At 39.8% G+C, this 111,071-nt stretch overlaps 2 protein-coding genes across 8 annotated transcripts; one reads left to right on the forward strand and one right to left on the reverse strand.

The window, feature by feature from the left end:
- The first annotated feature begins 3,526 nt into the window (after window positions 1–3,526).
- On the forward strand, window positions 3,527–31,786 carry scml2 (Scm polycomb group protein like 2). Of its 3 annotated transcripts, XM_061740699.1 has the most exons (13): window positions 3,527–3,597; window positions 3,845–3,913; window positions 4,439–4,509; window positions 6,216–6,450; window positions 7,909–7,997; window positions 8,429–8,672; window positions 23,875–24,194; window positions 24,506–24,638; window positions 25,349–25,555; window positions 27,507–27,680; window positions 29,144–29,347; window positions 29,557–29,711; window positions 29,800–31,786. In XM_061740699.1, the coding sequence occupies exons 1-13, from the start codon at window positions 3,576–3,578 to the stop codon at window positions 29,920–29,922; spliced, it is 2,046 nt and encodes a 681-aa protein (XP_061596683.1). In that variant the 5' UTR covers window positions 3,527–3,575; the 3' UTR covers window positions 29,923–31,786. The 3 variants fall into 3 exon arrangements, with proteins under 3 accessions (XP_061596683.1, XP_061596665.1, XP_061596675.1); XM_061740681.1 differs by lacking the exons at window positions 3,527–3,597; window positions 3,845–3,913; window positions 4,439–4,509; window positions 6,216–6,450 and having other exon boundaries at window positions 7,914–7,997; window positions 29,560–29,711; window positions 29,800–31,784; XM_061740691.1 differs by lacking the exons at window positions 3,527–3,597; window positions 3,845–3,913; window positions 4,439–4,509; window positions 6,216–6,450 and having other exon boundaries at window positions 7,914–7,997; window positions 24,509–24,638; window positions 29,800–31,784.
- Window positions 31,787–35,774: 3,988 nt separating this feature from the next.
- Window positions 35,775–106,220, reverse strand: nhsb (Nance-Horan syndrome b (congenital cataracts and dental anomalies)). Of its 5 annotated transcripts, XM_061740722.1 has the most exons (14): window positions 105,669–106,220; window positions 52,055–52,207; window positions 51,824–51,960; window positions 49,719–49,766; window positions 49,420–49,464; window positions 49,285–49,329; window positions 48,906–48,968; window positions 48,462–48,654; window positions 47,855–47,986; window positions 47,543–47,695; window positions 45,546–47,195; window positions 44,013–45,452; window positions 42,311–42,452; window positions 35,775–39,993 (listed from the first exon to the last, which is right to left on the reverse strand). In XM_061740722.1, exons 1-14 carry the CDS (start codon window positions 105,946–105,948, stop codon window positions 39,330–39,332), a joined length of 5,145 nt encoding a protein of 1,714 aa, XP_061596706.1. In that variant the 5' UTR covers window positions 105,949–106,220; the 3' UTR covers window positions 35,775–39,329. The 5 variants fall into 5 exon arrangements, with proteins under 5 accessions (XP_061596706.1, XP_061596702.1, XP_061596696.1 ...); XM_061740718.1 differs by having other exon boundaries at window positions 42,311–42,434; window positions 44,013–47,195; XM_061740712.1 differs by having other exon boundaries at window positions 44,013–47,195.
- Window positions 106,221–111,071: the final 4,851 nt, after the last annotated feature.

Below are 111,071 nucleotides of genomic sequence, written 5' to 3' on the forward strand. Positions count from 1 at the left end.
TTGGAAAAAAGCCAGTCTGAAGTGCTTATTTGTGAGGGTTTTGCAGACACTAGAGCTCTGCATTTCTTCTAAATCTGCTCCTAGATTTCTTGACAGAACTATTTTTGTCTGTAAATAATGAAAAAAAAAAGATATTCAATTAGCAACAGTTTAAAATAAGCCCTTCCTTTGAGATTGTCACTGACTGACTGTCTGAGCTGTGAACTGGCTCGTTGCACAGAAACAAATAATTTGATGGAGTTACTTGAGCTTAAAAAAACAAACACATTGTGATGCCTATTTTCAGTCTTAAATGGCACAACAACAATTTATTGATTATGAACAAGTCAAGAAAACAACATCATGCAAATGAAAAGCCTTTATGAACTTCACAAGAATCCGAAATCAGTGACCTTTTTTTGAGAAAGCTGACTTATATTTTCCATCATTTCTTCTTTTTGGACAACTTTCTGTTATTGTAAGTCAAACTAATCTTTTGAGCACAAAGTAAGCCCCGCAATACCTCTTTTAAGCTTTTTATTGTTGGATTGGCTGAAGTCTTCAACAGAAGCCGTGGATGTTTACTTTGTATGATGAAAATTAATTTCAGCATCTTGCAGGTGAAAATCTTAATTTTATGTTTTGAACACATCATAATGATATTAGCAAGGCTGAAACCTTTTGTTTACTGAAATTAATTGATAGCAGCCTTGCAAAATCAATTATCATTTCATTTTTTTTGTTTTTGTTTAGTTTTTTTAAATCTTCTGGTTAAGTTAAGCTTCTTAACTCACTGCTCTTGATTGCGTTTTTAACTTTAGGTTTTCAGAATCTTCATGAAGTATTCACGTATTCAATTAACTGATCATCATTATCGAAGTTATTGACGGAAAAGGTTTGCATTTAGTTTTCCAAGAGTCTCTTTTCGAGTGAATAGCAGTCGTAGAAAAAATATTCAAATTAAACTTAAAACACATATTGAACATTTCAGAATCTGCACACAATACTTTTTTAACACGCATCATAGCATAAGAAAAGAGGTGACCTTTCTTTAATAATGACTACGTTTCACTCGATATTTTCTTTGCACAACTTCTAAAATAGACAGAGGAATAAGGGTTTGCTAATTGACTTTCTTCTGCAGATTATTTCACGAACAAGGTGCACAGTAGGAAATTGCAGCTTCCCCCATCTTTGTTAAACCCAGGGAACATTAAAAGGCAGTAGCCTGGCGGAGCATAACCGATAACTGCTGGAGTTGAGACGATAAAAGCAACAGAGGCATGCTGGGAGTATGCAGTCCTTGTTGGCAGAATATACCAACAGTTTCCCTTGTGATTATCTAGTGATGTCAAGCTTACTAAAGCAGGACTCAGTGAGACGGAGGAAAGCTGCAGGAACAAGAAAAACATCACCAATCAGAAGCAAAATTTGGCTTGTAGATGTCTTTTTTCGTTTTATTAAAAGTAAACCATGATTTGCTTATTTAAATAAAACCTATTTTCCTTTTTGTTTTTGAGCAAATAATATCAACATAAAAATTGGTGTTTATTAGCTACAAAAACAAATACTTGCATGAATTTACCCTCACATGATACAATATTTGTCACATTACCGATGACGTGCTTCAAAGAAAACCTTGAAATTCTTTTGTAACTTCAGGTTAAAGTTAAGATAATTTCCTTTGAAATATAACTGTATTATACAATTATATAACTGTATTGTATTATAATATCTGTGTGTTAACAAGTCTAAAACCAGAAGCAAAAATTGGTTCAACATGAGAAGACTACAGTCACCATCTCCTCTTTCAGCTTTTCGGTAACCAGGTGCCTGGTCTCGTCCCGGGTCTTCTCACCATTCGGGTTTTGAACTTTACACTAAGCCCAGATCAGCGGCTGTGCTAGTGAACGAGGTAGTAAAAATTAAGTGTTTCCTGGTCCACAGGGCAGTTTCGTCTGACCCCTCTGAGTGAGGTGGACGGTCTCGTACAAACACCAAACACAAGTCTGCAGAGGAGCTGGAATCCTTTTCAAGTTGGCCATCGGACGTCCCTTCTGTGCATTTTAATGGCTTTTTATGGCAGCGTGGAATCTTTATGGCTACTTTGTGCTCAGTGGGATTCAATGCAGAGACGGAGAGTCTTCACAGGGAGGGAGAGTCTCACTACGGAGGCTAAGGCTTTCTAAAAAGATATAGTCTGGCTACTGGAGACATTTTAACTTTTTATATTGATGCTGTGGATTATTATTGAGGGTCTATGGACTATGCTGGCAGTTTCCGTGATCTGGATTTTTGGGCCAGATGTTCAACATAAACAGTGCGGTAACAATTTTCTTTAACCAAAACTGTTTCAGGGCGTTGAGGATAAACATTAGTGATGCAGTTACACTTTCAGGCAAAATTACACCACAGTATTGGTGATCTATAGTCAGGTGGTTGTTTTTTAATTATGATCGAATATCTCCTTCGTGTGTGTGTATGTATGTATGTGTATATATTTGTTTATATGTATATTTATATGCTAGTTATAGATTATTAGTTGTTTGGTTTAGGTTTTATTTATTTGTTTATAAGCACATTATGATTTCCAGATTAGATATTGATATTGTACTAAATGAATCAGAAAAATGCAAGTAACTCATTGTTTGAGCAATTATTATGTGGCAAGAACAAATGTTTAGATGAAAATGTCTGGTGTAGTTGGGAGATCTTTTATTGTAGTCACCAAACTGTGCCAATAAACTCAAGCTAAAACATGTTCATCTATCTCTAAAATAGCCTCAACTTTTTTAACTGGGCTCTTAAATCATTTAGTTTATTTTTAAAGAGCCAAAGAGTTGTATTTTTATTGTAGCTTTTGGCAAATATATAAAAAAAAAAAACAAATAAAAAGTGTGTTTGTTCAGTGTATTATTGTTTCTTTTTTTTTACTGCTCATCGTATACATGAGACTGAGACAAAACGTAGAGCGGGTGCTCATGGGCTCGTGGTAATGAAGGAATACGTCACCTGCTACAAGGATGTGTCTCAACCCAGTTGTTGGACATTTATGTTGGACTGTTTAGGAACCTGTTTCCAGAATAATATCAACGTTGGCTTGGGTCTTTTCAAAAGATAAAGCTCTATCATTAAAAAAAAAGAAAGTATGTTTGTGAGGCCGAATAGCTTAATATATATCATGAAAGGCATAAAATATTAGTTTACGGAGGAGGTGTAACTCAAAATGATGAAAGTAAAAACAAGTTTTAAAAGAAAAGGTTAGAGTGAGGAAGGGATTAACATCAGAACTGAGAGTAAAATGTGAGTAGATGCTTCCAAATGTAACATTTTACAGGCAAAAGAACCGTATTTGGTAACATTAGTAGACATGTATACAACAAAACAATACTATAACACCATTTTACCCAGAGGTCACGTTGATTTACTAAAAAAAGAGAAGAAGCTCACATGGAAAAACCTCAACAAATCTTGTTTTGAACCATGCAGCACATTCTGTTAATATATGATATTGTAATAAAGCTTTTGGACGGTTTTATCTCCAGGTTCATTTTAGGCTGCTGCTGGTGTGACTCCGTCTGCAGCAGAGCATCATCATGGGACGAACGCCGCAGAGAGGTACTGCTTCTGCTTGTCCCATCACAGATGTACAAATAGATTCTACACCAACTTGATTAGAAATAATAATATTTAAATACATTAAATTTAAAAAAAAACACAAAAAGAGTTTACTATGGGTTTTGAAGTTAAATATACTCTGTAAATTTCCTTTTCCTTCAAAAAAGATTGCAGTCAGAGTTTTTACGCCTTCAATATCACAGAATTTGAATTCTAACGAGCGGTTCAATCACCGTCTTGATTTCAGATCAGAAAGAGGAGAAGAAGGAAAGACGCAGCAGCATCACAGGAGGCTCCGCCCTCGACAAATCCAGCGGTTGGTTATTCACATCTCTGCCTTGCAGCTCTTCATTAACATTCAAGTTTAAAACTTTTTTTTTTGTAAAAAGCTTTTTTCAAATTCATCTGTGTCACCACCTGCATTATCAGTGCGTTTTCTCTTTACTGTTGTTTCAGTAAGTTCTGGTGTAGCTCAATTAAATTATGTTGCAAGTGAACGTTTTGCTGCAGAGCATTTTAGACTGGAATTTGGATCAATTTTGGCCAAAATTACATAAATATGTATGGGTAAATAAAATGTGTAGAATTGACAACTGTGCATAAAAAAATAAAGGGTAAACTATTTTTTTTGTGCCATTTTTTTTTTCCTGATTTGTCCATGGGTTTCATTGTTTTTATTTGAATAAGTCAAAGGAGGAAAATGTGTAAATTCTTAGGACAAGAAATGACAACTTTAAAATCCGGTTTGTTATTGATGGTTTTGGCTTGGGTGTCTCTTCTGTATGTTGTCAGTCTGGTTTTGAGGGATCGATGTCTTTGCTTCTGTTGTGTTTGTTTCCAGAACCGTTCAGCTGGGAGGAATATCTGAGAGAAACGTCTTCCACCGCAGCGTCGCCTTCGTGCTTCAAACAGGTAGCTGCTCACAAAGATGCACTTTTAAGATTTCATATTGTATATTTTCTTTTCTTTTTTTTTGTTTTATCATGCTCTTATTTGTCATTCAGTTGATTTTACTTATAAAGCACCACGGCACAAGACATCTCAGGGTTCTTTACTGGTGAACAAGCTCACTGCAAATCCAGTTAAATGCAGTCCAAATCAATCTATTGATAATCTAGTTGAATCAGATAAATTGTAACAAGTTAATCTTATTCAGTTATTCAGTTAATCAGTTAATACGTTAATCTTATTCATTAAGATTCAGTTAGGACCAATTTAAACCAGTTTGTTTTTCAGTCCAGTTTGTTATAATTGAATTTGTGTAATGATTATTTCTAAAAAGCAGCCCAGCAAAGAAACAAACGTATTGCTTTAATCTTCTGTATTCCAGCATAACTACATGTTTTCTCTGCTGTTGTTACCGTTACTGAGTTAACTTTTACTACAAAATCACTATATTGCATTGTATATAGAATAGAATAGAATAGAAAGCCTTTATTATCATTATACTGGTACAATGAGATTAGGCAGCAGCTCCGTAAAAGTGCACACATGCAAAGACTATGTAAACAAGGACTGTAAACAACAAAATGAAAAAACAGGAAACATAAATATATATATACACTATAAAAATAGTGAATGGGAGGATAAAAATGTACATGAATGAGTGGAAGAATATTGCACTTGAATGGATGGAAGAGTATTGCACATAGATAAGTAAGGAATATTGGAACATTATGGATAGAAAAATAAAAAATAGAAAATAGAAAATATTGCACAGTATGAGGTAGTTTACTGGTTAAGAAAGTTCACAGCTTTGGGGAAGAAGCTGTCCCTGAGTCTTTTTGTTCGGGTCCGTATGGTAAGTGGAAACCGGGGTGGGTGTTGTCCTTTAAAATGTTCCTTGCCCTGTTGAGGCAGCGGGAGCTGTAGATATCAGACAGGGAGGGCAGAGAGGGCAGAGGGCAGCCGATGATCTTCCGTGCTGTGTTTGCACCGCTCTGCAGCCTCTTCCTGTCTGCTTCCGTGCAGCTGGAGTGCCACACTGTCACGGCGTGGGTCAGCAGGCTCTCGATGGTGGAGCAGTAGAAGGTCAGCAGCAGCTGTGTGTTCAAGTTCTCCTTCCTCAGCACCCTCAGGAAGTGTAGCCGCTGCTGAGCCTTCTTGACCAGTGCAGTGGTGTTGACAGACCAGGAGGTCTGCGGTGATGTGGACGCCCAGGAACCTGAAGGACTGCACTTGCTCCACACATTCACCGTTGATGTACAGGGGGGCGGGGGCGGCTCTGTTCCGCCTGAAATCCAGGATGAGGGCGGAACAGAGCCGCCCCCGCCCCCCTGTACATCTATATCTATGACTAATGACAAATAATTTCTATTGTCCCGCGCTTCCTTTTTTTTGGTTTCAAAAGTAGTTCTATATATTCTTTTTAAAATAGTTTTGTTTAAATTAATGAGCTGAATAGCACAGGAGCAGAGAGAGCAAACTATCGGATTTGATCTTTCTGGGCTGTTTTCCACTAAAAACAAGAATGAACACTGTTGCCACACTATCTGTTCTCAAATGCACGGCAGTGTGTGAATTCCAACTCCCTGCTTTCAGAGACATCCTATCGTATCAGCCCGTCAGACATAGACAGCTCTTAAGATAACTGACGGTGTGTTTGTGTCTCTCTGCAGTCCAGAGTTCCCCCCTCCAATGACTTCAAAGCAGCCATGAAACTTGAGGCACGGGATCCTCGAAACTCTAACTCAGTGTGCATCGCCACGGTGATGGGTATGATGGGAACTCGTCTACGACTGCGTCTGGATGGCAGCGACAACACTAACGACTTCTGGCGGCTGATTGACTCATCCGACATCCAACCAATAGGAACTTGTGAAAGGACCGGAGATATGCTGCAACCACCCCTTGGTGAGGGATCTTACACTTGAGCCTTGCAATTTATGCTTAAGATATCATTTAAACTAAACTTAAAAAGTATTATTATGAAAGCCTTATGAAAGTTATTATGTTAATATTCCCTGAGTCTTGACTACTTAAAAAAAAAAAAAAAAAAAAAAAAAAAAAAAAAAATATATATATATATATATATATATATATATATATATATATATATATATATATATATATATATATATATATAAATATTCTGTAATATATTTTGATTAAGGATAATAATCTTATTTCAAACAGGTGTACTCTTCAGGTGATCAATGTCACAATCTGCTAAAAAAAAATCAAAGGTTTAGTGTTTGAAAAGCAAACATGAGCAGAGACACTCCAGTTAGTCATCAAATCTCTTTTAAAGTCATTAAAAGGTTTTTAAAAAATCCTCAAGGAATAGGTGGAGGTAATTGTCACATTTCTCCCTCTACAGTTTATAATATTGTTAAAAATTGTAAGAAATCTATTGCAATTTCAGGGCCTGACATTTCTTTAAAAAGGGGAGCCTGAGCTGGACGACTGCGGTCCCTCAGAATGGGGGTGATCTACTGTTGCGTACATCAGTGGCTGATACGACCACATGGGCAGGAGATTTATTTTCGGAAACAGTTTTCAAGCACTTAAATATGGACTTACCTTCACAACTGTCACTTAAAATTCAACTGTGAAGAAAATAAGCCAGATGTTAAACTCTTCCAGAGTTAGAAATAACATCTGTGTGGCCAGAGACATCTGGGATGAACCTTCACACAGTGGAAACGTGGACTGCAGTCAGACCAATCAGTATTCTAGATCTGTTTTGGAAGAAATTGATCCCACGTGCGCTCCTGGCCGAAAAGACGAAAAAGGAACATCTGGAATGTTATCAGCAGCAGGTTTCAAAGCCAGAGTGCAACGATATGGAGTTGGATCAGTGTCTTCTTTATATACCCCTCATAACCCAGATATATACTGAGATGTATTAAAGACATGACTGTAACCTCACTTATTTAGTTTTATTGTTTATACTTCCAGGGTGAGCATACTATTTAAAGTAAATGAATTTTTTGGGATTTGGACGACTCTTGATAGTAAGTAATATATAAAACACATAAAAGCACATCAACACAGGAAAAATTAAAGGTGGTGACACTTTTTGCCAAATGCTGAGTTTGGTTTTAAATACTAGTCTATCATAATTGTGTGCATGGAGTCATATTTCCTCCACTCTAAAGTAGAAATCAGGAAATTATTTTTTTATTTTGTTTAATTATTGACGACGATAATCCATTGCATGTTTAAGTTTTGATTTCCTCGGCATAGTCATGCTGTTGGGATCAACTGAATAATTTGTTCCAGGTTAAGAAGTAGGTGTAAAATGTGTTTCTTCCATGTTTGTTGAATCTGTCGACGTTATCAGCAGTGTGGTTTTTGACCTACGCACAGGTTTCAGGATGAACGCGTCCTCCTGGCCCATGTTCCTCCTGCGGACGCTCAGCGGCGCAGAGATGGCCCCGGCTTCTGCTTTCAAGAAGGTAATGATAACCGGAAGTCGTCAAAACCTGCAGAAGTGAAACATCTCAATCACACCAAATACACATCAAGCACCACCCAGAAGGAGAAACTAATCGCAAATGATGCTTCAAATGCAATACCAGTAGAAGGATGCAGCATTTACAGCTGGAAAAAAGCAGTATTTTAGAAGTGAAAACATACAAAAAAAAAAGAATGAATATGACAATTCCAGTTTTTTTTAAACTGATGCATAAAAGAAATAAATATAAAAAAACATCTCAGGTTGATTTGACTTTCTGTAATAAAGAGAACGTTTAGGCTGCACCAGTAAATATTCGCAGACTTTACATTGTTCCTTTTCATATATAGTCCAGTATTTATACAAGCAGAGTGGATTAAAATGCTCACCATTAGCTCATTTCTGTGTTTGTATGTGTGCTCGCATGTTCAGGAACCGCCCATCCCCGTTAAAAACTTGTTCCAGCCCGGCATGAAGCTGGAGGCTGTGGACAGGAAGAACCCCTACCTCATTTGTCCCGCCACAGTGGGAGAAGTCAGAGGTCAGGAGATTTTTGTCATGTTTGACGGCTGGAGAGGCGCCTTCGACTACTGGTGCCCCTTCGACTCCAGAGACATCTTCCCCGTCGGCTGGTGTGCCCTCACGAAGCACAGCTTGCAGCCGCCCGGAAACTTTTGTAAGTGCTGCTTTGAATAATCTTTTATTGGTGGGGATTTTTGGCGGAAAAAGTGAACTACTGCTGGAACATCACTGGCATTCATTTATTGTCACATCGCTGCATTTTTCAATGGTATTAATTGCATACATTTAGAAGACAGTTAAATTTAAAGAATATTGTCTTAGTTCCAGTTTAGTTTTGTCTGTTTGGCCCTAAATCCCTACAGTATATTGATTTTAGAATTGTAAACTCATTACACTCCATTTCCAGTCTCTTTTCAAGGATTGGACTGATTCTGAGGTCTGTAACCAGACAACAAATTACAAGAATCATCTACTTTCCACAGAGAGAAACACAAAAGTCCAACTTGAGCAAGCCCTCTGCTACAGGCATTTGGTTATATTCCACTTTTGTGTTTAGTGAAATGAACAGTCTGACCAGCGTATAACCTACAATTCCCATTCTGCAGTTGTAAGTGCTTAACTGTTCATATATGTATACTCTTAAAGCGGCAGTGTTATGATTGCACTACCCTACATGTGGCAGGTATGTCATTATCCAAGGAAAGGATGCTTATGTGGCTGAATATCGATATACTTTTTTATGTAGCTTTTTTCGTTTTACATTTTGACCACTAGAGGGCAGTAGAGGGCAAACTCTGATGACTGAAGGCTGTGTTCGTTCAGGCGTCAGACGGCAGAGAAGCAGACTTGCTTTGTGAATGAAGAAGATGATTGTGCTGTGATTTCCTCGCTCAGTAATCATGCCTGATTCCGGCTGAAGTATTTCTGTTTAAGTGTGAGGGGCCGCGGGGGCCGGGCTTCAGTCATTACGGAGACAGAGAAGCCTTGTTCTGCACATCTTTCATTCAGAACCCTTAAGTTTGTCTGGAATTGAAACATGATGCCCTTTTATCAGATTAGCTTTTTTATTCAGAATTTCTTTCTTAATTTTGTTGAAAAATAATCATACATTGAAATGTTGCAGGGATGGGTATGATTTTTAAAAAGAATCGTGGTTTTGCAGCACTCATGCAGCACTTCTTATATTGAAACATACGTTTTTAATGGAGCCAGTTGACACTTATAACTATAAACCAAAATGTAAATGATATACACATGTACAAGTTGTCAAATGTACACTACTGTAGTACTTTTATGTAAACAATAGACTTTTAATTATATCCATGGTTTGTGTATAACATTTAATAACCGAGCACATAAATTGGTAAGAGGCATTAAACTATATTAGATTTTTTTTTTTTAAGTGAAAGTGGTGCAAACAAGAACAGTGAAGATAATGCAGAGAAAGGAATTTTAAAATGACAAGATTTAAACTCTTTTTTTTTTGTAGTTAAATGTCATTCTTGTGGCATAAACTATGTAGTACATCATATGCTACCCTAGAAGGGTTTTTGTAACGGATGCGTTACAAATAAATGCAGCTTTAGGTGTTAATCAGACTGTATAAATCAATGGATGAAGGATTGCGTCACGTGGCTTCTTTTTTTTAATTTATTTTATTTGTATTACAAATATTACAAGATAAAGACATTTCAATACAAAATGCATTTTGAAACTGGGCTAAACATGTCAGCATTTCAATATAAGTTTAAGACAGTAGCCTAACAGATAGAACAGGGAAGCCACTAAATGTATATATATATACAGTATATATATATTTATATATTTTTATATATATATATATATATATATATATATATATATATATATATATATATATATATATATATATGTCACATTTAGTTTTCTAGGGTCTGATGAAAGGAAAGATCTAAACAAAAATGTTGATATGCATGTTGTGCATTTTTGGACTTAATATTTTTAAGGAAGTCACAAAAAATGGTGGAGTTCTTTTAAGAAAATAGTGGGGTTACGTTTAGAAATGTACATTTATAAATGAAGTATTTTGCCAATATTATGAGATTATTTAATGGAAATTCCAACTTTGAGTCTTTTAAAAGGACCAAACCTTATGTTCCTGTACGTTCATTTTGACAAAGACAAGTTGTTATTCAGACAACGACAAAATGCATCTCAAAATAAAACAGAGACATTACAAGAGAAGAAAAGGTGTTCCTGTGTTTTAATTTCGTTTTTACAAAATGTACATTCATTTCAATCAATATTAAATCTAAGGCGTAGCTGTCTAGATGGGTTTATCTCATTTATTGTTTTAAAATGCACTTTTTTTGCTTTCGGTGGAATACATTTCACAAAGTTACTTCTGATTATTTTTAATGTATATGGATCAGTACAATATCTTTCCAGCATGATTTTTCTTTTTAAAGGTGAGGGAAAACATGAATTAATTAGTAAGAGATCTTAGAAAGCAATTTTTACTACATTTCACATCTGAAAAAATACAATAACAAATAAATAAAGGTACAGTTGATACATAAAGTAAAGAACCCTTTATTGAAGCAATTAAGGCTTGTATAACATTGAATAACATTAACTGAATCATTATAGACCTTTTGGGAATAATTTAAATTGCATTTATTTCTGAAAACTAGAAAATCATATACAGTACATTACGTTGTCCATTCAATGTTGAATAGACCAAATGCCTTGATCCTGCCCTTCTTTCAGAAATACAGACTTTCTCATAGTATGCATCTGTTGTTCAAGATTGGTGTGTTGTGAGACGAAAAATTATGTTTAAAAATCAATTTCCAGCAGCTAGTGGAGGACCTGTTGATGGAATTTTGATAACTTGTTTGGCAATTTATTAACTTCAACATCACATTTTAGTAAAAATTCTACACCCCGTTAGTTCAAAAAGATTTTTTTAGCAGATTAAACCAAATATCATCACATTGATTTATAAAATTTGTAGCCATTTCAGTTTTAAAGAACCTTTCATCGGATCCATATGAAATGCATTTAGACCTTCCTCCAAAGACTTAATTATATAATCTTTCTAATATAATTATGTTTATTACTCCATATAAAATTACAATTATTTTGATTTCAAGTTTTTATTATGTTGTCAGGGATATTTAAAGAATATGCAGGGTAAATTAATCTTGATAAACCTGGAAGGGTTTTTATAAATTAAAACTCTTCCAAAAATAGACAGGTCTCTTTGTAACCAAATATTCTAAATAGATTTTTTTTTAAATATATGTATAATCTCCAAAGTTAGCTCTATTTCTAATTTTCAAATCTTTGGAAACTGCAATACCTAAACATTTAACTTTTATTTATTAATATTATATTTATATTTATCCTATTTAATTGGTACGTTCTCAATTTGAGTTGAGGGGGGATTATGAATTGCCATCAGTTTGTATATATTTAAGTTCGAGCAAAGACGAGATGTCTGTGAGAATATAGTAATAATTTTGAGGCATTTGGAATTTGAGCTTCATTTTTAAGAAACAAAGTTGTATCATCCGCTAGTTGGCTTAATGAATTAAGGCTGATTTATGGTGCCGCGTTACTCCAACGCAGAGCCTACGCCGTTAGGTACGGCGTAGGCTCTGCGTCGATTTAACGCAGAACCATAAATCAGGCTTTACCCTCGGCATTTACTCACCGGAGTCATGATGCGCAGCCGACGGGACCACGCCCACGTCAATCAAAGATAGCTCTGCGCCCAGCTCCTTCAACCTGGCATATGTATATATCATTTACTGCTGGATATACCGTTTAACATGTCGACTCTACAGCTATTTCAAAAATGACACTTTAGCCGACGTTGGGTTAATCCAAACTGTTGGTTGGTTTGGTCGGCGCGGTAGCTTGACGATTACGGTTGAGGAAGTGATAGAGGCAGTTATTGCTCTAAATACATTTCCTCGTGTAAAACCAACAAAAAAAAATCGTCCTCAGAATCATCATGAGTGGGAAATCAAATGATTGAAACCAAAGCAGTTTTTTGAACCAAGCTTTAATTATATTTATTTCTGCTCTGTTGGACATTTTAACATAAGAGTGAAAGCTGATAGACTCGCTTTTGGCGCCGGCCTCTAGCGGCCAGTCAAGGAACTGCAACCAATCTTAGTTCTGCATGAGCCTCAATGCGGTAGTAAGTAGTAAGCGCTCGATGGCTGGAAGATGATAAAACAATTTGAGAGAAGTTAAAGTCATAACAAATAAAATAAAAAAAGAATGAAATCAGGTTTTAAACAAATTGATTTACTGTAATAGGTTGTTCATGGATCTTTTGAATTATTTAGCATTGTATGAGTACGCAAGTGATTTTTTTCAGTATGAATACGTCTAGTACACATAGCAAACAGACAAAGTGGAGGTACAATGTGTTACTCAACATGTGTATGTTTACTTATGTCAGGCAGTAAAGCAGTAAAAATTGAAGCCCCTTGACGTCACGCAGCAGCATTAACCACAATTAGGTTACGTCTGATTTTAAAGATGACTAAATAGAGCAAACTTTAGCCACCCTTGAGTGTTGACAGAACCAAATGTGACGACACAATCCTGAACTATATTGGTGATTTTGTCCCAAAAGACAGTAAAGAAAAATATCAAATCAAAAAAGGAGAACATTTTGGGAATCCGATAAATGTTTGCATAACAAGTGGCTTCATAAATCAACCATACAAGTAGTTTTCCATTAAAAAAACACAACAAATCTACATAAATGTTTCTTGTGCATATGTGTGACAGATTAAACAAGATTACCAGCAGACTGAGTTGATGGCTTCAGCCTCAGGTGTGGTGGAACTATGGAGGCATTAAACTAATTATGGATAAATCAAACCCTCTTAAATAATAATAATAATAATAATAACCCTCTTAAATGTGGCTGCAACATTCAGATCACTTATTTCAATTATGTTTAATATTATTATTACTATTCATAACAGTAATAATAATAATGCTACAATGTATTTTATAACTTGATCATTACAACAATGTTTTGTTTGTGTAAAACAATTGTTTTAGTTTTGCGTGTGTGTGTGTGTGTGTGTGTGTGTGTGTGTGTGTGTGTGTGTGTGTGTGTGTGTGTGTGTGTGTGTGTGTGTGTGTGTGTGTGTGTGTGTGTGTGTGTGTGTGTATACGCTATATACTGTAGTGCAAAAAAGCATTGAATATAGTTTTCAGTTTAGTTGCCTCAACTTAGATGAATAGTTATTATGAAATAATTGCTCTGAAATTATGCCATAATAAGCTTTGTCTACTGAAATATTACATTTCTTTACAAGGTTTAATACTTAATATAATTCCATCTCTTGATATTCAACACTGATTATTAAGCGGGCTATTATCTCTCAAGTAATTATATGCTAATTACTGTAGGAAGTACCAAGCAGTTGAAGAAGGGGTTAATTTAGCGTATTGATACCTGAATGTGCTTCTTATACTCTAAATTTCTAAATCTGAAAGCTGTGACTTTGCACATGAAGTTTTATTTGGAGTAAAATAAGATGGTTTCACTTGAAACATTCTTTCTCTACTGAAAGCACACACTAAGAATAAAACAAATAACACCATAAAGGGTCTTATGACTTTAAAATTTAAACCTTTTATGAAAAGATTTGACACATAAATAATGTATACTTCATTAATTATCCATGACCTTAAGACTGATGCACATGCACATTTAGGTCAGTCAGGGTACAGCTCTATTTTGCATTGTATATATCTTTTTATATTTTTTTATTTTTTTCTTCGCGTCCATATATCTTCTTATTATTAACACTATTAAGACTCTGGAGTAAAACCGTCAAGTAAATACGTTTTGATTGTGAATGAATCAAAGTCAGTTGCAGGGGTTTCTTCTGCTTTGACTTTATGCAGGTCACTGGGAGATTTGGCTTAAAAGGAAACTGTTGAAATAGTTTTATGAACTCAGTTCTCGTTAAAAATAGATTGATATTAAGTTGCTTTCTGATGCTTGTTTTTACGTAGAGGCTGTGTTTGTGAAAAATTGAGCTTTTGTCAAGTGGTAAACTATTAATTTTCAACCAGGCTGCAGTAATATTGTAATTATGCTCAGTGTTTCGGAGTGCGTTGCCATGGGATTTCCTTCTAATGCAAGTGCTTTATCTGTAAGGTTTAGGGTTTTGTCTCTGTTATATTTAGAAGTTTGCCATTTATCAAAATACTTTTGACAATTTATACTGAAGTGATTCTGTCCACTATGACACTGAAGTGTTCTCCAAGTTCACCAGATTTCTTACTTTTTGACCCTCATATATTCCCATTTAACAATTTGTCACCTTTATTCTGTTGTTGATGTCTTCTAGTCAATGATCATGTGACTTTAGATCACCCATGCCAGCAGCTGTGATTAATGGGAGTTGTATGCTTTTGTGCGATTCTGTTTGGGTTTCTCCTCATAGTTGATGGATGACAACAGCTACTTGTCCCAGTATGTTTTCAGGCCTCAGGGGACGATGCGATTAAGTTTAAAGTTTCCATCCAGCGCTCATTTCACTTCTCAAACAAAAGAGGTAGTTTTGGAATAATTCATAGTTTCAGGGCAGTTTTACGCCCATAGATTAGTATCATGCTGCAACAGTTTAACAAAAATAAAGATCCTCCCCATCTCACTTACCCCCCGGCTGTCGCTGTTCGCTTATGGCTTCAGTGTCATGTTGGTGTTGTCAGTTTCTGACTTGTTCATATAAACATCCAAGGTATGATTATGACTGTGAAACGTCTACATGTGATAAAAAGCAATTGCATGCACACATCACAACAAAAGATCATACTTTGGCGCTCTAAAACACGGAGTTAATGGGAACTAAAGTGCTTCATTGGCATCCTGGGTATAGTTTGATGGCTCTTCTGCCAAAGTAAAAAAGTTGAATTGCCTTAAAAATGGCTTGGGGTGTTGCTGCACACATTTTCCCTTCATTCAGTGGATCTATGATTTTGCAGTAAATAATACTAATCTACCCTGTCAAACCCTAACCTGACCTCACTTCTCTTTTTCCAGTTTGATAGTTGGATGATTTATTTGTTAATGTTTGAGCCAGAGAGTGATTCTGAGGAATATGGTTGGCTAGGTACATGGAAGTACAAGTATCAGAATGGTGACATTTTGCTTTCTATCACTTTCAGAAACATTACTAGTGTAACAGAAAGTAATAACAAGAGCTCTTGACTTGAAAATGTTCTTTGCTGGTAATGTGGCATCGTGTTAGCAGTTTCAGCAACATGACTCCTCGTACTCTCAAGGCCTCCGAGCCAGAAACGCCATCAGTCACCACTATTTATTTTAATTACAATGCAGGTATTTCTTAATTCTTCTTATGTTGAGGAGGGTGCAGTATTTCTCCAAAACGTGAAGACTGCCATCTTCTCATCAAAAGTAAAATATAAGTATTAAAACCCCCGGTCATCGGTATCAAATGTTGTTCATGATGTGGCTTGTAAGGAATAAGATAAAGGAAGTTGTAACGAGGTTAAAAGCTTGATTTGGTTTTTTTGTTCTTTTATTTTTAAATAGAGAGGGGCTTTGATTGAGAGGCTCTTTAAAGAAGAAAGGAGTGCCATGAAAAACATGGGAATCCCAAAACATCTGAGCTTACAGACAGATCTTTTATTAGACACTTCCACTTGATGTGCATCTCAGGGCCATGACAGATTCAAAAACACTGCAAGGAAAAGCCATGAATCTCAAAGCTCACCTCAACAATCAGCAGTGATTGCAAACAGAATCTGGAGAAATCTGTCTGACAAAAGCAAACCATCCTCTGATATTTTGTATTTTCAGTTTGTATCATTTATTAAAAAAATTTTTTTCTGAAGAATAGCAGTCAGGTTCAGTTCTGGAAGCTCAGGAAAACATTCCTGTATAACCTCACAGAGTAGTTAGGAGGGAAAGATAATGCTCAACTACAACAGATCTGCAGGAATATAGCAGACTCTGGAGCAGTGGTGGTGGTGGCACCTGCACAAATATTGACCTCAGGGTCTCACATCTTCGTGCAAAGCTCAGCATCGGAAGATTGCAGATGGGAAAAAAAGCAAAGAGGCAGATCAACGATGCTTTGTGCTTGTGTCACAGTGGCATGAGGAACATTTAACTCTTTATAAATAATGATTGATTCATTTTAACCAGCAAAGTTGGCAGCAAGCACAAGTTCTCAACAGTTGACATTCCCAGGGTGTCGTAAACAAGACACCCAATATTAAAACAAGTGTATGTGTGTGCGACCGATGACACCTATGTCACAGACCCTCATCTGTGCTGGGCAACAAACATGAGACATTTGAACATTTGTTTACCAAAGGTTCAACAACACTTTTAATTGTATTAACAGATATGAGCAATTTTGGTTTTGATGCAGAAAATAAAATGTTTCAGATCTAATATCTGAGCATGGCTTTACTTTTGCAATGTAATGGACACCTTCTTTAGGGGTTTATGATAATGATAATTTTGCATTAAATCAAGCTGCTTGTAGTAGCTGAAATATTTGTAGCTCTTTAAACCATATAAAATAAATGGCTAAATCACGATGGCAATAATTCAAATCTCCTGGGAGTTGCTGTATTATAAGTGAAAAAACAGGCTCTTGTTGAGGTGTTAATGAGCTGATTTATTAACTGAGCAGGTTGAGAAAAGGAGCGAGACTCAGTAATTACTACTGTCCTACATTTAAAATCTCTAATTAGGTGCCTAGTGGGTTGTTGTTGTTTTTTTTGTTGGGTTTTTTTGCTGCTCTTGTCAGAAAATAATTGTTTGATCTTAGACTTTCAATGTTCAAAAAAACGAACAAGGTTTTCTCAAATCTAAATTATGCAGAAACTGTAAAGCTTGTATCTGTGATAGTTATGTAGACAAAAACATTATTAATTTTTTTTATTTGTTATATCATATTCTGTAAATAAAAAAACATGCAATGATTTTTTTTAAATACTATCCACTTCATTAAAAATGTAAAAGTGCACAGAAACAGGGATGTTTAGTACAATGATTTACTAAGATACAGACTTTTTTACAACCACTAACTTTACCCATTCCCAGTTTATGTCGAATCCTAATACTGACCTCATCTCATCAATGCTACATTGGGACCGGGCTTTACAGGCCCCCGTGAAGTCAATATTGATAACAAAAAGGTCGTAACGAGGCTACACACAGAGGAAGACACTCATAACCTGTGTAAATCTGTCAGTGCTTTTGGTGAAACTTTGTTGCTTTGATCCGAAAAACTAAAATCAGACATGCTGTGTGGGCATGCTTACTAGAATGGACTTGAAAATTCATAACAGATGCAAGAATACTGAATTCTTTGTAACACCTTGTTGCACAAAATGATATCAAATATGATTTTCATTATTGCATTTTCACATTTAGCAATCATTTTTTTTTTCCACTTTAAAATGCGTGATGTCAGTGAAATGGCTTCCTCTGTCTAGTCTGCATTGTTCTAAGAAGCTGGGTGATATCCGACCATCCCACTACTTCCTGATGCTGGACCTGGTCATCTTTCATCGGGGAATGTCTGAATAGTCTAGGGTTTCACAGAGGGCGGCCCCCTTTGCGGTAGTAAGAGAGTGTGTGTGTGTGTGTGTGTGTGTGTGTGTGTGTGTGTGTGTGTGTGTGTGTGTGTGTGTGTGTGTGTGTGTGTGTGTGTGTGTGTGTGTGTGTGTGTGTGTGTGTGTGTGTGTGTGTGTGTGTGTGTGTGTGTGGATCTATAAATTGAAGGGAAGCTTTCCTGTGTGTGCACCAACTCCAGGAGTTTGCCCTCTTTCACCCGTTTCAATCAGGACTCTTCTGATCCAGTTTAACCCCCCTTTCAACCCCTTTCCCATCCCCCACCCATCAGCTTCTTGAGCCACCCCCCTCCCCCAGACTGGAGCTTAGAAGCAGGTGACTGATGTAGACTGTTGATATGGCCTACAGATAACATTAATAAAAGGTTCAAACCCCCCTCCCTCCCTGCCCCTTCCGCTTATGCAAACCTGCCCCCCCCCCCCGTCCAGCCTCCTGCTCATTCATTGGGAGGGAAGCCTGTGAGCGCGTCAGCCAGCAGCATGAAGCCTGATTTATGGTTCCGCGTTAAATCGACGGCGTGAGGGACGCGGCGACGCGCGACGTACGTGCGCGTCCCCGCGTAACCTACGGCGTAGGCTCTGCGTTGGTGTAACGCGGAAGCATAAATCAGCCTTGATGAGCAGCTTCAGCATGAGCAGCCTCAGCGTGGGCTTTGTTGTGGGCTTCTGCCGGGACTAAAGGAGACGCGCAGCTGATACACGCACAAATACAAACAATAAGGTCCGGACCAGGAGGGTAAATTGAAGGAATAAAAAAAAAAGTTTTGACGAGGAAAAAAAAGGAAGAGGAAAATTAGTATGAACTAGAAGAGGGTTTGAAACGGAGATCCAGGAAGCAGTGACTTATTGTTACGCTCTGCTGCTGCTGCTGCTACCGCGGCTCACTGCGTTACTTCTACTACAAACGCTGAAGTTCTGCTTTTTTTTGGTTTGGCATTTCCTGGTGAGTATTGCAGCTTTGTTCTTTTGCATGGATGAAATCAAAACTTTTAGCACGGTCCACTTCCATGACGATTTAGATTGTGCAGAGCGGGTTTTTGCTGATTGTGTAGCAGCAACCTCCAGCCTGCAGAGAGTATGTTCTTCTGTTGAGCAAACAGCTCTCATGAGAGGAACTGGGGGAAAACAGCAGCTCCTGCAACATTATTGCAAGTAAGCATTTGTGGAAGGGGGGAGAAAAAAAAACCCATCTATGACAAGCTCAATTGTAGAAACAAACAAAAGAAAGGAAGTGAAGACGACATCTGCAGCTGAGATGAAAGTTGTCTCATAATTAGTAGTGTTGCTTTCTTGGCTGTAAATCATCTAACACATTGGCTTTGTTTAGCTAAAATAGTGTTTTTAATCATTTGCGTTCGCTCACATGTATTGGGAGTAGCGAGCACTGGCGGAGGAGGAAGATTTTTACAGCATTGTTGGCAGCAATTAAGTTTGGAGCTCCATGTGTTTTTGATCATGTCTTTTTTTTCTTCTTACATCTGAGGCATCAGGAATAAGCTTGCAAATGATGTGTTTAGATTTCAGCCTTTCTCCTATGGGGGAAAAAGGCCTGTTCGGCTGGAAAACGACAGATTTTATTCTGTTTTGAGGTTAGAGAGAATGCCCATAAAAAGATTAGTGCATTTATGTATTGTGACTAAAGCGACTTAACTTTCTTTTTCTGCTTTTGTACACACACACTTTCACACCTGAGCTTCTGTTTTTGTTTAATTCAGTGTGTGTGTGTGTGTGTGTGTGAATGAATGAATGGGCAGTTTGCTTGGAGAATACTTTCCATATAGGGGTGTAATTCTGCAGAAGACCCTCCCCCTCCCCCCTGACAGCAGACACCCGCCCTAGCAGTGTTAAGCTCAAGTGTGTGTGAACACACACTCATGGATGTGCGTCTTTCTTCAGGCTATGGCATACACAGGTCAACAGGTCGAGCTGGAATTTTGTAGTGGTGATCAGTACCATATGTCTCTGTTGTATACATGTCTCTAATTTCCTCTTCAGATTCTTTTTCTGTTGTTGTTGAGGACTCAAGTTATTTTTGTTTGCTGCGTATATATAAAAATGCAGGTTTAGATTTGTACATAGAAATGTATCTCCTATTTGTGTAAATTAATATAGCTTATTTATTTAAATTAGTCGCTTAACATGTTTTATTAACTTATATTTAGAATCACAATTAACCATTTTACAACCAAGCTGCTGATCCTTATTGGCTTCTCTAAATTTTCTTTACCCTTCCCTGCATCCATTTAATAAAATAAACAGACTTGTTAGAAACGGTTCCCTGAAACAAGAGGAAAAATATAATTTTTAATAGATTGTGTAGTTTTTAAAGACGGCCTTTGTGTTCCCCAGCTTGTTTCAAAATGAATCAAGTGAAGTGAAAAACTGGCAAATTAAAAAATATTTGATTTTTGGGGTTATTTTTGTTTGTTTTGTTTTGGAAGGCATTTAAACTTCAAGTTTCTGAATAAAAAAATCATAGGGATCATCCTGCTTATTACCGGATCCCAGTTCAGAAGAAGTCATTAATATCCTACAGTTTTTATACATAAATATATTTGCAGCGAGACAATGCAAACATTTAAGCAAAGTATTATTACACCTAGAAAAATCAACATCACAATGTACTTGCATTAAAACAATCTCATAAATGCAATATGTATATGATTTTACACATTTAAGGCATGGAACTAAACTGCTTCAACATTTCTGGTGCAGTTTAAGCTTTATTTCTCGCAGCCTCGTGGTTGGGGGGGTCTCTGTTATTAAGTCTGTGGACTGAATCAGTGTGCAAATATACATGAAATGACATTCAAGATGCGTATTTAGGCCTTTTATACCCTCACCTCAGACCCTGAACAAGCTGACAAGCTCTTACAATTATATTGCTGCCAGAGTGTTGGATGAAAGTTATTTTTAAGGGGATTTTCTTTGAGTGGGGTAATTCCAGAGATGTGCTCCATCTGTTTTACATAAATGTGACGATAAACCAATATCAGGTAGAATATGACATTAACCACTAGTATGGATGCGGTATGTGGCGCTTTGGTGGCTGTCACATTATTTGAATGGATTACAGGGGAAGATGGAAGAAACATCTCATCTCAGATTTCCTTTGGTAAAACCTCACTGGTACCATCTGCAATCATTTTCATCTGTCTTGGAAGAATGTAATGCTTCTTGTTCAGTGTGAATATGTGGAGCTCTGCAGGTTGGCATCTTTGTTGGTCTGTGAGCAGGCTTTGTCTGGCCAATGCTGCTGAGTCCTTGCCCCTGAAACAAGACCCTGCTCTATTCTTCTCCCACTTTCGCTCATTTTCCAATTAAGCAGCTCTCGTTGTGCCCCGGCTGGCCCCTCAGAGAATACTGTAAAGCGTCCATACTTGCCTCCATATTGCCTCGGCGAGGAGGTTCTGATGAAAGCTTTGGCCCCTTGAGAGTGTCAGCATGCACTTTCAGGTCCCCGCTCTCACTAAGCTATACATTGTTATTGAAATAGAAGATGCTTATCTCCCGCTTTTTTTATCCACTTTCATTTGGAACCGGCTGTCACACATCCACTATGATATTTATGTAATCGTATCACAGTGTCGTACTGAGGCTAATAGAGATGCTAAGGGGTTGCGGTGCAGCTGCTTTATATTTTCTTTTTTTGGCAGCTGTTTTTTTTCCACTTTCCTCTCACTGTCTTGTCTCTGTTTGAATCTTCATAATTTTATCATTTCAAAGTAGTAGTGTTTTTTCTGTGTAAAATCTAAAGATAAAATGCAGAGATTTTTTTTGTTTGTTGGGGGGCATCACTGCGTAAAAGACTGTGTCGGCAAATAGTTCAGAACATTGTTTTTGAATGTAAAATGACTAAAAATCAAGGGACTTTGTTATTTATTTTAAGAAATCCAGGGAACCTGGAGAGAAGGGACAAGGCTGACAGTTTACACGGAGCAAAAACTGAGGCGTTTTCATGCGTTTTGGCCGTTCGTTTACACGAAAAACGGAGCTCAAAGCCCCCAAAAATGATCATTTATGTTGAATGGTTTTGTTTTTGCAGCCCTCAGGGCATATTTTATCACCAAAAGATATGTCTTTCTTGGAAATCACTGCATGTGCATCAGCAACATCTCTGAAAACCATTGTGAGGGAAAACGGTATCCACAATAAAAGTTAGCAAAAATTAAAGCTTTACCATGCAAAGAAAGATATAAAATACAAAATGTTTTCATTTAAGATGGACTGAGGTGAAGGGCCAAAAGAGCACGTGGCAAAAGGGAGATCATCTTTACATCTGAGAATTGTAGACACTACAGCCTCTGAGCTGAAGAGCCAAAGGAGTACGTGGCCTGTTATCACCAAGAAATTACAGATCTTTCTGGGTAACATTAATGTAAAATTACATATTTACTATTTAAAGCAACATATGCAGCCATTTAATTGACTTTACTCGGTTGAAAACGTGCTTATTTTAACTCAGAAATCTTGTTGAAAGATATGAAAATGGCCTGCAGACAGTCCAGACCTGTCACCAACGGCAAAATTAGAAAGTATAGCTAAAATATACATAATGAGGGCCCAAACTGTAGATAGCTGAAATACTACATCAAACAAGAATTAGCATTTTGGTTTCAAAACATCTGCTAAGAAAATGTGATGCAACTAAGTTGTAAACTTTTTAAAAACATGTTCCTGACGTCCTTTTTTTTTTCAAACACAAGAAAAATGTTCAGTGCCGAACTGGCTGGACAGAGCCCGATGTCAACGCTGGGACATCTCAGTTCAGGCAGGCCATGGGCATGTCGTGGGCTAATTAAACACTAGTACACTCTACTGATTTGTTCTTTTCTGCAGAGGCAGCTTATCCCAGACTCAGTGGCTTTAAAATCTTTTCATCTGCTTGGAATCATTTACATAATGCTTTGCCAGTGGCAAGCAACATAGAAACCTTTAGAAATCTTAACCCGACTAATGCAACACCATTGACATGTGTATGTCAGCCGTTGTGCCTGCATAAACTAAACCTGGGGTGTCAAATTTGTGAACAGGCCAGCTGGATATTTTTATTATTGACTCCAACAACTAAACCGATCCGTATTACATGAGACAATACATGGTTGAGTAACAATAAATCACTGAATAATGTCTGAGTCTGATGTGTAAAAAAAAAATAAAATTGAAAGGCATGTACAAGTGCTTTCTTTTGAAATATTAGTGGGTAGAAAGTTAGTTTGCGTGAAATGACTTTTGACTCATGTTTTAGTGTAGGGAGGGGCCTTTAATAAAAAGGACCTGTCAATCTAAGAGGACTCTGAAAATTTCAAACAAATCCCCTCTGCAGGATCAGTCAGGTGCGTCATTTGTCCTCTTTGTCTGTGAAAACGTCGACTTCCAGGCCTCCGCTCTTCACATCTTCATTTGAAGCCTGTGTGTGTGGATGTATGGAGAGCAGATCAATCCCTCTCAGTTCATTGGCTGATTTAATAAATCAAAAATAGCAAACTGAAGGAAAAATACTTGACAAAACTGTCATTAGATTCATAGACAATGAAAATAATTATCAGTTAGAGTCCTGCGTGGGTATAAACGTTTGCATTGTACATGAGAAGTTTATTTATCGATTTTTAAATTTCCCAAAGAAAAGCAAATTGTTATCCCCTCAGTGCAACAGTGCAGGTAAATGTTATCCATGTTCTGTCTTTCTTTCTCTCTCTTCCACACTGCGAACCCAGTCACCCTCCCCGGTGCGCTCCTCACTCCGGTGTCTTCCACCTCAGCAGCGCGCCGCTCGTCCCTCAACTCCTCCTCCTCCATGCAGACCTCATACCGGCTGCCCAACCCCTTGCCGCCCCTCCCCGTCCGCAAGGGCGTACGAGGTCGTCGTCCCAAATCCCAGACTATTGCTTTGTTGAAGGCGGCGGCCGAAGCGGCGGCTGAAGCGGCTGCGGCAGCAGCAGTAAATGGAGCGTCACAGGGCCCAGCCGGGACCAGCTCAGAGACTCCACTGGCCCCCAGACCACACAAGAAGAGAGGGCCCAAACCCAAGGGGAAGGTGAGGTGTCACAAGACATTTAATCTATATCTTGCGCTGGGCGGTGACCCTGCGCTGTCCTGTATGCCCTGTGTTTCACGTGTCGTGACAGAAATTATTTTAGTGATGAGGAATCAAAGATAGAGGTGGACAGTTTGAGGAAAGAAGCATATCCACAATAATAAATGTACTGAAGACAACAGCTTTAGTTTATTTTTTTTTCTACAACAGAGGCATTCATGTGTAGCACAGTTAGCTTACCATTAATAAATCATTACCAGCCATTTCAGATGGTGAGTTAATGGAAGGGGTTTGTTTGTTCTTGGCTCCAGAAGAAGCCTCGGGTAGGGCAGTCCCTGGGGGCGTCACCCGTCACAACAACACCACCTCCAGAGACCAGACTCAGCACCGGCCACGTCTCAGTGGACAATCACCTTAGCAACAGCTCAAATGTAGTTTGCACAGGTGAGTAACAAATCTGGTTTTAATGCCTGAATATAATACATAAGATGATCAATGATCCACTCTATTCAGAGGTATTTTGCTCTCCTCAATCTTGCACATTTGCGAAAATGTTGACTGGCGTGTAAGTGGGAGACATGTTGAACCATGCGTCATCGAACCAAAATGAGCTATTGGTAACATTTACATGTACGGAAAATATAATAAGGTTTCAGGGGAGCACACTCATTCTCCACAAACAACTTTTTTTTATTTATATGATGTACGTTTTGCTTTGATTGGTGAGTTTTTTTTGCAAATAATTATGTAACATGAGAGTACCAGAAAATTAATTGATGTAGTGTAATATGAATGTCATGTTCATGTGACATAATAAAGATTGTCAGCAAAGGTAACAGATTATGTTGGATGATTTTAATTTGATTACATGAGGTCAAAATAATATCATTGTGTAATGTTCAAATACAAAAATATCATGGTTCCATGGTATCAGTGTTTTATTATTATTTACATTAGCAATCAAACGAATGGAGAACTTTAACTTTAAAAATACAACACAAAGTGGGTAAAAAAGTAAGGGATGAGAATCTTTTTTGAAAAGAGGATGGGATTTATCATTTTTTTGGTAAAGTATTAAACCCCAGCTTGACTAAACATCAAAAGTTTACCCTTTCTTTGCTTTCTGATATGTCCCCGTTTTTGTGTCGTCTCAGTGTGTGTCTATGTTAACAAGCACGGTAACTACGGTCCACATCTCGACCGGAAACTGGTGCAGCAGCTGCCGGACCACTTCGGTCCTGCTCCCGTCAACGCCGTGCTGCAGCAGGCCGTGCAGGCCTGCGTGGACTGTACGTACAAGCCCTCGGTGCTGCTGTCCTTTCTGCAGAGCCAGTCTCACACAGGAGGAGAGGTCATCAGAGGTAAATGATGTCAATACCACATACTGCATAATGTTCCCTATGATTCAACAAAGAATAAATAAATAAACTTTAAAGCCTTAGTTTTGTGTGACTCTGTAAAACAATTAATGTATCCCTGATAATTAACAGACATGTCCCACTCTAGTTACTTGCAGACATTATTAACCAAAGATTGACTTTTACTCATCCATTTCATTTCACATGTTTTTTATACTCATTACGACATTTTATATCTGAAACTTGGTGTTTCAAAGAAATGAAAGAGACAAAAAGATGTTCCTTGAGGAGAGACTGGAAGGGCATTGCATAATCTTCTTTCTGCAGCACATAATATTATTAAATGATTACGAGAATTGCAGAGCAGACAAGAGCACGACTCCACTGGACACTTGATCTCAGATGGCACTATATCAAAAACCAAAATTCAGCAATGCTTGATATGACAACATGCGTGAGGGATTACTTCGGTTAAGCTTTGTCAAGCATGAAAATCTAGAGCCCCACTCGAAAATGCCACTTAATACTTAACTTTGTCCAGATGCAGCTTCATTGTCTCTGGGCTCAGAGGCACCTGGTGTGGACCATCACATATCCTACAATTTAGTTTTTTGTGTTTATTATTAATTTGGATGAATTGGACACTGTTTGCTCTGCTCTTTCAGACCTGTGTGCAACAAGCCCAAACAGCACAGTACATTGAGATTTCATAGCGACATTTAGATTGCTGCCTTCAAGATGACGTCTTCTCCAGGGATGTCCACGTTCTACACACATCACAAAGACCTGACTGAGGAAGAGGAGGGTTAGGGTAGTGGCTTGGCGGCCCTGATCCGTGCACAGAATAGGATGTGTTGAGAATTTTGAAACAATACATGTAATAACGATGATACCATACTCTTGCATAACAATGGCAAGAATGAGATAAAATAAGACCTGAAATGCCTCAGAGCTTGGCATCTTTCCTGGCAGAAATAATTCCAGGCTTGACAGTGTTGTGAGGAAGAATGGCATCATTATCAAGTGGTAGAAGTTTGGACTTTTATTGCAAGTCTGAAATGCAGAAAGTGATGTATAGCCATGCTAATAAATAATATGAAACTAACACAAACAATTAAATGTCGCATTCATACTGTGCAATGAAGAAAAAGTCAAAGTAAATGTAGTACAACACAGACAGGGTCCCACTCTTGATGTTATGAGAAAATTCTTGATTGTCACTTCCTATTTGTCATGTAAACATCAAATTTTTATCAAGAATAAGATAAGAGCAAGCTCATTTCTCCAAATATTAACTGTATTAAAAATTCAAAATCCCTTCTCACAAAAGAATCGCCAACCGCTCTCTAATTTAAACCTCTGTATGTCCGGGATAGGCAATCAACCAGGTGGAACTGGCTGTTGAGCATGTGTGCTGGTCAAAAAAACATGAGACGCAGGGGATAAAAGATGGCGCCTGTGGCAGCAGCTGATGTGAAAACTGTGTCTCTAATCAAAAGTGACATGTGCGTCTAACCTGGTTTGGAATTTTGGGATTGTGTTTCCCTCGGGGGACCGGATTGGAAAGGCCACGGGGGACGCTGGGCGGGGAGAGGGGTTTTAATTTGTGGATTTGTGCGGGCTTGGCTTGGGAGGGAGGGTGGAGAGCTGGGTGGGAATGGATGGAAAATAAGGTTTTTATTAAAAAAATGGGAGCCAACCTGAACCATCTGCTCTTTCAATTGTGAATTCATATAGTTAGTGTGTGTGTGTGTGTGTGTGTGTGTGTGTGTGTGTGTGTGTGTGTGTGTGTGTGTGTGTGTGTGTGTGTGTGTGTGTGTGTGTGTGTGTGTGTGTGTGTGTGTGTGTGTGTGTGTGTGTGTGTGTGTGTGTGTGTGTGTGTGTGTGTGTGTGTGTGCGCGCGCGCGTGCGTGCGTGCGTGTCATATGTAAACACTGAACTGCTCTCTCCTCAGTCCGGTCGGAGCATGGTATCCGCTACGTGAAGCTGCCCTCGGCCTCCAGCGCGTCGTCTGTGCTGAGGTTCTTGGAGAACATGTGCCAACATCTGGAGAGCGACACTCTGTTCAGCTCGCAGCCTTTTAACCCCTACAGCAACAACACACGCTTCTACAACAGAGCAAAGTCAGGTGGGGACATACGCAGTATTAAGTTAGAGGACGTGAGAACTACAGTCTCAACCCTGTAAGGCCAGAGGGAACATATTTGATTCATGAATTTCTGAGAACTCTGAAGCACCCCTATAATCAAAAGGGGGGGGAAGAAACGGTTATATACGCACCAAAAAATTATAAAAAACATAAATGACTAAATAACAATGACATAAACTTACATAATGCATTCAGAGTCATAGGAAAATTAATTATTAAAAAATTGTTAAATACAAAATTAGAAGTGTTTTTCATTACATATACAACGGTTCAAATAAAACTAAAGTAATTTTTTCATGTCATATGGCATCATATGGCATTAAAGGGTTAAACAAAGGAAGATTAAAGGCTTTAGCTCACTATGAACCGTTACTTTCTATTTAACTCACTTGCTTTGTGTAGAATTTTCCTGTTTTTGTGCATTTGTCCAGTTTGCAAAACTGACATTGAATGAACACTACACACTATAACTAGATGTGTCCTGCCCCCTCTCCCGCCAAAAAATACTTCCAATGTACACTATTAAACAAATAAAGTGAAATCACATTACAAAACAGTGTAGCAAAAAGGTGAAAGGTGATTGCAAATACATTTGAACATGGCAATACCTGGTAGGAGCTGATGAAGAAATAGCAAGAATCAACAATAACGTTGACAGAGCAAAACTATTTTTAGTGGAAACACATATGGATCTTGTTAAAGGGTGCATATTACACCCTTTTTCTTTCCTCTTTTTCTTTTTATCAGTTCCTGAGGTCGTATTGTCGTCTGTGACTTGGTTTGCTCAAATCACAGAGATACAGATGAATCTTTTCAACGCTCTGTTGCCAACAGTTTCAGGGCATGGAGGCACACTACAAAAACTAATTTCTAAGAACATTTAAAAGATTTTGTTTCAAGGAAGTGTGAAGACAATTCTCTGTTTTGCTAGTTTTAAAAATTATTGTCAAGAAATATTCTCCTACCTTATTGAGATATCTTTTTTTTTAAATAAGACCTTTTTGACTAGATTTCCGAGTACCAGACTAGAGGGGCTGTTTTTGCATTGCAGCCACTCCACTCTAAGTGGCCCCTCCCTTTCTTTTGAAATGATTGTTACAGCTTTGTGCTATACACGTTTGAAGGGCAGCAAATGCAGTGTGACGTGAAAGTCGAAGATAAACATCAGAAGCTGGATAGTTCGACTGGTCTGGGTCTGTGATGTCACAGTATCCCGTAAATTACAACGGCTTGACTGAATTGCATCTTTCTAGACATCGGCAGCACCAAAGTGGCAGGAATATGACGTCAGATTTTTTGATCTGGTAGTTACTCCAGACAATTAGATATATGTTCTTAAGAAGAAAATAAAAATGATGGAGGGATTTATAATGGCATACCCCTTTTAAATGTCTTTCAGCGTGTGATGTAAGTCTGTTCTGTTTTTTTTCTTCTTGAAACAGAACCATCGTCTATCACTGAGAACGGCCTGTCCAATGATGACTCCTCAAAGGATTCCCACCCTCTTAACAACACGTTAGACTACAGAGCAACAAAGAGGGAGCGACCGTACTACCCTGGACACACGCAAACGCCGTCACCCCTTCGTCGCGTCAGCTCCAACCCTGCTGAACTCGGCCCTATGAGCACACACAGACGAGTGGAGGGTGAGGTTTAAAATGCACAAACAGCCATAGGAACACACTGACCTCATGTTTTACTCGACTATAACGTTCAAAATTTGCTTCAAATCATTGATATTTGAATTTGAAATGGGATTTTTTTCCAAACATTCGCTTATGAATGTATGCTGTTCAACAAAGGTTCTGGGAACTAATTGTTTTTTTTTTTTCTTTCTTGCCTTTACATTGAACAGCAGCTAGCTCAACAACTGGCCCAGATCATATGAAACAAGACAAAGAGAGTTCAGGAAACGGTGCCTCTTCGTGGTCTGTTGAAGACGTCATACGGTTTGTCCAGGAGGCTGATCCTCACACTCTGGGGCCACACGTTGATCTGTTCAGGAAACACGTAAGTGTTTAAAATATATGAGTTTCCCTATAGTTTTCCTGTTTGGCGCGGCACTGATACCGGCTGTTTGCTTCCCACTTCCCTGCAGGAAATTGACGGCAAGGCGCTGATGTTGCTGCGCAGTGATGTTATTATGAAGTACATGGGACTAAAACTGGGCCCAGCACTCAAGCTGTGTCATCACATCGAGAAGCTGAAACAGTCCAAATAGTCGGGGACGACAGCACCCGTCTCACTGGCAACTCTACCAGACACGCATCATTCGGCAGGGATGCAGTGCAGCTCAAATCCACTGTGGACACTAACGTCATGTTCTCCCGTACTTTTTTGTGAGAATGAAGTTTTAGTAAAAGGACAATGGTCAATTTTTAAATCCTTTTTGAGCCGAGACTGGAAAAATAAAGACTCCAGCGTACTCCTCTGACTTCCATTCATGGCAATTCAAATCAGAATTTTGATGTTTCAAGAGAGAAAATTCATATGAAGAACAATTTGAAAATTAAAAAAAACAACTGAAATTTTCTTTTTCAACCTCACCTTTTCAAAAATGCTAGCAACTGCCATGGACACAGTTTTCTGTTTTGAACTTCAAAGCAGATATCTATTTACAGTAAATGTGTGTAGCAACAATTATGATCAAAAATCACAGACTTAGTGTGAATGTTATTTGTTTCCTTCCTTTTTTTTTGCCTTATTGTGAATATCTGGATGCCGTAATGAATCAGTCCTTTTCAGTCTAACTCTGCATTGCCACTTTTACACACACTCCCAGGGACACACACGTCTCCTTTTTATGTTTTCAAATGACTGGCTGTTAAAACATTTATTTCTCTTCTTCAAAAACTGAGGTTGGGCAGACTGAATGCTGGGAAGGTTGGTTCAGGTATGGGCGTGAATGTGTCGCTGCATCATTCCACCAATGCAATAAGAAAAGTTCTGAGTGACTGCCTTTGTTACAGACAGATTTATTTCATCCATGCCAGTGAAAGCAGACTATATTCGTTAAAAAGAAAAAAGAAAAAAAGCTCTCCCAAATTATGTGAATTTAAAGTGTTTATGGGTTTTGTTCCAACATCTTTGGACCTCCACCCAGTCTTGTTTGCTGAAGTCAATCGTCGTATGAATAATTCTGGTCCCTACTATTATAACTGACAGATATTACATAATAACCGTAGGAAAGTGGGCATTCCAATTAAATGATGGAAAACTTGTTTTAGAAGAAAACGTCTTGAAGCAGAGTACCGGCTACTGAATAATTATCATTTGTGCCTGTTTGCATTCTGGCCGACATTCTTGCTTGCCGGTTTCAGCTTGCACACGGATGTGGCAACAGGACTGTGTTATACTTTTAGAGCCACACTATCAAATACACACCATCATACACGAAACCTACAGGTACGGTGACCACAACACTTTTAAGTGTTTTAACATGAGACAAAAGTGACAACAGTCAGGTTTGAGTGCTGTACAGGAAAAGCTCCTTCCTGTGAGAAATGGTTTTGTATAAAGTTAAGCTAAAAGGTTGGTTTTGATATCTTTTTTTGTACTGTTAAAGAAAAAGTATTAACCTGTATCAAGCGTAAGTGTAATCATTTTTTTCTGCCTGAAATAGTTTTTGTGCGCACCATCAATAACTGAAGGACAATACTGTGTCTGAGTGATTATTCACATTTCAAAATGTTTGTCTGTTTTTGATGGCAGAAATAGTCATTTTCTGAACATTTCAGAATCATTTTCAAACCAAATTATGTCTCTTGTAGCTGCATTTCACACTGTTGCTCTCCTGTAGTGGTAACAAGTTGATCCTTGAAACCATCTTGCTTTAATGTGAAACTCAGGTTTTTAGTGAGGGTTGTTTCTTATTAGAAAATGTTTTACATCCTAGCTGTTTGTGTTCATTACTACAGCATAGAAGGACTGCACAATAACCTACTATGTATATTTTTAATGCCTTGTCATCTATTGGTCTGTAGCATTTTAATGTGTCCAAGTTTTTACTATAAGTTCAGCAAAAGATGTTTGTAAAATATGTTTGCTATGCATTCACACAAATAAACATTTGTTTTACATCACCTTGGTGTGTTTTACATTATCTTAGGACAATAACTAATTAAGTGTCCTTATAATCCATCATCACGTATTGCTGATGGTTATTAGCCAGCCTGATGAATTGAATCTTGCTTTATTTTTCAAAGCCTGGATAAGAAAAATAGAAAAATATAAATTTTTGTTAAAAAATCTATTCTCTCTTTTTTTGTTTGCTCCCTTTTTGTCTGAGAAAGAGACACCAAAGGGTCAAAAGATCTCCTTTTTAGGGTATGTGACACTTCAATAACTGTCATTGTCCAAGAAACCAGCAAGTTCAAACAGCTAACGACTCCCTCTGATTCTTTAGGAATATTGCAGAATAATACAGATATTTAACCGGAGTAAAACCACATGCTGACTACCTCTGTTTGAGAGACAGATTAGGACTTTAAACATGAATGGATAATTAAGAAGCCTGTGAACAGCTCTCAGTCATGAGGCTCGGGGCGAGTGAATTTAATAAAAACTAATGGTTCAAGATCAAAATCACGTTCTGCCAAAGGAAAGCGTGATGCAGTCTGAAATGGAACCGCGTCAAATTTGATCTTCTGGACATGTGCTGCTTTTTTAGTTTGTCTCAAAGTAACTTGAATGAGATCATCGGCATTCTTTGAAGATAAATCAGAAATTTAGCGTAATGAGAGCTCAAAAATGAGATCAGTGGCCTCTGCAGTGTGGATCTTGCAGTAATCTTTCTGATCTCTTCTAAAGTTGACACAAAAAAATACCAGAAATGATTACAGCTCCCTTTTCAACAAGTATTTGAAACCAAATTGTAACAGCTGGTTGAACAGGGGCAGCTTTTTCTCCAAGGGGTGTGCATTTTATGAAATAGTTACAGGTTTCTGAAGACCAATGAATGCTATGATGTGTAGTGGGAGTAAAGAGAGGGAGGCTGGGTCTGTGATTACTACTATTATCATAATGAATTATTATTATCATGATTATTTTGCATTGTAGGGTTCAGTATCTTGTCCAGGAACATCAGGCAAAAGAAATGATGGACTGACCTTGTTGATGGGAAACCCCCTCTATACACTGCATGACACATTTTCAGACTCAGGTTGCCTAAAACTGAATTACAGACTGATGTTATGTTTGAGGTTTTAATTTGATAATCATCTTGGCAGATTTAATGTACGCTTTCGGTCACTGATGCGTTGGAAATGTGAAATTTCTCTTCATTTTCAATACTTTGCAAGAGGACAAAGGTTTTTGCGCCAAACTTCCTCGGTATCGTGGGCTGTTTTTCACATCAGATGTGACAAGTGTCCCTGACCCCACTAGAGAGAAGCAGCCCATAATGCTACCCCTGCCATGCTTTGCTGTAGTTCATCCCGGATGATTCTCGGCACTGGCTTTGTGTCAAACATAGCTTTTAGAATCAGGGACAATAAAGCTCGACCTTTGTCTCATAAGACCAGAACACATTTTCTTTCATGGTTTTGGGTGAATTAATTTTTTTCAAAATCGTAATTCAAGCGGCTTTGGATATTCTTTTTTGTTGTTAAAGAGCTTCTGTCCCCTTTTCTCTTTTCTCCTCGTCCTCTTAAACTTTGGAGGATCGTCCTGACCTCAGCATCGTCTCTGTGGCCTCGCATTACTCCACTTCACTTTCTGTGGAGACGAGTTAGGCCTTGGTTAGCGCCGTGATTCCCAACCCCCGGTCCCCGGACCGGTACCGGTCCGTAGAGGCGTTACTACCGGGCCGTGGAATGGCTTGTGTTCCGATCATAATTAGGGCTGCAACGATTCGTTGACGTTGTCGACAAAAATCGATAATCAAAATTGTCGGCAATTGTCACCAGACGTTTTTTTCCCAATGGAGTGAGGCATCTCACTTCACTTCACCTCATACAATCTCTGCCGAGAGCCGCGCTGCAGGACAGGGTCTCTCTCAGCGCAGCTTTTTTTTTTTGCGTCTCAGCGCAGCTGCGGGTAACAAAACTTGGCACTGGCGGTTCTAGGATTTTTCTGAAACAGGGGCCATTATGGGGCCAAATGTAACCTTCAGGGGCCAACAGTATTAAGCCCCTTTCAGGAGGGCGCAAAGCGGCGACCGCCGCCGGCTTTCCCATTCATTGTGTATGTGCTACCGCAGCGCAAGAGCAGCGCGCTCTGCTGGCGAGCTTGGCGGCGCGGGAGAGGCCACCTGCCACGGGCGTTTCACCTGCCTGCGCCTGAATTGAACATTTTTTAATTTCACTGTGAGGGCATCTCGGTGCAACCAATAGGAGAGAAGATGGTTGTCTTCCTGCTGAGGACCCACTCCCCAACAGGCTGTCAAACTGCTCCCTGTTCAATCTGAAGTAGACCTGGTCATCATGGAGCTGTAGCTCCAACGAGCCTGGATTCCCCCAAATCCTGTCTTCTCATGAGGTTTTCATGGAGGGTCCATGAAATCCTCATGAGAAGACAGGATTTGGGGGAATCCTTGCTGCTGCTGCTCGTCTCCTCCTCAGAAGAACTAAAGCCAGGGCTTTTCTTTGAAGCAGGGACAGATACATTTTGCAAATTGAGCTGTAGCTATACTGTATGTCCAAACCAGTGGGAAAAGGGTGCCAGATCGGAAAAACTTTTTTCGGTCGCCTAGCAACAAACAGTACTGGAGTTGTGGGGGGATGAGGGGGGGTGGCATCCCCCCTGAAATAAAAACGGTCCAAATCATCCCCCCTGAAATAAAAACGGTCCAAATCATCCCCCCTGAAATAAAAACGGTCCAAATCATCCCCCCCTGAAATAAAAATGGTCCAAATCACCCCCCCTGTAAAACTGCCATCCCCCCTTTCCATCCCTTATGTCATTTCATCAATGAATGTGGTTTTACTGCTATTTCAACATTTAGAGCCTTCACCAGAAAAATAACACCAGAAAAATAACTTATTTGACAATTTTCACCTGTTTCAAGTAAATTTTCACTTGAAATAAGTAGGAAAATCTGCTAGTGGGACAAGATTTGTCTTCTCATTACAAGCAAAAAAATCTTGTCCCACTGGCAGATTTTTCTACTTATTTCAAGTGAAAATTTACTTGAAACAGGTGAAAATTGTTGTTTGCCATATAATAAAGCAACCTCATACTAAATTTAAGAAAACAATTTTTGCATTTTTTTGTCATATAATTAGGTTAGGTTCAGTCAGCTGCAGAGATGAGCGGACCTCAGCAAACCTCCATGAGCCGTTTCTTTACTGGTTGTTCGAGTAAAAGAAATAGTGATGAACAAGTGGAAAATCCTACCAAAAAGAAAAGCAAAAGCTTTAATCGCAAGTACGACATTATGTATATAAAATATGGATTTGTTGCAACGGGCGATTTGGAGACGCCAAACACACTATGTATTTTATGTGGAGAAACGCTCGCCAACGAAGCAATGAAGCCATCCAAGCTCCAAAGACACTTAAATACAAAACATCCTTCTCTCAAAGACAAACCAGTGGATTTTTTCTAAAGGAAAAAACGTGAGTTAGATTTGCAGAAACAAGTTTTAAAGGCCACAACATCAGCTAACGTCGCTGATGATAGCCTGCATCTTAAAATGCATTGTTTTTTTCTGAAATGTTTATTAAAATTGACATAAATTGTCAACCGGTCCCTGAGCTTTTTGTTTATACTTCTGCTGGTCCTTGGCACAAAAAAGGTTGGGAACCCCTGGGTTAGCGTGACTGGAATTTGATTGGGAAACCATCAGACACGCAACTTGAAACTAACTTTATTTTGGACAGTTTATGGTTTTAAATGACATTGTAATGGAGGAGGAGGTGTTTTTTTTTTCATATTAAAGTATATGATGTAGTTATATAAAGACCCTTCCAGTTGTGTATTGTTTAATCTATTAAAAAAAGAGAAAACGCTTCTGAATGAAACACTGCCATCTAGTGGAAAGGTTTTGTTTTGACAGGACGAAAATGAATGTTCACACAAAGGCTTTTAATTTCATTGCAATCACATTTATTGGCCTTTTTCTATGCACAGTCATTAAGCAGCCTGATGAGCTGTTAAAATGAATTAGATAGAGAATAATGGAGATTTTCACAATGTTGTAACGCTGCTTCCCCCAAAATTAATGAATAAATACAAGAAGGTGTTGCAATGCCCCAAAAATATACAAAGGCTCAGAAATAATTATGTAAACTTAAGAAAAAAAAAAAACATTTTTGTTTTTAATCTTTTATTGATTTGTTTTACAAAAGAAAGAATTTGCAACATTTTTTTCCTTCAAAAACTTATTTACAGATTTATACAAAAATACAAAAGTGATTCAAATCTGTTAAGTCCTAGCTAGTTTTAAACATGGAACTATTTTTAAATAGTTACATTTTTTTAGTGTCCACATTTTTTCTGCTCTGTCACATATTTTAAAAATTATTTAGTGACATTCCATACTGTACACCTCTGAATAAAAATATCAAGTGGTTGTTGTCATAATTCCTCGTCAGGCAAACTGCACGCAGACATTGCACACAGGTTGGGAATAAAGTCTATAAAAGTTACTGATTCTTGCGTTGTTGTATTCCCAAGCTGCTCAGGTCTTAGGTTTTAGGTCTGCACGGCAGCCTCATAGTCGGTATTTCTAACCAAATTGTGTCAATAAATCCTCCATTCACTGCTTTTACAAACAAAGGAAACAGTCTTGAAATACCTTAATAGTATCAGGTACAGTACGGAAAAATCACACGAAATGAATGGTCATATAATTTGGATTATTTTTTCTAAATAATTTATTATATTCAGTAATAATATTTTATGGGAATAAAAATATTCAGCTATGAGTCAAAAGTAGACAATGATTTTTTTGATCAGATCAAAGAAGCTTCTGTATTCATGAATACATGTCTTTTTTCCATTAGAGTAATCTTTTTCTTTCTTTTTTAATTTGTACATTTTATTCAAAGTGACTTGCCAAGATATTAACTTTTAACACAATTAGCAGTTTGTCGCGGAACATATTTTTTTCCATTTCCAGAACTCCAGCACGACTAGGACCCAGCACGACAAGTGGTCAGACTCTCCCTCCTGACAGCTTCTATAACATTTTCTTTACAGTCTCTTTAAACGCATGATTGTCCAGTGAGTAAATATACAGTACAAGATAAACCCCTGTTTGTGATCACGACTATACAGAACAGAATTAGCCAGACAGTTTGTACATCTATAGAACACACTATTGAACTTGACATTTGAAGAGAAAAAATACAAAATCTTTTCCTCATGGATACATCCCGCAGATAAAAATAATGATTTAGTGGTTTCCTTTTTTCTTTTCTTTTTTTTTCTCCCTTTGATTATTGCATGCGATAGAAAACACAACAAAACAATGGACAGGAACAAGTGCGCTTCAGAAATATGATGAATGTAAAATTCTAGTCAGTTCACAGCTTTTTACTCTCCATCTTACACAGTGTCAGTTCTGCAATTGAGATTCGCTGAGTATCAAACAGTTGTGTTCTATCTATCTATCTATCTATCTATCTATCTATCTATCTATCTATCTATCTATCTATCTATCTATCTATCTATCTATCTATCTATCTATCTATCATTTACAATAAAACAGTAATATTCTTGCTGAGGTATTCACAGAATACAGTGAATGGTTTCAATTGAACTACGGTCTCTAAACATAAGAAGTATATGTGTTGTGTTTGCTGTGGTAGGCAGGTGAGAGATCAAGCTTTTTACCGATAATAGTGTCCTTCTGCAACACATATGATACCTTACATGTGTGACATTTATTGGATGGATGAGAGAGATTTTACGGATTACTTAAAGCCGGAGGTTGGATGGGAAAAGCTGCAGCAATAATGTAGGTAAATTGCTGACTTTTAAGTAGTCCTTTCATCCTCTTGTCTCCTCTGTCCCTTAGGTTTCGTGAGATATGAGGTTTGAAGGGTTATTGAACGTGGTCTACACCATCCACTGCTTTGAGCTTTCACCTGTCTAATGCTACTGGGTCAGTGCAAATGAAGGATAGGCAACAAGGAGAAGAGAACAGTACACTGCTAAGAACCCCTCGTGTAATGTTGTCAGTGAGACCTGTTCTTCTTTGCTACACTCGGATTGATTCCCCATAAAATGTATGCTCGTCATTTTTATATAGATATGACTTTTATATTCAGTACAAATATATGTATGCATTTCATTCTACGATATATCTTCTTTTCAAGGAATATTCTTGAATAATTATTAAGTGCAAAAGAGAGGTTGGTTCTGTGAAACCTTTCCAAATTGACCACTAGTCAAGCCGATTGAAGACCTTCTAAAGCATTTTCAACGTCTGCTCTCAATGGTATCTGCTGTGAAATGTGCCTTTTCTGCCTCAAATCGGAGCGGCAACATTGGCCACCAGCTTGAAAAGCTTTAAGTCAGTCTGAGCGACTGATTTCCAGGTTGGGTTTGAATACATGTACGAATGAATTCTGGTGGAACGTGCGACTACTCCATTTACATGTCGAGGGACTTACAAACGCCCTGCTTACAACCACCTCTGTTAGAGAAAGGCCACTGTGCGATTGTCTAAAATGAACCTGTATCTTAGACAAATAGGTGCAAGCCCTTGCTCCCTCTTATTAGAAACTCAAATCCCAAAAAGATCAATTTAGATCGCCGGCACATCTCACTCTAATGTTTAGCAGTGAAAGATTAATTTTCAATACAATACAAAAGAACCACATGAATGGTGATAGAAACCAGAATCCAGGGGATGTTTCCACATAGGTCATGCAACATGGTGAAACCTTGTCATCATGTTCTGAGGCGCAATTTTACAAAAATACATGCATCATGTTATTATTTTTTTGAATTTTTTTGGAAATCATTTTTGTGGACAAGTAGGAGGTTGGTTCTGTCTAACGGACTCTCTCGACCAGGTCTTCAGATGGAAATATAAGAGATAAGTTGGTGCTGAGTTGAACTGTTGTTTAGTTAGTAACTTCCGCATTGAAGGAAACCTTGCTCGTTGGCAGAAATATTGAGTGTGGACTCCGGGAAGTTATGCTGATCCTTTGGGCACCATAAGTTAAAATAGTATTAAATGTTAAGAATTTTTAGTTTGAATAAGAAACCAGTCTACAAGTGACACACACGCTTCCACACAACTCAAAACACAAGAAGTAGAAATATCAGCGGATGTTGCGTGTGCTTCTTCATGCACACACACACACACACACGTTGTCTGTAGTCCACATCATATCTTTTCTTATAATTTTAAAAACATTTGGGACTTTTCTTTTCTTTTTTTTTGAGATCATTAACCCAGAACAGGTCTTGCACTTATAAAGGAGAGAGCTATCCCTCAGATAATATAGGAATTAGGTATATCACCAACGTTTTCATGATCATAATCTTTTTAATTCAGTATGTCATAACAGTCTCACCCTTGGATCTGTAAATGGGTGCATTTCAGCAGCAATCAGGCTTTTACTTTGCAAGAACTGCTCCAAGTGTTTTGATTACGCAGATTGGAAAGGGAGAAGAGGCCTTTTGAAATATAAGACTAAGCTAAGAATATACAACATCTCTGATAAGGTGGTTCTAAGACGACCTGTCATCATGGGGGCTCCCATCTGAGTTTTCTGTCTCCCCCTCAGAAATGGCTTGCATGGGGGCTGTGTAGAGGCGACTGCGTGTACTGTAGCGACTGCTGTTGGCAACTGGGGGGATCCGAGAACGTCCCTGTCGAGATGCAGCTGACATGGAAAGGGTTTTTGGGGTGAAGCTCTCAGAGTTGGCCCTTGGAAAAAGGCCTGGTATCTGGATTTGGTCCAAGCCAGCAATGGGGGGCTCATGAAGCAAAGAGGGCGGGTCCTCAGCCTGTTTATTGGGCCCTTCCTGAAGGGAGTCCCCTGGCATTTTAGGAGTGATCGGGCTCTTTAGAATCTCTGTCGCAGACATGCGGTAGCTGGAGTCGGACCTGCTCCCTTTCTTCAGCAACAGCAGTTTGAACTCCTCGTTGGACGTGCTAGACTTCTTAGCGCTGCGGTAGATCGGCACAGGAGCTCTTTGTGACCCAACGGCGTTAGCTAAGGTAGCTGGGAAGTTAAGAGGAGGAGCTGGAGGGATGGCGCCGGTGCCGGGGACGGTGCCGGTGCCCGTGCCGGTGGAGACATTGTTTGGGGTCACTGGTGCTGGAGGGCCTAGACGAGACTTCGCATTTAGGTCTCCCGAATCTTTGCGGCCCAGAACCTTTCTCTTGGATCTGAATGAAGAAATCACAGATTAGTATCTTTAAAACTTGAACACTGAAAGAACAGATAGCACAAGAAATGTGGACATGTACAAATCATTTTTGAATTCTGATAGATCTATACCAGGGGTCGGCAACCCAAAATGTTGAAAGAGCCATATTGGACCAAAAACACAAAAAAACAAATATTTCTGGAGCCGCAAAAAATGAAAAGTCTTGTATAAGCCTTAGAATGAAGGAAACACATGCTGCATGTTTTTATATTAGTTATAACTGGGGGAAGATTTTTTTTTTCATTATGCACTTCGAGAAAAAAGTCGAAATGTCGAGAAAAAGTCAAAATTTTGAGAAAAAGTCGAAATGTCAAGATTAATATTGAAGTACCTTTTTGAGAAAAAAGTCGAAATGTTGAGAAAAAAGTTGAAATGTTGAGAAAAAAGTTGAAATGTAAGATTAAAAAGGAAAGGAAACAGGAAGAAAAAAAGAGAAAAAAGGAAAAAAACAAGAAAAATAAAAAAAGGAAAAAGAAGATAAAAAAGAAAAAAAAGAAAAAAAGGGAAAGAAAAAAAGAGAAAAATAGAAAAAAAAGAAAAAAATGGAAAAAAAAGAAAAAGAGAAGAAAAAAAGAAAAGAAGACAAATAGGAAAAAAAGAAAAAAGAAAAAAAAAAGGTGAAACATTTTTGAAAAAGCTCCAGGGAGCCACTAGGGCGGCGCTAAAGAGCCGCATGCGGCTCTAGAGCCACGGGTTGCCGACCCTTGATCTATACTGATCAGCTGCAACACTGAAACCATGGCAACATAGCTCACCTACTTAAAATGCAATGTGGTACTCTGACAACCCGTATCCTCATATCCCTTTACGTGGAAGCTGCACCAACTTAAACATTTTCTTTTGTTGGCAAAATACATCTACCACTTGGCAGAAGTACTTCTCCACAGAAGTATCCTCCTCCAGCAGAATAGTGATGGACCCCACAAAAACTGCTTTAGTCCAAAGGACCTGGTGGCAGGTGTCCTTATCCACAGAGGGCCCACCCACAGCCCACAGGGTCCTAAACATCTTTTGACATTGTAATCCTAGACTTTCTTTGGTCCATGTGCTGACTGGTAATAACTGTTTTGGCTGTTTTGGTGGTAGTGTTGCAGCTGCTTGGAGGACATCAGAAATGGGGATGAATTGCTCTTGTGATTCAGCAGGTCGTCCTTGCCTGTGCAGATTTTGGCCAATTCAGTTTTTTTTCTTAAATACACAGTGGTATACTAAATTGGTTTTGAAACTTTTGTCAAAAATTTGAATTTGTACTGTAAAAACAAACAAACAAATTTCGACCATAAAAACAGATAAACCAGGTGATAAAAACTGTGAAGTTGTAAATGTCAACAAGGAGATCAGCTGGCCTGTGAAATGTCCAAATGGCTGTCTGCATAACAAACTGGTGCACTCGGGGTGGTCTTCAGCAGGTGTGTAGAACTGTGTACTGTGGGCTCAGGTGATCCATCAAAGTTCTGAAGCCTTCATCTTTGACTACAGAAAAAAGCTGATCATCCATGCTTTTACTGGAATGGTTTTACTTTTTCCAATGCTGATATCAGTGAGGTAGCATAGACTACTGGTTATGTTTTTTGGTGGCTTTTAGTTTAGCTGCTTTGGTGTTGTTATGATAATTCAACTTAATTCAGTTAAAAAAAAAAAATCCCAAAATGAAATTAATTAATTATTGTCTATTAATTATTTTCTGTATATTTTAGCTGTAGTTATTAAGTATTGTGCTAATTGACATCAAAAGTCAGCATAAGACACTTTACACAAAAATTAAACAGATAAATGACCTTTTCTTGAGTTTTGCTTCCCCCATGTGGTCAGATGGTGAACTGCAACATCAACATGCAACATGTCTAGTGTTACAGTAAATGTAGGCTTTTTGACTGAAAAGTTTTGTTTTTTGTTTTTTCACAGTTTATTTTTTATGTTACATATATTACTCATTTCAGAGTGTCCTGTAATGCTGGAAAAGAAATATTTCCAATCAAGAAAATATTTCAAAATTAAAACATGTTTGCAGTGTGTCTGGTCGTCAAGGCTCTGAATGACACTGACTGACTCGAAGAAACATTGGATTTCACAGTTTTTCAATTATACACAAGCATAATATGTGCAGATTAAGGAAAAAAGGGGAGTAACCTGATGAATCAGAGGCAGCCAGGCTCAAGATTGCTTAATTGTGGTCACTAGCCAGCTAACTGGTGCATCTTTAATTACAAGCAGTATATGTATGCTAGAGGAGTAAACTCAGAAAGAAATGGCTACCAATGCAACATTTTAATTACCTATGTATCATGGCGAAGAGGTCTTCAGTTGTTCGGGTCTTGTTGGGTGATGTAAGAATAATCCCGTCTTCCACTTTGGTGTCATCCATCAGAGGGGAGAGTGAATTGTCACTGGGTGTGGAATCTGTGGCAGACAACATCCCTATCACATGTCATCTGATCATTTAGTACACACTGTGAAATAAAAATCCTGTATAACCTTTTAAAATGAAACATGGAAATTAAAGAGCATTCTCCTCAAATTCTAGGATTTTAAATATCAGGACCTATTTATAAATGATCTGACCTTTACAAAGTCTTAAAATTAGCTAATTAAAAACCTCAGACGAACAACAACATCATACATTTCACTGTTTCAGTGCAGAACAATTGTGAAAAACAATGGCTGTGCAATGCACTGAGAAACTGCAAAAAACCTCAGGAAAACTCAGGAACTACATCTCAGACTGTACATCCCTCAGTTATCTTAAATGTAAAAGCTCCCATGTTTTCTGGTCAGACAAGAACAGATGGATCGATGACGTCCTCTATAGATCAAAGTATTCAAGAAACAGATGTGATGTATTCTGTAGAACAGCTAAATGTTGTCAGAGATTCGATCATGCAATAGGTTGTTGTTCCCAAGCAAACCAGCAAATCAGCATGGCAGAAAAGAATCAAGGTGTTGCTATATCCGAGGGAAAGTCCAGACCTCAGTGTGACTGAAATGCTGTGGTGGGACCTGATGAGAACAGTTTGCTGCAAACATCAATGAACTGAAACACCCTTGTAAAGAAGAGTCCATCAACATTCATCTGCATTGATGTGAAACTGATGCAGTAAGACAGATTTAAAACAAACACCTCATGTGCTGAAAGGTGTTCTACAAGCTTTTGAATCTTGGGGTGTACTTTTATTGCATTACTTCAGCCTATTACATTAACCTTTATTAAACAATGACTTGGTTAAATGTGATGTCGTTCAGTTGAGGTTGTAATTTTGCTGGAAGATCTGATAAGAAACAGATATTCTTATAAATCATATCCTAACTTGTAAAAAAGATTGAAAGACAGTGTATATAATTCTTTTGACTCTCCCATGACTTTAACTACTTTGTAATCATATTTTGTATACCGTATTTTCTGGACTATAAGCCGCACCTGTATATAAGCCGCATCAGCTCTATTTTTAAAAAAACAATAAAAAAAAGATATATAAGCCGCACCCGTATATAAGCTGCATCCGCTCTATTTAGAAAAAAAGATATGCAAGCCGCAGATATTTCTGTTGTTAGATTAGATATATACTACATGTACAGAAGGATTTTGAACTGTAAATGATGTACATGTTTGTACCTAAATAGATCTTTCCTAACAGTGTCTTTTAACACGGCAGCAACTTTGCTGATTAAAACGGGACAGAACCAAGAGAAAATAACCGGTATTTATTCATCTATTTATCTGTTTGAAATCTGCTTCTACTTCTATCTGCTAAAGAAGAAGTAGCGTATTCTTCTTTGCATTTATTTTGTCTTAGTTTTTATTCTAATTCCGGTTAGCACTCCCCCTAGCGGTGGAAGAAAAATCCACAGAATAGCCGCACCTTTGTATAAGCCGCATGGTGGAAAACCTATGAAAAAAGTAGCGGCTTATAGTCCAGAAAATACGGTATATTTTTTAGAAAAAGACCCACCTTTTCCAATCAGATTTATTTAAAAGCTTACCTTTACTAAAGTAATCCTCAGTGTCAGGAGTGGTAGAGTCATCTTTGCTTTCCTGTAGCTGTTGTTGATGGGCACTTCTGGTAGCACCTGATATCACTTCCTCATCTTCTTCTTGCACTTCATGTCCACCTTTCTTTCCATCGCTGATTAGATAAGGATGCGATGTCTCTGTTGTGTTGCCAGGCACTTTGATTGGACTAGCCCAGGGCCCTGAGTCTGAGTGAGATCCCCCTGCATATTCATACGCTGGAGGTGGGGGGTGGTCAGGTCGCATTCCTCCCCTAAAGCACGGAGCCCTCAGCAGCTCCTTCACCTGCTCCTCCTCTTCCTCCTCCTCCTCCTCCTCATCGTCATCATCCTGGGAAAATGAGCGCTCCCCCAAAACCCTAAACTCAGAGTGTCTCGTCGGGTGGCTGAGTCCTCTAAACTCTGTGTGTGAGTGGATATGTGTGTGTAGATCCACAGGTGAAGGGTGGGGAGCACGTGGCACTGGTCTGTGTAAGGGCGAGCTGTCCTCTGAGAGCTCTGATGATGGGTCCATTCGAGTTCTGAAGGCAGTCATCGCCCAGAGGGTTCCAGGTCCGTAGCGGTCCTGCCTGAGCAGCAGGCTCTCATAGGACGGAGGTCCATCTGGATGACGACCAGGTGGAGGTGGATGTGAATGCTCAGGGGAAGAGGTGTGGTCGTGGCAGGGCGGTCTAGGAGGTGGCCTGCGAGGAGGGAGAGGCCTCGTGTTAGCAGGTGGAGGAGCCAGAGTAGAACCACTGGGAGGACATTTGGGTCTAGTTACGGTCTCTGCTCCACTCGTTGTTTCCTGGTGTGGGGTTGATATACTCTGTTGATCTGAATGAGCAACAGAATGGTGCTCCACCGAACGAGAAGCAGGTGGAGTTATTGGTAATAGATTTGAGCTTGGAATGAGTGAGGCAGAGCTAGAACTTGTTGGTGGGTTGCTAGTTAGTGTCTCGGGGGCAAGGGTCTTAGTTCCAGTGGCTAAAACGTTTGCCACTCTGTGTTTGCTGTGGTGGAGCGTGTGCATGTGGTGTGTCCGGTGAGATAACGTGTGTCTGACATAGCCACCATGGAGAACATTGAGATCAAGTTGAGAGGGTGGAGGTGGGAAGTCCGGGTCTCTCTTATAGCAGGAGGAGATGGAAGCTCCATCCCTAGGAAAGTGTTGCAGGGAAGAAAGCGAAGACTTCCTCTCTGGCACTTTGGGCTTCCTTTTGCCCGCTGATGGAGACAGCGGTCCTGGGAAAAATGCTGCCGAAGATGAGGGCAAAGTTGATGTTGGGGTTTCCGACTGGCTTGAATAGCCACTTGATGGTGAAGCTAGGCCTGCCAGTTTCTCAGGGGACCCCAGTTTGAAGTCTCCAGCTGGGAGATTTGGACTAGTTGACTTGGTATCTGCAGTCTGGGCAATGGTCTGGCTGTGTGTTTCTGTGGAAGAAGAAGAGCTGTCTGGTGACTTCATACACTCCATCACAGTGGTACCCGTGGCTGTGCTTGAGTTGGACATGGATGTGTGCTCACCGTTGTTGGACTTAAGCTCATTGTTGTGAAGCCACAGGTCTGCATAGTCAGATTGCACAGCACCTTCATCCTTAAACGAATGCGTATCGGCAGAGCTGAAGGACATCGGTTCTACGATGTCCATGGTTTCACCCAGTCCCATGCCCCAGGTTCCCAAAGGCTCTGCCACTAGACATGATGTCTGTAATGGTTCTGGAGCACCCCCAAGCTCAAGGTCCAGTTCCAATTTCATATCTGTGGAAGACAATGTAATTTCTTGTTCACTAACCATCTTTGGCTGATCCTGATCTGCTTGTGTGTCAGTTCCGACATCGACACTACTACTGGTCTCCCTCAGCGAGGACGTCCGCTTAGGTGGTGGAGGTTTGACTTTCGATTTCTTCAGGGGACGACAAGTCCTCCCTAATGTCATGCTGCCTGATCTGAACTCTGCCAAGGGCTGGGGGTTGTTATGTCCGTGCGATAATGGTGCTGCCACTGTATTGGACTGACCACAATAAGGCCCCGTGTCTGCATAGTTATACATGTACCCTCTGTAAGTCTGATTACACTCCCTAAAATTCACAGAGGACAAATAGAAGCTCTCTGTTTCAAGTTGGTATTGACCACTAGGATCTTTGTCAGAATTGCTCGTCTTATCACTAAAACAGGTCTGGTCTTCTAGATCTTGTTTAGAGCCATATTCCTGGTCTAAACCACGGATCTGACTCAAGTTTTGGGTCTGGTCAGTATCTTGGTCCGGATCTGTCTGGTCCTGATCTGGAGGGTATGTCCATTCTCCTTCACTGGCTGTGCTGACTCCTGCATCATCCAGCTGGTCTGTGGCCGAGGACGTAAACGAGCTTGATCTATGGCCTTGCCCTTGGGGTCTGAGGTCAGAGTGATATGACGGATCAAGGGAGAATCCCTCATCCATGGCATTGGGAACGGTGTTGAGTGATAGCTCTGAATCACAGTGCGATGAACCTGTCAGGGGCGGAGAAGAGGGTGGGGGGATGGTTTCAGATGTTTGTGAGGGGCATGTGGAGCTGGAACCACTCCAGTTCCCGCTCGATGATTGGTGGTCTTCTTTGTGGTCCACGTGACTGCTGAGCACTCCTGTTGTTGACACTGAATGAATAGGGCTACTGAAAGTATCAGAGCTAGATGAGATCTCACAGCTTCCCATGTCAGTCTTGCGTGGCAAGCGTGAGCGACCCCTCTCCATCCAACTGTGTTCTGGGCTGACACTCCCTCCACCACCTCGGTCTCTTTCGCCAGATCGCTGCAACCTTTTCAAGCTTCCAATTTGCAGCGGCTCAGGAGCTGCCTGATCATCCGTACTCTCTTCTTCATCCTTCATCATCATCATCTTCATTCTTGGACTGGGCCCGGGTGGAATAAAGTCCTCTGTTTCATATGGAGACAGTTCTTCGTCTTCATCATCATCGTCATAATTGTCATCGTCATCGTCACTGTCCATCAGACGTCCGCCTTCTCTTGGAAGGCTACGCGAGCGCAAGCGTCCACCGTGCACCAACGCCGTGGTGTAGGTTGAGTCTGACTGGTCACCCAGGGAGGAAATGTTTCCCGTGGAATGGGACAGAGCGGAGGGAATTCCCTGATGGCCACGCTGAGCTCTGATACGTCTCCTGGAAGGAGCAGCTGTACCTACGAAAGGGAAAACACAAAGAGGAGCGGAATGTTTGAGCCTTTTTTTTTTCAAATCCACATCTGTATTGAATAGAATAAGGAGCCATAAATAAATGATTTGAATCAGTGGCTATGATTTCATAAAGAAAGTATATTGGTGGCTTTTAGAATGTCGTCTTGTTCAAACAGAAATGCTATCTACGAAGATTAGACTTGAAGCATTAACGTACAAGTCTTCAATCAAGAAATGATAAAAACTCTACTATTTAATTTAGTACATGTCCCATTCCAAATCTTAACTATGGGAGTTTGACAGATGAGAACAAGCTGCAATAAGTAACTAATGTCCTTGTCAGTTCTCTTACATGCTATAAGGAAATCATCTGTCTGGCAGCCAGAATCACGAGTGTGATGTAGGCGACCACTAATTGAGAGGTCTTCCTGACAGAGAGAGAGTTGGTGTGGGTTGGCATGGATGATTACTGTGCGCTCTCTTGCCACAGGTGATTCATCTGAGTCTGAAAGCAAAAGAAAACAGCAGGTCCAGTTTCTGAAATCTCATCTACAAGACTTTTGTTCAGAGTATTAATCAGGACGAGCTTATCAAATACGCTCCTCAATTAATTTTGGTCATTTTGACCAATGCCCCTACAGTGCACATAACTAAAATTACATACCCATATCCTGTTGTACTCGTTTGGGTATTCCTGTGATAGTCTTCCTCCTCCTCAGTTTTCTTCTCCTCTGAAGAACCGACTGGGAGTGGACGAGAGAGCACCGAGCACTTGCCTCTCTATCAAAACCTACTCCTGCATTAACAACAAAGAAGTCATTAAATATACAAAAGCTCAAAGAAAAACACAGTTCTTACAGCTATAGTAAAAAAAAAAAGAAAATACCCTGAATAAGCAGGAATGGTACTCTAGACATCAACTATACAGTGTATATCTGTAGATCTGCTATGTACTTTCACTGATCTTTCATTGTTGTCAATTCCTGAGGGGTTAGTCCTTAGTATGTATAGATTTCCCACAGGGAATCTGTGCACAATTCCCAAATTGGGAACAGTTCTTGTTTGGACCCTGGTCAGCACTGTGTATTCTCATGAGGCCCAGTTAGACAGGTCTCACATGACCATGCTTCAGGTGTAAACAGGGCCGCGTGTCTTCATTTTGAATGGGGTTACATGATGCCCTGATGATATGCATTTTGGGTCTGTTAATGTGTGTGTGTGTGTGAGTGTGTGTGTGTTTGTTTTAGTTTTTATTTTCTTTATTTGTTTACCTGTTACATTGATTGGAATGATGCATGAGGAGATGGCTTGGGACTCGCTGGATGTCTTCTGATCCGATGGTGGGATGTTTTCCTTTGACCAGTTGGTCTGCTTATCCAGGGTTGAGGGGGCACTGGCGGCTGACGCCTTAGCTCTGTGGCTTCCCAACACTTCACTACCTTCACCATCTCCTGCCGATGTCGCCTGGATGACACACGGACATTATTTATGGTATATGTTGGGACAGTCCAACAGTTTTACTCTTACAAAATGACATATTTAAAAAAATATTGACATTGGAAATATCTACTAATGGTATTTTAGAATTGATCAAATATGAATAGATATGTAAAGACACATTTATTTTTACCCAGAAATAATGCCAAATGAAGATGAAAACAATATTTATAGTTAGAAATACAAAATTGAAAGTAAAAAAAAACACAGTTTGATACCTTTTTATTCCATGGAATGAAGATGCAACCTTCAATTGTGTCAAGTGAGTAAAAGCACTCAAACTATGAACACAAAATACAACAAAAGAAAATCAAAACAAATGTTATGACATGAGTAATCTAAAAGAATGATTAAAAAGAATAAAAACAGAAAGCAAAAAGATGACAGATGAATGAGAGATTGCATTGCTTAATTTCTCCCCTCCTGTGACAATCTTCAATCACTGTTATTACAAACCATTTCATTTCTTCACATCATAACCCTAAATGCATTTTGTAAATGAATAATGCTGCTTTGTTAAAGTCTTGTACTACTACAATGAGGAAGCTCTGACTTCACATCGCTGGCAGGGGATTGCTTGACAGACGTCTTTCTTACCTTTCTTTGGATCGCCTGAACATCTGCCTCTCTCACTGACTTCTCCTGAAATTGAAGAAAGCTCTTAGAAACGCTTGAAAAACAGAACCAAAATAAGTTGAGTATTTCATATTTGAAATGTATAGCTTTTCTTACTTTTTTCAGTGTGGTCTGGATCTCTGTTTCTCTCACAGCCCTCTCCTTCAGGAGTTTCAGGAACACACAAATTAAACTCAGTGTTACAGAAGACAGAGTGGAGAGGCATATACGGTAAATACGCTGCAGTACTCCCACAGTAAAATAAAACTGTTTACTGGCACCCAAAGTTGTGCTGTGGTGTGCTTATTACATAAAACCTTGAATGCACAGCAGTTACTGGAAACAGATAGATGCAAATAACACACATCTTTCCAAATATGTTGATACATTATCAAAGACAATAATGTCTACTTTACCTTCCTGGGTTGATAGTCCAACTCTTGCTCCCTCTCCACTCTCTCTTGCTGCATGGGCAACGTCAGAATGAGATATTGAAAAAGTTTGTTGAACACATTTCATGAAAGTCAGTGCTTTTAACAAACAAGTACACAGATAAGGAAAACCAAATAAACTATTGATTAATTGAAAAAACTGGAACATTTCTATAAAGCTGTAAATATCTAGAAGGGGTATCACCAACTCTGGTCCTCAAGATCACCTATCCAGCAGGTTTTAGATGTTTCCCTGCTTTCAGCACACCGTGATACAAGGAGCTGTGTCAACAACAGAACTGTCCAGACCTTGATGACAAGCTAATGAGGAACGTTAATTTGAATCAGGTGTGTTGAGGCGGGGAAACATCCAAAACATCCGTGTGACAGTAGATCTTGAGGACCAGGGTTGGTGACCACTGATCTAGAACCTCATGGTGTACTGTATATGCTATGGTCTGTCTGTTTTGTACAATATATGCTTAAGCTTCATTTTGTTTATAATATTTAAGGAGTTTGTAATTGCACCATAGAATAACATGTAACTGATGGCTGAAATGTAAGATTAACCCAGAATTGACCAGCCTCCCACCAGGGATGTCACAGACAGCCACAAATCAGTTTACAAACTGTGTCACTGAGTATTTTGAGAGATAAAAAACAAATAACTCAATCATATCTAAACATCTACAGAAATGTTATGTATATATTTTAGACACATTTACGATATGAGATCCAGTTTATTCTGTTAACTTTATAGTAATAAATGTAACCCACCAGCCACTTCATTAGGTATATCTGTTCAACTGCTCAGCCAATCAAACGGCAGCTACTCAGTGCATGGTATGATCAAGATGGCCCGCTTACGTTCAAACCAAACATCACGATGGGGACGAAAGGTGACGTTTTTCACCTTGGTTTGATAAAGGTTAACAACTATAAAAGTTTCAGAAACTGCTCATCTGCAGATGTTTTTCAAACACAACCATCTCTGGTGTTTACAGAGAAAATGTGGATCATCTCTGAATGTGCAACATGTCAAACAGTTAAGCAGGACGGCAGCAGCAGCAGCAGCAGCAGTAAGCAACACCAAATAGCACTTCTGTCAGTTGAGGACAGAAAACTGAGGTGACAGTTTAGACTGGAAACTGGAAACTGGAAAAAAATTCTGCTTTTGATAAATACTTCGGACTGCCGCCGCCGATGAAATGATGTGGGAGATATTTTCCTGGCACACTTTAGATCTCTTAGTACCAAATGAGCTTTGTTAAATGCCTCAGCCGGCCGAGCATAGTTCTATTCCTTCATGACCACAGGGTAACTATATTCTGAGGGCTCATTTTAGCAGAATAATGCACCATATCACAAAGCTAAGGTAATCTCAAACTGGCTCCTATAAAATGACATTGTACTCCAGCGGTCTCTGGAGAAGAAGACCTCAATCCAGTAGATCAACTCTTGGATGGGTTGAAATGGAAGCTTCCCACCATGGAAGTGCAGTCAATAAAACCGGAGTAATTTTGAGTAACTGTGTAATGCTATCATGTCAATATGAATCAAGACCTGTGAAAAATGCACCCAAAGTGTTGTTGATTGAAGGCTACAAAGAATTAAGGGCAGCCTAAAGCCAGTATGGGGTCCAGTCCAGTGCTAGCAATGTGTAGGGCTATCTAATGAAGTGACTGAAGAGTATCCATATCCCATAATGCTTCTGTTATTTTAGGCAAATCTATCTTGATTACCATTCAGGGCCAGAGTGTCAAACATTTTGTGCATTTAGTGTTATTTCTCTGTTTATAAAAAGACCTTATAAAAAGAAATCTCGGTAGAGAGGTTCCTTGAGCATATCCAAAGGGAGAATCTGTTAATCTTTTTGGGTGCTATTTTAGACTACCTTCTTAAATCTGAGGGGAAAGGCATTAACCTTGCTGAGAGACAGTATTCATTTACAACTCTTACAAGTGCAAGCAATTCAATCAGAGTATCTTTTACGTAGCAGATTGCCTCCCTGCTCTGGTTGCCGTTGTGTTCTGGAGACTCGTTTGGCTGATCATAAATTTAAAAAATCCCATTCTGTGGGTTGTCCGTACCGCTCGTGCCAGGCGACTCCTCTGCTGCCGTCGGATGCTGTGTGGTGAAGGGAAGGTGGGCATGGGAGGTGCCACTGAGATAGAGATGGTCACCCTGTTTCTCTCCCTACTTGAAGACCTCTGATGCTGTTGCTCATCTATGCAACCAAAACACATAAATTAAGCATTTTAAATCCTCAAGACTGGTGCACAATATAATGAAAGTTTGCAGCCAGGATCATCCGGGATCACCTCTGTGCACAGCTCTGAGGCTAAGCTGAGCATTTCTGTGAAGTTCCTCCAGACACGGCGCTCGGGTACAAGGATGAAACACGTTGTGTTGCTGGTGCCATGGAGCCTGATAGTGAGCCGACAGCTTGCTCTCGATATCCAGGTTTGACACCGCTAAAATGAGAGAAGAGGGAAAGGATCAAATTAATGGGAAACGCTGTGATAACTTCTTTCATTGGATGACTGATCTTTTTAGATTCTATAGCTATGGATCGCATAATGTGTTACCATCCCACTTAAAAAGCAAGCTATGATGAGTGAGATAAAAACACTCAGTATTTGTCTAAATAAAAATAATGTTTTTATTCTGTTGTCCTTTATGTCCTTTGCCTCTTTACATCACATTTTAATAATGAATAAATAACACTTTTAGAATCTTAAAATTATCTTAATTTTAGGGGTCTACAACTTTTATACAGAACTAACCAACTAAACCAAACAGCTATGCTGGAACCAATGATAATGGAGGCGTATAACTATGATTATTATGTTACGCTTCTATGAAAACTTTAGGTCTCAGCATTGATATGAATGTCAATGTGATGCATACCACCAAACTAAACATTGTTAATGACCAAACGCACTCCGCTGTGGCAACTGCACTCAATACAGTTTTCTCCAACACAAACCCCAGAACGCCACCATGCTGCAGAAACGGTAAAAGAGCACGACAGAGTACCCATGAGGTCGGGCCAGCCCCCTTAACCCCCAGATCCCAATGCCGCCGAGCATCTGTAGGACCAAATCTGATCCAAAAGTTCCAATTCTACAAAGAAAGAGAACCATGGGACTTGGGGACAATATCCTAATAGAAGACATCGCACACCCTCAGAGATTGTGTGGTGTTTTAAGACGAATAATACCCTCATGTTACATTTACCACCTTTACCACCTGCAGGTTGAGGACATCTAATGCAAGTTTCCTGCTGTAATAACCCTTTCTACACCACTTTATGTCCACCCATCCATTCACTACACTCCATCATATTCAGGGTCACAGTAAACTGGAACCTATCTCAGCTGCCGTGGGGCAACGGGTTGGACAAACCAAGTCACCTGCCCATCAGAGCTAAACAGAAAGATAAACATACACACTCAGACTTGTTAATGTAGGAACACCAGTTGAATGCAAACTCCAGGTATCATCCAGGAACCCTCTTGCTGTAAGAAGCAACTTCGTGAAAAATATCAAATACGTAATATTTTCCAGATGGAAAAAAAGGTACAAACACATACTGTATGATAGAGGATGGATGCGTTAAGATATAGTTTTTGAAAGGAAACATTTGTCCGCTAACATAAAAATCTTGGGAAGCCGGTGTCTGAAAGAACACTTTACAGTTTACCTCCAGTTGTATAACTTAAAAACCCCACATCAGTTAAAAAACTGATAGTAAATATTAATCTGCAAAAAATAATTTTAGAAATGTCAATATGGAAATGTCCCTGTCCTCAGGTTGTTGGCTTTCACATTAATACATGTAACAAAGCAATGACATGCCAGCAGGTGGCAGCTAAGTCCATCCCTCAAGCATTATTTTTATCACTATCAAAATAAATCATTACAGAAAGCTCTAATGATGTGTAAGTGACAGTTTCAGCATTAGGACAAGAAATGAGTGGATTGTTATCATATACCTTTTATTTGCTCTCAGAGCTCCTTTAGCCTTTTGATGTATCCTGTTTTCTCTCTTCTAGTTGATATTCAATTGTGTCATTGAAAGCCACGCTCTACATCTGTAACTGAGCAACTTTTCTTCGTTCATCAGGTCTTTATTTGCTTCCAATTAAACTGCTGAGCGGACACCAACAGCTGATTTAAAACTACAAGATTTAAAAAAAGCTCATTTACATGGTGCAAACTGTTATAAACAGTCATGATGACAGTCAAGTTTTTTTGAATCCTGCCCCTAATGCTGTTAACATTCAAGAACATGCTTACTATCAGATAAAACAAAGACTAAAGGTGCGGATATGCTTCTGCGTCAAAACGACGCCGTGTCTACGGCGTCTGGTTTTTGTACACGCAGAGGACACGCCGTCACCTGCGCCGTCAGTGACGTGCACCTCCCGAAAATTGTAACTACGCGTCGAGGAGACGCCGACCACACGCAGACCGAGAGGGCTGTGATTGGTTCGTTTGAAAGCGAAGCATTTCCGGTTTCCGGTTTGAATCAGTAGTGAACTTCCAGGGCTTTTTTCTTCGTTTATGTGTGATTTTTTTTGTTTTTATTTTTTGCACAATAGTTGTCCTTATTTCTTTGATTTACTGTGACCGGAAAAAGTCGGATAAACCATTCAGAAAAATGGAGAAAAAAAAAAAAAATGGAGAGACGGAGAACTCTGAACGGTTCGTGACGGCGTCACGACTGCGCCGTGTGCTCTGCGTGTGTGTGACGCAGAACTGTAATTCAGCCTAAGAAGTACCATGCTTACATATATTTGACACTGATTTTACAATGACAACTTATTCACTTTAGAACTTATTTTTGGACCCTAAAAGTCTCTTTATTAAACTGACAATTCTGCCAAAATAGAAGAACATATTTTTAATGCCTTTTCTTCCTCTCCGAAAACATTATATTAAGATATAAAATCCTCTGTTTTATATGTGAAGTATCTTTTTTCCCCCCACATTTAGTCATTTATCCTTATTCAGAAAAAGGGATGATTCAGAATTTAATTGCACCAAATATTAACACAAAATGTCCACATGGGCAAACACTGGTTTCATGGTGACCCTACCTGTGTTTTGCCCAAGCTGCTTCATTTTCTACTGTTACTAAAGCTCAATAGGACCCACATGGTTCTCTTTACATAGCCCATGCCCATCTATTACACTCACTTCCCTTCTGGGCCGTATATACAGTATTTGCCCCCTATTGGCTCCCCATTTGGGGAAATGATGCTGAAACCGTATGGGACCCTATCCATTTGCCCATTTCCAGGCCATGCCCACTCTGTGATCCAAGCAGTACTGAATTTTTCTGTCCACTGGCTGTATAGAAATCCTGAAAATAACTAGAAACTTTGCGAAATTAACATTGCAAATCAATTCATGAAATGAGACTCAGTGGACCACCGCATGAAACCAATCAACAAAACTCTTTAGTTGAAGATGACAAACTGTAGAGCAGAATCAGTCGATATGACAAATTATTAAAAGGATAACAGTTTTTTTTTCCTGTATGTGGCCCTGCTTTGGACAGGTGACCTCTCCAAATTGTGCCCTTTCCTTTTGCCCAGCGACAATTGGGAAGGGCTCCAGCTGTGTATATGGAGGCAGGTAGCACAGTCCCTGTGGTAGCACCTGCTTGTCATATAGCAGACAGCTTTTATATAAGAAACACTAGCTGGCCAGTTCCACAGAGGAAAACTGTGCAGTGCATCAACATAAAAAAACATTAACTTTTGACAAAGACAAACAGAAACTTCTGGAAACACAGACAGTGACAGTGATACCCTCATTTGTTTCGGGTGTGACTGGACCCTCCCAGGGACTAGGTGATTTGTCACACCTCTCATTCATGTTCATGTGCATGCCCAGTGTATGCAACTGAAACTTTCTGAAACTGTGCTCATTTGAATAGAGATTGCTTTCATCATAAGACATTGGTGTAGAAATAAAACTTAATAAAGTCAATGTAATCTTAGTGATTTTTCAACTGATGACACCAGAAGCCACCTTCTGCTACTTTAAAATAATGTATTTTAAAAACTAGCAATACCAGAAGGAAGTTTCAGTTCATTCAAACGACACAACCCATTACCAAAATACTTTAAGATTAACTGCTTACGTGCTGAACAGACATAGGGGAGCTCAGCTTCTCCCAAAGCACATCAAGATCACTTTACACTTCTTGAAGTTTATACGTGTAGATGAAACAGCTGGTGCATCAAATGATAACTGTCTGCTGTATGTTCTAGGATACCTCGTCTACTTTTCATTTAACCCGTATGACAGGTAGAGCTTTACATCGGACCATTAAATATAAAAAAATCAACAAATTCTGTTAAATTTTTTAAATTTCATTCTGTGTAGTGGAGCATTCAACCTGAAGTCTATATATTAAATTCCCGTTTTAATTTTAAAACGTGTAATTGCCCTGTTTACTCTTCATCACACAATTAAGTAAAAAATAAATAAATAAATAAATCTGTTAAAACTCAATCTTACAATAAACGAATGGCTTAAGCTTCATGGTGAATGTTCTGCATTATGTAATGCAGACAAAATGGGGACTTTTTCTGGGCAGATGGCAGTAGATTTATATAAATTTGTCACAGCGTAATATCCAAGTGACGCTGGATTCACAATGAAGGTATTTATAGATTATAAACAATAACAGAAATTCAGCAGGGAATGAGGGGTTTACATACAGATGTTAAAGACAATACCTTTGGCCGGGACAGGGGTGCAGCCTAGACCGAGACAAGCCAAAGCCATGACCAGATGCTATCCACTCTTCCCCTTTTTTGCCTTCAGTACTGCTCCCTTCTTCCTGCACAATTCTTGTCATCTGCTGTTTGGTAGTCACCTCATTTACTCCCAAAGGTCTTGCCAAAGCATTCCTCTGCACGTCCAACATCCACACTAAGCATCTGCAGAGTCAGACCCTCCCCCTCCACATCGTCACCCACCCACCTGCTGTCCCTGCTCTCTCCTCCCTACAGCTGACCCGACATGTCACAATAATGATATATATACTGTATATATCTATATATAGACATACTGTAGATATATACATGGAACTGGAACTGGTCTTGTTAGGAGCAACGTCATATTCAAGAGGAATGACAGCCTTTTGTTGCATCACAGACTCAAATCCAGTTTTGTTCCATCTGATTTGTTTCTCCTATTCCCCCCCATGTAGCTGGGTCAGATGGTAGGGTCCTGCCTGGGCATAGCCCGTTATTGACTGTAATCTCTTTATGATGCAGTAATATGCAAACTCTAATACGTGTGTGTGTGTGTGTGTGTGTGTGTGTGTGTGTGTGTGTGTGTGTGTGTTTGTGTGTGTGTGTGTGTGTGTCTGTGTGTGTGTGTGTTAATACTGTATATGTATCACATTCTCAGTCCTGGTATTGCTGCTACCAGGGAGTAATGACCTTAAAGGGAGTTTATGCTATGTTTATGTTTCAAGCCTACGTTTTTTTCAGTCAAACCTCTGATCAACTTTACAACAAAAGAGGCACCAATATAAAAGTGGAAAAAGCAGTTACGTCTTCAGTATTGTTCTGTGGCGTACTTTAGGAAACATTGTCTTTGTTTACACTTTGTCATAGTAGACATTCCCATGTGATTGCAAAATAAACACCATGAAATGCACACACACACACACACACACACACACACACACACACACACACACACACACACACACACACACACACACACACACACACACACACACACACACACACACACGCATGCACATAAACAGAGGGAGTGTATAAGAGCACCCTGCCTGGTAATCTGCTGTAATCTGGAGCTCTGGCAGTTCACTGATTTTGGAGTAGAGCTGGCAGAGCCAACAGTTTGCTCGAGGAGCTTTCAATCTCTCACCATGCTCCGAAACAACACAGACACACCAGCGATGTCTGCCCACACATAAAAGCCCACCACGTGCGTGTCCACACTACATGACATCAGTCAATGCCAGCAGGAAGAGAAGAGGATCTGGCTGTGAATATTAAATACACAAATGTACAAAAGTTCCTTGTTGCTTGCCTCACTCATTTACGGCAGATTTCCTCAATAGGACTTCTGGGAGTTTCCTAATAGCCTGTTGTCCCTGGGGTTGTTTGTCAGTGTGGAATTGAGCGATTTATGAAACATCAGCACTGGATCACAGACATTTCAGTCACATATTAACTGAGCCTCTTGGATGAGACCCTAATGGTTCGCCCTGCAGAGGAGCTTCAGCCAAATCTCTTTATCATCATTTAAGTAACTTAAAACACCATTTTGCAGGCTTGCTTTAATTATCTGATCATGTTTTATTTTTATAGCACATTTAAGTTAATCAAATCAGAAAGTGTATATGATTTTTGATGGGTGTATTTGTTCTATTAAAAGAAAGATATTCTCATGTTTTTAATCAAGATCTGCACATCTGCACTGTTGTTCAGCTTCCCTCCTCCTTCTGCCCCTCTAACCTGTTCAACATCCATGTTCAGACAAATGTGTGACTGTGTGTGTGTGTTTGTGTGCGTGTGTGTGTGTGCGTGCGTGTTGTCTGTGTTGTGAGACTTGTCTGTAATGTGAATCACAGAGCATGACAGGCGAGGCACAAGTCTTACTCCTCCATGTCACAGTGGATCAGACGAGACAGAGAAAAAATGTCAGCAACACAACAGCAGGTTAAATGTTCAGGGGATTATTTCCTGGCGCTGCACCCGCTGTTTACCCAGTATTAGCCGACTACCATTAAAAGGGCTCCTGTACTGTCCCCCGGTGGCTCAGTGTGAACACTACACTGAATCAGAGCCCTCGTTCTGTGTGATTGTGACTGTGGGAGCCATCAATGAAGGGCTTATCTTTTGAGAATTAACATGTGTCAGGCGAGCAGTTTAAAGTGAAATGTTCAACCAAGGGATGCACACTGTCCACACTAAACCAAAAGCAAAATGGCTCAGATGTGAAATCACAGATGCACACCCCTGAAATGAAATATTTCCATAACATTCCAGATGTTGACCGAGTTAACAACTTTAACTATGCACACTTTAAAATTGGACATTTCCTGAACAGATGAACTGTCAGAACAATGAGAGTGCTAGAAGGAGGGAACGAGTCCAGTAGCGAAAATGAGCAAAACAAGCAGTCAGAGTGGTGATGCTAAGATCTCCTTCACCTAAGCTTTCTACTAAAGTAATTCATTGAGCTTTAGATCACCAGTAACTTTTTTCTGCCAGTGTGTGCACAGTCCTCTATCAGTGAAAAGTTGGGTATGTTTTACTTGCTGGAGTACCAGCTGTTTGCTACTCCAGCAAGTAAAACATACTTGGATTACTTCAGCAGCAGATTCTGGCAGCAACCACGTCATGAGATGAGAGTTCTTGTGAGGTGGTTTATCGATGGATGGATGTATTGTTAACATGGGTCTTCAGTTAACAGTTGTTTAGCCTGTCAGCATGTGTGGTGCTGCGTTTTAACTTAGCTCTTCACAAAATCAAGCCACTTCTTTTTCTTCTCATTATAGCTCTGTGATTGAACTAAACAGCCTGAGTTCTCTACATTCTGGCATCCAGGTAAGATGTACTTGTGTGATGAAGCTAGAACGGTTCCATCCCAAGCTGTCAGATACACCCTGCAACGGCCTATCGGTGGCTGTCCCAGCTTTAAATGCAAAGTGGAATATCTTTTAGGCGCCGGGGTCATCTGTTTCCTGGAGCCTTGATTTCAGACTTACCCTGAAAATTGTGAATAACCTAAATCAAAAATTCAGTGCAACATATTTTTTCATTCTAATATCTGAATTTTCACTATTCTAACTTTAAATATGAGCCACAATAGCGTCAATCGGGGGAAAATTTGCTTCTGTGGCCATTTTAACAAAGAGAAGTGACAGCAGGTGATGAATGTTTTATTATCTCATGTTGTTGTAGGGCTTCCTCTCCTCACTCAACCTTTTTGTGTTCTTCTATATTCTCCCTGCCCTCATCAATATTGCATCATTGTTCCTAAAGAAACTTTAATGAGGATAAATATGGGAAGAAAAAGAGGTGCACTTAAACAAAAAGGAACATGTCGGTATGCTAAATTTGGGTCATTGTAATTCCTCTTACTGTGTCTGAGCACATTATTCGTTTGTAAGAGAAAGGAACAGACATGTATAAAAGAAACGTACAAATACAGAATGTGAAGAGGTGGGGTCCCCTGGGGTCCCTTGGTTCAGATTAAATGGCGTGGGAAACCCGCTACAATCATCTGCTTGCATTACTCTGAGTGGATTTTAGTGAACTAAACGAGTGACTAGAAGGGAAAAAATATATGTTAATTCCCTAAAAACTTGTTTTATAATCCAAATCCTGTCATGTGATTGCTATGACCAGACATTGGCACCAGCATGGATGATTCATCCATCCATTATCTTCTCCCACTTAAATAGTTTTCAGTATTAGGGGGGTCTGCTGGAGCCTTTCCCCGCTGTCATTGTGCGAGAGGTGGCGAGAGGTGGCGTCCTGGACGGGTCACTGGTTCTTTACGGGGTCACACAGAGACAGACTGGGGAAACCAGCATGCACGCTCCCACTCACTTCAGCAAGAGTAAATCACAGATCAACTAATAACCAATGATGCTTAAAAAAGAAAAGAAAAAAACTTTATACATTTTACATTATATAGTCTCAAATAAGTTTAGCGCACATTAAGATCAGCATCATCTGAGATCACCTCTATAGATCAGCACTCGGAGGTTTGGGATGAAATGCCAGTATCATTCCAGTACCAATTGTCGCCGTGTGGTTGTGCGTGTGTGTGTGTGTGTGTGTGTGTGTGTGTGTGTGTGTGTGTGTGTGTGTGTGTGTGTGTCTTGGTGAATGCTTCAGCCATGTTTGTGGAATGGCACAAGACAAGCCATCGCCCATGTTATTTTTAACTGTGTGTCTCCATGGAAACCGGCGCATACGCAGGGAGGGGGTGATCTCCTACTGGGCGTGTGTTGAGGAAGACTCCTACCGCTGGTCATAGTGTGACTGCATGGTGTGCTTGCGTCTACAAGTGTGTGTGTGTGTGTGTGTGTGTGTGTGTGTGTGTGTGTGTGTGTGTGTGTGTGTGTGTGTGTGTGTGTGTGTGTGTGTAAATTGTTTTTTGGAATGGACCTTACTTGATAATACAGATGCACAAATTAATGGATTATATTCTAACATTATTATGTCACGTCAATGATCTTGAGCCTCTCTGTGTGTGCTGACACATCTTGGAGCCTGACAGAGCGGCAGAGAGTTTGGAAAGAGAAACACCAAAATGCTGTACCTGATGGGAGGGGCTCTGCCGCGGTCAAATTAGCCTGAGACATGAACTTGTTGTATTGTATCTTCCTGAGGATATAATACAGCACTGAAAACGTCATTTAAGACATAATAATGTCACTTATGGTATAAAAAAGGGGCACATACTGTAGATATTATGGTCCTGCATCCCTGGCATCATCATCATTAATCATCAATACTAGTTTTCTGTTACATATAATCAGTGGATCACTGAGTCTGCGGTGACTAAGAAATTCCTCTGTTGTTGGGATGAGGGGGAGGTTTATGTTGGATGAGAACATTCTTCTGTAGCTTTAGAAGCCATTCGCCAGAACTGAGTGAACATAGTTGTTTCTATGGAAACAACTTAAAGATTAAAGCTGCGAAGAGTGAGAGCTGTGCCAGAGTGATTCCCATAATGCCTTCTGCCTGGGGATCTCAGGGAAAGAGAGAAGAGAGAGACAGACTGAGTGGGACATGGAGGAAGAGGATGAAGAAGAGACTGTGTGTGTGAGTGGAAAAGTAACTGTGTGTACAAGGATGCTGAGTTTTGTGTCTATGCGCACGTGAACTGTCACCATGAGGTGGGGATTTGCAGCAGGGCACCTTTAGTACTGATAAACGTACACACTGGCAAACACACACAAGAACTTGCCTGTGTTACTCTCTGGGGGCCTTTCATTGGCTTACCTTGCTCACTCTAAACTTGTCATAAACCATAACCACAGTATACTTACACCCAACCTCTGCCTATACACAACATAAACCAAAGGCCACATGTTTTTTAAACAGTCGTTTGACAGAGTACCATAAGATATCAACATTATCAGTAACGCTTCACTACTGATAAAAGAAAAATATATTACATGCAAATAGGAAGAATCTTTCACCACTGTGATGCTCTGTTATGCTACGTCACGCTAAAATTCACGCTGAAATGACAAGACGTTAGCATTAATCAGGGTTGCAACACAAAAATCATAGGCAAAATGATTTGCCAACGAATTTGATAATGGATTATTAGTTGGTTCTATAATCACATGTCTGTTTCATGCTGTGTACTGGAACTTACAGCCCTTCTTGAAGGCATAATGGTGTTTATGTTTCTTTTAATTACATCAGTTAATACACTAGCTTTAAAAAGTTTAAAAATGCTGATATCTTTGTCTTTGATGCCGCACATTTTGTGACGTGCTCTGGGTCAGCTGGTGGGAGTGTTTCACCTGCGAGCTCACGCATGTCTTTGTGAGTGATACAGAGAGCAGAGAACATTTTAAACGTGTGACCAAAAGCTTGTTTTTTTTTTTTTTGTGAGACTAATACCCAAATATATCAGAAATTGCTCTCAAAAACTCCATAAAAGTTTCCATAAGTGTCCCTCAAAGCTGCCAGTGGTCCATGTACATTTACTGCGATGTCTACGTAGTGTATCATACAAAACATAATCGGAAATCTTCTCTTTTTCTGCTTTCAGAAACCGCTTACATTTTTGACCAACCATTTAGGAGAGTAGTGAGCAGCTGACATTACCAATGTGTGACCATAAACTGCAAACACGTGTGTGACAGGCTGATGAGTCTTCCCCGTAGTTGTACTTCAGAAGTCCTGGAGGCGCTGTGAAGCGACTGCGTACATAGGTCTATTTCTCCTCGTTCCATCTTCATTTCCTTCCGGCTTTCCCCTTCAGAAGTCGCTACTAAATCCTCCATCTAAGCCGATCCTCTACATCCTCTTCTCTCCCACCTACTGACTTCACGCTCTCTTTCACTTCTGGTAGTTTTTTAATTTTCAAGATATTTTCAACAATCTGGGAGTCGTGGTTATGGCACATGCCTTAAACAATCTTAATCTAAGTTTAAAAACTAATAGCTAAATAAAATATTTTAAGTTATTGATCAATTTCTTATTTGATTATTCAATTAATCATTTCAATGGCTGATTCGTTAATCGACAAAAAAAACATTAGTTGCCCGAGCATTGATAAGCAATCAGTGGTATGATGACATGATTGTAAGAAGCACAGAGCACAGCAGCACTGGTGTCTCCTGTGGTATGTCAGTTCTGTCTTAAACACGCAGACTTGGACTCAGCTCTGTGGCCACTGTACCTTTATCAATGGCTTGACCGTATAAACGTTATAGTGGTCCAATTATGTCCAAAACCACATATGTTACCTCTGAAGAATCTGTACCTAAAAAGGTAAAGTCTTTCACTTAAAAAGGGTTGATCCCTAGTTTCCCCAGTTGTCATGTTAGGTTCCCTAATATATACTGTATATATTAGTTGATTCATATGAGGTACCACTGCAGTATTGCATAATATACAAACACATATAGTTGAACTTTCTTGTCCTCAAACAGGTGGTGATGAAATCTGTCACCATCCGTAATAACTGTTTGAGTGTATTTGCCCAAGTACGCACATAATGTAAAGTCTTTTTTGCATTTTAAATCTATCCTCATCTATTTTCATTAAAACCTCTATTTTATTTATTCTTTTCCTGGATTGGATGTACGTGCGTTCTCCGAGTGTCCTCCTCTCCCTCTTACCCTCTCGATCCCCTCCCCCTCCCCCTGGGTGATGCCAGTGCTGTTGTCAGGCTGGAGCTGAGAGCAGCCAATCGTGTGGCTCTGTGCTGAAGAGCTCTGGGGTGATGTTAGGCAGTTTCATGCTCATACGATGAGCTTTGCCAAATGTAGGTCATGCTTCTCTTTCTCTCTCTTACTCTCACTTTTACTCACACACTCACACACACACACACACACACATACACACACAAATGCACACATGCTTGCACAGCTATCCTTATTAGGACCATGCATTGACTTCTGTTCATCATCTAAACCTGTCTTGTTCATAACCTTAGCCACACGGAGTTAATGATTAACCATAACCCTAACACAGCCATGGTTCATAGTACATAAAAATTGCTGTTCCTGGCAAGGATTACACCAGAGAAGGTCTTAATGAAGTACCAGAAACGAGAACACCACTTTCACAGATAATAGACAATAACACACACGGGAGCTTGTGTTTTCACCACATACACACAAATACACTAGCAGGGTCACACAAAGGTTTTCTTTTACAAACACACTTAATTCACACATGAATTAGTCTAAAATGAAGTGAAGTGAAACTCTGCTCTTTGTTTACCCTAAAATGTTTTTGGTAACAAGCTGTGGATTCGTTTTCCACCAGTAGAACAGGACATCATGGGATCCTTACTCTGCTACTGATGTTGAAATAACAATCACGATAGCTATAAATATTACAAAGTAAAAACCACCATACACAAAGACTGCTGCCGTGTTGAACTCTTGTTGAACTGCTTCCATCAATGCTCCGATATAGGACAAGAAGGATTTTGATGCAAACAAAAGCAATACGAGACATACGGTTTTATGTAGCAGCCACACCACAAGTATGATAGCTAAAATTACAGTTTAAATATATATTTAAAAAGTATCTGTGGAAATGTTTGACTATGACTATGAACCACTGAATGTGTCTGTCTTGAAAGAGTTCTTTAACATGGAGGAAATATTCAATAACGTTGGAATAGCTCAGTTGAAAGTTTAGTATAGTGTTCTCCAATCCAGGTTGTTGAGCGCCACAGGTTTGCATGTTTTATGCTCCAACACACCTAATTCAAATAAATGGCTAATTAACATAATTGTACAGACCATGACGATGAGCTGAGATAATCCATTCATTTGAATCCAGTGTGCAGGAGCAAGGGAACGTCTAAAACATGCAGACTGGTGGCCCTCTAGGACCTTGCAAGGCCGTGGAGAACACTGGCGTATTGTAAAGACTTTTCATGTCAACATAGCTATTTCAAAGATATTAATGACCGGGATGCCCTCAGTGGTACCTAAAACTCTGTTTATAAGCTATTTTTAATTCTCTAAAGGTAGAACTAGAAGCAAAAATGTTTATTCTTATGCAAATTAGTTCTAGGTGGAGCTTTTTTACTCCCCCATAGTGATTAATTAATCATGCATAAAGTTACTTGAAAGATTAAGTTTATATTTCACCAGAAGCATATAGAAGCTTTGCTTGAAAACTTTCCCACACATTTTTTTCATATTGCCCCCACCATGTTCTTCACTGTGGTTCCAGTTGCTGGAGCTTTTGTCTTTGTTATTGCCATTATTCCCTCTCATTAGCACCGAAGTGCCAGTAAAAGAGCTGCATCTTAAAGACAGGACTTGTCTGGAAATTGCTTTGACACAGATTAATTTACATACACACAAAATATCTACTTTGTAAAGATCTATGCTACTTTGGCTTATTGCCTGTTTTCATAATAAACACTACTCAACTGAATATCTGGAAGCTGCTTTGTGACCACTGTCATTACCTTTCACTGCATTGGCCCTTTGCATTATGATAGGATGTGTGAGATGGACTGGTCAATTTTATATTGGAAAGTTTCTGGAAGAAGCAGACCATCTGGATGTTTTCGGCATACAGCAGATTGTGCAATCATGTTTATACAAAGTAATGTGCACTACTTTTTAGTAAAATCAATACATGTATGTGCTCATAATATAATATGCTGTTTCTAAAATGGCCAAGCAGCTGCTGGTAATCTTTCTTTTGTGTTTTTTCATAGAAGTTTGAGAACACCTTGCAGCTCTATTCCTACCTCCTGGTGTTCTCTATTCCTACCTAGTGATGCATTACATCCAGGTGTTACTTAAAAAAATGGTCACAGGTCAATACAAAAGTTTCAAAAACTATTCCTTTCTCTTTTTTATTTAATGACAAAACCCTCCATTGTAAGGTCTTCCAAATGCCCCCCTCATTCTGTTTTTCTGGCACAAGTTGTTTCATGCACTGTTTTAACACACCAACACAACAGACACACGTGTGTGTGTGTTTCAGTCTGTGTTCCTGTGCAGATTATCTCGTGCACGGCATTACAGCTCCAGACACTAGCAACTTCTTTTTAACTCTGAAGGGTCTTTGTTTTAAAATTACAGAGTTGAACCTTGTTTTTGTAACCTTTCTATTTGGTAGTTTTGTTTTGATTTTGATTCCATATCAGACACAAATTGATTCCAATTTGTTTTATTTGGACTTCACAGATTTTTACCTTTTGTTTTAAAAAAAAAAAAGCTCTTTATTGCTTTCATTCGCATGTCTATTTAGCTATGGTGAAAACTGTTTTTTTAATAGTTAAATAGCTAAATTGGGAATATATGAAAATATTCGAGATTAAAAATTGGGGATTTGCATATAGTTTTTTCCAATTTTTTCAATTTAGATAGAATTTATATATCGTCTATTACAATACAAGTTGTCTCTAGGTACTTTCCAGAGACCCAGACATGACCCTCTAATACTAACTGAACATTTGTAATTTTGCACGTAAACACGGTCGTGGGCAGAAACATACATAAAGTTTTATGCATCTGGACCCAGCTACTCTAAAGTGCCTGCACATGATACCCTGCAAACATCATTAGAGTCTTTTGGCTTGGCTAGTTTCTAGCGGTAATTCAGAAAACACGGCTAACAGCATTACTCTGGAATCCCGTCTAATGAGCATTTAAATATTTTTTACGGGTAAATCTCACATTTTTATAAAGTTGCAAATACATGAACTTAAAAAAAAGGCATCAAAGTGTGAATAACCTATCAATTCTTACAGTGTGATGAAATGAATACTTATGCACCGAAATGAATGTAGTATTTTGCTAAGCAAGAGTTTTTATGTATCTTTTTATGAATCTAGCAGACTGGTAAATTATTAAAAAGATATGGAAGAAAAAAGGCATTCCGATGTACAAGAATGTTTTATTAGTATTATTATGATTATTATTTCTATTTTTTATTTCTATTTGATTTTCAATGGAGGTTATGACTTATTTAAGTTTCAGATAAAAATAAAATTAAAACAAAACTTATTTGCTTATAGTTATAGTTATATAGTTATTCAGAAATTTTCAAAAATTGCCAAACGAAAAATTGGATAATTTTTTTCAGTAAGTGGTCTTGTTAAACGGGTGCAGTGTCTTAAATCTTGATTTACCGGTAATAATAAAATCTTGATAAATGTACTTGGTTACATTTCATCACCGGCAGAAGATCTGAATAAAAAACTGAAAAAAGAAAGAACAAAAAAAAAACATGAGGTTCTTCCCATTTTTGTCATGCCTCAAATGATTGGTGTACTGATGTTTCCAGATTAGATTTATATTTTTAGACAAAATCTTCTTGTGTAATGACATTTAGCTCCCTTTCATGGCTCATATGTGAACCTTTAGGTCTCTTTTAAACCGAATTAGCATTACACTATGAACTGCAGACAAACATGCAGCCTCTGTGACACACACACACACACACACACACACACACACACACACACACACACACACACACACACACACACACACACACACACACACACACACACACACACACACACACACACACACACACACACAGAGCTCCTCCTCAGAGAGAGAATCATTTTTACGTCCCTGGGTTGCCACTGCTAAGGTTGACCTATTTTTGTCCAGACCTCTCTCGCTCTCCCTCTCTCTCTCTGTTTGTCTGGTTCACCCACTGCAGCCCCATAATTCACCCTGTTTAATAATTCACTACAGCTTTATAAGCCTCTGCTCCACTAAACAACAGATCCAGGAAAAAAAAAAAAGCAAAAACAACAAAAAAACCCACACAGCTGTATCTGATGTTTGCTAGAGCAATAGGAAAATAAATTGTACATCATGTATCACAAGTACTGCATCAAATGGGATGGCTGTAGCTCTGGAGGTACAGAGACTGTCACTAAATCAATAAAAAATAAAAAAAAAATGTCTCCACTTTACAACATTTCAAAGTCTCCACGGCCAAGATACTGAACTATATTCCTCACTTGCAAACAGTCTGGTATATTAATGTAATATTGTGCAGCTGTATAATTGAAAAGGAAGTGGATGTAGACGTAAAAAACTGGTACATTTAATATAAATTTATACATTTAATTCTTTTTGGAGGTGACAAAACACAGGAAACATGATTCTGGTGGTCAAGGTTGTGGAGTGTTGTTGTAAAAACCCCAGATTATTTGCAAGTCTGTGCACAGAATTGCTCAGCTTAATGTCATTGGATGGCTGGACTGAGCAAGAACCAATAAGGGCAGCAGGAATACAAGAGCAAGCATAGAGAGTACTCTCGCTGATGCTGGGCACACCCTGTAACCCTCTGTACGTGTGTGTGTGTGTGTGTGTGTGTGTGTGTGTTTATGTGTCAGCACCCATTAATTTAATGTGTGTTAACTTTGTGATTATTTATATATTTAGTGTAGATATTTGAAAGGCAACACGTTTTCTTTCTACTAAAAATTTCCAGCCTCCACTGTATCAAATCCACCCTGCCCCCTTTATAAATCTCCTCCCAGGAGCTGCTGCAGAACAAAGAAGACAACTATAATGTATTCTGTACCCATGTTGTCATTGCATTATAAATACAGTTTGCACCTCTGTGGTGTTTGCATAATCCCATGTACCTGTGTGAATCATAAAATATGCCATTAATTGCCATTAATCTCTGAATTTTCTCCTGTTTTGAAAAGTTTATGTTTTTGATGCAAAGGATCAATCCGTCAGGAACTTACGAAACAAACATGCTCATTTTAACACACTCTCCTTTACGAGTACCATCTTAAACTACAAGTCCTAATACCGACCAATTGCAGAGCTTTAAATATACTGTCAAGCCTGTCTTTCGATTGATAAGGTGATTCTATTTTTTATACCCTTTCATCGACTTTAAAATACTGTTTTCTGTTGTGTTTTGTCTTAAAACCATGTGCTTTTGTGGACTGAATTTTTTTTTTTTATGAAAAATATATATTTTTATCTCAATGAGACTAACCTGGGTAAATAAAAATGTAATGATAGAACAATTATACCTAAAAATCAATTCTTCCTTTTAATTGATTTGTGCTCAAATTGAATCCAGTAACTAGCTCACAACAACTTGAAATGGACTAATTTCAATTTTTCAATAAGCGAAATTAAAGGAGATAGTCTGCACTCTTTTAGAAAGTTTACACAATTTTCTGAAGTCGAGTGAACACCAAAGAGAAACTGTACAGAAGTACAAACTTTAACTTTTTTCAGCTGTCTTCATGGCAACTGGTTTAAAGGGGTGAAGTTAACATTGTAACATTGTAATCACTCAAGCTCTGCTCTTCCCACTTAAGACAGTGACTTTCTATTACCACCAGAAATTTATAAATTTTGCAAAGAAAAATGAGTTAGTTTTTCAGATGTGACAAAAGTCCTGTTTGGCGCAAAAATGTAATGGAACCTCCTTTTTCGCATTTGCAGGTCTCCATCATCACTGGATGTAATGTAGTTGGTCACATGACCAACTTTTTCAGAATCCATAAAAAAGGTTTTGAAGCCTGTTAGAGGGTTTTTGGATGAGTGAATAAAAACCACATTGCAATTGGGAGTATCGAACCTAGACAAGGTTAAAAAGATATTATATAAGTGTAGACCACTTACTGTTGAGTCAACGAGATGTTAAAAAGGGCAACAGTAATTGCAACTGCCTCTTTGGGGTTTGAAGTTTGAGAAAATAAAGATGACTGTATGCCACTTTTACAACACACATCTTTGTCATGGATATGGATAATCCAAATCTGAATAAATAAGTCCACACTTTCCCCTACTGTGTCTAAGACACACCTGGCACAGTGAAGAGCATCTGATGAAACATTAGTCCATAAAGCGGCCATTTATTTATTTAATCTCTCTGCTTGTCCTGTAATGAAGAGCAGCCAGCAGCCTGAACGAGAAAGCAATCATTTTACTTTACATTGCATAAGACAATGGATGATGATTGACCCGAGATGATTAAAGCAAACCACATAAGTGTGGGCCCTCATGAAATTATGCAGATAAACACTTGCAGACTCTTCCTGTCATGCAATGGAAGCACCGAAGGTTTGGTGGATGACCGGTTGACTCACGTCAGGTCACTAGAGAACAAATATTGTTTTAAAGTAGGCGACAAAAGTGAAACAGGTTCTACGAAAGTGCCAAAAAGCTAAATAGCTGAGCTGTTATAACTTGGCTTTTTATAGTGTTTCTTGTGTTTGAAGAAACAAGTCACAAGAGAGCAGGGCGCACAAAATGTTCAACTGTGGAACGGGAAGGAAAGCATTAAAACATCTGACATGTCATCAGGATAGGAAAAGAAATGACAAGTTTGAGACAATGAAAGTATTTAGATCAGCCTTACAAACAGTTATTAATACTGTCAGACAGTTAAAGTTAATTAGGCTGTCCAAATCAAACTGCAGCTGTGAGTCTCTAAAAGCTCCACAGGCAACAGAAAGTGTCTCCACATGCCAGCAAGCATACAGTCTGCTCACACTCTTCCCTACAAATGTGAAAACTCCACAGACATCCACAGATTACAGGCCTGGAAATTGGAGGCGTTTGCCCGAAAATATCACAGGATATATATGGTGTTGTTGTTTTTTTCACTAAGTACCAGAAGTGACTACTGCAGAAATGGGATACCTTCTCTAAGCCTGATGGTTTTTATATACCTAAAAATGTATGAACTGGAATTTGACTTAATTTGACAGGAAATCTGAAAACTTCTGCTATTTTCATATGAAATGTGTGGTATAATTTAAAAGAAAACAAAAATGAAACAGTAAAACATGAAGATGACTTCCCCACGGTGTGGTGCCATACAGCTGCATTGCCAAGCTCTGCATTTGTTCCTGTCCCCAATCCTGCTTCTCCTACAAAGAACACAACTTAATAAGATCAGTGTCGGTCATGCCCAATCTATCTGTTTACTGTGGAGTTAAGTAAAGTACTTAGTGTACATCTGTTAAAAGGCTTTGAAACAATAGCCCAGATTACATATTTATTTCACTGTAAAAGCAGATTTTTTTATCAACTCTCTTTGAAATTATTTTTAAATGCCATTTTCACAGCTCAATTGTTTTATTATTTATGGAGAAAGAATAATAATCACTGGCATGATAACACTGGAATAAAGTTGTTATGTCTGAATGAAATAAATGTGACATTTTTTAAAAGCATCAATGTTGTGGAATCAAAAAAAAAAGCCTGATTCATGATTCAGGAGAAACCATTTCCGTACCACATTACCAAAAAGCCTGTTGACACATCTTCATTTATGTGGCCTGCTTATTTGTCTTGTCAAATAATGGGTGTACTTCCATCCTCTTTTGCGCTAGAGGTTCATGCCACCTTTTGAAGGTGTAAATCGCAGTCTTATCTATGATACACATGATGTGTTCAAGTGCTATTTATTTGTACAGATGCTGTAGATGTAAGGAGATACAGCAGCTTGACCTTTGCTGCTGTACGTTCTTGATGTCAGTTGGGTGTCAGATGGGCTTAACAACTTACATCTTTCTGTCAAATAAATTCAACCCAAGAATTGTACATTATATAAAGTTTGGAGGACATTCTGATGCATTTCTTTACATTTAATCAAAACTGCAGTCTTTCCTATCCTTATTATCAACAACAATGGCTACAATATGAAAAACAGACCTGCAGTGGGTCACATGGCAGAGGCAAAAAAGACAACCTAAAACGTATTAATGGAAGCATGGAGGAAGAGAAAAGCGTGGCAGAGCAAAAGACCGAACTAGATGAGATCTTGGACAAGTTTGTAAAAGTGACATATTTTCCATGTATATAGGGGAACTCTCTGATAAACAAATAATATAAAGTTCCTTTTTCGATATTTCCTCATTACACTATCAGAAAATGTCATCCAGTCACAGTTCTGTTGTCTTAAATACAGGATCTAAGAATCTGCAATCAATTAGAAAGTTGTAGTTTAGCTCAACGAATGTACACGTCAGATGCTTATTTAAGTTCCTTTTTTACTTCCTTGGAAATAGTTAATGCAGTTAGTTATGAGGTTGGAAACGCGACGCTGGCTAAAGAAGAACATCAGCTTCCAGCACCTGTCACTGACTACACCAGCAGATTCCCTACGAGGTGGACTCTTTCTGCATCTCAGTCATCTGCCATTTGTCTCTTTTACTTTGCTACACTGAGTTTTTAAATGGGAGCGAGATAACTGAACAAGCTTCCCCTTTTATTAATTGAATAAGAACGTGTCTCTGACGATCATTCACTTTATTTTAAAATGTCATGGATTGCGAACTTTATTGATGTTTCTTTCAGAAAACAAAACAAAAACTATGCTTCAAGTATTAAAAAACAACAACAACAAACATTTCTATCAGACTCATATAAGGTTGTAACAAGTAAGAACAGCTCTCCCTGCCCTAACCCAACACTCATGCTGGTAACTCAACAGAACCTGAACATGAACAAAAAAAGTACATATCTGTTTATCTCTTCCAGCTCTTTACTGGGTGGAGACTTCAGTGGGCATAGAAAAAAAGTTTTGATGAAAGCTGCAAAAGTTTTATAATATTCTAAAACTGAAATATTAAAAGAAATATGTTTTTCATTGCATGTGCTGTAAAGGATTAGCACATTTTTTAACTTTACCATGAATTTCCCATCAGTCCTCACTGCCACGTTCACCTGGAACGTTACAAAACATTCAGTAGTATTTGCTTCATGTGCTCTCAGTGCACAGAGGTTTGATTTAATTGGAGGAGGGGTACCGGCCCTCCGGGGGGGGGGGGGGTTGGGCAGTACTGGGCAGGGCTCTGTATAACATACGGTAGTTGCAAAAGAGAAAAGGGGGCTTTCATTCATAAATGAGGGGCATTAATCAGTTGTTTGAATTTGAAGTAAAATATATTCAGATGTCTTTGTGTTTATGATTAGAATATTCTCATGTCGACTCGTTCTGACTTCTTCACATGAACTACTGGTAAATAATCTCCTTCGAAAAGCCTGTAAGCCAATCAGCACCAATCAGCAGCAGCGAGACCTGTTGAGACCTCATGATGAAGTGAGGGGGCATTTACCTGAATAAAGGTTGAGAACCACTGTATTTAAGGGTTTCTTTTTTGTTTCTTTTTTTAGTGGGTCTCCTTGAAGAATTTGTGAGTACTTCATGTCTTACTATCAATCACAGCACTCTCAGTTTGGAGAAAAGTAGTGCTTTTTTAAGTGTGTAGAGTTCCTCTTTTTGTGCCAGTCTTGAGTTTTATATAAAACTGTAATACTCAAGGCAAATACAGGGAAACTAAATACAACCCCATGTGACACTTATCAGGAGAACGTCTCCATAAAATACTTCTCACGAAAATAAAATTAAAAAATAACCTAATTAATCAAACGTTCAGTTACTGCATCTGTGATAGATATAGATTTTCTGTAATAAATCAGTGAGGATTAATGGCTTTCACCTGGATTTGCCTCATCAGTGCATTTCATAGAACAAGAACACAATCCTGACAGGCTATAGACTCAGCTGTAATGTGGTATAAATAATGAGCACGCTATTAATATTAATGTGAAATTACAAAAGCAAAATGCAAGGAAAAAAGTATGTGAGAGCGGAAAAAGTGCTACACTTGAACAAAAATGATGGCGTTATGGAGCAAGTTTCATCTCATTAGGAACGACCTGTTTTTAGGCAAGGCTCTGATTGTACCGTAATGAGCAGTTAAAAAGAGGCGAAAATGTATAATGCATCACTACGCCTTTTATCCGGAGGATGAGAGGAGTGCCAGTTTCTGTGGGACATCCAAGCTTTGGTCATGGATTTGTGCATCTGTGTTTTTGTCTGGTGTCGTACTAGCATTTATGTCAATTTGCATGTGTGCAGATTTTTTTTTTCCATATTTATGGACAATGAAAAAAACCCATCTGGCTTGCTCTTGTGATCTCGCCTTGGGAAACATGAAACTCCAATCAGCAGATAGGCAAAAAGACTAACCGGCGACAATGATAAATAAGCACAACACCCCTCACATGGATGTTGTTCTTCATGGTACAGAAATTATCTCCTGAGAGACGCAATAGAGGCTCTCACATTGGCACCAAAATTCCTAAGCGATATTAACATGCATAAGCTTGTCACCATATGTGATAATGAGCGAGATGATTGTGTGTGATCAGTGCTATCAGGGCTGTGACCACGCTGCAGCGATAAACATCAGATGGTGTAAGTGCGTTGGACAAAGCTTCAGCTGGGGCAGTGTCCTCAGGATCACTGCTTCTGATCCACGGCAAACCATATGGCTCAGCCTCACTCAAACGTGCATGGATTTTTAATATGAGGTTTGCCGGGCCAAAACCCCTTGCTGAACAATTCAATTTTACAGAATATTAAAGACAGAAATATTAAAATATTATTTTTTTATACCTGTCTGTGTTTATGTGCTTTTGTGTGAGCTAATGTGTTTATGTCCTATAGTTCTTCATTTATGTTGTGTGTCATTATTCGGAGTGTCATGGTTTTACTAATTGCTTGTACTCTGTGTTTTAGTGTGTTATTTTTCAATGTTTATTATATATACCATCAACCTGCCAGGGACTGCAGATGTAAATTAGCCTGTATGGCTAAATCTGGCACATTTACATGATGGACTCAAGTGCTCATGTCAATTAATGTGCGTTGTCCCTTTTAAATAAATAAATAAATAAATAAATAAATAAATAAATAAATACATAAATAAATAAATAAATAAATAAAAAAAATGGTAGCAATTGAATATGCGCAGAAAGACGGTATCTGCGTCTACTGCTTAAATATCATAGTTTATGAGTTTTGGTTACTTGGTGATGCGTATCTGCTCATTGACGAGCACATAGACGGATGTGTGAGTGTTCATCCATGTGGCCCAGTGATGGAATGATGGCCTGTCCAGGGTGCTGATGGTGATGGTGTAGATGATGGATGTTTTTGTGTGTTATTTTCTTTATCCTGTGCTTTATTTTGAAAGTGTCTGGTGTTCCCTTAAAGGAGCATGAGGCAGGATTGAGGCAGGATTTATGAAAAAAATTCGTGTACGTTTTAAGTTTTCTAGTAATAATGTCAGATGAAGCGTTCCAAACCAAAAAGAATGAGCCTCTAGTGTATCTCTCCGTTGCCTTGAACAGGCTGTGTGCTGCAAAATGTGCTGCAATTCAGAGGCCGAATTTCCCGCGCTGTCCTGCGGATGTGACGTCACATGACGCTGCATGCGCGTTCTCCCCGTTCTCCCGTGCCGACTTCGCTGTTGGCTGCAGTACCCCCGACGGCCGTTGTGGCGAAGGGTGGCGCTAGAGAGTCTCATTTCTTAAAAGGAGCCTCATGCTCCTTTAAAGGGGACCTATTATGGCATCTAATACCTATTTTAAACAGGCTTTGAATGTCTTAAAAACAAGCTTTTGATTGTTTTTGCTAAATAAATGAGAAATTCAGCCTCTGAGCCATGTCTATAGCATCCCATTCTCTAACCTCCTTATCTATGCGGGATTCTGAGTGGGCGGGGCTATGATAATGAGAATGTGCTGATTGGCTGCCTGAATGGCGCGATACACCGCTACGAAAAAATGGTGGAAGCTCCGGCCGGTGGAGTTAGTTGTGGGCGTGGTTTCACGCATCGGAGGACAACCTATGTAAATCGCATTTTAGTTACGTAATGACGGGAGCAGAATCTGAACGGCTCGTAGAAGCCACATCAGACTGGACGGCTCATCCAGGCGGCTGTACAGACACTGCAGAATTTGGTTGCTTTCCTCCTTCTCTGAGTTGGCAGGCTGAGGGGAGACCACTTTATACAGTATATGTTAAAGCAAGAGAAAACATGTTTTTCATAATAGGTCTCCTTTAATGTCTGCCTCACCCTGTTGTTGCATCTCCTCCTTCCCTTGCTAGTCTGTTGTCATGCCTCCTTTTGTGTTTACTTACTTTCCCAGTTTGTGTCTTAATTTTCTTGTTTATAAAGTTAAATTTTCTTACTCCAGCCTCGATTCCCTTTATTTGTTTTTGGACCAAACTGTGACATTATAATGGAAGTTTTTTACAGATCTGGGGCCTCATTTATAAAGCTTGCGGGCGCACAAAACAGGGCTTGAAAGATGCGCACGTCATCTTCTACGCAAAGGTTGGGATTTAAAAAAAAAAACTTAACGGGAAAATGTGCGTATCTTTACGCAAACTTTGATCCTAGCACACGAACATTTTGAATATATGGGGAACTGGCGACGCAGACGGTGAGGTGGTGAAATGAAGCCAGATTCATGTCATACTTTTAATGTCATCACATATCAGACTTATAATATAATAGCGCTGATCGTGTCCCTCTGTGTTTGAAGCACAGCGTCAGTCAGGACGCGGCCACTTCCAGGTGCGCCATGCGCTTGGATCGCTCTGGTGCTGCTGGTGCTGCAGCCGCGGTGCAGGACACGCCGTGCCGGGAACCTCCTCGTCACCCACCGCGACAACTCGTCCTCTTGGCCTACACCTTCAGATCGCACCACTTCTTTTTTATTTCTGCCACAGATCTGTCCGTGGCACTCACGGCGTTTAGCGCAGCAACGACGTGCTGCCACTCACTCGCTTTCTTTTTGTTAGTGATGCCACTACTGTGACCACCAAATAATGTGGTTTTCCTGGCCTCCACCTCATCCACAACATCTCCATCTCGGTCTCCGTGAAATTTAGTAGCACGGTGGCTCGACACGTCTCATTCATCCTGACGCGCAGCAGAAACGGACTGCGCATGCTCAGCAGGCTCATTCATATGCAAATACAATCATCAAGTACTTTGCATTCACCATTCATGGTAGAAAGTGGGCGTGTAGAGGGCGGGATATGAGGCAAATTCATGTGCGCAACCTTCCAGGTAGACTGTGATTTATAAAGGGAACATTGTGTGCAGATGTGCGTGCACACGGTTTTATAAATCAGGAGTTTTTTGTGCGCACGCCATTTTCGGATTTTGAGCGCACATACACTTTTAGTATGAATCCTATGCACCATTATATTATTATATAAATGAGGCCCCTGACATTTAAATGTGAAAATGTTCCATTCATAATTCTCTAACATATGAACTTATCTGTCTTTTAATACAGTCTGTCCAGCATTACAGTCTTTAACTTGAACCTCTTATCTTATCACTTTCACCTTACCTAAAGTCCTTAACTGGAAAATAATTGTACATAAAAAAATGAAGCATACTGACTGACTGTGATTAATATGTCATGACTGTGAAGATGACACAGATGAGCTCTGCAATGCTGAAGAAGACATCAGCTGTGAGAAATTAACTGATTAAGCACAGATACAAGGAGGAATAATAGGGAATGTGACTTAGGTATAGGCTATTAATCTGCTATCACATTTCATCTGTGGGGATTTGGCCTCAGCGGAGTAATCTGGCGGAGAAGGCTCAATCACACACACACACACACACACGATAATGTGAAGGAGTCCCCGGTAAGACACACGATTGGTTAATTGTAATTTCTTGCTGCTGTAATTATTCAAGTCTGCGGTGATAATTACTAATTCATAGAATGGGAGCACAATCTGTCAGTATACTGTAATTATTTTTCACATGTTGAATCTGGAGTATTATTACTGTAATTTACTGGATAAATAAATCTGTTTCACCCCATCCGCATATATTTCTCCCGTTATTTTACCAGAATGAATAGAGATCTGAAGGTTAATCCACCATTTTGATCAAGATTAAAATGTCACAACATGCATACTTGTAAGCTTACATTTGGTACAGAATAGTGCTGGGGGTAAACGATTATTTTTAAAACAATTAATCAGGCGATTATTTTATCGATTAGTTGACTAACCTAAAGAGTTATTAGATCGTTATTCTAACAATCATTTTGCATTTGTTTGATTAATAAAAACCATAATATATCAAATAAATATAAAACATCCTTAATAATATAGTTTATTAAACAACACAGTTTTGCACAGCAAAATTAAAATATAGAATAAATTATACAAAATAAAAAGAACAGCCTGACTTTGCCATGCAGTGTTTTGCATTGCACTGCAAATGTGTTAAAAATAACACATAACATATTTGGATAAAACAGGGCACTGTTTCACACAAATAACATATTTTTTTAACATAAAAAAGTCTTCACACGAAAGGAACCTTTCTATGGTGTATGGAACTAAAAAAAGAAAATTGCCTTCGGTAGGAATCATTTTCCGGTGGCACCGGTAGCTTCTGTTAACTGGTAAAAAAAACAACAAAAAAAAAACAATGTTTTTTATTGCAAGTATAAGGTGTTTTTTGGGAGATTTTTGCATGGCTTTGTTGGGCACGCTGTGAGGAGGTTGCAGTTCCGGTCTCCATTCTGCAAAGTGCAAACTATTGGCTGTTGGGTGATCCATGTGTGCATGCATCAACGACAAATTATGACTTTGACGATATTTTGAAGTCAACGCTTCAACCTCATCGATGCATCACTACAGGCCTATAGTACAGAAGCTCATAAATCCTTGAAGATGCAGACTTTGAAGACCTGCAAACCTTGGTATTGTCCTCACTCTTTCAGTCAGCCTCACTAGGGCAATTTTAGTCTTTTGATCATATCAAAACATTGTTATTTCTACAAGATAACTTGAAATCATTTATGTGAGTAAAGTGCACCTGATTTTGGTGCTGAGATTTTCTTTTTTAATTTATTTTTAATATCAGGATATTAGAAAGAATAAAAAGTTCTAGTTTACTAGTTTAGCTCCGCAAAATCTCATTTCTGAAGAACAACACGTGGCAAATCACATTAGAAAATAATGTATTGTTGGCACGGTGGTGCAGCTGGTAGTGCAACCGTCTTCACAGCTAGAAGGTCCTGGGTTCAATTCCAACTGGGGACGCTGTTTGTGCTGAGTGCGTGTTAAGTTCCCTCCTGACTTCAGCGCCCACACCCTGGGTGGGGTTGGCGGAAGGGGCTTTCTGTGTGGAGTTTGCATGTTCTCCCTGTGCCCCCTTGGGTATAATGTCATCCTTCCACGCGCTACGTCCGGCCAGAGAAGCCTCACCCTGTCTGGTGAAAAAAAGTGGCCTGCTCACTTCTCAAGTTAAGGAGGAGACTTGAACTCAGTGCAGGGTCCTCCCAGGGTTGGTAGAGCGGACCTCCTTAGGTAGGAGCACTGGGTGATAACATGGGGAAAAAATTGTGATTAAATAAAAAACATTAAATAAAATAAAAAATAAATAAAAAACATATATATATATATATATATATATATATAGGGGTGCACACAAGCCGGCACTCCAGGGATAGTCTACTGCACGTTTTAGATGTTTCCCTGCCTCAACACAACCCTGATAGACACAGAGTTGTGTAAACCTTGATGACATGTTGATGACGACCAGTGATTAGAATCAGGTGTGTTGAAGACGGGGAAACATCTAAAACATGCAGTAGACTAGCCCTGGAGTCCCGGCTTGTGTGCACCCCTGTATATATATATATATATATATATATATATACTGTAATGTATTTAACAAAAACTATAGAAGTAGTTTGTGAGAAACTAAGCTCGCCCGATGATTCAGCGTAGAATCAACTTAAAAGCATTAAGTTGAAAATTCACATTTTCCTTCAGAGAAGTTTGACTGAGTCAAACGCCTGGACTTTAAAACATTGCAACACTGTTTTCTTCTTAGCACTCTATTTTAGATTTGCTGTTTACATTTTGGAAAATTGTCTTCTTGGATAACCCAAGTTCATCCAAGGTTTTCTTTAGACATTTGACTTTAGAATAATGTGTTATTTAAAGGGGACCTATTATGAAAAACGCGTTTTTTCTTGCTTTAACATATATAAAGTGGTTTCCCCTCAGCCTGCCAACTCAGAGAAGGAGGAAAGCAACCAAATTCTGCAGTGTCTGTACAGCCGCCCGGATGAGCCGTCCAGTGTGATGTGGCTTCTACGAGCCGTTCAGATTCTGCTCCCGTCATTACGTAACGAAAATGCGATTTAGATAGGTTGGCCTCCTATGCGTGAAACCACGCCCACAACTAACTCCGCCGGCCGGAGCTTCCGCCATTTTTTCGTGGCAGTGTATCGTGTCATTCAGGCAGCCAATCAGCATAGAGCCTCATTATCATAGCCGCCCCGCCCACTCAGAATCCTGCATAGATAATGAGGTTAGAGAATGGGAAGATAAAGACATGGCTCAGAGGCTGAATTTCTAATTTATTTAGCAAAAATAATAAAGGCTTGTTTTTAAGACATTCAAGGCCTGTTTAAAATAGGTATTAGATGCCATAATACAGGGGTGTCCAAAGTCGGTCCTCGAGGGCCGGTGTCCTGCATGTTTTAGATGTCTCCTTGCTTCAACACACCTGATTCAAATTATCGGTCGTCACCAGCTTGCCATCAAGGTCTGGACAACTCTGTTGATGACACAGCTACTTTTATCATGGTGTGCTGAAGCAGGGAAACATCTAAATCCTGCAGGACACCGGCCCTCGAGGACCGGCTTTGGACACCCCTGCCATAATAGGTCCCCTTTAGGTCGCTAAATATAAAACAGCAAGCTTTTTTAATGGACAGGTGTGTTATAGGAACAAAGCTTTGGAGGCATCTGCAGAGGTCAAAACAGGTGTGAATCAGAAAAAAACAGCAATAGAAGTATACAAAGCCAAAGATAATGACGTAGATAAGAGTGTAAAACATTTATTTTAACAAAAGGGGGTGGACCCTCTTTCTTTTTTTCTTTACTTTTACTTTAGGTCCTGTAGGACTTTAGGTTATTTTACTGTTAAATTAACTGCATTAAATGCCTCTAAATTAATACTATAAGCACCTTCATCTCTGCCTTGTGTTTAGTGCTGATGTAAACAATACAATACTAAAATAAGACCTACTGTAACAGAGCTGATATCATGTCTGCAGACTAACTTAATCATGCAGCTTAACAATAGTTCATTTTCATAATTCATGTTTTTTTTCTCCTCCCATATATCCTCACATCCCCTCTTCTCTCTCGCTCTCTACAAACTCACCTCTTCTGTAACATCTGTGCTTGCCTGCAGCGTTCAGCCAATGCTTCTCTAGTCTGTCATCCAGAGGTACATTAGCACACTCATTGAGTCGGACAGAGTCCATGCATGCAAAAGTTACACACAGAACATACTGGAACTACTTAGAATCTCACTGTTCTCTTGGTAAGGTATGCAAGGACATTTGTCCTTCTGATGTGGGAGTATCCCTAAAAGGGAGATCCTGCTGTGAAGGAATACAGGTTGCAGCTATGAGGAGTACATAACATGTGTACCATATATGCAAGCGTTTGTGTGATATAAAACTATATGGTAGGTTTTGTAGCATCACTGATACAATCAATTGTGACAGATATATGGCTAATTAGTGCAGCGCTGTTCGCCTGTCCTCACCTCTCACAAGCTTGCTGTGAAATTGGATTAATTTACCGTGATTTAATGGGCAGCATTAGGAATGGAATTCAACCAAAATCAAATTCTTTTAAGAGCACCGATTTCATAATTTGGAGAAAAGCGTTTTTTAAATGTGATTTTTTTAAATCTTTTTTTTCTTTATCCAAAATGTAACCTGGAATGTGTGCATCCATCTGGCGTACACATCCTTGCACACAATGGTAATCACGTTGACTTCTTCAAGGTTGGTTTTGCTAATAGTCCAATTAGGTTGGCTCGTCTTTATCGCGTGCTAAGGTTCTTACAAAGGCAATCTGTTTCTAAGGAGCTCCTTAAGAGCAGCTCATTCCTTAAAACAAGCAGCAGACAGTCTCATCTAAGCTTTTTCTGACTCCATCTGTTTCCAACTTATGTTGATAGCTTAGTCCATCCAGAAGCACTTCCATTTAAAATCATCTCCCATGTTTGCCCTTAAATCAGTTGAAACTCATAATCTCCATTGTCAAAAACGAGTTTTTGATGTAAAACCTAGTATAAAAAACAGACAAACATTGTTACAGTAAAGCTTTTACCACTGTGTAATTCTGACCATTCATTCCCGCAAACGTTAAAGATATTCCACAACAGATGAGGCCAAGCACCTACTACATGTTTCGTTCTTCTGTCCAACGTGTGCCATAGTTCAGGAATGTTGTCGTCTGCTTTTACTTTAAAATTCTTCCCACATTTTCTGTCAGGGATAGGTCAGGACTGCAGAAATGACAGTATGTCTACCCTCTTATTCTTAAAGCCATGCCTTCGTAATTTGTGCAGAATAAAGTTTTGCATTGTCTCGCTGAAAAGTGTATGGATGTCCCTGAAAAAGGAGGCACTGTTGCTCAAAAATCTCAGTGAACTTCTGTTCACTGAGATTTTTGTAAAAGTGTAAATTAAGTTTGCTTTGATATTATGCACTGTAGTGGGATAAATATGCAAATGTCTTAAAAACCCTTGAAGAATATTGTTTTTTATTTAAATAATTTTTTCTCTCACATTTGTTAACAAAGTAAAGATCCTCTTCAAATTTTTGTTCTCCAACTTTTGCTCCTTACATCACTGTTACAATGATGAATTCACTTCCTGAATTCACCCTTTTGAAATATCAATATCTTGAAATTGAGTTAATTTTTCAATTCAATTTTCTTCACTGTTGAGCGATATCATTTGAAAGGTAAGAAGCTCACAAGACAAAAAAAAAGAAAGAAAATCGATGATTTACTGGTGATTTTTTCATTAAATCACTCATTCATTTTTTGCAACATCTGGAGGTGCAACATTTTCCATACCATCCCAAGTTTATTGGATTTGGAGTTGTTGGCCTGCTAATACCACGCAACAAAACTGACATGAAGGGAATTTCAACAGATGTGCTAAGGCAGAATGAACCATGACACCAAAACATTTACAGTAAGTGCAATTTCCACTCTTCACTTTCTAAACAATATAAACTCCCTACTGCATCACACCTTTTCTTTCTCTTTGTTGTAGAGGAGGCAAATCCCTCTCAGCATGGGATTTTACTGTTAACCTGAAAGGATATCACTGAGGGATGGAAAAAAAGACACTGTAGGAAAACATATAGAATATTATATACTCCGATTCTCCGATACCACGCACCGATACGACTTCATTGTTGTTGTAGTTACTGGTTAGTGACTCAAGGGGGAGATGTTGAGCCGCCCCGCGGCTCCCAGGGTGAGTGTGCAGCCTGACGGCGGAGCAGCCGCCGCACCGCCGCTGCTCAGTCAGCTGTTCCGGTTAGCCGCTAGTCGGCTAAGCTTAGCGTGGTGATGAGAAGAGAGTGATACCCATGAGTGAGACTGGCAGCGCCTTTTCAGGCAAGATAGCGACAATTAATGCAAGCGGGATGTCAGCAGTGTGGACATATTTCAAAATAAGGGACGACGACAGAAGCAAGGCAGACTGCAAGCTACGTCCTGCTAAGGTGTCAAGAGGAGGAAAAGGAGTCGTTTAATACCAGCAACTTGATGAAACATCTCAAGACGCATCATAAAGCTGAGTATACAGAGTGTGCTAATGCTACTGCAAGACCACAACAGCCAACATTAGCTCAGGTTCTGCAAAAGCTACAGACAATGGCAAGAGACAACCCACGGGCCGTGTTGGGACTCAGCGGGCTGTCGGCGCGGCGCGTGGCTGGGGGGCTGCGCCTTCCCTGCAGCAGCAATCGAGACTCATCAGGCAACATTTTTCCAATCTTCTGTTGTCCAGTTTTGGTGAGCCTGTGTGAATTGTAGCTCACAGGAGTGGCACCTGGTGTGGTTTTTTCTGCTGCTGTAGCCCATCCGCCTCAAGGTTTGACGTATTGTGCGTTCAGAGATGCTCTTCTGCAAACCTCGATTTTAACGAGCGGTTATTTGAGTTACAGTGTACTGTTGCCTTTCTATCAGCTCGAACCAGTCTGGCTATTTTCCTCTGACCTCTGCCATCAACAAGGCATTTGGGCCCACAGAACTGCCCCTCACTGGATACTTTCTCTTTTTCGGACCATTCTCTGTAAACAAGGTATTCCGCTAGAAAAAATTGGCACTGGAAAAGGTGACCGGCAGGTTTTCAATTTACCGGACAAATGTTTGAAATTCTGGTCAAATATTATCTGATGCTTAAAATCATAAATGATTCGCAGGCTGAGGCTCTATAAGAATAATATCAAGGCATGTGGATTCATAATTTTGTCATAGTTTGTTTCGGTTCCAGTTTTATTTTGAAATCTGTGTCTTTGTGTTATAAGGTTATAAAGTTTATATGAAATGAAACGAGTACTGCGTGACTTGTAAAATAAATAAATAATTAAATATTGCACAAGCCAGCGCTCTTTAAACATGAACCTAAAGAAACTGAAGGCCTCCCTGTTCTCAGATGAAATAATTTGCAAACAAAAACACATCTGGACTGGCTCATACCATTTTGATAACGCAGCGTGCTGCCGACTCTCTTGCGGTGTTTGTAAATCATTTTTTCTGATCCATCGATGATGTCGTACCTCAGCCAAGGATATTTCTCTTTCCATTCTAGTCTGAACGCCAAACTTTTCAGTGTCTTTTCAGCTGGAGCCAGGGCATCATCTGTGGCAGTCGCCGTGATTTACGATTGCATCTCTGTCTCATCATCATCCTTCTCCTTAGACCGGTTTGATTTCAGAAAATAGTTTTTAAATTTAGTGTTAGGGCTTGGCCGGGCGGGGCTTTCCTCCGCAGCTCGGTCGGTGGCCAAGAGGAGCTGCGCTCTCAGCGACGAACACGAGCCGAGCACGAGCCGGGCGCGCCCCCCGGCGGACGGTGGAGTCGCACTCTGAGCCACACCTGCAGCTCCTCAGCTCATCAGGAGAGGTTAAAGAGCGGGGCTGCGAGTTGTTCAGTGCTGGTTCGTTTTGTTAACTTTGTTAGCGTTAGTGGTTTACTTGTGCTCTGTGCCTGTTTATTTTCGAGTTCCTATGAGGAAGGTTTGTGTTCTTTTCTGAGTGAGGTTTTTTTGTATCTCCCTGAGGATTACCTGTGGGTGTTTTTTGTGTTTTCATTAAACCACGCCACGTTTTTTTGGCTAAAGTTAACCCTGTCTGGTGTTGTGCGATTGGGTTCAGAGAAAACGATCCATAACATTTAGCTTGTTTCAATATGTCTGGCCTCCCGCTATTTCTGATGCTCGCTTTGCCAGAGTAGCTTGAATGAAACAGACAAGCTTTGTTTCGCATTAAAAAAAAAAAAAGAAAAAAAAAAGAAACAGTTACATTCCACATATGCCTGGCCTAAACATTCATGTTAAGAGGGAATATTTTTACCTGACACTTGACCGGAGGGGTTTAAAAATACAGGACTTCGGCAGAGTTTACCAGTCAAAGTCCGGTAATTACCGGATAACGGAAACCCAGCTGTAAACCCTAGAGATGGTTGTGCAGGAAAATCCCAGTAGATCTGCAGTTTCTGAAATACTCAGACCAGCCCGTCTGGCACCAACAAATGTACCACATTCAAAGTCACTTAAATCACCTTTCTTCCCCATTCTGATGCTCCGTTTGAACTGCAGCAGATCGTTTTGACCATGTCCACATGTCTAAATTTGTCGAAATTTGCATTAACGAGCAGTTGGACAGGTGTACCTAATAAAGTGGCCAGTGAGTGTATACTCCCTATTATACATAAATTAGTGGCTTTATACAATTTTACCTGATAAAGTACATGCAAATATACCCTTTGTACGGTTGTCATGGATTTGAAATGTAGCTACAGAATGCAGACTAAAAAATATTTTTGATGTTTATTACTGCTGCAAAGTTGTACATTTTAACATTGTCATTGAATTGTTGAAGTGGTCGTTGATGGTACTGCAATTATTCTTACTTTTTAAGTTAAACAAGGAAGAGTGTTCTTTTGGTTCATACAAAAAGTTTTATTCCAGAAGGAAAAGAGGTATTACAGCATTACAGCAAAAGACACTGACATATATGTCCTTCTCTGGTGGGTTATGGAAGTGCCAGTCTCAGTAAACAAAGCTGACTTCATCGCTGCTAATGCTAATTAATGATCTGTTGACCTGTCTGTCACTGAGACCTGGATCAACCCTGAAAGAACTGCTGTGCTCTCCCTTAGATATAGTCTTCCATACACTCTCTACGACTGGCCGAGAAGGTGGAACTGGTTCAGTAAATACCACTACTGCCTCCCAGCAAATGTGCCTCGTCTGAATAACACACGCTGTTATGGTGATTCTTCGGTACGTCTCTGTGTTTGTTATTTGCTGCCCACGAGGATAAGTGGGCAGCTTTGTGGATGAGTTCAGCAATCCTGTCTTCTACTCATCTTAGATAACATGATTACCCATCTACACAGTCATAGCTCTGCTGACTTCTCATCCATGAGCCACTCATTCATGTTTAAAGGTCTTTGTATCTCCCCAACTCAAATATCTGGCTAAGAATTGATGTCATTCCCATTCAAAACTGAGCCACACACGACCTATTGGTCAAAGCTGTTCAGTTCTTTGACTACTTAGAAGAAGAGTTTGCCATAGTGTTTTAACTCTACACTTGGCTCATAGCTGGATAGTCTGGGACTTTCAATGACAAAATACCCTCGCTTTATCCAACTTCACACATGTCCCACCCGTTGACATCCAATGAAAGCTGCATGCCAATCTCGGACCTGCTGACACATGTCTAGCAGTCCAGTTTACATCACTGGCTATTAATCACTCCATCGTCTCATTTCTTTTCAGCAGTCCTCTTTTCCTCCTCCATCAAAAATCCTTCTGAGTTGCAGGAGTTATACTACATGTCTGTGGGGCTCAATTTCCAGCAACTGTCTTAAGTCCTTTCTCCTTGTATTGCACCACCATTCATGTAAAAACTCTGCCCTGGCATGTTGATACATCTACTTCACAGTCTCAGTCTCCTTTATCCAAGTCACTCTAGCTTTAGGAGTGACTAATCCAATAAAACAGCTCTACTGTCTATGACAGAGGTACTAAAAACAGAAAGAGATGGAGTAAAGTCTTTGCTTCTCATCTTACTAAACCTCTCTGCAGCCTCTGACTACAGTCTCTGAGATGGGCAACATCGGATGAGCTCCTCCTGCTTCGAGTCACACTTCAGTGGGCATTCTTTCAAGATATCATGTCAATGATAATTATTTGTTTTCTGTCACATACCGGGGGGTTCAGGGGTTCCCCAAGTTTGATGCTGGGACCACTTCTGTTTGCATTGTACACAAGATCCTTGGGCCAAGCCATCCACTCTTACCTGTCATTCTCCCCAGTTGATCCCCCAGCTTGGCACAAATGTCACTTTGTCTGTCTCAGACATATTCATGAATAAATTAACGATATCTACCGTGCACTTAACCTCAAAATCTCATTATGGCTCATGACTTGGTCGCCACATCCAACCAGTCCATCTTATACAATATCAACATAAAAATCAGTTCTGCAACAACAATCCTTTCAATAAAGGTTGGAAGAAACCTGGGCGTTGAGATTGCTGATCAACTGTACTTTTTGAACCACCACATTGCAGAAGTCACTCTGTCATTTCACTTTGCAACAAATAGAATCTGAGTGCTCTTGTTTTATTTGCTCTGGCACAAAGCATCTGGCCTCCCTTCAGCTGGACTTACTCGTGCTGGCCCGATCACAACAGTTAATCAAAGATGGGGCAGGTTTAACATGATAAGGCTGTACTGAGGTAAGCTGTTGATGGACTTCACTATGTGCTGTTCTGAATGATTTTCAGACTATTGAATCTGCTCCTATCAATAATGCTGCTAAGAAACTGAAGAGAACTGTCCTACTGTATATTAATTCATAATGACCCATTTATCTGGTGATGCAGAGCAAATGGGACCAAGCAATTTAAGAAGCTGTGATTACTTTATTTCTTTTGTCCAAAATGGCTAAAAAGTATTCACTATTTATCAAAATAGTAGCAAGGTAAGCTCTTGATGTATAACAAATGAGAAGATTTGCTTTTTACTCTGTAAACAGTTAATGATGATCCAGAAGAAGCAACAACATATTATCAATCAGAAAGCATCATTTGTTTGTGTGCTAGCCTCAGAGCTTGATATTGAAGACTATTCATTCTTTTTTTTAATACAGAAGGAAAACAGTCACTTTATGTTGGCTGTGGGCCACTTTATTATATACTAAAAACACAAGATTACAGAAATGTCCTCTCATCTCATTGTGCAGACACATAGCCTATACACAAACCCACAGAGCACATGTAAGTGCTGACTATATTTAATTTTTGATCCCTAGCCATCTGTCAAAGATTTTGGATGATGATGATGATGATGATGATGATGATGATGATGATGATGATGATGATGATGATGATGATGATGATGATGATGATGATGATGATGGGTGTCCAGTCAACAATGACAGCAGTTCAAATCAGTTCAGTTTAGCATGTCACACGAGGCTGCCAACATACACATATCACGGAGAGATTTGTGCATGGACAGGCCCGACTGGATGCAAGCACATTCTCAGTCACGCGGTATCAAGTTATATTTGAGAACTAGACTTCAGTGCAATATGCTTGTCATTGGTTGCTGCTCTGGCTAATTCAGTTGTTCAAGCGTGGTCTATTATCTGCATGTGCGTATTTGCAGTAACTATGAGGGCAAATGTTTTCTTTATTTAAGTTACAGGAGTTGCTTGGGTTGCAGCCCACTGTCGCCACGCTAGCATATGCTTTGTCATCTATGAATGCTTAGCCTGCACATATTCAACAATATATACCTCCTGGCCGAACAAATAAAGTGTAAATAAATAAATGGACTGCTTTATTTAGCTTTGATCACAACAAGATTTGCTGTGGCTTTATTTCCATAAGCCAGAGTTGCAGTAATCTTTCATCAAAGTCTCATATTGTTTGGGATACTCATAATGTCTTCTCCAACACATCCCAAAAATCCTCAGCTGGATTTACTTAGCAGATAGGTGACCTCAGTCGCCTGCCATTCCGTCAAACACGAGGTGCAAACAGTCATAGAGCTGAATTACAGGTAGATGAAAAGGTATTGTGTAAAATTTAAACAATGCCTAAACTTTGCTAAATACTATTGTAAACTTTACCTGAATCTTTCCTTCCCTATTCTTTAACCGTTATATAAATCAAGCTGTTGAGTTTTCAGCAATAAATAAACTGTAACGCAAGCTACCTTTAAATCTTTCAGCATTGACGGTACACAGATGCTTTGAGCGCACCATCAGAGTAAATTACACCATGGCAAGGTGACGTATGCGTATGGGACCAATCCCTACATTAACTAATGAAAACGACTTGGCCTGGATTCTTGGTCTCTTTTTTTCACTTTCACAGGAACAAAAGTCATTTCAATGTTGTTTATTAGTTTTTTTGCATTCTTTAATGTTCAAAATAATAATGTATGTTTCAAAAATGCATTTCAATAAAAAATGTAAGGTTCAGCACTACACCTTGAAATGTGTGAATAAAAACTAATGTGCCAGAGCCATTTGTGTAATTTTCTTATACGTTCATGTTTCATGGAGGTTTTTATGGTTGCGCAGAAGAGGTTCTGAAAAGTCTTGGAAAACTATGTAAAAATATACAAAGCCAATTGCAGAGGTGTGTGTTTGTTAATATTCTATAAATCATTTTGAGGTTCACGTAGCTTTTAAAAATGGTTTTGTTCATACAAAATTAAGTTCTTACTCTCATTTTTAGTGTTACAACAGTATTATTGTTAACATATGAACAGGAGAGTGGATTTTGATTGTTATGCGTTTTGAAGGCGTCCAACTGTTTAAAGAATAAATCTGATAAGTGTGCAGACTAGAAGGATGTGTCACATTGTTTTATTTCATCATCCTCTCAAAATAATGGCCTATGTCTTTTTGGCAAGTTTTCCCATACACAAAAACAGCTGAATTAAATATTTGGTGTCATTTTAAAATGTAAGTAAAATGGCTTAGGCCGTTTAGAGGGGGACAGTTTGCAATTTGTCAGATATTGCTAATCTGTTTGTGCATATAACATAAAATATATAAATATACTGAATACACATTCAATTCAATGGTGGTGACACCTCCCAACTCACCTAACACAACAAATCCCAATTTAACGCATCCGTAGTTGATTAAAGTGCAATATTACATATAAATAGATGTTGTCATAATCACACTGAACAGAATATAAAAATGCTATGAAGCAAAGATTAAACAGTGGCTTTTATACTTTGGGACTTTAAATTATCATTTGTTAAGGATTTCAATACGGCTATCCGGTTTCTTTGTTGCCTGTCGAAAACTACAGCCAGGAAGTGATTAGCTTTGCCTTACAACAAAATTGGAACCAGACGACTCGTCTTTTTCCATTACACTCTGCAAAACTAAATCACCTCCATTTTTTTTTTCAAAGAAAAAGGCTGTGCAGCTCGAATCATCTTCAAGCAAGAAATCCATAGGAGACATGGAATAACTTCCATGTCTCAAAAGACTAGACACAAAAGGGCTAAAAAAATGACATTTCCTTTGTGTTGCTTTAATTAAAAATGCATGTAAATAATTTACCATCATCAGTTGTACACATGCATTAAAATGTATTCAGTTATGAATAATATATGTAATCCATGAAGAAATATGTGTAAAACATGCATACTTGGACAATTGCTTCTTATGTTACTGTTTTCTTGAATCTGTGCTTTAAGGAATTATCGCTCTGTAAGACTTTTCTTATCTCTGACTTTTCTGCATCAGTTCCACGATAATTATGCAAACATGGACAAAGTTTTTTCACAAATAAGGAATCACCCATGGAAAACATCAGCATGCCAAATATCCAGTCACCTGACTGCCCTGTTATTACCAAAACACATGTTTCATTACAGGCTGCAGCAGACGGAGACACGGGAACAAAAGGAGGCATTTCAAATGGCATCACAAAGAGAGACGGAAAAGTCAGGCCTGCAGAGCTCCACGGACTGTTTACGTTTGTATGAGGTGGTGTGTAAGTAAGTGTCCTGAAACTATGCAAGGTTGATCTGGAAGTCTGTTAACTACAAGTGTGTGTGTGTGTGTGTGTGTGTGTGTGTGTGTGTGTGTGTGTGTGTGTGTGTGTGTGTGTGTGTGTGTGTGTGTGTGTGTGTGTGTGTGTGTGTGTGTGTGTGTGTGTGTGTGTGTGCGTGCGTGTGCGTGTCTGTGTGTGCGTGTGTGTGTGTGTGTGTGTGTGTGTCCGTGTGTGCGTGTGTGTGTGTGTGTGTGTGTGTGTGTGTGTGTGTGTGTGTGTGTGTGTGTGTTTGCATATGAGGCAGAGGAATCACCTCAGCCAAAATTAGCTAAGCGATATCTGGGTCATGAGAACAGAAAATGTGCAGTTATAATTTTACTCTCCGTGACATAAGAGACTGAGGAGCGGAATAACATGCATGTCTTTGTGTTCGTGTGTGCCTGTCTGTGTGTCAAGTGGAGCTGCAGCTGGCTTGTCTTGTAACAATGACACGCGACGCTGTCACATCCTTTTCTCTTGACTTCTTCATATGCCATACCCACATCTTTAGCAGTAGCAGTGAAAACCAACAAATGCTGACCATATGCCTTAATTTGCTGGTGGTAGTTGATGTGAATCTGAAATTGACTTTCTTACTCTCTATGACAAAATGGAGTGATTATTCAAAGTCTATTTGATTTTATTTTGTTTTCTCGATGTAATTTGCCCCAAGAAGGTTATGTGAACAAAGCCAAAATGAATTGAAAAATATTCACTACTGTATACACGCACACACACACACACACACACACACACACACACACACACACACACACATATATATATATATATACATATATATATATATGTATATATATACATATATATATATACATGAAGTAAAGTGCAAAGATGCAGAATAACTCTATCGGAATATCTCTCGTACAAAAATGTCAATTGCCATTCTCACTTGTGAGCTACAACATGCATACATTAAACATTTAATGAGAGGCGTGTTTGTGTCAATTAAAGCAGCTTAGCATGTGCACACGAGGATCATTGTTTTTCGGTGCCACTGGCTAAAATCACTGCTTATACACTGTGTTCAAGTTATGTAAACTTTAAGATTATGTTGACTGAGAACACTGCATAACCCTACAGCTCTGTGTGGCAGGGTGGAGGTGCAGCCACTCAGGTGATTGGGCACAGGTGGGCCCCATCAACCTCTCCACCCTGCCTGCCTTCATAAGAAGTGGCTGCACAGCAGCAAGGGGTCCCTGCTGAAGGTGCTGGTGCACGTGTGATTGCAAATAAAAACGTTTCCTGCACTAAACCCCATGTCCTCTGTCCTGTCGGTCGGCCCCGTAGCACTAGCCCTGCTACACTCAGAAACTATAAGCTACTTTGAAGTCTTCACAGACAAATGAAGGACTTGGGATTTCGTAAAAGAAAAAAACAGTACTTGTGTACCACCCTGAGGAATAATGTGCATGAAAGAGAGTTTGAATGAGACTGGTTTGACTGAGAGATTGACATAAAAAGTTGTGCTGGTCCAGATTTATTTGTATTTTTTTTAATTGAGTAGTATTACGAGGCAGATGTCTGAACTCAGCAGCACAGTGGCTTGGTATTTAGCACTGTTGCCTCACAGCGAGAAGGTTCCCGGTTCGACTCCCTGGCCAGGCGGGGGTCTTTCTGTGTGGAGTTTGCATGTTCTCCCCGTGCTTGCGTGGGTTCCCTCCGGGTACTCCGGCTTCCTCCCACAGTCCAAAAACATGTATAGTAGGTTAATTGATATTTCAAAATTGCCCTTAGGTGTGAGTGTGCATGGTTGTCTGTCTCTATGTGTGGCCCTGTGATGAACTGGCGACCTGTCCAGGGTGAACCCCTGCCCCTTGCCTGAAATTAGCTGGGATAAGCTCCAGCAGACCCCTGTGACCCTGCAAAGGATATAGCGGGTATAGAAAATGGATGGACGAGTTTCAAATAATACAGCCAATTATTACTCCTCCTATCCGAAGTCTTTACACCATTACTTGTTTTGTGTGTAAATGTTCTCCAAAGTTACAAATGGCATTTCTATGAACCTGACCAGTGTTAAATATTGGGCTCCTAGAAGGAAAAAAAAGAGTTGGGGCCAGTAGGGGACACTCTAAAGCTATGTTGCAGATAAAACAAAGGGGAAACTGCATCATATATCATATCATATCATATCATATATATATATATATATATATATATATATATATATATATATATATATATATCGAAATTTATAAAAACAGTGAAATTGTGTCTCTGTTGAACATTTTCTCACAGTAAGACAGCAAATATTGCAACTTCATTAGAGACGGATGGACATTTGATGATGTACTTTGTTCTGGTTCCAGTCAGATCCTCTGTCGTAAACTAGATGTACAAATGAAAGAAATGAACAGATGAAAATAATCTATCCATCCATCCATCCATGCATTTTCTATACCCGTTTAATCTTTTGCAGGGTCATGGGGGTCTGCTGGAGCCTATCCCAGCTCAACGGGCAAACAAGCAGAGAATAACGTCTTTGTCTTTTTATATGTGACTTTATTGGCACCCCGCCTCTCACTCTGAGACGGATGGGATAGGCTCCAGGCCCCCTGCAACCCGGAACAGAAGATACAGATATGACATATGAAAAGGATGGGTGGATTTTATCGACAATGTGTTCTTTCTGCAACTGGGCTAATCAGAAAGCCACGACTTTCACAACTTTTGTAAAGATTCCGATTTTCTGACACTCTTGTCATGGCATTAAAAGAGATGTATACAAAGAATTTACATCTTAATTACGTTCCACTGTTCTGTGTGCATGGGAGTAATGGTGGATAGTTAAATCAGTGTGTAAAGTCTAATACAGGCAATGTCCAGGATATGAGTACAATAACAAACTGCTGCAATGTTTCTTTTATTCTTCCATGCATAAAAATACAGATAAACATATCAAATGTCTTTAAAAAGTCTATTGCTCAATAATTAATTATGAGATAATTGCAGTAACAACCCTCAATACCAGCAAATTCAAATGACTTTTTCTTTATGAATTAATATTTGGTAACTATTAGTGGTTAACGTGCCAACACTGCCAGTTTAAGTTCACTGAGCTCCATTTAAAGGTATAGTCTGTAATCGTATTCAAAAACATTTATTGTTATACTGGGTGAAATGGTCCTTCCATCCTGAGAGTAGCCAGTGAATAGAATAGAAAAAGGAAAGAAAAAAATCCAACCTCTCTGACAGCTTTAATCCTGTAAAAACTCGAGTGGCACGGATTGGTCAGAGGACCAGAGGATTGGCAGGGGGGAAAGAACCAATCAGATGCCTTCATTTTAAGTCCCGCCCACGTCCCCCTCTGTCCCATGCGCGCACTCGTCACGTCGAAAATCTTGCTGGAAAACTTCACACACTCGAGTCACGTTTGCTGAAGAATGGCGCAGAAAACGAGAAAACGCAGCCAAAAATACCACCTCCCCAGTATGGGGGTCCGTGGGGATGGAGGCGTCTCCATCCCGGCGAGGGCGGAAAGCGCCGGTGCGGGTGGCGGTGCGGTGCCGTGCAGGCTCTGTTGCCACGGCTACGCCGTAGGGTACGCCGTAGCCTACGGCGTAGGGTACGCGACGACGCGCACCATTCTGCATTAGTGTATTGCGGAACCATAAATCAGCCTTCAGTGTGTGCTCTGTGTGCTGTTCTGAACTTTTCTCTGTTGTGCTCATTTTGCTGGGACGTCGGGTCCCTCCGCCGAGACACAACTTTTGCGGTATGCGTTCATTGTTGTGTCTAAAAATGATGCGCAGTGCCCACCCAATCAGAAACGGTACAGATATTCTGTGATATTTTTTTATATTTATAAAGAAATAAAATTATAAAAAAATAAAGGACCCCCATAACTTTGATTGGGTGGGCAGGACACACGTTTGGGTGGGCACAGCCCACCCCTGCCCCCCCCTAAAACCGGCCTCGCTTACAGGTGAATGAGACATGGGGTAGTTTTGTTGAAAATGTGCTGTCCAAAATGTCCTGGAAAACTCGACTCCTGCAAATGCGCGTTCCCCAAAGTTTGTGGGGGCGTGGCTTTGGACGGAGCACTGACGGGAGGGGGAGGAGGGGGCGGGGCTTAGAGGAGGTGCCACTTTCAAATCTTGCTAGCTCTCCAACATTACTGACTATACCACATAGCTGCAGACTTATTGTTGTTTGTAGCCAACATCTGTTTAACACCGTTTTAGCCCACTATCAAACTCTCCTCTCCTCTCCTCTCCTCTCCTCTCCTCTCCTCTCCTCTCCTCTCCTCTCCTCTCCTCTCCTCTCCTCTCCTCTCCTCTCCTCTCTTCTGTTTCAGGTGGGTGTGTGAATTTGAGCGTGAGTCGGTGGTGTAACCGGATTCACACCAAAAGCATCACGGGTGTCATAGGCGTCCGGCTGCCATTCATTTTCTATGAAAGCGCGCTGCGAGAGGCGTCGGAGCTCACGGAGGTGTTGGAGTCGTTGGGAGCAGCGCGTTGGAGGCATCCAGAGCGTCAATATGAAGTTGAGAGAATCTCAAATTTAATCAAATGAGCAGCGGCGACGCCTAGGAAGTGTCTAATCACATACCGGGATTCCTGAAGCAAGACGCCTCAATGCAGATTGTACTTTTGTGTACACACACAAACTTACACTCATTCACAAGCATACATGAGCATAGATGTGCACTAACAAACTTATTTTTATCATGAATTAATATATTTCATCCAGCAAACTGACATTTTTGCTCATTTGACTGCCTTTTTTACCTGAACTCTGCTCATGTGAAAGACGTAACTGATGGTTGAGGACCTGTATGGTCTGAACTATTTTATTTGCTACATCGATCTAATGCAAAATAATTAAAAACCGTGCTTATTAACCACAAAACACAGTTTAAACAATATGACCAAATCCGCTACGACCCGGTGTCAGTTGTGTTCACCGCAGGCAGACTGCAGCTTCACCGGGAGCAACGGCTCGCCGATGGTTGCTGTTGATCCGGGGACCAAACTTGTTAAGGAGAGCATCAAACTCACTCTTATCTATGCGTAAATAAAGCAAAAATATAAAGAAGGCTTCCCAAAGTGTGATCCATGGTGAAATAGGAAACTGAAGATGTGCACGCTAAATATAGATATGTGTAGGCTATATGCACTTTGTTCCCTCAAGGTCTGCAGCGCAGCTTGAAAGCCCCGCCCACTGCAGTGCGATGCAGGCGTCCTGAGCCACCACAGGCGATTTTTGATGCTTTCGGTGTGAATCTAGAGTAAGTCTGAGTGGTGCGTAGTTTGAATTGGTTTCAAACATCTTTGGGATTTTCTTCGCAGGTAGGACATGATAACAATTCTTTTTCCTTCGCGGATGAACAAGGCCGTTCGTGACTGAGGAACTCCACGTTCATGAATTAGTGGGACGTAGCATGTTTATTAATGGGGTGTTCGTGAAGGTGTCACCACTGTCAGTCCCTTCGCCCGGTGTACCTCAGTTTAATTCTAATGAACAGCTAGAGGAAGAACTTTGCCAGCAAGTTTAAGACTGAGTTTGGGGTGTAAGGATCCTAAGCTCAAGCATATCCTGTCTTTGAGGCGGCAGGTGTTTATGTTCCTGGAATCGCCGGCGCAGATTTTAGAGGTGTTGTTTAGAGTGAAGCTTGGGGAAGGTTCCTATATGGTTTATGCGAGTTTGGGGCAGTTGAAGTGTTTTGAATGTGGGGACGTGGGACACAAACGTTCTGTTTGTCCTCATAAGCGTCGGGACGGTGTGGCGGGTGATGACGTCAGTGCTGGTCCCAGCAATGGAGCCAGGACCGGCTCTGTTGTTGGGCCCCCTTGCTGGTTCCTCTGCTGCTGATCTTGCTTCGGCTGGTACTGGGACAGGCGGTGCTGCTGGCTCTGCTGTGGTGCCGGCGGGGCCGGCTGGCATGTTGTCCAGTGGTGTGTCACCAACAGATGACCTTCATGTAGTCAAAGTTCAGCCTTATTTCCTAACCATTCCTGTGCAGGTGTTTCTGAGGATGGTGCTGGAGGCAGTGCTGTAAATGTTGAGGAGAGTTCTTGTGTAGATGAAGGTGAAATGGATTTTTACTCTGAATCGGATGCTGCATCTATTGCAGATCTTTGTACCAGGTCCAAGGATCTGTATTCCTTGGAGGCTATAAAATGTTTTTTGGATGAGACTTATAGAAAGTCAGTTAAGGTCAGCGATTACTTCAGTTATCCTGAAAAGTTCATTCGATCGGTTAGTGTGCTGAAGAGACAGGTGGGTTTTGACCTCTCGGATGAACGGAAACAGTTCCATCTTAAGAAGCATATAACAATTCTGAAAAAAGCTACTATGCTAAGACTGTTTTTAAACAGTGGGATCTATTGGACACATGGCGGGTTAAATTTCCACAAGTTAAACAATATACATGGGTTCGAGTGAGGGATAATGTAGTAACTGCTGCAAGGCTGGAACGTGTTTACATTTCGGGTAATTTGGCTTCAGCGGTTACATGTAGTACTATAAGCCCTGTTGGGTTTACAGATCATCATCTTGTCATTGCTAGTTATCTTACCAGGTGTAGGGACTAAGTCATACTGGCATTTTAATAATAAACTTCTTCAGGATACTGGGTTTTGAAAGAAATTTGAGTGCTTCTGGGAGCAATGCAGGAGCCGTAAGACACCGCCCGTGGGACGAGGAGGGTTGCCTATTGTCTTTTGCGAGTCCCCATACTACTACTGTCTTTTAGCAGACGCTTTTAACCAAAGCGATTTACATCTGAGATTCACACACCATGGAGCAATTAGGGTTAAGGCATTGCTCAGGGGCCCAAGGTGGTTCATTTTGGTTGCCATTCTGGGGCTTGAACCTGCCCACCTCTGTATTCACTAGACCAGTGATTCTTAACCATAGGGCCGCGGCCCAAGTTGGCCGCGAGCGCCACCTAGTGGGCCGCAAAAAGAATTCAGTTTTGTACATGTGGGCCGCGGGGGCCGCGGGACTGCATAGCAACTCCCGACCAAATGAGGAGAAGACACTCAGCTAGCTGTACGTGTAATAGTAAGAGGAATGGTGTGTATTTACAGAGTAAATCCTTCATTTTGCACAGAGTAGGTTTAGATCCGCCAGGATCAGGGATCGATTACTTGGGTCTGCGCCCAAAGCGAGCGAGCGGCCGGGGAGGTCGGTGCCGCTCAGGCTTGCGGGCTCCGTCGTTACTGCTGAAGGATTGTACATGTAGATGCAGGGCTGACGTGTCTGCTGGACTGGACTGTTGGTCGGGCTTTCTCAAAAGCATCAGAAAGTGACTGCTCCGTCGCCAGAGAGCTGCGGGCTCTGCCCGTCTCAGCTGATCAGGCTCGGATGAAACCTGACGCACTGACTCCTCTGACAACTGATTAATGCATAAAGTACAATCAAACTAAGTTTTGTTCCCGCTCTATTTTTAAATATGCACACTTGTATGCTTGTGTGTGTGTGTTGTAAGGTGGCGCTCCGTGTGTGTAGACGGCGCCTTTCCACACGGCGCGCTGTTTTAAATACAGAAATGACACACACAAAACTGAGGGTGCTCCTTTCCACACGGCGCCGTATGGTCGTCAAAATACGGTAATTAGCTTGGCTCTATATACAGAGATGAGAAGCGTAACAGGTGGAAAGGGAAGTTCAACCCGGAATGGACCGATTCATCCTGGTTCAGTCTTCCCACTGGGACAAAACCAGTGTCTCATACGTTCAGAGACCGTGGCGTTCAAAGTGCAAAAGTGAAACGCCACTGAAACAAAACACAAAGTTTTTCATCAAACATATCCACTCAAGTCTGAACTGAAGTCACAGAAAATAAACTGACCATCTTAAAACATCCTGCCCATATTTGGGTCCACATACAGCTGTGAAGCAGCTTTCTCCACAATTAACATGATTAAAACTAAATATCGTTCCAGGCTCACCAATGTTTATATTAATTTATTATAAAAATGTGTTGAGACAATTAACAAAGAAAAAGGGAAATTCAAACTGCTGGTAGAGAAATAAAACAAGATAGCATTTGAAAAATAAAATAAAATGTATTTTATTTTTAAGAGAAAAAAATATGTGTAATTCAAGTTACACATGTTATGATGTTGCTACAACTATGAGGCTACTTGAATATATATATATATATATATATATATATATATATATATATATATATATATATATATATATATATATATATATATATATATATATATATATATATATATATATATATATATATATATATATATACTGTATATTATGATGTTCTGGACCTTCGCTTGAGTAAATTTTCTCTAAATGGACCTCTTAAAGTTTTTGTTGAATACCCCTGCTATAAAGTGTTAATATTTAATGGGCCCCGGGCCACTCTGTACTGAAACAAATTGGACCCCAAGGTCAGAAAGGTTAAGAACCCCTGCACTAGAATACCACCCCCCTGGATAAATTTCAGTTCCTGAAGAAGAAAGCAGTTTATCAGGTCTGCCTGAAGGTGTTTAACCTCCGTTCTCTGATGGGGTTACAGGAGTCGGGGTGGACTGAGTTTTTTGGCCCAGGGTTTTGCCTGAAAGGCCAATTGCAGTCCCTATACAAGCTGCCCATTGAGAAGAGGACAGCGGACCAACACTGGAGGATTGTACATGGGAGTATAGCTATGAACAGATACAGAGCACACCTGGATCCTAGTGTGGGGAGGCCTGTTTATTTTGTTCAGGGACTGAGACGCTGGCACATTTGTTTGTCCAGTGTCCCCGTCTTGTTGGTCTTTTTCATCTTTTGCAGACATGGTTTCAGGGTTTTGGTGTGGTGTTTTCTTTTCATTTGTTTATTTTTGGTCCTAAGTACAATGTTAAAGAGAAGATTGTTGTGACACTTATTCATTTCTTGTGTGGTTCTTCTTGGCTGACCAGGAAGAACCGACTTTCAGGTTCTGGTAGTGTTGATCCACTTGCAGTTAAGGGTCTTCTGAAGTCCCGTCTTCGAGTGGACTACTCTTATTATAAAATGGTGGGCAACCTGGAGGCTTTTGAGGATAGATGGTCTTTTGGAGGGGTCTTGTGCTGTGTTGGGGGTTAGAATAACGACCTCTGGTTTCAGTTTTGAGGGTTTTTCTCTTTTGATGGGTTGATGATGTAATTTGTGTTGTGATTCTGTGGATTGGTCAATAAAGGGCTTGTTAAAACCAAAACCTCTCCTCTCCTTTCCTCTCCTCTCCTCTCCTCTCCTACTTGTGTCTGGGTGGAAATCAAAGTGCATTAAACATTAAATATGCTGTCAAGAAGCAGAAGTCTCTCCATGCTGCTGATGATGGGGAAAGTAGGGCAGTGAGGGAAGAGGTATAGATGGAGAGGAGGAAGCGTAAAGAGGAGGAGGAGCAGAATGGACACAGATCTGCAAAGATGGAGGATAGAGAAGAAGGGCAGACAAAACAAGATCTCTTTACCACTAAAAGAAACACACGCTGAACACATTAAGGCTGCTGGCCAGTGGCTCAGTATGAACTTGGTAAATATGCTTGTGAGTTTTTTTGTTTGTGAGAAAGAGGGAAGAAAAACACATTTACTTCCAGACCACTAAGGATCACACTGCATACTGTTGGCTCTCAGTCTGCCTGTATCCCTCTATCATTTTATCTAAAATTGTCTAAACAACAGCCTTTTGTACTCCAGATGTGATACTCGTTATCCAAATAGTAGTGTGTAAAAATGTCTAACCATAGAGAGAGATACTGACTCAGCTGAAAGGTTAAAGCAGGCCTCCATCTCCTTCCTGTTACTATGCAGACTAGCGAGGCGGAGCAGTCCCCCGCTGCCACAGGCCATACTCTCACAAATTAACCTTCAAAGTCAAATTTACTTCAGTGGTGTGCCAGGAAGAAGCTCGTGATCTCATATCATTGCAATATACAGTATTTGTTGCAGACATACAGGTCCACATTAAGGTTTCCTTCCACCTTGCGTGGTGGTGTTTGTGTGCTCAGCGCACCAGAGTGTTTGCTCTGGATTCCCGCTGATTGTTCCCCTGAATCCAAACCTGTCACTCGGCTCTGAGTTCATTACTGCAAGTTTATGAAATACTATCCTTTAGTCATACCAGACACGCTGGATGTTGTGTCTTTTCATATTCATGCAAGGGAGGTAGAGTCAGAGTTTTGACTTCTGCTGCGTGAGCTTGCCTGGTCAGCCATGCTAATCATTTTCCTCTAACTAGTCTGGTTCCTTTAGCTTTGATTTCCAGAGGGCAGAAACAACGGCTTGAGGAGATCCTTGATCTGGGTGATACTGGGATAAGCATACAACCAACAGAGACATAAAGCAAGTGTTGTAGCGGGATCAACAACCACACTTGTATTAATAAAAAAAATCCAGAATGATGTGAAGTGCAGAAAGAACACTGCTGAATAACTGTTGTCAGCTTTGCAGGAAAAATGTGTTGATCTAACGTGTTATTAGCCATTCTGCTGCTATCTTGGTTGTTTTGGATCAAGAGTCACCTCATCCGGATCTGGATCCGGTGTTTGAGTCTGGTACGGCAGGGCAGGCCAGATGTGAGCAGTAATATCAGAAAAATGGACAAGAAGAGCCCCCCCCCCCCCCCCCCCCCAAAAAAAAAACAACAAAACAATCTTAATTTTCAAAATAGTGAAGTAACAATATGATGTTGAGCATTTATTTCACTGACGATGCTTTTAGATGAAACTATGACACCAACTTGTTTTCCTCCTTCGCCTCTCCTTACTTCATTTGACTAAAGCTTAAATGTTCCCTTTCCTTTGAAAGACAGCTAACGTCTACCTTTTTTCCTAAACATTTCAACTGGAATGATGTTGTTGTCTGGAAAAACTCCTATTTTAACATGTAATGTTCACCTTTACAGTGCCTGTTCAGGAACATGCTTGAAGGAGCTGCCTGAGAGCAGAACTGGCGGTTTTATTTTGGGTTCGTGTGGTTAAAACACACGAACCCTGATTTGTCTGACCCTGATTTTCATTCTGGTGAAATTCTTGTATTACACGCATATAAACAAATCAGGCAATATCAAGATCCGCTAAAACTGATGGGTTGATGTCTGTATAGTAGACTTTCTAATGTGAACATTGTGACAGGCCTGGGTCCACTGGCGTATACTCATGCCAGAAGTCAGGTTGCTGTCTGCCTCAGTTAACATTTTACACTCTCTGTTACATGAATCTTCACGTTGCACACCTCAGTCTTAGCACATGAACTGTTATCATCAGACTTATGTGGATGGCCATCACTCTTGTTTTTAAAGTGGCCGTCGGCAACCTCCACAACTGAGAATAATCAAACTCTTCTGTCTCATCCACACACAAACACAGTTTTACGGAGAAAATTAACTTTTCTGGAAACTTCTTCGATGGGAAGCTGTTTGGAAACCAGGTTTGTAGAGATGCTGTGTACACAAGGGAAGCCAGTGGTATTTTGTTTGTGATGTCAGTGTGTGCATGATCATTTCAATTATCTGTGTGTGTTTAACTTAATTTACTTAGCATAGCAAGGCATGTAAGAAACCTCAGTTTCACCCCACAGCACAAGCACCAGAACAACAGCACCATAGATTAACACCTGATATACAAATCATTGCTGAAATAAGCATTAAAAACGACTGCACCTCTCTGTTCACAGCCAAATTAAAAAAAAAAAAAGCTTGACAAAAAAGTCCAGATACAAGAGGTGAAACGTCTTTAAATGTCCAGAATCACGATGACCTGCGTGACCAAGAATCTGCACCAACACATTCAGGCAAAGCACTCCGGCACTTAATAAATCAATCAATTAACTACAAATGTCAAAATAATCTTAATTTGATTTCATCTCACTTACATTTCATTTTTGAAGCCTGAACAAAGTTTTTTAATAAAACCACATTTCAGTTTGGAACATCTCCCCTCTGAAATCTTGAAATCTTGAACCTAACAACATATCCATGCATTTTATTTGTGATACGATGTTCCACCATATGACTGCTTTATTGTCCACTATCTCTGCAGAGGAAGCACAGCGCGAGCTGGACAATGTTAGCGCAACAGCGGTTTCTGCCTTCTGTGTTCGGGAGCAGCACTGAATTGCAGGTCACCTGCCTATTGACAGAGGTCAGAGCCCCGATACACAAATGTCACAAATGTGATATCAGCACTCTTCTCATCCAGGACACAACCAGAAAAACAACAGGGGAGCGTGAATGTCATTGACAGCAAGTCAATGCCAAGCTGAAACTTGTTCTACAGTTTGTGGACATTCTGTGTTAATGGAAAAGCAACAGATGATTATTCGTACAGGCTGTTTTTATTAAAGTCTGACGCAACACATTGTTTTCATAAACGTGCCAAACACAAATAGCGTGAGCACCATCTGAACACCACCTTGTTGGAGATCAATCCAAGTGAGCTCCATATCGACTGCCGTGAATCTTGATACACTCCACCATCAGGTGGGGAAACTCTGCTGTCACTGACACTGAATCGCCGTCTGTGTGCAAACACAGATATTGGAGTCCTCTGGGTCATTGCTGCTGTTTGATAGCGAGGGGGCAAATAATAGTGCTTTTATCTGAATTAAAAATAGCAAAACTCTTGCTGCCATCCAAAAAGCAGAACTAAAACTCTCCCTGCAACTAATCTGACATATTTTAGTCACAATGTGTCTGACTTTATAATTATTTCTGAGGCATGTTAGATTATGGATATATTGTAAATCCCAGCGTTCCAATCAAGACAGGGCAAAAACAGAATATAAAAAGAATCCCCTTGCACCTAAGCCAAGCTTTCGCCACAGAGACTATCTCCCCATGAAAAAGGCTCAGAGAAGATGGCGAGGAGATTCAGCAGTATGATCTGAAATGAACTATTTGACTTTTACCAGATAAGACTTGTCCTATTTGATGAACGCTCAGGATTCATAGAAGTAATAAGAGTTTTGTAAATCAGCCTATGGCTGCAATCTGGGTGCATCTACATTTTATTTTTTTATTAAAAGAAAATGTTGCCTGATGTACACTGTCCCTACCAAAAATAAATAAATTGAAATTGAAATTTACTGACTCAGAGTCACAGAAACACAATCTGCTTGGCAAATTAATATTTTAGGATTTTATATGTCAACAAGTGCAACAGACAAGTTTCTAAATGAGTTCTGTGACTTTTTAAGATCCATGTTTATTGTTGTGTTTTTAGTGACTCTAAATGTTTGGTATTGTAAAAGGACTTGAATGAATTGTCCTGCTTAATTGCAAGAGACCACGTGTTGCCTTCAACATCAGAACTGAATTCATCCAGATCTAAAGCAAACCAGATTAAACAGAGCAGAACTGTTTTTGTCATGAAGACATGGCTGCCTCATGGACACATATGCCTTGTAGGTGACAGGTTTGAAAGGTATTCAGAGCCACCAATTACGCAGTCCCGAAAATACCGTATAGATTCACAACTGAATCGCATTGATTAAAAAAAAAGGACTAAAAATATACAGTCTTCGACTAAAATCTAAAGAGATGGGCTGGAGGGACTGCAGAGAGCATAAATAATATGTAGCTGTCGTTTAGAACACGCTGTTACAGCAAACTGCAGAGTCTCCCATTCCCGCCAATCAAGCTTATTTGATTGGCAAAAGACCGCAATTATTACAACACCTGGGACATTCGGTGACGACCAGTCCGCGTTTTACCCTGCAACACGAACATCTGGATTCAGGGCTGGTTCGGTGCCGCTGCATGTGGGAAGGGTGGGTTTAGCCTGAGTTATGGTTCCGCGTTAAATCTTCGCCGTAAGGTACGGTGTAAGGTACGCGGCGACGCGTACCTTACGCCGTAGGCTCTGCGTTGGTGTAACGCTGAACCATAAATCAGCCTTTGGCGCACGGGGAGCCGCCTGCATGTGAAAACCCCCGTCTATCCGCCTCTCTCACGCCAGAGAAAACCCTTGACAACAGATATCGCACTCCAAGCTTAATACATTCAGCCCCTCTTACATGAAAGGAGCCGACTTTTATGTATTTATTCATTTGTTCCTTTGCGCCAGAGAGCACCGCCTGAACGTGCTTCAGGTGTGCGCTACCCGCAGTGATGCTGAGCCAATGCAGCGCCGACACACGCCCCTCCGCCCGCCTGTGAGCGCACACACACACACACACACGGGCACACTAAACAGGACCCCCACCACCAACAACACCACCAACAACACCCCCCATTCCCCAGAACCGTCGACGACGGACACGCACATGCACACGACCGAGTCTGGACCGCCGAACAGATGAGCAGTCAGCCCATCCTGCGCTGCGAAAACGCTTATCGATGTTGCTCCACAGTCAGGGCTGATTTATGGTTCCGCGTTACACCAACGCAGTGCCGGCGCGTACGGCGCGCGTCGCCGCGTACCTTACGCCGTAACCCCGGCGTAGGTTCTGCGTCGATTTAACGCGGGACCATAATTCAGGCTTCGGATGTGCTAACGCGCTCCTGTGACACATTTCACATAGGCTACGGGGGGGTCCACGGCACACACACATGCAGCTGGATTAAATAAATAAATACATGTTTATTCATTGGAATATAGATTTAGAAGGTGGGCGCACATGTGGATGTGAATGAATAAAATATCGCACGCCTCGGGATGTAGAAATCACAAGAAGCATCGTTTTTTTTGGATAGACGGCGAGAGTATACAGCCACATCACTTGAGGTGGTCTACTTACGCACTGCTTCCTTTTTGGGGTCTAGGGCACTGGCAGTCTGCTGGATCTGGCCTATTTTGTTCTGGAGGAGCCAGACTCGCTGGTTGGTGCTCATGATGTCGTTTTCCAGCTCCTGGAATAAGGAGCAGGCATGCCGCGCCAGGTCGGACAGCTGTCGCAGCGTCCGGGAGAGCACCACGTTGCTGATGGCACGCAGGTCCTCGAACAGCGCACCCTCATCGCCGGGGAGCGGGTGTCTGCACAGAAGCTGCGGCTCCACAATCCGTTTGGCGAATGGCATTTTTGCTCGCCAAAAATAATAATAGAAGAGACCGCAAGCTCCGATGTAAATCCCCACTGCGCAGAAGAAAAGGGTAAACGGTGAAAACAGACAACATCCAAAATATGTAAATCCACGAGAAAAAAAAAGCCCCCGATGAGGTTTTTTCGGGCCGACCGCGCGTTATTATTCCCGGGGCGTCAATCCAAAGTTCCCAGATTCTCCTTGAGATCCTCCATCCCCGCTGCTGGTTTGTGGGGGATCACTCACACTCCCTTTGACACATGCACACACATGCACACACATGCAGGACAGTGGTGTGAGGATGCGTGTGGAGTCTGTGATCATGGGTTGCTCCGTGCGCCGTTAAGTCAGCCACAACCAACAGGAAATGTCAATGCTCGTAGATTTCAGAATAAGAATCTGGGTCGAGTAGACGTATTACCAACGTCATAAGAAGGGCCTACAATTTAGATAGTTGACTACAATATATAGATTTACAATAACTACCCTAGGAATTAGTTTTATTTTTGATTATCCAGCGTATGCGTGAGAATGTTTTTTTTTTTAAGTCCTGGGCTTTTATTTTATTAATTGCCATCCCTGTTTTCCTGCTTGGTTGTGGTGGTTTTCAGGGGTATTGATGCTCTGTGGCCTGAAGAACCATCAGAATAAGAGAAACCTGAAGTAAAAACCTGGACATGTGGATGTTGGACAGAGGATGCATGAAGTTTTGACTCAGACAGGACACACTGATGAAGAAGCACTTAATAAACACACTTGTTCAGGCTCAGCTTTTTAGACCTGATTTAAGTGATGACCTAAGACCAATAAACTAGACCAAAGCTGTGGGAACACATTTCCATTCATGCATTCATTTTCATATCAACCTATTTTTGCAGCAAGTGTTGAACAGGTGGACGGTGTTCACAAGAGCAGATGACAAAACTCAACTTCACCTCATCATTTCCTTGAAATTTCTGATGGATTCACTGAGAGCAACTGTCCGTCAGTCGTCAGAAAGCATAAGATTTAGCTGGAAGGTTTCATTTTTGTGGACTGAAAATCTGTTTTACATGTTTTTTAAGCTGTGTATATATTTCTTTTTTTGCGAGAAAGAAAATAATCTTCCTGAAAAAAAATCCTGTCAGTTTTTTGTTTTGTTTTTGTTTTTTAATTATTTCTGATTTATGAAAAACCATATGGCCATATCAGATTTTCTGTCCTTTGTCACATTCATTGTAATTTCAAAGGAAGGGAAAAATAAAAGACAGATAAAAGTGTAAAAGTCTTGGACACCCCCAGTTATTTAATATTTTATTGAGGGTATAAATGACCATCATTTTTTATTTGCAGACTCTTTGTTCAGATGAAAGCCGGATATTAAGAGATAATATTAGCAGTCGACCACTTAATCAGTTGGCACACAAATCAGTTGCTGGATTATTGACCATTTTAATAAACAGCGCCAGCCAGAAAAACCCATATCTGCCAACTTTGAGATACAACGCACACAAAATAAAACACACAATGTTCAGGACAAAACTACAAGAGAAAGTTAGTATTTAATGTGATCTCTGTCATAACCAAATATAAACTTAACTGGTTTTAAAGGCGATTCTTCCAAACAGATGCTTGTATTAATATTAATCAAGATTTCATCATACGTGTGAGTTAAAGAACCTGTTTTCTCTTTGCATCTTCTCTCTCTTTGTCTCTCATATTATTCTTAAGCTAAGTGACATAAATGTTCTACATATTAATGACAATTACATGGACATGTGCCAACAAATTCATTATGCAACATTTGTCAAATGTATAGGTTAATTTCCAGTATTCCTTATAGCTGAGTATCATTCAAGACTTCTTCTTACTTAAGCTTAAAACTGTTTAAAAAGAACTGGACAATCACTAAGTTTTCTGAAGACTGCTTTAGAAACCTCTTTTTTGGCTTTCTTCGTGGTGCCACACTAGCAAGGAGTGATGTCCCCCAAACAAAATATAAAGTTGGAGAAATAGGCAAAACAAGCAGCACTGGAACTCCAACCCAGTCACCAGAGGTTAGTCAGGCTAGGCAAGGCACAGGGAGTTTGTTTGTATAGTCCTGTGCTTTACATAATGAAAATCTGAAAAGTAAAAATAAAAACATAAAATAAATATTATGGGCTAACTCACGTTACCTTGTTTTCATCCGGATCAAATTCATATTCCAGTTGGTTGTTGCCATGGCACGTGACAGGCAGTAACAGGCTAGGAATAACAATAACACCGGAGTATGGGAGCAGTGGGGAGGCCAATGAAGGATGGACATTACCGCACATAGAATATAGAAGACTTATGCAGGCGAATCTAACAGACCCAGAGAATTCTGAGTCCCAATCAAGTAGAACAACCGTATTGTCATGCTTGACTATTACCAATAGGGATCAAAATTCCATTATATGGTACATTTAAAGTGAGAATGACCATCCACTGTTTCAGAAATGAAGTCAAGACTGCTACACAGCTAAAGCAGTGACGGATAACTGTGAACCATAGCAAAACTGATCTGTTGCAATGGATGTAAAGTTGTGCTGTAGGGAACAAAACTGATTTGTTCAAAAAGGCTCTAAATATATTTATTTCTGTTACAAAGTTGGACATTTTAACATGGAGGTCAATGAAGATTGACTCAGTCTTGGAGCCTTCGCTCAGTGGTTGGTTAGGGAACTACAACTTTTCTTCACTTTTTAACTTCAGACAAGAAAGTTGGATGTAGTCCTTTGGTTGTGTGTATAGTATGTATTTAATATCCCAGTGTACACATTTACTGTCTTATAAAGAAAAATTATAGTTTTACATCCATTGATGATGCTCCTCCTTTCTTTGTTCTTCATAATGTGCACAGAGCTGTTTTTCAGAATTGTTAACCAATTTAATTCAAGTACATGAATAAGTTCATTAAACATTAGTTAAAAAGTAAACAAGCAAATAATACCTTGGTTACTTGTTTAGATACTTTGAATGAAAATGTATCTTCTTTAATTGTATGTGTTTTGTAATGCAGTTTATTTTCATAATCTGAATTAAAAAAAAAAAAAAAAAAAAAAAACACCCCAAACTGAACAGTTCCATAAGCATATTTTCAGTATACATCTCTGAAGATTTGGCCCTGTTCCCCCACAATATTACTTTGTGTTCTGAGTTTGAAACCTGGCAAGTGTTGATCTTAAAAAGGCTGCACATATGTTTAAAGAAACACCCTGAAACCAGAAGTGGTGAATTTCTATTTTGAAACTTTAGCAGATTCCACTCATTTTTCAGAGCTCACAACACCTGCTCTTGTGAGATTTGTCTGCATGACTTATTTTTGAGCCATGATTTTTGGCTCAAAAAAATCTCTTTACGGGCCGTTTAAACAACAGGAAGAGTCATGTGATCATGCAATCAGAAACAATGTCAGTGTTTGAATAGTATACAGTTTTAGTCAAAGGTTTGGATTCACCTGGTCAATAAAATGAAAAGGAAGATGAGTGGAAACAGTAGCTTATACATTTACAGTACAAATGTACTGTACCAAAAAAGATTCAAGCATCTGGCATGTTTTAATTTTACTTCAGAGGGAAGAACTTCATTTTAAAGAACAAAAACAACATGGGAGGCCTATGCGAGCAGGACTGGTACCCAGTTATCAGTGGACAGCTTTTCTTTACATTGAACTATTACCAGTAATTATAAAGTGAGTGAAGGTTTTATCACCCACTGAAAACACCAACTTTGGTACAGAAAAGAACATCCGAATTGTAGAGGATGCTGAGGTCAAACTGTCCCCAGTTAACCCACATATGTAACTGCCTAAACTGACCTGTATGTCTCACATTTATGATATTCTGTTACACATTCAATTACTTACTGATGAAAGCATGGCTTGTAGTGTATTATCACAGCACTGTTCATTATTTTCTGGAATATTCAATGTACATGAAACAACTGAGGTCCAACATTTGTCTTCTTGGCTCTGCAGTGAGGCCCATTACAGGTTACTGTCAATCTGCACTGCCTGAAATTTGCTGCAACTGCAAGTTTACTGCAGACATGTCTATGTACAGACAGAGCCTACAGGCTACTGGGTAATCACTGTGAACCACTGAGGACAACAGCCAGGCTTAGTATGCTCGAAATTCCCATTCAGCAGAAAAAAAATCTATTTGCTGGACATCGTTTAGTTACAGTAGTTCCTGCTGCAGGTGAACTTTTCTGGCACCCTTACAGTTTAGCGGTTTGAAGTCTCTGGAGTTAATGAGAAGGGTAGGCACAGTGAAGTGTCCAATGGATTTGTCCACAGGCTTGTCAAAGATGGCAATTATTTTGTATGTCTTCACAATAAGCATCTTCATCTGCAAACAGGAATAGTCATTTTTGTTTGTAGGTATTCTTTTATTTAAGAAAGGGGACTTAAACTCTGAAAAAAGAAAAAGAAGAAGAAGGACTATGTAGCAAAACTGTAGGCGAAACTATTAAACGGAAGTTTTAAATGTGAAGAAGGAAAACTCAAAATAAAAACAATGTTTGCAGAGATTATGTTTTCCCAAAGCCTTTTAAACTATTATGAAACACTTTGTTCAATGTTTATAACTCTAGTGCCACCACTACAATTTTACATTTCTTATTTATTTTTGTTTATTTTACATCTCATATGATGTTTAACATAGTATCCCATCCTTTGTTTTTATTATTTAAAGTTGGAAGTGACCAGTCTAAATGTCATTATTTGGAAGGACAGCAACAATAAAAATTCTTGACAAAATAATTTTCATCCTTTCAGTTCTGTTTTTCAGATTTAAAGTTTGAAACACAGACTATCAGTGTTTTGAGCCTCATTATTTTTTGTTTTGAATTATAGTCTGAGTTTAATACTAAAAAAATACTTTCCAAATGTTCCTGTTTTCCCACTGACAATGTCTCCCAGAATCACATTTTTACTCACAAGACATTTTTTTAGATGTAGATATTAAAAATGTAAGAAGAGTTTTACAGCAGCAGAGAATACATCCAGTTTATTAGGAAGTACGTGATTCCAGTTTTGTCCACAAGAGAGCACTCTTACATCAACTTCATGCTAAAAGAGATATTAAACAAGTGTTCTCTATAACGCACTTTTTAAG

Source organism: Cololabis saira, chromosome 2, assembly GCF_033807715.1.
Source record: "Cololabis saira isolate AMF1-May2022 chromosome 2, fColSai1.1, whole genome shotgun sequence".
In the NCBI taxonomy this organism is placed as follows: Eukaryota; Metazoa; Chordata; class Actinopteri; order Beloniformes; family Belonidae; genus Cololabis; species Cololabis saira.

Bases quoted from the DNA above. Each gene is read 5' to 3' on its own strand.
- scml2 (XM_061740699.1), top strand. From the start codon at position 3,576: ATGGGACGAACGCCGCAGAGAG. The intron at 4,510-6,215 runs GTAGCTGCTCAC...GTCTCTCTGCAG, and splicing joins CGCCTTCGTGCTTCAAACAG to TCCAGAGTTCCCCCCTCCAA. The intron at 27,681-29,143 runs GTGGGGACATAC...TTCTTGAAACAG, and splicing joins CTACAACAGAGCAAAGTCAG to AACCATCGTCTATCACTGAG.
- nhsb (XM_061740712.1), bottom strand. From the start codon at position 105,948: ATGCCATTCGCCAAACGGATTGTGGAGCCGCAGCTTCTGTGCAGACAC. The intron at 47,987-48,461 runs GTAAACAAATAA...TTGTTAATGCAG, and splicing joins CATTCCAATCAATGTAACAG to GAGTAGGTTTTGATAGAGAG. The intron at 47,196-47,542 runs GTAAGAGAACTG...TCCCTTTCGTAG, and splicing joins AGATGATTTCCTTATAGCAT to GTACAGCTGCTCCTTCCAGG.